The 144,179-nt window shown below is 45.4% G+C and overlaps 2 protein-coding genes across 2 annotated transcripts; both read left to right on the top strand.

The window, feature by feature from the left end:
* Nucleotides 1-35,038: 35,038 nt before the first annotated feature.
* Nucleotides 35,039-37,647, top strand: LOC135362481 (uncharacterized). Its single transcript, XM_064577712.1, has 3 exons — nt 35,039-35,205; nt 35,297-36,333; nt 36,881-37,647. Exons 1-3 carry the CDS (start codon nt 35,039-35,041, stop codon nt 37,645-37,647), a joined length of 1,971 nt encoding a protein of 656 aa, XP_064433782.1.
* A 37,444-nt stretch (nt 37,648-75,091) lies between these two features.
* LOC135362480 (proline-rich protein 36-like) lies at nt 75,092-124,123 on the top strand. Its single transcript, XM_064577711.1, has 8 exons — nt 75,092-75,641; nt 75,695-76,032; nt 76,075-76,353; nt 76,546-76,643; nt 76,874-78,024; nt 122,132-123,074; nt 123,483-123,651; nt 123,764-124,123. Exons 1-8 carry the CDS (start codon nt 75,092-75,094, stop codon nt 124,121-124,123), a joined length of 3,888 nt encoding a protein of 1,295 aa, XP_064433781.1.
* The last annotated feature ends 20,056 nt before the right edge of the window (nt 124,124-144,179 follow it).

Below are 144,179 nucleotides of genomic sequence, written 5' to 3'. Positions count from 1 at the left end.
GGAACATGAATGGTGGTAGCCAGGCCCTGAATCTCCGAATTGAACCCACACCAGGATGCACACAGACATGCCCAGCTCACATTCTCCCTCCCGTCAATTTCTGTTGGTTAATTAGTCTGGGGAGGGCTGCAGCAGCCAGAGTGCAGGCCAGGGGGCCAGGGGCTCTGGGTCCCGGGTCTCCTCTGGAATACTCAGCAAATAAGGACAAGAACCGCTCAAGCTGTGACCAGACAGATGGACAAAGGGCACGCCCATGACCCCTGGCTGCAGCAGGGCGGTGAAGCTTGTCCAGAGATGGATGCACGCTGAATTCTCAGTGATGCCTACACAGCCGCTGTCTATAGGATGCCACCAGCATCTTAGGAAATGCTGTCCTGGTCTCAGAGTAGAGGCCACAGCTTTGTTGTACGAAAACTGCTCTGTTGTGGGTTGAACTGTGTCCTCCAAAAAGATACGTTGGTGTTCTAACCCCTGGTACCTGTGGATGCCAGCTTATATGGACACAGGGTTTTGCAGACCTTGCAGTTAAGAGCAAGTCACAGTGCAGTAGGAAGCACCCTAATCCAGGGACTGGTTTCTTTTTTGGAGGGCAATTTGGTTTTATTTATCAAGGTTTTCAATGCACTTGCCTTTTAACCCAACAATTACACTTCTAGAAATCTACCTGACATAAATGCATGTATAGAGTCCTGGGTTCTACAAATACAAGCTAAACCTACCGATGCCCCCAAAACCCCAAAACAACGCATCAAGGGGTCTTTTCAATGACACCTAAAGTCAAGAGGACTACCTTCAAGCTTGAAGGTCACTAACAGCAAAGCTGCTTGTAAATGTAACTGCAAACTCTGGACAGATGAACATGAGCAAGGTATTATAATAGCTAATTCACATGGGGAGCCCAAGTGTTCCACATGATCCGTTGCTGAACATGAAGAAAGGCATATTTTGAGAAGCAATTTAGGATCCAGCAATCATTTGACAAATAGTGAGGCAATAAGGCGATCCAAACATCCTTAGAAGATGAGAGAAATTTGAACACACCGCTGGGAGGGCGTCCTGTGAGCACAGAAGCAGAGACTGGAGCCATGTTTGCAATGTTGTGACTTGTAAGAAGAATATCTATTTAGCCATTCAGATGAGAAAACTTGTTTCTCATATACACGTCTTTGTCCAGAGTGACAAAGGTGTCTCTTGTCATGTTAATGAGGATGTGGGCTGGTCACCAGGACAACCAACGTTGTGATCAGAGGGTTGGAACTTTTGGTCCCACCCATGACTTCTGAGGACGGGAGAGGGGCTGGAGGTTCAATCAATGGCCAATGACCAATGCTTTCATCTGTCTAGCCTATGGAATGAAGCCTCCACAAAAACCCTAGAGGACAGGTTCGGCCTGATGTGTGGAAGTAGAGAGAGCAATGGGCTGCAATGCCTGGAAGGTGGCCAGAAGGTGGCAAGAGCTCGGTGCACGCCGGCCTCTTTTGCCTTCTATCTTTGGTAGGTTTCAGATCAGCCCTTTGGATTGTTTTTCAAGCACTCTGGGTTCAACCCCTGCCTCACTTAAACCATCTGCTCTAGATCTTGTCCTAGAGTGATCACACGCGGGGACACTGGCTCAAACTCTGAGCAAGGCCATGGCACCACGTGGACGGTGCTGGCCCTTGGGTGCTTCCCGAGAGGCCACCAGGTGGGCACCAGGGCACAGAGAGGGGAAGGGCCTTGCCTAAGGTCACACAGCTCCAGAGCCTGGCGCTAGGCACTCCCAGATGGGAGGTAGGACAGGCCATCTCTCCGAGCGCACCCGTTGGCTCTGCGTGCAAGTGCCTTCCTGTCCTCCTCTTCCCTCAGACCTCTGGGTCTGGCCCTGACCTCCACAACTGGAATTGGGGTGGCCTTGGTTAGGGAGCCTGCTGAGGCAGATTCCACAGCGAGGCTGAAGTGCATGTCAGGGGCTTGCCGAGATGGGAACTCACAGAAGATTGGTGTGGGAAAAGGGGGTTGGGGGGGGGGTCTATGAAGGGTGTTCACATCACTGCCCCACAGCAGGAAATGACTGAATCTGTCTGGGCCCCCACTTCTTCTGTAGAACTGGGGCTCACAGAGCTTTGTTCCCCAGGCTTTGGTGAGGATAAACCAAGGCAATGTACAATAAGCATCTCGCCAGTGTTTGCAACAGAAGCGGCGTCCATGAAGACAGATCTCCCTACGATTGCTCCACAGGAAACTTTAATGAGCACCTGCTCAGCTGGGCATATGGTTTTGAACATCAGAGACCAAGTGCCTGGCTTCAGGGAGCTGCCCTCAACACAGTGACTCAGAGCCACCCTGGGCCAGTTACACAACCTTTCTGAGCCGAGTCTCTAGCATTAAACCGGGGACATTCCTGCCTGGCTGATAAATGTCAGGCTGTGTAGACACGCGACGGTACAGGGCCTGACCTGGACGTCGTGGACCATGCAAGTTCCCGGCTCCGTTTCCTGCCCAGCTCTCCTCCCTGTAGCACCACGACAGTGGACTTGGGCCTCGGGTCTTACCTCTCTTCTCAGTGGTGATGATGGGGGCCTACAGCAGCTTGCCCAGCCCTGCCTCATCTTGGCCGGCAGCCTGAAGATGTATGCCAACTCCAGGGCCAGCATGTGCCCATGAACTGCCTCACCATGGCACCCACCTCCACAGTGGTGAACGTGCTGGGGCTACTGCCGGCCAGGCGGTGGCGATCTGGTACCCCGCGGGGTGGACAGGAGGGCCATGCCTCAGTGACATCACCCTCAAATGGCACAGGAAACCTTCCTCTAGCCCCTCAAACGGCACGGAGTGCCTTGCCCTCTCTGTTCTGCTCACCACATACTTGTTGACAGGCCACACGCCTTGATGGGAACCTGGGCCCCTGGGCGCCGGGACTGCATCTATCTTGGCCTCCCCCCAAAGCCCTTGCCTTGCCCAGGGCAGGCACTCAGGGAAGATGACATGAATGGAGTGGCAGAGTTTCAGGGCCCCACCAACATTGGTGAAGGATTCTCTTCTCTTAGGAGGGCCTGATTTTCAGATTTCACAATAATGACTTGGCCATTTTTGAACACGGACAGGGATCAAATGATCATTCTGTAATCCCCCCAGCAATGCAAAGCAGCTTGCAGGGGTGTGTCCCTACACTGGCTTCAGGCCCCTGCTGGTGAGATGATCTTGTTCCAGGTCTCACAATTTCACCCCAGGGCACACGATCTACCCACAGCTCACAGCCAGATGCTATGGGTGGGGCTGGGCTACCGTGCAAAGAGAGATGTTCTGTCTCGTTCTATGACCTCCCCTAGCACAAAGTAAATCCCAACCAGAAAATCACCATGTGAAGCACCGAGACCTGCGTACCCCTTCATTTTTTAACACCAAGAGTAAGTACCAACTTAGGAAATTACCAGAGGTTCCTGAACACAGGATTCTCACTAGAATTTTGCAAATGTAACAGGTTTCAGGCCATGCCATTTGTTCCATTTGGTGTTTTTTTGACGGGCACCACCTGGGCCACGATGTGGGGCATTGACGGGTCCCCTGTGACAGGCGCCAGGAACACAAGTGAGAAGTGGGAGGGAACGATGGCTATTGCAGAGCAGGGACATCCGTGGGGCACAGCCTGGGGTTCCCCTTGGTCAGCAATCACACGGCCCTCCTGCTCCCCTTCCCCAAGCCACTCACCTCGCTCTCGCTGAGAACAGTCACACCAAGGCTATTCAAAACCACGATTTCCCGTTGGCTAACATATCACAATGGACACCACCAAAATAAAGACTCAAAGGAACTATTGTGAAGAGTACACAGCAACAATTTGGACAACCTCAAAGAATCAGAGCTTTATTTATTCATATTTATGTTATAAGTTTTTATTTCAATTCTAGTTCCTTGCGGCACCTGATGCTCAGTCGGCTGAGCATCCAACTCTTGGTTCCAGCTCATGCTATGATCTCAGGGGCATGTGACTGAGCCGCAGGCCAGGCTCCAAACTCGGCATGGAGTCTTCTTGAGACTCTCTCTCTCCTCCTCTCCCTCTACCCCTCCTGCTGTCCATGGTCCCTCTCTCTCTCATAAAAATAAAATCTTAGGGGCGCCTAGGTGGCTCAGTCATTAAGCGTCTGCCTTTGGCTCAGGTCATCATCCAGGGTCCTCGGATCGAACCCCACATGAGGCTCCCTGCTCGGCGGAAAACCTGCTTCTCACTCCCCTAATTCCCCTGCTGGTGTTCCCTCTCTTGTTGTGTCTCTCTCTGTCAAATAAATAAAGTCTTAAAAAAATAAATAAATAAATAAAAGAAAATCTTAGAAATAATAAGTAAATAAATTCGAACTAGTGACATACAGAGTACAGTATTAATTTCAGGAATAGAATTCAGTGATTCAACACTTACATAAAGCACCCAATGCTCGTCATATCAGCAATTTACAACCTCCCAAAAACCAAGTTCCAGGACCAGATGCCTTTACTGGTGAATTCTTCCATTCAGGGAAGAATTCATACCAATCCTTCTCAAACATTTCCAAAAAACAGAAGAGAAAGCTTCCAAAATCATTTCCTGAGTCCAACATTATCCTGATACCAAATCCAGACAAGGACACCCCAAGAAAATAAAATTACAGGCCAATATCCATGATGAACACAGAGGCAAAAATGTTCAACAAAATACTAGCAAACCGAGTTCACCAATATGCTGAAAGGATCATATGCTATGATCCTGGGATTTGTTCCAGGAATGCAAGGAGGGTTCACACGTGCACATCAACCCAAGTGATCCATCACGTTAACAAACTGAAGAATAAAAATCATGCTACCATCTTGAGAGATGCACAAAAAGCATTTGAAAAAACTCAATATCCATTGACGGTCAATATTCTCAACAGAGTGAGTGGAGCGGGAACATACCTCAACATGATAAAGGCCATACAGGACAAGCCCACAGATAACATCACATCCAATAGAGAAAAGTTTCAGCTGTTACTATTTCCTCTAAGATCCTCTACATTAGGAACTTGCCTGGTCTTTCCTCGCCACTTTTATTCAACATAGTATCGGAAAACCTAGGCAGAGCAATTATGCAACAAAAATAAACAAGGCATCTAAATTGGAAAGGAAAAAGTAAACCTTTCACTATTTGCAGATGGCAGACAGAGTATATAAGGAAAACCTTAAAGACTCCACAGAAAAATTGTTCGAAATAACGACTGAATTCAATAAAGGTACAGGATCCAATATCAATATACAAAAATCTGTTGCATGTCTATACACTAATAACGAACTATCAGAAAAAGAAATTGGGAAGATCATCCCACGTGAAGTTGCATCAAAAAGAATAAAATACCCAGAAAGAAACTTCACCAAGACGTGAAAGCTTATACTGAAAACTACAAGATGTTAAGGAAAGAAAACGAAGACAACACATGGAAATGGAAAGATACTCCATGCTCTTGGATTAGAAGAAATCATGGTGTTAAATTCTCCACACTTCCCCAAACCATCTACAGATTCAATGCAATTCTTAACAAAATCGTAATTCTATTTTTCACAGAAATACAACAAAGGATCCAAAAACTTGTATGAAGCCACAGAAGACTCTGAATAGCCAGAGCAATCTAGAGAAAGAAGAACAACGCTAAAGGCATCACACTCACTGATTTCAGATTATTGCAAAGCTAGAGTATTCAAGACAATCTAGTGTTGGCAAAAAACCAGACACACACAGAGCACCAGAACAAAAGAGAGAGCCCAGAAGGAAACCCACCCATCTAAGGTACAGTACCTCATGACCAAGGAGCCAAGAATATACAAGGGGGAAAGAACAGTCTCTTTAAACAACAAGGCTGGGAAAAGTGGACAGTCACATGCAGAACAACGAAACCACACCACTATCTTACACTACACAAAAAATTAACTCCAAATGCATTCAAGAATTGAATATAAGACCTGAAACCCTAAAACTCTTAACAGAAAACACAGGGAAAAGCCACTTGATAGAGGTCTTGGTAGTGATTTTTAACCTGATACCAAAAGTAAAAACAATTAAAAAAAGTGTGGGATGACATCAGCAAGGAAACCATCAACAAAATAAAAAGACAACCTACTGTATGGGAAAACATTTGCAAATCATATATCTGATAAGGGGTTAATATCACTCATGCAACTCAACAGCAAAACAAAACAATCGGGAAAAAAAAAAAAAAACAAGAAAAAAAAACAGAAACAAAACAAAACCAAAAAACCCACAAGCAATCTAATTTAAAAATAGGGAGATCTTGAGATACCACCTTACACCAGTTAGAATGGCCAAAATGGACAGGGAAAGAAACAACAAATGTTGGAGAGGTTGTGGAGAAAGGGGAACCCTCTTACACTGTTGGTGGGAATGCAAGTTGGTACAGCCACTTTGGAATACAGTGTGGAGGTTCCTCAAAATTTAAAAATAGAGCTCCCCTATGACCCAGCAATGGCACTACTGGGTATTTACCCCAAAGACACAGATGTAGTGAGAAGAAGGGCCATATGCACCCCAATGTTCATAGCAGCAATGTCCGCAATAGCCAAACTGTGGAAAGAGCCGAGATGCCCTTCAACAGATGAATGGATAAAGAAGATGTGGTCCATATATACAATGGAATATTACTCAGCCATCAAAAAGGATGAATACCCAACTTTTACATCAACATGGATGGGACTGGAGGAGATTATGCTAAGTGAAACAAGTCAAGCAGAGAAAGTCAATTATCATATGGTTTCACTTATTTGTGGAACATAAGGAATAGCATGGAGGACATTAGGAGAAGGAAGGGAAAAATGGCCGGGGGGAATTGGAGGGAGAGATGAACCATGAGAGACTATGGACCTGAGAAACAAACAGGGTTTTAGAGGGGAGGGGGGAGGGGGGATTGGTTAGCCTGATGATGGGTATTAAGGAGGGCACGTACTGCATGGAGCACAGGGTGTTATACGAAAACAATGGATCGTGGATCACTACATCAAAAACTAATGATGTATTGTATGGTGACTAACATAACATAATAAAATTAAAAAAAATAGGAAGATCCAAATAGACATATTTCTAAAGAAGAGATACAGATGGTCAACACGAACATGAAAAGATGCTCAACGTCATTAACCACCAGGGAAATGCAAATCAAAACCACAATGAGACACCACTTCACACCTGTTAGAATGGCCATTTTCAAACAGACAAGAAATGACAAGTTTTGGTGAAGATGTAAAGAAGACAAAAACTCTTGTGCACTGTTAGTGGGAATATAAGTTGGTGCAGCCACGATGGGACACAGTACAGACGATCCTCAAAAAAATTAAAAAGAGAACTCCTGTAAGATCCAGGAATTCCCCTTCTGAGTATTTATCCGAAGAAAACGAAAACATTAACTCAAAAAGGTATATGCACCCCTGTGTTCACTGCAGGGTTATGTACAAGGAAACTAGAAACAACCTAAGTGCCCATGAGTGGATGAATGAATAAAGAAATTGTGGTAGATACACACACTGGATACTACTCAGCCAGAATAAAGAATGGAATCTTTCCACTTGCACCATGGCTGGACCTTGAAGGCATTCTGCTAAGTCAAACAGGCCACACAGAGAAAGACAAATACTATCCATCACTTACTTGGAGAACCTTAAATGAAACAAAACAAAAACGAAAAAACTGAGCTCCTAGACAGAACAGATGGGTGTTTGCCAGAGGTAGGGGGTTGGAGGTGGGAGAAATGGGTGAAAGGGTCAAAAGGAAAAAGAAAACAAGCCCAATTACAACATCTTTTTATTTTAATTAAGTAAGCCGTACACACAAATTGCTCAAACTCATAACCCTGAGATCGAGTCACATATTCCACCGACCGAGCCTGCCAGTTGCCCTCAATTATAATGTCTGAGCCGAAGGCAGAAGCTTAACCGACTGAGCCACCTAGGGGCCCCTACTTAACCTCTCTTCTGCCTGCGTTTCCCAAACTCTGAGGAACATAGGAATATGTACTTTTAGAATAGGTTCTATTTTTCATTTTTTTAAGAATTGATTTTAGAATTAAATGTGATAGAGGCCACTTAGAATAGGACTTACAACAGTAAGCCCTCAAAAAAAATTGCTTTTTAAATCTTATTCCGGGGTGCCTGGATGACACAGTCACTTAAGCAGCTGACTCTTGCTTTTGGGTCAGGTCATGGTCCCAAGCTCCTGGGATAGAGCCCTGCATCGAGCTCCGCACTCAGCAGGGATTCGCTCTCTCCCTCTGCCCTTGCCCCACCCCTCTCTAACACATGCCTGTGCATTCTCTCTCTCTCTCTCTCTTCTCAAGTAAATAAATATGTCTAAAAAAAAATCTTATCCTGAACATTTGGCTGTTGCATAGTCATGAGCATTACAACTTTTTATATTTGGGCAGTACCCATACTTCAGAAAAGACTTTTACAGTACATTCTCTTATTTGAGTCATGAGATAGTCCTAGGAGAAAAATTTATTATTTCTACTTTACAGAGAAAAAAAAAAAAAACAACAGACTGTGTTTTGTTCAAGGTTGCAGCTAAAAAATGATCTTCTGATTCTCAGTCTAATGCAGGAGAAAAAAAATCCAAACACTGTTATCAAGAGCCAAAGAAGGGCATTACATAATGATAAAGGAATCAATCCAAAAAGAGGATGCAACATTTGTAAATATTTACCCACCCAACAGAGGCGCAACTAAATATGTAGAGCATATATATACACATCTCAAAGGAGAAACCAGCAGCAATACCGTGGGGGACTTTCATACCTCACTTATATAAATGGAATCATTAGCCTCAGACAACAAGGTAATTAGGGACTTAACAGATACATACAGAAGCGGCCGTCCAAAAGTAGCACATGGGATCCACTCCCTCTCAAGTGCACATAGAACACTCTCCAAGCTAGACAATACGTTAGGCCACAAGACAAGACAATAAATTCAAGAAGCCTAGAAATTTCCAAAATGATGACTGAAATCAAATCAAGCATCTTTTCCAACCACAGTGGTATGGAATGAGAAATCAATTACAAGAAGAAAACTGGAAATTCACAAACATGCAGATTAAACAACATGCTACTAAATGGGTCCTTGAGCAAACCACAAGAGAAACCAAGAAATACTTTGAGACAAATGAAAATGGAATACAACATAGCAAAATTTATGGAATGCAGCAAAAGGGGTTATGAGAATGGGACACCTGGCTGGCTTAGACGGTAGACCGTTGTGACTCTTGAACTTGTGGTTGAGTTTGAGCCACACACTGGGCATAGAACTCACTTTATTTTTTAAAAATATTTCATTTATTTATTTGACAGAGACAGAGAGAGATTGAGCACAAGCAGGGGGAGCTGCAGGCAGTGGGAAAGGGAGAAGCAGGTTCCACCCGCTGAGCAGGGAGCCCAATGCAGGTGTCGATCCCAGAAACCTAACATCATGAATTGAGCCCAAGGCAGACACTTAACTGATTGAGCCACCCAGGCACCCCTCAGAGCTTACTTTAAAAAAAAAAAAATGGTTCTAAGAGGGACGTTTATACTGATACAGGCCGAACTCAATAAACAAGAAACATCTCGAGGGCGCCTGGGTGGCTCAGTCGTTAAGCGTCTGCCTTCGGCTCAGGTCATGATCTCAGGTTCCTGGGATCGAGTCCCCCATCAGGCTCCCTGCTCAGCGGGAAGCCTGCCTCTCCCTCTCCCACTCCCCCTGCTTGTGTTCCCTCTCTCGCTGTGTCTCTCTATGTCAAATAAATAAATAAAATCTTAAAAAAAAAAGAAACATCTCGAATAAGCAAACTGACTTTCCACCTCAAGAAAACAGAAAAAAAAAATGGAAGTCCAAAGTTACTAGAAGAAAGGAAGTAACCTATCAGAACAGAAATAAATCAAATACAGACTATGAAGACAATAGAAAGAAAAAAAAGGCAACAGGAAGATTCACAAAAGAGCTGGTTCTTTGAAAAAAAAACAAAGCTGACAAATTTTCAGCTAGACTTAAGGTAAAAAAAGAATGAGGACTCACAATCAGAAATGAAAGAGATGTTCCCACTGATATCATAGATATACAAAGGCTCATAAAAGGCCACTCGAACAATTACACCCCAACAAGTTAGACAATCTAGAGGAAAAGGATAAATTCCGAGAAACATACAACCTTACAAGACTGAATCCCGAAGAGACAGAAAATCTGAACAGACCAATTACCCATAGGGCGATTAAATAAGTAATCAAAACCCTCTCAATACACAGAAGTCCAGGACCATGTGGCTTTCCTGGTGAATTCCACCAAATTTTCAAAGAAAAATGAATACCAATCCTCAAACTTTTCCACAAAAACAAGAGGAAGGGATGCTTCCCAACTCCTTTTAGGAGGCCAGCACTGCCCTTATCAAAACCTACCAAGATGCCACAAGAAAAGAAAATTACAGATCAGTATCTGTGATGAACATAGATATAAAAATCCTCAACAAAATAACAGTAAACCAAATTCAACAATACAGGAAGAGGTATGAAAAATATTTCAGGGATGCAAGGGGGGGTTCAACATCCACAAATCAAAGTAATAGGCCGCATTAACAAAATGAAGGATAAAAATCATATGATCATCTCAACCAATGCAGAAAAAGCATCTGACAAAATGCAACAGCCATTTTGATAAAAGCTCTCAACAAAGCAGGTATACAGAGAACGAAACTGAACATAATAAAGGCCATACCCGAGAAGCCACATCCTATGCAATGGTGAAAGCCAAAAGCTTCTCCTCTAAGATCATGAACAACACAGGGATGCCCACTCTTGCCACTTTTATTCAACATACAGTTGGCCCTTGAACAATGCAGGGATTAGGACTGCCAAAACCCTGTGCAGTTGAAAATCTGAGTATACTTTTGACTCACCCAAAAGTGACCTGCTAATAGCCTTCTTTTGACCAGAAACTGTACCTCTAACCCAATGAGTCGATTAACACATACTGTATATGTTATCTGTATCATAGACTGTATTCTTACAACAAAGTAAGCTACAGAAAAACAATGTGATTAAGAAAATCCTTATAGAGCTAGAGTGTATGATGCTCAGCAAAATAAATCAGAGAAAGGCAAATACCATATGATTTCACTCCTGTGGAAATTAAGAAACAAAACAGATCAACAAATGGGAGGGGGAATACAAAGAACAGAGAAAGAAAAAGTATAAGAGAGTCTTTTTTTAAGTTTTTTATTGTTATGTTAATCACCATACATCCTTAGTTTTTCATGTAGTGTTCCATGATTCGTTATTTGCATATAATACCCAGTACTCCATGCAGAATGTGCCCTCTTTAATACCCATCAACAGGGTAACCCATCCTCCCACCCCCTCCCCTCTAAAACCCTCAGTTTGTTTTACAGAGTCCATCGTTTCTCATGGTTCATCTCCTCCTCCGATCCCCGCCTTCATTCTTCCCCATCCTGCTATCTTCTTTTTTTTCTTTAACATATAATGTATTACTTGTTTCAGAGGTACAGATCTGTCATTCAACAGTCTTGCACAATTCACAGCGCTCACCATAGCACATACCCTCCCCAATGTCTATCAGCCAGCCTCCCCATCCCTCCCACCCCCACCACTCCAGCAACCCTGTTTGTTTCCTTAGATTAAGAATTCCTCATATCAATGAGGTCATATGATTTATGTCTTTCTCTGATTGACTTATTTCGCTCAGCATAACACTCTCCAGTCCTATCCATGTCGTTGTAAATGGCAAGATCTCATTCCTTTTTATGGCTGCATAATGTTCCATTGTATATATATATCACTTGTTCTTTATCCATTCATCTGTCGATGGACATCTTGTCTCTTCCCTCAGTTTGGCTATCGTGGACATTGCTGCTATAAACATCTGGGTACATGTACCCCTTGGGCTCCCTACATTTGTATCTTTGGGGTAAATACCCAGTAGTGCAATTGCTCGTTCATATGGTAGCTCTATTTTCAACTTTTTGAGGAACCTCCATCCTGTTTTCCAGAGTGTTTGCACCAGCTTGCATTCCCACCAACAGTGGAGGAGGGTTCCCCTTTCTCCGCATCCCCGCCAACATCTGTCGTTTCCTGACTTGTTCATTTTAGCCATTCTGAGTGGTGTGAGGTGATATCTCACTGAGGTTCTGATTTGGATTTCCCCGATGATGAGCGATGTTGAGCACTTTTTCATACATCTATTGGCCACTTCGTTGTCTTCTTTGGAAAAATGTCTCTTCATGTCTTCTGCCCATTTCTTGATTGGATCATTTGTTCTTTGGGTGTTGGGTTTCATAAGTTCTTCATGGATTTTGGATACTAGTCCTTTATCTGATATGTCATTTGCAAATATCTTCTCCCATTATGTCAGTTGTCTTTTGGTTTTGTTGACGTTACTTTTGCTGTTCAAAAGGTTTTTATCTTGATGAAGTCCCTATAATTCATTTTTGCCCTTGCTTCCCTTGCCTTTGGCGATGTTTCTAGAAGCTGCTGTGGCTGGGTCAAAGAGATTGCTGCCTGTGTTCTCCTTTAGGATTTGGATGGACTCCTGTCTCACATTGAGGTCTTTCAACCATTTGGAGTCTATTTTTGTGTGTGGTGTAAGGAAATGGTCCAATTTCATTCTTCTGCATGTGGCTGTCCAATTTTCCCAACACCATTTGTTGAAGAGACTGTCTTTTTGCCACTGGACATTCATTCCAGCTTTGTCGAAGATGAGTTGACCATAGAGTTGAGGCTCCATTTCTGGGCTCTCTATTCTGTTCCATTGACGTATGTCTCTGTTTTTGTGCCAGTACCATACTGTCTTGATGATGACAGCTTTGTAATAGAGCTGGAAGTCTGGAATTGTGATGCCGCCGGCTTTGCTTTTCTTTTTCAACATTCCTCTGGCTATGCGGGGTCTTTTCTGGTTCCATACAAATTTTAGGATGATTTGTTCCATTTCTTTGAGAAAAGTGGATGGTATTTTGGTGGGGATTGCATTGAATGTGTAGATTGCTCTAGGTAGCATTGACATCTTTACAATATTTGTTCTTCCAATCCATGAACATGGAACGTTTTTCCATTTCTTTGTGTCTTCCTCAATTCCTTTCATGAGTATTTTATAGTTTTCTGAGTACAGATCATTGCCTCTTTGGTTAGATTTCTTCCTAGGTATCTTATGGTTTTGGGTGCAATTGAAAATGGGATTGACTCCTTCATTTCTCTTTCTTCTCTCTTGGTGGTGGTGTATAGGAATGCCACTGATCTATGTGCATTAATTTTATACCCTGCCACTTTGCTGAATTCCTGTATGAGTCCAGGCAGTTTTGGGGTGGAGTCTTTTGGGTTTTCCACATAAGGTATCATATCATCTGCAAACAGTGAGAGTGTGACTTCTTTTCTGATTTGGATGCCTTTGATTTTTTTTCGTTGTCTGATTGCTGTGGCTAGGACTTCTAATACTATGTTGAATAGCAGTGTTCATAGTGGACATCCCTGCCGTGTTCCAGACTATAGGGGTAAAGCTCTCAGTTTTTCCCCATTGAGAATGATATTTGCTGTGGGTTTTTCATAGATGGCTTTTATGATATTGAGGTATGTACCCTCTATCCCTATACTCTGAAGAGTTTTGATCAAGAAAGGATGCTGTACTTTGTCCAATGCTTTTTCTGCATCTATTGAGAGGATCATATGTTTTTTGTTCTTCCTTTTATTAATGTATTGTATCACACTGATTGATTTGCAGATGTTGAACCACCTTGCAGCCCAGGGATAAATCCCACTTGGTCAGGGTGAATAATCCTTTGAATGTACTGTTGGATCCTATTGGCTAGTAGTTTGGTGAGAATTTTTGCATCCTTGTTCATCAGGGATATTGGTCTGTAATTCTCCTTTTTGATGGGGGCTTTGTCTGGTTTGGGGATCAAGGTAATGCTGGCCTCAAAAACGAGTTTGGAAGTTTCCTTCCATTTCTATTTTTTGGAACAATTTCAGAAGAGGTATTAATTCTTCTGGAAATGTTTGGTAGAATTCCCGTGGGAAGCCATCTGGCCCTGGGCTTTTGTTTTTGGGAGATTTTTGATGACTGCTTCAATTTCCTTAGTGGTTATAGTTCTGTTCAGGTTTTCTATTTCTTCCTGGTTCATTTTTGGTAGTTGATACATCTCTAGGAATGCATCCATTTCTTCCAGGTTATCAAATTTGCTGGTATAGAGTTGCTCATAATATGTTCTTATAATTGTTTGTATTTCTTTGGTGTTGGTTGTGGTCTCTCCTCTTTCATTCATGATTTTATTGATTTGGGTCATTTCTCTTTTCTTTTTGACAAGTCTGTCCAGGGATTTATCAATCTTTTTAATTGTTTCAAAGAACCAGCCCCTAGTTTCGTTGATCTGCTCTACTGTTCTTTTGGTTTCTATTTTATTGATTTCTGCTCTGATCTTTATTATTTCTCTTCTTCTGCTGGGTTTAGGCTTTATTTGCTCTTTTTTTCTCCAGCTCCTTTAGGTGTAGGGTTAGGTTGTGTACTTGAGACCTTTTCGTTTCTTGAGAAAGGCTTGTATTGCTATATACTTTCCTTTAGGACTGCCTTTGCTGCATCCTAAAGATTTTGAATAGTTGGGTTTTCATTTTCATTGGTTTCCATGAACTTTTTAAATTCTTCCTTAATTTCCTGGATGACCCATTCATTCTTTAGTAGCATGCTCTTTAGCCTCCATGTATTTGAGTTCATTCCAACTTTCCTCTTGTGATTGAGTTCTAGTTTCAAAGCACTGTGGTCTGAAAATACGCAGGGAATAATCCCAATCTTTTGGTACTGGTTGAGACCTGATTTATGACCTAGGATGGGTTCTATTCTGGAGAATGTTCCATGGGCACTAGAGAAGAATGTGTATTCCGTTGCTTTGACATGGAATGTTCTGAATGTGTCTGTGAAGTCCCTTTTGTCCAGTGTGTCATGTAAAGTCTTTATTTCCTTGTTGTCTTTTGCTTAGATGATCTGTCCATTTCAGTGAGAGGGGTGTTAAAGTCCCCCACTATTATTGTATTGTTGTTGATGTGTTTATTTGCTTTTGCTATTAATTGCCTTATATAATTGGCTGCTCCCATGTTAGGGGCATAGATATTTACAATTGTTAGATCTTCTTGTTGGATAGACCCTTTAAATAGTATATAGTGTCCTTCCTCATCTCTTATTACTATCTTTGGTTTAAAATCTAATTTGTCTGATATAGGGATTACCACCCCAGCTTTCTTTTGGTGTCCATTAGCATGGCAAATGGTTTTCCACCCCCTCGCTTTCAGTCTGGGGGTGTCTTTGGGTCTAAAATGAGTCTCTTGCAGACACTATATCGATGGGTCTTGTTTTTTAATCCAATCTGATAGACTGTGTCTTTTGATTGGGCCATTTAGCCCATTTACATTCAGGGTAACTATTGGACGGTATGAATTTAGTGCCATTGTTATTGCCTGTAAGGTGACTGTTACTGTATATTGTCTGTGTTCCTTTCTGGTCTATGTTGCTTTTAGGCTCTCTCTTTGCTTAGAGGACCCCTTTCAAGATTTCTTGTAGGGCTGGTTTTGTGTTTGCAAATTCCTTTAGTTTTTTTGTTTCTCCTGGAAGCTTTTTATCTCTCCTTCTATTTACAGTTATTGCTTAGCGGGATATAGAGTTCTTGGCTGCATATTTTTCTCGTTCAGTGCTCTGAATATATCCTGCCAGTCCTTTCTGGCCTGCCTGGTCTTTGTGGATAGGTCTGTTGCCAATCTAATGTTTCTACCGTTGTAGGTTACATATCTCTTCTCCCGAGCTGCTTTCAGGATTTTCTCTTTTTCTCTGAGACTCGTAAATTTTACTATTAGATGTCAGGGTGTTGACCTATTTTTATTGATTTTGAGAGGGGTTCTCTGTGACTCCTGGATTTTGATGTCTGTCTCCTTCCCCAAATTAGGGAAGTTCTCTGCTATAATTTGCTCCAGTATACCTTCAGCCCCTCTCTCTCTTTCTTCTTCTTCTGGGATCTCAATTATTCTAATGTTCTTTCGTCTTATTTTATCGCTTATCTCTCGAATTCTGCCCTCGTGACCCAGTACTTGTTTATCTCTCTTTTTCTCAGCTTCTTTATTTTCCGTCATTTGGTCTTCCATATCACTGATTCTGTCTTTTGCCTCATTTATCATAGCAGTGAGCGCCCCCATTTTTGATTGCACCTCATCAATAGCCTTTTTGATTTTGACTTGGTTAGATTTTAGTTCTTTTACTGCTCCAGAAAGGGTTTCTCTAATAACTTCCATGCTTTTTTCAAGCCCAGCTAGTATCTTTAAAGTCATGTTTCTAATCTCTCGATCCAACATCGTACTAATGTCCGTATTGATTAGGTCCCTGGCAGTCGGTACTACCTCTTGTTCTTTTTGTTGAGGTGATTTTTTCCATCTTGTCATTTCATCAGAGACTAGGTGTCAGGAGAATTGGTGAATGAGAGAACAAAATGCCAACAGGGTAACAACGTCCCCAGAAAGTATACTCTAAACAAATCAGAAAAGCCCTAAGCTGGGGGAAAAGAAAGGGAAAAAAAGAAAGAAGAAAAAGAAAAAGATAAAAAAAAAGAAAAACAGAACAAAACAAAAAAAAAATAAAAACCAGAATATGATCAAATATGATCAGGCTGGTGCATAGATTAATATCACACACTAGATTATGGGTGTATTTTGTTTTGTTAGAAGAAAGTGCTTCCCAAATTTTAAAGAAAGAAAAACTTATATATGCACAAAAATAAGGGTTGATATAATGAAGGGATGGAATATGACTGTAAAGATGAAAATTATAAAAAATTTTATAAAAGGAATTGATAAGAAGTTGTTTGAAAAAAGAAAGAAGAGGATTAAAAAAAGAAAAGAAAAGGGAGAGAATGTGATCAAGCAGGAGACTAGAACAAAGCCATACACTAGAGATTTAGGGTATATTTTGATCTGTTAGAAAAAACGATCTCAAAAATTAAAAGAGAGAACAACTTATATATATATGCCAAAAATAAGGGTAACTACTATGAAGGGATAGAATATGACTCTAAATGAAAAATAAAAATGTTTTTTAAAAGAGGGATTGATAAGATGTTGGTTGAAAAAGGGAAAAAGAAAAATACAAAAAAAAAAAGACAGTTAAAAAATTAACTTTGAAAGACTAAAGAATCATGGTAAAAAAGCCATGGATTCTATGTACATATTCCCCTAGCGCTGGAGTTCTGCCGTTCTCATCGTTCAGTAAACTTGGTCTTGGCTGGCTGTTCTTGCTGATCTTCTGGGGGAGGGGCCTGTTGCCATGGTTCCCAAATGTCTTTGCCGGGGGCAGAATTGCCCCACCCTTGCCCAGTCCGGGCTAAGTAATCTGCTTGGGTTTGCTCTCGGGAGCTTTTGTTCCCTGCAAGCCTTCCGTACAGCTTTGGAGGACGAGAGATAAAATGGTGGCCTCCCAATCTGCGCCACGGAGGAGCCAAGACCTTGGGGCACCTCTCCTCCGTGCGCCCCCAGAGAAAAGCAGTCAATCACTCCCATCTCCCTGGTCTCCTGCCACGCTCCATGCTCACCCAGCCTGTGACCGAGCATTTCTATCCCTGGCACCCGACCCCATGTGGAGTCTCCAGACCCAGCAGATCCCGGTGGTGCGCTCCCACGCCACTCCTCCCAGGGAGGAAGGGGAGTCTCCCTGGATCTGCCGCTTGTTGGGTCCCTGTTGGAGGAGCAGTGTCCCGACTGTGCCACGGATCACGGTTTATGGCAACCCCGAGCTGAGAGCCCTCACCTCGGCTCCGTCTCTGCAGCCGGCTTCCCCGCTCCTACACCTGGGAGCTCTGCCGCACTCAGGCACCCCCGGTCTTTCTGTGACCCTGAGGGTCCTGGGACCACACTGTCCTGCGAGGGTTCCACCCCCTGCTTAGCCACTGGAGCAACATCCCTCAGTGGAGCCGACTTCTAAAAGTTCCGATTTTGTGCTCCGGGGCTCTATCACTTGCCAGAAGCGGCCAACGGAGGCCCCCTCCCCCACTGTCTATCTTCCCGAATATCGCCTCGGATTCACTTCTCCGCACGTCCTACTTTCCAGAAAGTGGTCGCTTCTCTGTTCAGAGAGTTGTTGCTATTCTTTTCTTTGATCTCCTGTTGAGTTTGTAGGTGTCTAGAATGGTTTGATCCCCATCCACCTGAATTCCTGAGACCAGACGAAATCCAGGTCTCCTACTCCTCTGCCATCTTGCTTTGCCCCCCCATAATAATAGTTGAATAGTAGGAGACCTCAACATTCCACTCAGCAATAGACTGTCTAAGCAGAAGATCAACAAAGGAACAAGAAATTTGAATGACACACTTGACCAGATGGACTTCAGGGATACATACAAACATTCCATCCTAAAACAATAGACTACTCCTTTTTCTCCAACACACATGAACTTTCCCAGAATAGACCACATACAGGGTCACAAATCAGGTCTCAAATGATACCAAGAGACTGAGAATTATTCCCTGCATATTGTCAGACCACAATGCTTTGAAAATGACACTCAATCACAAGAAAAAAATGAGATGAAATTCAAACACATGGAAGCTAAAGACCACCCTGCTTAAGAATGTTTGGGTCAACCAGGAAATTAAAGAAGAACTTAAACAATTCATGAAAACCAATGAGAAAGAAAACACATCAGTCCAAAACCTATGGGATACTACTAAGGTAATCCTAAGGGAAAATACTTTGCCACCCAAGCCTCACTCAAAAAAGCAGAAAAATCGTGAATGCACAAGCTAACCTTACACCTAAAGGAACTGGAGAAAGAACAGCAAATAAAATCTAAACCAAGCAGGAGAAGGGAAATCAAGATTAGAGCAGAGATCATTGAAATAGAAACCAGAAAAACAGTAGAGCACATCAGTGAAACTGCTTCCCAGGTTGTCTACATAGTCAAGAAATTGATATCAAAATCCCAGCTGCCTTTTTTTTTTATTCCCAGAAATTCACATAATCATCCTAAAATGCACATGGACATTAATGGGGCCCAGAAGAGCAAAACAGTCTTGAAAAAGAAGAAAAAATGAGTACTAACAATTTCTCATTTGAAAGCTTACAACAAAGCTACAGTAATCAAGATAATGTTGTAGTGGCGTAAGGATTGACAGCTGGATCAACGAATCCATTCGAATTCAGAGTCCAGAAATAAACCTTATATTTATATGGTCGATTGCTTTAGAAAAGGCTGCCAAGACAACTCGGGGGAAACAATAGTCTTTTCAGGAAATGATGCTGAAACAAGTAAACAACCACATGGAAAGGAACAAAGTGGACCCCTTCCTCACATGATCTACAGGTATTAATTCAAAGGGATTTAAACCTAAGAGAATTACAACCACAACTAGAAGAAAACACAGAAGCAGATCTTCATGACCTTGGATTAGCCTAGGGGTCCGCCAAAAGCAAAAGCAAGAAAAAAAGAGATAAATCTGACTTCATCAAAATTAAAAACTATGGAGCTTTAAATGAAAACATCAAAGGGACAAGACAACCCAAAGACTGGGACAAAATGTTGGCAGATTTGTATCTGAGAAGGAACATAAAACCTTTTTACAACTCAATAATAATTGATTTTTAAGAAATAACCCAATTTGAAAAATGAGGGTAAAGGATCTGAGCAGATACTTCTCTGAAAAAGATATGCAAATGGCCAAAAAGCAGACAAAAAGATGCCTAACATCATAACCGTTAGGGAAATGGGAATCAGAAACTTCACAGGAAACCACACCCAACCCTCCAAGATGGCTGTGGGCACCAAGACAGAGGACACCCAGTGTTGGCAAAGACTAGGAGAAATCAGAACCTTCGTGCAGTGTTGGTAGAAGCGTGGGATGGATCAGCCACTTTGGAAAGCATTCTGGCAGTTCCTCAAAACGCTAGACACAGAGTTATCATCTAGCCTGGAAGTTCTGCTCCTGGGTTTCTACCCAACAGAAATGAAAACACAGAATTACCAGAAAAAGAAACTAGGAAGATGATCCCACCTGAAGTTGCATCAAAAAGAACAAAATAACCCAGGAAGAAACTTCACCAAGAGGTGAAACCCTATATACTGAAAACTACAAGACATTAAGGAAAGAAACTGAAGACAAGACACGTAAATGGAAAGACATTCCATGCTCAAAGATTAGAATAGTGTGAAAATGCCACACTTCCCCAAAACATCTACAGATTTGATGTAATTCCTATCAAAATTCCAATTTCATTTTTCACAAAAATAGAACAAAGGATCCAAAAATTTGTATGAAGCCACAAAAGACTCTGAATAGCCAGAGCACTCTAGGGAAAGAAGAACAATGATAAAGGCATCACACTCGCTGATTTCAGACTATTACAAAGCTAGAGTACTCAAAACAATCTAGTATTGGCATAAAAGCAGACACACAGAGCACCAGAACAGAAGAGAGAGCCCAGAAGATAACCCACACATCAGTGGCCCAGTAACTTCTGACTAAGGAGCCAAGAATATACAAGGGAGAAAGAACAGTTTCTTTAATAAACGGTGGTGGGAAAACTGGACAGCCACTTGCAAAAGAATGAAACTGCACCACTATCTTACACCATACAAAAGAATTAACTCAAAAGAATATAAGACTTGAAACCATAAAACTCTTAGCAGAAAACACAGGGAAAGGCTACCTGACATAGGTCTTTGTAATGATTTATTTAACCTGATACCAAAAATAAAAACCAAAAAAAAAAAAAAAAAGTGGGACTACATCGAACTAAAAAGCTTCCAAACAGCAAAGGAAACTATCAACAAAATAAGGCAACCTACTGTATGGGAAAACATTTGCAAATCATATACGGGATAAGGGGTTATTTATCCAAAATATAAAGAACTCGTGCAACTCAAAAGCAAAACAACAAAACAAAACCACAAAACAAAACAAAACAACAAAAAAACCCACAAACAATCTAATTTAAAAATAGGCACATCCAAATAGACATTTTTCTAAAGAAGACATACAGATAGGTCAACATGAACATGAAAAGTTGCTCAACATCATTAATCAACAGGGAAATGCAAATCAAAACCACAGTGAGATACCACTTCACACCTGTTAGAATGGCCATTATTAAACAGACAAGAATGAACAAGTTTTGGTGAAGATGTGAAGAAGACGAAAACTCTTGGGCATTGTTACTGGGAGTATAAATTGGTGCGGCCACTATGGAAAACAGTACAGAAGACACTCAAAAAAATTAAAAATAGAACTACCATATGGTCCAGCAATTCCCCTTCTGAGTATTTATCCGAGGAAACTGAACACACTAACTGAAACAGGTATGTGCACCCATGTTCACTGCAGGATTATCTACAACAATGAAAATATAGAAACAACCTAAGTGCCCATCAGTGGATGAATGGATAAAGAAATTGTCGTAGGTAAACACAATGGAATACTACTCAGCCAGAATAAAGAATGAAATCTTTCCAGCTGCCAAATGGATGAACCTTTAAGGCATTCTGTGAAGTGAAACAGGCCAGACAGAGAAAGACAAATACTATCCATCACTTACTTGTGGAACTTCAAACAAAACCAAAACAAAAAACTGACCTCCTAGATAGAACAAATGGGTGATTGCCAGACGTAGGGTGTTGGAGGTGGGAGAAATGGGTGAAGAGGTTAGAAGGAAAAAGAAAACAAGCCCAATTACATCTTTTTATTGTAAGTAAGCTGAACCCACAATGTGGCTCAAAGTCATAACTGTGAGATCAAGAGTCTCATACTACACTGACCGAGCCAGCCAGGTAACCCAAATTATAGCATCATCCAAAGCGCAATGATTTGAGAAAGGCTAAAGTAATTTAATCTACAATATTTTGAGGGTTATGTATGTATTTGGTAAACTTAAAAAAGAAAGAACACAGACTTCAGAGTCCCACACTCAGGTCTCTATCTGGTTCTAATATTTACTATGACATTGAGCAAGTCACTTAACTTCTTCTTTTTATTATTTTATTTATTTATCTGTGAGAGAGACACATACAGAGAGTGAGCAAAAGCAGGGGTAGAGAGAGAGGGAGAAGCAGACTCCCCACTGAGCAGGGTACCCAACACAGGGCTCAATCTCAGGACCCTGGGATTATGACCTGAGCCAAAACCAGAAGCTTAACCAAATGAGCCACCCAGGTGCCCCTACTTAACCTCTCTTGTGCCTGTGTTTCCCCAGCTCTGAGGATAATATGAAAATTTACTTTTAGGATAGCTTTTGTTTTTAATTTTCTTTAAGAAAAAATTGTTTTTAGAATTAAATGAGGTAGAGGTCACATAGAATACTCCTACAACAGTAAGCCCTCAATAAATATTATTATTTTTTAAAATCTTATTCTGGGGGTGCCTGGGTGGCACAGTCAGTTAAGCAGCTGACTCTTGATTTTGGCTCAGGTCATGATCCCAAGGTCCTGGGACAAAGCCCCACATCGGACTCTGCACTCAGCAGGGAGTCGGCCTGAGGATTCACTCTCTCCCTCTGCCCCTGCCCCTCCCCTCTCGCATACATGCCTGTGCATGCTCTCTCTCCCTAAAGTAAATACATGTGTCAAAAAAAAAAAATCTTATCCTGATCATTTGGCTGTGGTATAATCAAAAGCAGTATAACTTTTCATATTTGGGTGTTATCTATAGTTTACAAAGCACTTTTATACACATTCTCTTATCTGAGTCATGAGATGGTCCTCGGAGAAGAATTTGTTGTTTTTATTTTATAGAGGAAAAAAAAAAAACAGACTAAGAGAAGGGGTATGTTTTGTTCAAGGCTGCAGAGGTAACGCATGATCTTCTGATTCTCAGTCTAACCAAGGAGAAAAAAAATCCAAACATTGTAACAAGAGCCAAAGAAGGGAATTACATAATGATAAAGGAATCAATCCAAACAGAGGATGCAACATTTGTAAATATTTACCCACCCAACAGAGGAGCAACTAAATATGTAGAGCATATATGAACACACCTCAAAGGAGAAATCAGCAGCAATATCATGGGGGACTGTCACACCTCACTTGTATCAATGGATAGACCATCCAGACAGAAGATCAATAAGGAAACATCAGCCTCAGACAACTAGGTAATTAGATGGAGTTAAGAGATACATACAGAAGCCTCCGTCCAAATACAGCACATGGGATACACTCCTCTCAAGTGCACATAGAACATTCTCCAAGCTAGACCATATGTTAGGCCACACAAGTCAATAAATTCAAGAAGCCTACAATTTTCCAAAATGATGACTGAAATCAAATCAAGCATCTTTTCCAAACACAGTGGTATGGAATGAGAAATCAATTACAAGAAGAAAACTGGAATTTCACAAACATGCAGATTAAACAACATGCTACTGAATAACCAGTGGGTTTGTGAGCAAACCACAAGAGAAACCAAGAAATACTTTGAGACAAATGAAGATGGAATACAACATAGCAAAATTTATGGAATGCAGCAAAATGGGTTCTAAGAATGCTGCACTTGGCTGGCCTAGACGGCGGAGCATTGGGACTCTTGATCTTGTGGTTGCAAGTTTGAGTGCCCCATTGGGCATGGAGTTCAATATATTTGTTTTTAAATGTTTCATTTACTACTGGATCACGAGGGCAGAATTCGAGATAAGCGATACCGTAAGACGAAACAACATTAGAATTATTGGGATCCCAGAAGAAGAAGAAAGAGAGAGAGGGGCAGAAGGTATACAGGAGCAAATTACACCAGAGAACTTCCCTAATTTGAGGAAGGAAACAGGCATCAAAATCCAGGAGGCACAGAGAACCCCTCTCAAAATCAATAAAAATAGGTCTACACGCCAACATCTAATAGTAAAATTTACGAGTCTCAGAGACAAAGAGAAAATCCTGAAAGCGGCTCGGGGGAAGAGATATGTAACCTACAATGGCAGAAACGTTAGATTGGCAACAGACCTATCGACAGAGACCTGGCAGGCCATAAAGGACTGGCAGGATATATTCAGAGCACTAAATGAGAAAAATATGCAGCCAAGAATACTCTATCCAGCTGGGGTGTCATTGAAAATTGAAGGAGAGAGAAAAAGCTTCCAGGACAAACAAAAACGAAAGGAATTTGCAAACACAAAACCAGCCCTACAGGAAATCTTGAAAGGGGTCCTCTAAGCAAAGAGAGAGCCTAAAAGCAACATAGACCAGAAAGGAACACAGACAATATACAGTAACAGTCACCTTACAGGCAATAACAATGGCACTAAATTCCTATCTTTCAATAGTTACCCTGAATGTAAATGGGCTCAATGCCCCAATCAAAACACACAGTCTATCAGATTGGATTAAAAAACAAGACCCATCGATATGGTGTCTGCAAGAGACTCAATTTAGACCCAAAGACACCCCCAGATTGAAAGTGAGGGGGTGGAAAACCATTTGCCATGCTAATGGACACCAAAAGAAAGCTGGGGTGGCAATCCTTATATCAGACAAAATAGATTTTAAACCAAAGACTGTAATAAGAGATAGGGAAGGACACTATATCCTACTTAAAGGGTCTATCCAACAAGAAGATCTAACAATTGTAAATATCTATGCCCCTAACATGGGAGCAGCCAATTATATAGGGCAATTAATAACAAAAGCAAAGAAACACATCGACAACAATACAATAATAGTGGGGGACTTTAACACCCCCCTCACTAAAATGGACAGAATATCTAAGCAAAAGACAACAAGGAAATAAAGACTTTAAATGACACACTGGACAAAAGGGACTTCACAGACATATTCAGAATATTCCATGCCAAAGCAACGGAATACACATTCTCCTCTAGTGCCTATGGAACATTCTCCAGAATAGATCACATCCTTGGTCATAAATCAGGTCTCAACCGGTACCAAAAGATTGGGATCATTCTCTGCCTATTTTCAGACCACAATGCTTTGAAACTAGAACTCAATCACAAGAGGAAAGTCGGAAACAACTCAAATACATGGAGGCTAAAGAGCATCCTACTAAAGAATGAGTGGGTCAACCAGGAAATTAAAGATGATTTTAAAAAATTCGTGGAAACCAATGAAAATGAAAACACAACTATTCAAAATCATTGGGATGCAGCAAAGGCAGCCCTAAGAGGAAAGTACATGGCAATACAAGCCTTTTTCAAGAAACAAGAAAGTGGCTCAGTTGGTTAAGCGACTGCCTTCAGCTCAGGTCATGATCCTGGAGTCCCAGGATCGAGTCCCGCATCAGGCTCCCTGCTCAGCAGGGAGCCTGCTTCTCCCTCTGACCCTCGTGCCCTCTCATGTGCTCTCTGTCTCTCTCATTCTCTCTGTCTCAAATAAATAAATAAAATCTTAAAAAAAAAAAAAAAAGAAACAAGAAAGGTCTCAAATACACAACCTAACCCTACACCTAAAGGGGCTGGAGAAAGAACAGCAAATAAAGCCTAAGCCCAGCAGGAGAAGAGAAATAATAAAGATCAGAGCAGAAATCAATGAAATAGAAACTAAAAGAACAGTAGAAAAGATCAACGAAACTAGGAGCTGGTTCTTTGAAAGAATTAACAAAATTGATAAACCCCTGGCCAGACTTATCAAAAAGAAAAGAGAAATGACCCAAATAAATAAAATCATGAATGAAAGGGGAGAGATCACAACCAACACCAAAGAAATACAAATAATTATAAGAACATATTATGAGCAACTCTATGCCAGCAAATTCGATAACCTGGAAGAAATGGATGCATTCCTAGAGATGTATCAGCTACCAAAACTGAACCAGGATGAAATAGAAAACCTGAACAGACCTATAACCACTAAGGAAATTGAAGCAGTCATCAAAAATCTCCCTACAAACAAAAGCCCAGGGCCATATGGCTTCCCACGGGAATTCTACCAAACATTTCCAGAAGAATTAATACCTATTCTTCTGAAACTGTTCCAAAAAATAAAATGGAAGGAAAACTTCCAAACTCATTGTATGAGGCCACCATTACCTTGATCCCAAAACCAGACAAAGACCTCATCAAAAAGGAGAATTACAGACCAATATCCCTGATGAACAAGGATGCAAAAATTCTCACCAAACTACTAGCCAATAGGATCCAACAGTACATTCAAAGGATTATTCACCACAACCAGGTGGGATTTAACCCTGGGCTGCAAGGTTGGTTCACCATCCGCAAATCAATCAACGTAATACAATACATTAACAAAAGAAAGAACAAGAATCATATGATCTTCTCAATAGATGCACAAAAATCATTAGACAAATTACAGCATCCTTTCTTGATCAAAACTCTTCAGAGTATAGGGATAGATGGTACATACTTCAGTATCATAAAAGCCATCTATGAAAAACCTATAGTGAATATCATTCTCAATGGGGAAAAACTGAGAGCTTTCTCCCTAAGGTCAGGAACGCGGCAGGGATGTCCTCTACAACGACTGCTATTCAACATAGTATTCGAAGTCCTAGCCACAGCAATCAGACAACGAAAAGAAATCAAAGGCATCCAAATCGGCAAAGAAGAAGTCAAACTCTCACTCTTTGCAGATGATATGATACCTTATGTGGAAAACCCAAAAGACTCCACCCCAAAACTGCTAGAACTCATACAGGAATTCAGTTAAGTCGCAGGATATAAAATCAATGCACAGAAGTCAGTGGCATTCCGATACACCAACAAGACAGAAGAAAGAGAAATGAAGGAGTCAATCCCATTTTCAATTGCACCCAAAACCATAAGATACCTAGGAAGAAATCTAACCAAAGAGACAAATGACCTGTACTCAGAAAACTATAAAATACTCATGAAAGGAACTGAGGAAGACACAAAGAAATGGGAAAACGTTCCATGCTCATGGATTGGAAGAACAAATATTGTAAAGATGTCAATGCTACCTAGAGCAATCTACACATTCAATGCAATCCCCACCAAAATACCATCCACTTTTCTCAAAGAAATGGAACAAATCATCCTAAAATTTGTATGGAACCAGAAAAGACCCCAAATAGCCAGAGGAATGTTGAAAAAGAAAAGCAAAGCTGGCGGCATCACAATTCCGGACTTCCAGCTCTATTACAAAGCTGTCATTATCAAGACACTATGGTACTGGCACAAAAACAGACACATCGATCAATGGAACAGAATAGAGAGCCCAGAAGTAGACCCTCAACTCTATGGTCAACTCATCTTCGACAAAGCAGGAAAGAATGTCCAATGGCAAAAAGACAGTCTCTTCAACAAACGGTGTTGGGAAAGTTCGACAGCCACATGCAGAAGAATGAAATTGGACCATTTCCTTACACCACACACAAAAATAGACTCCAAATGGTTGAAAGACCTCAATGTGAGACAGGAGTCCATCCAAATCCTAAAGGAGAACACAGGCAGCAACCTCTTCGACTCAGCCTCAGCAACTTCTTCCTAGAAACATTGCCAAAGGCAAGGGAAGCAAGGGCAAAAATGAACTATTGGGTCTTCATCAAGATAGAAAGCTTTTGAACAGCGAAAGAAACAGTCAACAAAACCAAAAGACAACCGACACAGCGGGAGAAGATATTTGCAAATGACATATCAGATAAAGGGCTAGTATCCAAAATTATCAAACTCAACACCCAAAGAACAAAGAATCCAATCAAGAAATGGGCAGAAGACATGAACAGACATTTTTCCAAAGAAGACATCCAAATGGCCAACAGACACATGAAAAAGTGCTCAACATCGCTCGGCATCAGGGAAATCCAAATCAAAACCTCAATGAGATACCACCTCACACCAGTCAGAATGGCTAAAATTAACAAGTCAGGAAAGGACAGATGTTGGCAGGGATCCAGAGAAAGGGGAACCCTCCTCCACTGTTGGTGGAAATGCAAGCTGGTGCAGCCACTCTGGAAAACAGTATGGAGGTTCCTCCAGAAGTTGAAAATAGATCTATCATATGATCCAGCAACTGCACTGCTGGGTATTTATCGCAAAGATACAAATGTAGGGACCCGAAGGGGTACATGCACCCCGATGTTTATAGCAGCAATGTCCACAATAGCCAAACTGTGGATAGAGCCAAGATGTCCATCGACAGATAAATGGATAAGGAAGAAATGGTATATATATATACAATGGAATATTATGTAGCCATCAAAAGGAATGAGATCTTGCCATTTGCAACGAGGTGGATGGAATTGGAGGGCATTATGCTGAGCGAAATAAGTCAAACAGAGAAAGACATGTATCAAATGACCTCACTGATATGAGGAATTCTTAATCTCAGGAAACAAACTGAGGGTTGCTGGAGTGGGGGGTGGGATGGGATGACTGGGGGATAGACATTGGGGAGGGTATGTGCTCTGGTAAACCTTGGGAATTGTGCAAGACGGTTGAATCTCAGATCTGTACCTCTGAAACGAATAATTCAATATATGTTAAGAAACAAAAAAAAAAAAAGAAGAAGAAAAAGATATCAGAAGGGGAAGAATGAAGGGGGGTAAATTGGAGGGGGAGATGAACCATGAGAGATGATGGACTCTGAAAAACAAACTGAGGGTTCTAGAGGGGAGGGGGTGGGAAGATGGTTTAGCCTGGTGAAGGGTATTAAATAGGGCACATTCTGAATGGAGCACGGGGTGTTATGCACAAACAATGAATCATGGAACACTACATCTAAAAATAATGATGTATGGTGATTAACATAACAATAAAATTTTTTTTAAAAAATTAAAAAACAGTGGTTCTAAGACGGTAGTTTATAGTGATGCAGGCGTAAATCAAGAAACAAGAATCGTCTCAAATAAGCGGCCTAACTTTCCACCTCAAGGAACCAGAAAAAGAACACGGAAGCCCAAATTTAATAGAAGAAAGGAAGTAACATCTCAAACAAATAAATCAAATACAGACTATGAAGGCAATAGAAAGATCAACAAAAGAGCTGGTTCTTTGAAAAGAAAAAAGCTGAGGGCGCCTGGGTGGCTCAGTTGGTTAAGTGACTGTCTTCGGGTCAGGTCATGATCCTGGAGTCCCGGGATTGAGTCCCGCATCGGGCTCCCTGCTCAGCAGGGAGCCTGCTTCTCCCTCTGACCCTCCCGCCCTCTCATGTGCTCTCTGTCTCTCTCATTCTCTCTGTCTCAAATAAATAAATAAAATCTTTAAAAAAAAGAAAGAAAGAAAAGAAAATAGCTGACAAATTTTCAGCTAGCCTCAAGGTAAAAAAAAAAAGAATGAGTACACATAATCAGAAATGAAAAAGATGTTTCCATTGATACCATAGACAAAGGCTCATAAGAGACTACTGTGAACAATTACACCCCGACAAGTTTGACCGTCCAAAAGGAAAGGATAAATTCCAAGAAACACACAACCTTCCAAGAATGAATCATGAAGAGACAAATTCTGAACAGACCAATTACCAGTAGGAAAACAAAATGAGTAATTAAAAACCTCTCAACAGTCAGGAGTCCAGATGGCTTTCCTGGTGAATTCTACCAAATTTTCAAAGAAAAATGAATACCAATCCTTCTCAAACTTTTCCACAAATACAAGAGGAAGGAATGCTTCTCAACTCCTTTTAGGAGGCCAGCATTGCCCTTATCAAACCCTACCAAAATACCACAAGAAAAGAAAATTACAGACCCATATCTGTGATGAACATAGATATAAAAATCCTCAACAAAGTAACAGCAAACGAAATTCAACAATACAGGAAGAAGTATGAACAAGTCAGATTTATTTCAGGGATGCAAGGGGGGTTCAACATCCACAAATCAATCAAAGAAATAGGCCACATTAACAAAACAAAGGGTAAAAATCATATGATCTTCACCAATGCAGAAAAAGCATCTGACAAAACCCAACACCCATTTTGATAAAAGCTCTCAACAAAGCAGGTATACAGAGAATGTAACTCAACCTAATAAAGGCCATACCTGAGAAGCCACGTCCTATGCAAGAGTGAAAGCCGAAAGCTTCTCCTCTAAGATCAGGAACAAGACAAGGATGCACACTCTCGCCACTTCTACTCAACATACAGTTGGCCCTTGAACAATGCAGGGATTAGGGTTGCCAACCCCTGTGCAGTTGAAAATCTGAGAATACTTTTGAGTCACCCAAAACTGAACTACTAATATCCTACTGTTGACCACAAAAGTTATCAGGAACACAAAGATTTGATTCAGAGATATTTTGAATGTTATATGTATTATAGACTGTATTCTTACAACAAAGTAAGCTAGAGAAAAAGAGTGTGATTAAGAATATCCTGATGGAGCTTGGGGCTCAGTTATTAAGCGTCTGCCTTTGGCTCAGGTCATGATCCCAGGATCCTGGGATCGAGCCCCGCATTTGATCCAAAGACTGTGGGGAGCCTCCTTCTTCCTTTCCAACTCCCCCTGCTTGTGTTCCCTCCCTTGCTGTGTCTCTCTCTGTCAAAAAATAATAGTGTGGAGGTTCCTCAAAAATTTAAAAATAGAGGTACCCTATGACCCAGCAATTGCACTACTGGGTATTTGCCCCAAAGACACAGATGTAGTGAAAAGAAGGGCCATATGCACCCCAATGTTCATAGCAGCAATGTCCACAATAGCCAAACTGTGGAAAGGGCCGAGATGCCCTTCCACAGATGAATGGATAAAGAAGATGGGGTCCATATATACAATGGAATATTACTCAGCCATCAGAAAGGATGAATACCCACCTTTTACATCAACATGGATGGGACTGGAGAAGATTATGCTAAGTGAAGTAAGTCAAGCAGAGAAAGTCAATCATCACATGGTTTCACTAATTTGTGGAACATAAGGAAAAACATGGAGGACATTAGGAGAAGGAAGGGAAAAATGGGGGGGGGGATTGGAGGGAGAGATGAACCATGTAAGACTATGGACCTGAGAAACACACAGGGTTTTAGAGGGGGGTGGGGGGGATTGGTTAGCCCAGTGATGGGTATTAAGGAGGGCACGTACTGCATGAAGCACTGGGTGTTATACGAAAACAATGGACCGTGGATCACTACATCAAAAAGTAATGATGTATTGTATGGTGACTAACATAACATAATAAAATTAAAAAAAAAAAAAGAAAAACAAATAAATAAATTCTTTAAAAAAAAAAATCCTGATGAAGCTAGAGTGTATTATGCTAAGCAAAATAAGTGAGTCAGAGAAAGACGAATACCATGTGATTTCACTCCTAAGGATTTAAGAAACAAAACAGATCAACAAATGGGAGGGGGAATACAAAGAACAGAGAGGGAAACAAACTGTAAGAAACTCTTGATGCTGGAAAACAGAGATTTGACAGAGGGGAGGTGTTTGGGGGATGGTCTAGCTGGGTGATGGGATTAAGGAGGGCACTGTTATGATGAGTAGTAGGGGTTGTAAGCAAGTCATGAATCACGGAATTCTCCTGAAACCAATATTGCACTGTATGTTAAGTAAGTAGAATATAAATAATCATTTTAAAAGAAAAAAAAATTCAAAAGGACAATACCTTTACAAGCAATGCCTGTATTTACTGAATAAAAAATGTATTAAGTGGACCACACAATTCAAACCGACGATGGACAACGGTCAATTATACTACTGGAAATCCCAGCCAGAGCAATTACACAAGAAAAATAAAGAAATAAAATACATCCAAATTGGAAAGGAAGAAGTAAAGGTCATTATATTCAGGGGCACCTTGGTGGCTCAGTTGGTTAAGGGACTGCCTTCGGCTCAGGTCATGATCCTGGAGTCCCGGGATCGAGTCCCGCATCGGGCTCCCTGCTGGGCAGGGAGTCTGCTTCTCCCTCTGACCCTCCTCCCTCTCATGCTCTCTGTCTCTCATTCTCTCTGTCTCAAATAAATAAATAAAATCTTTAAAGAAAAAAAAAAAAAGGTCACTATATTCAAATGACATTTTATATGTAAAAAAACCCTAAAAACAACATGAAAAAAACTATTAAACAGATTCAATAAAGTTGCAGGATAAAAAGTACATAAAAATATGTTCCATTTTTATATACTAATAATGAACAGGAAAATAAATTTAAAAAATAATATTTAAAACTGCATCAAAAAAAAAAAACACAAAAAACACTTAAAGATAAATTTAACCAAGGAGGTGAAAGCCTATATACTGAAAACTGTAAGACACTAAGGAAAGAAACGGAAGACAACACAAGTAAATCGACATTCCATGCTCATGGATTAGAAGAATTAAGTGTTAAAATGTCTATACTACCCAAAACCGTCTAGAGATTGAATGCAATTCTTACCAAAATTCGAAACACGTTTTACAGACATAAGGCAAAGAATCTTTAAAATTTGTATGGAGGGGCGCCTGGGTGGCTCAGTTGGTTAAGCGACTGCCTTCGGCTTAGGTCATGATCCCAGAGTTCCGGGATCGAGTCCCACGTCAGGCTCCCTGCTCAGCAGGGAGTCTGCTTCTCCCTCTGACCCTCCCCCCTCTCATGCTCTCTATCTCATTCTCTCTCTCAAATAAATAAATAAATAAATCCTTTAAAAAAAAAAAAAAAGATAAGTATCCAGTACATATAAAGCACTCTTAGACTCAATAACTACAGCAAAAAAACAAAGTGGTTAAAAAGTGGGAGGATTATCCAAATGGACATTATCCAGAGAAGACATCCAGAGAGCCAACAGGGACGTGAAAAGATGCTCAACATCATGAATCATCAGGGAAATGCAAATCAAAACAACAATGGGATAGCACCTCACACTGGTTAGAAAACTTAGTATCAAAAAGATGAGAAATAACACATGTTAGCAAGGATGTGGCCGAAAGGGAACCCCAGTGAGCTGTTGGTGGGAACGTAGGTAGGTGCATCCACTGTGGAAAAGAGTATGCAGGCTCCTCAAAACATTAAAACTAGAACGAGCCTACAATCCAGCAATTTTTCTCCTGGCCATTTAGCCAAAGAAAACAAAAACACCCATTTGAAAAGATATCTGAACCCCCATGTTCACTGCAGCATTATTCATAACAGCTAAGATAGGAGGACAACCTACATGTCCACGGAGGGATGAATCGATAAGGAAGATGTGGTGTATGTAGACGCTGCAATACTCTTTAGCCATAACAAAAAACGAAATCGTTCTTTTTACAGCAACATGGATGGACCCTGAGGGCACGATGCTAACTGAAAGAAGTCAGAGACAAATACTCTATGACAACACATTTATATGGAATCTAAAAACACCAAAAAACTGAGCTTAAAGATACAGCAGTCAGATTGGTGGTTGACAGGCAGGGGGATGGGTGTGAAATGGGTGACAGGGGTCAAAGGTTCAAACTTACAGGTATAAAGTCAGTCAGTCACAGGATGTAACGTACAACATGGCGGCTATATTTAATAACACTGTATTACAAGCTTCGAATTTGTAAAGAGAGTGATCTTACAAGTTATCCTAAGGAAAAGGTCTTGTAAAACACTCCAAGACAAAACTGGATTTAAACAGGTAAGCCGTACACCATTGTTCAGGGGACTCAGAAAGTGCAGGGACCTGCCCAAATCTGTGCGGGAAACTGCCCTCCTGTTCCTAACAGAGGCTAAAGGAGAGCTTTGTACACTGGTGAGTGCGTGCACAGAACAGCATGTAAAGTGCCGGGCTCCTCTCTACCCAGAGCAGTGGGCACTGCATCCCGTTTATGGGTACAGGAAGAAGCAGGGAGTTCCTGGGAGATACTGAAGAAGTTGAGGAAGAACAAGGCAGGGTGTATGGAAAGTGCCTTACCGGTTTTCCAAATCCCTGGGCATGTTCCATCGTGTAGGTGTCTTTTGAGATGCTACCAAAGGTCGCCGCTGCTGTCTACTCAGGCTCTTGCGGCTGGGCAGCCAACTTCTTTAACTCACTGGCAACCTCTGAGTCATCACTGTCTCTTGACCGTCATTCTAGGGGGAGAGGAGCACATAAAATGGGTCTCATTTCTCTCAGTTGGGATGGTCTGTCAGCTCTTGATCTGAATCACTAACCAACACCGTTACATCTGTGCCCATAAAGCACTGCGAGGGAATAAAGACTACGACGGTAACAGAAATAGAGAATACTTATCCCTCTGTATTCCCCTGTGTTAGGCCCTATTCTAAGCTGTAAGGTGCAGAGTCAAGCAGAGAGGCATGAGGGTTTCGGATACGCCCCAATCATGGAGAGGTTGGAAGCACAGGTTTTGGAGCTGCAAAGACAAGGGATTGAAATCTGGTTCCAAGCATTATCTGCGTCTCTAAGACTCAGAGGCCTATCAGGATCCTAGCCCATGGAGATGTGCAAACTGATAAAGGGTGTAGAATGCTTAGCCAGCGCCAGGCACAGAGCAGCTCCTCAATTAACTCACGATGATAATCATGAGGATGGCAATCACGGTGTTCCTTCCCCGGTGCTAGCAATAACAATAACTAATACTTCTGTGATATTAATCCCAAAGACTCGTACTGCACTTATCTCGAGCCAGGAACCATGATTTACATTGATTTTGGAAATGGGTTCTGTGTACTACTTCACTAAATCCCCAAAACAAGCCTATATAGGTCTCTTTGCAGGCCCATCTCTCAGATGAGAATTCTGAGGCCTGGCGATTACCTATCTTGCTCAAGGTCACACAGCTGGAAGTGGAATAAGAGGAATGACAACCTGTACTCTGAACCAGTCTAGAGGAAACCCATTACCTACATTAAATCTGCACCATAACCCTAAGGTTTTGCTGTTCTGCCCACTTTACAGATGGAGAGACTGAAGCTCAGGCCCAGGGCAGAGGCCGAACTCAACTGGCCTCCCCAATGGGAGGAAGCAGGACTTGGCACGCCGCCTCAGGCTCAGCCTCTGGGTCCTGGGTGGCCCCCTGTGTGCCCTGCAGATACCAGGCTGAGGGGCACCTCTTCCTCGGAACCGCAGCATGCTAGGGTTCCAAGGACGCCGCTGCCCCCGGCTCTCTCTGCTCCCAGCCATACCGCCACAGCCCCCAGCTACCGCCACTGCCCCCAGCTTCCGCCACTGACACCCGCTGCCCATCGCAGACGCTGCTGCTGACCGCCGACATGGCTGGCCCACGCTGCCGCCCTCTGCCGCCTGCTGCTTGCTGGCGCTGGCTGCCCAGCGCTGACCCTGCCCATACCACCACCGGGCCGCTGCCCCCGCCAGCTGCTGCCAGTTACCGCTGCCTACCGCCCCAGCCACCTGCCCGCCACCGCTTCCTTCCGCTGCCGCCTGCCACCCTTGCCTGTATCCCCTTGCCTCCGCCTGCCTGCCCGCACCCCCTGCTGCCATTTACCGCTGTCTACCGCCGCCACCTGCAGCCCGCCACCTGCCACCTCCTCTGCTGCCACCAGCCTCCGCTGCCTAAACTCGACGGTGCCTGCCAACGCTGCCAACCTACCACCGCCAACTGCTGCCGCTGCTCCCTGCAGCCCGCTTGCCTCCGCTGCCTGCGGCCACTACCGCCTGCTTCCCACACTGCCTGCCTCCACTGTGGCCCGCCTCCCCCTGCCACCTGCCCCCACCTGCCGCCGCTTTCTGCCACCGCTTATGGCTGGTTGCGATTATCAGCCGCCGCTTCCTGCCTGGGCCCTGGGGCCTGCAGCCCGCCACGGCCTGCTGCTGCTTACCTACCACCGCCGCCTGCTGCCACTTACCATTACCCGCCACGCCAGCCCAAGGCCACCACACGCCTATTGCTGCCGCCTACCTAACGCTGCTGCCTGGCCCTGCTGCCTGCCGCCGTTTCCTCCCGCCGCTTACCACTGCCTGCCCCCGTCTGCAACCTCTTGCCGCCGCCGCCCCCTGCCTGCCCCTAGCCGGGGTCTGCCGGCCGCCACTACCTGCCCCCACCACCTGCCCGCCGCCGCTTCCTGTGGCCACTGCCTGTTGCCACCTGCGGCTACTGCGTACCCCCAGTGCTGCAGCCTGCCTGCAACTGTCTGCCACCTGCCTGCTGCAGCCTGCCTGCCCCCGCCCCCTGCCGCCACCGCCGCCTGCTACCTCTTGTCCCCGCGGACCCCTGCCTGCCTCTGGCCGTGGCCTGCAAGCCGCCGCCACCTGCCCCCACCACCTGCCCGCCGCCGCTTCCTGCCGCCACCACCTGTTGCCACCTGCAGCTACTGCGTACCCCCAGTGCTGCAGCCTGCCTGCAACTGCCTGCCACCTGCCTGCCGCAGCCTGCCTGCCCCCGCCCCCTGCCGACGCCGCCGCCTGCTACCTCTTGTCCCCGCGGACCCCTGCCTGCCTCTGGCCGTGGCCTGCAAGCCGCCGCCACCTGCCCCCGCCCCCTGCCGCCGCCTGCTACCTCCTTCCACCGCCCGCCGCCCTTGCCTGCCTGCCGCGGCCGCCTGCCTGCGTGCCGTTGCTTACCACAGCCTGCCAACGCTTCCTGCCGCCGCCTGCAATCGCCTACCGCCGCCGCCCACTACACTTGCCTGCCGCTACCTGCCTCCCTGCCCCCACCGCTTACTGCCGCCCCCTGCCTCCACTGCCTCCACCGCCTCCAGCTGCCACATACTGACCCCCACTAACCCGGCACCTACCGCTGCCGCCACCCGCTGCTGATACTCCTTCTGCTGCCTCTGCTGCCCGGAGCTTCCGCTGCTGCCCAATGCTGAAGGCAACTGACGCCAGCACTACTGCTGACGCCGCCGACGCTGCCGACCCCGCCGCGTAACCCGACTATGCCCGCCGGCACCTCCGGCGCCCCTCCCCACGCTGACACACGCTGCCGCCGCTGACCCGCCTGCTGCTGACCCCGCCCCTATCGCGGCGCCTGCTTCCCCCGCCGGTGACTCCGGCTGAAGCCAATGGCACCTGCTGCTGAGGCTGCCACACACTGCCGCTCGATGACCCGGGGCTGCCCAAAGCTGGCACCCCTGCAGCCCTTGCCGCCCCTGCAGCGGCTGCAGCCGAAGACGCCACACACTGGTGCTGTCACCGCTGCCACCTCTGCTGCTACCCGCTGCCGCCTGCCACCGACTGCCACCGACTGCCTGCCGCTGCCTGCCGCCACTGCCCACCAGTGCTGCCACCGCCGCCTGCCACCGCCTGCCTGCTGCCGCCACCAGTCAGTACTACCACTGCCGTCTGCCACTGCCGCCCCCTGCTGCCGCTTACCTCTGCCTGCCGCCGCCACCTGCCTTCTGCCAACCACCGCTCTTGCGTGCGCCCGCTGCCTGCTGCCCGCCGGCATCCGTGGCCGCCTGACTGCCTCCGCATCCTGCCGCCGCCTGCCACCGCCGTCTGCTGCCGCAGCCTGGCTCACCGGGCCCAGCTACCTAACCCCGAGGATGCATGCCAACGCTGCCTGCCTAACCCCACCACTGCCGGCACCGTCTGCCTACCGCTGCCACCTGCCAATTGCCACAGCTGCCGTCTGCCTAATGCTGCTGTCTGCCGCCTGCCTGCCCCCGCCGACTGCCTGCTGCCGCCGCCTGCTATGTCCTGGCACCACCCGCGGCCCTTGCCTGCCGTGGCCTGCCTGCCAGCCGCTGCTTACTGCAGCCTGCACCTGCTACCTCCTACCTGCCGCCTCCGCCTGCCTACCGCTGGCACCTGGAACCGGCTGCCCGCACTGCCGGCCGCCACTGCAGCCTCCCTCCTCCTGCCACCTTCCCCCGCCGCCTGCCTCCGCTGTCTTCCGCCGCTTCCTGCCACCGCCACCTGAAACCGCTGTGGCCGCTTCCTGTTGCCGCCTGCCTGCCGTTTGCCGGCTCTTGCCTGCCTGCGGCGCCAGCTGCCTGTGCCTCACCGCTTCCTGCCGCCCCTGCCTCCACCGCCTCCCGCTGCCACATACCGACGCCCACTATCCCGGCACCTACCGCTGCCGCCACCCGCTGCTCATACGGCTGCTGCCTCTGCTGCCGGGAGCTTCCGCTGCTGCCGAACGCTGACTCCGACTGACGGCCAGCACTACTGCTGCCGCCGCTGACACCACTGATGCCACCGTGTTCCCCGCAGTTGCCCGCCGGCGCTTCCGACACCCCTCCCCACGCTGACCCACGCCGGAGCCTCCTAGCCTCGCACAGGCACCATGCTCCTCAACATGGGCACGCTGCTCAGCCCCTGAGAGCGCCACGCCAGGCCTCCCAGAAGGCGGGGGCACCCGGAGCTTACCGGCCTCGCCGACGAACACCTCCACGGGCGCGCTACTGGGCTCTCGCCGATGATGTTGTAGGCCGTCAGGATGACGTCGTAGCACCGGTGTTTCTCGGAGCTACAGGTGGAAAGAGACAGGGGTCAGCTGGCCTGGGAACACCTCGCTCTTCCCACTCCTGGAACATTTAGCTTTGCTGGGCCCTTGTAAATCTTACCTTCCCTTGTGTCCTCGGTGAAATCCCTTTTCCCTGACAACCTATCTCAAATGGCTCCTCCTCCGTGAAGCCCCCCCTGATCGCCACAGTGGGTGCAAGTCCCCAAAGCCCAGGAGCTCTCCATGGGCCACCCCTCTCCGTGCACACCTGGGCTGCCACAGAGACCTGTCCACCCCAGTGGCTGTGCCCCCTGGAGGTGAGCCCCATCTCCTCTGGCCCTCCAGGGCATCTCCCACCCAGGTTTGTGGCAGCCTCACTGGGGGCGGGGCGTGCAGTGAGTGCTCTGCATGCCAGATCACCCCTATTCTGCCCTGACTCAGACCTAAGCTGGAAGCCCCGTGGTCCCTCCAATGTCAGGTGGCAATGAAGGGCGGGCCTAGGGTAGGGCAGGTGCTCATTTGACATTTTGACACACTGTGGAACATGAATGGTGGTAGCCAGGCCCTGAATCTCAGAATTGAACCCACACCAGGATGCACACAGAGATGCCCAGCTCACATTCTCCCTCCCGTCAATTTCTGTTGGTTAATTAGTCTGGGGAGGGCTGCAGCAGCCAGAGTGCAGGCCAGGGGGCCAGGGGCTCTGGGTCCCGGGTCTCCTCTGGAATACTCAGCAAATAAGGACAAGAACCGCTCAAGCTGTGACCAGACAGATGGACAAAGGGCACGCCCATGACCCCTGGCTGCAACAGGGCGGTGATGCTTGTTCAGAGATGGATGCACGCTGAATTATCAGTGATGCCTACACAGCCGCTGTCTATAGGATGCCACCAGCATCTTAGGAAATGCTGTCCTGGTCTCAGAGTAGAGGCCACAGCTTTGTTGTATGAAAACTGCTCTGTTGTGGGTTGAACTGTGTCCTCCAAAAAGATACGTTGGTGTTCTAACCCCTGGTACCTGTGGATGCCAGCTTATATGGACACAGGGTTTTGCAGACCTTGCAGTTAAGAGCAAGTCACAGTGCAGTAGGAAGCACCCTAATCCAGGGACTGGTTTCTTTTTTGGAGGGCAATTTGGTTTTATTTATCAAGGTTTTCAATGCACTTGCCTTTTAACCCAACAATTACACTTCTAGAAATCTACCTGACATAAATGCATGTATAGAGTCCTGGGTCCTACAAATACAAGCTAAACCTACCAATGCCCCCAAAACCCCAAAACAAAGCATCGAGGGGTCTTTTCAATGACACCTAAGTCAAGAGGACTACCTTCAACCTTGAGGTCACTAACAGCAAAGCTGCTTATAAATGTAACTGCAAACTCTGGACAGATGAACATGAGCAAGGTATTATAATAGCTAATTCACATGGGGAGCCCAAGTGTTCCACATGATCCATTGCTGAACATGAAGAAAGGCATATTTTGAGAAGCAATTTAGGATCCAGCAATCCTTTGACAAATAGTGAGGCAATAAGGCGATCCAAACATCCTGAGAAGAGGAGAGAAATTTGGACACACCACTGGGAGGGCGTCCTGTGAGCACAGAAGCAGAGACTGGAGCCATGTTTGCAATGTTGTGACTTGTAAGAAGAATATCTATTTAGCCATTCAGATGAGAAAACTTGTTTCTCATATACACGTCTTTGTCCAGAGTGACAAAGGTGTCTCTTGTCATGTTAATGAGGATGTGGGCTGGTCACCAGGACAACCAACGTTGTGATCAGAGGGTTGGAACTTTTGGTCCCACCCATGACTTCTGAGGACGGGAGAGGGGCTGGCGGTTCAATCAATGGCCAATGACCAATGCTTTCATCTGTCTAGCCTATGGAATGAAGCCTCCACAAAAACCCCAGAGGACAGGTTCGGCCTGATGTGTGGAAGTAGAGAGAGCAATGGGCTGCAATGCCTGGAAGGTGGCCAGAAGGTGGCAAGAGCTCAGTGCACGCCGGCCTCTTTTGCCTTCTATCTTTGGTAGGTTTCAGATCAGCCCTTTGGATTGTTTTTCAAGCACTCTGGGTTCAACCCCTGCCTCACTTAAACCATCTGCTCTAGATCTTGTCCTAGAGTGATCACACGCGGGGACACCGGCTCACACTCTGAGCAAGGCCATGGCACCACGTGGACGGTGCTGGCCCTTGGGTGCTTCCCAAGAGGCCACCAGGTGGGCGCCAGGGCACAGAGAGGGGAAGGGCCTTGCCTAAGGTCACACAGCTCCAGAGCCTGGCGCTAGGCACTCCCACATGGGAGGTAGGACAGGCCATCTCTCCGAGCGCACCCGTTGGCTCTGCGTGCAAGTGCCTTCCTGTCCTCCTCTTCCCTCAGACCTCTGGGTCTGGCCCTGACCTCCACACCTGGAATTGGGGTGGCCTTGGTTAGGGAGCCTGCTGAGGCAGATTCCACAGCGAGGCTGAAGGGCATGTCAGGGGCTTGCCGAGATGGGAACTCACAGAAGATTGGTGTGGGAAAAGGGGGTCGGGGGGGGGGTCTATGAAGGGTGTTCACATCACTGCCCCCACAGCAGGAAATGACTGAATCTGTCTGGGCCCCCACTTCTTCTGTAGAACTGGGGCTCACAGAGCTTTGTTCCCCAGGCTTTGGTGAGGATAAACCAAGACAATGTACAATAAGCATCTCGCCAGTGTTTGCAACAGAAGCGGCGTCCATGAAGACAGATCTCCCTACGACTGCTCCACAGGAAACTTTAATGAGCACCTGCTCAGCTGGGCACATGGTTTTGAACATCAGAGACCAAGTGCCTGGCTTCAGGGAGCTGCCCTCCAACACAGTGACTCAGAGCCACCCTGGGCCAGTTACACAACCTTTCTGAGCCGAGTCTCTAGCATTAAACCGGGGACATTCCTGCCTGGCTGATAAATGTCAGGCTGTGTAGACACGCGACGGTACAGGGCCTGACCTGGACGTCGTGGACCATGCAAGTTCCCGGCTCCGTTTCCTGCCCAGCTCTCCTCCCTGTAGCACCACGACAGTGGACTTGGGCCTCGGGTCTTACCTCTCTTCTCAGTGGTGACGACGGGGGCCTACAGCAGCTTGCCCAGCCCTGCCTCATCTTGGCCGGCAGCCTGAAGATGTATGCCGACTCCAGGGCCAGCTTGGTGCCCATGAACTGCCTCACCATGGCACCCACCTCCACAGTGGTGAACGTGCTGGGGCTACTGCCGGCCAGGCGGTCGCGATCTGGTACCCCGCGGGGTGGACAGGAGGGCCATGCGTCAGTGACATCACCCTCAAATGGCACAGGAAACCTTCCTCTAGCCCCTCAAACGGCACGGAGTGCCTTCCCCTCTCTGTTCTGCTCACCACATACTTGTTGACAGGCCACACGCCTTGATGGGAACCTGGGCCCCTGGACGCCGGGACTGCATCTATCTTGGCCTCCCCGCAAAGCCCTTGCCTTGCCCAGGGCAGGCACTCAGGGAAGATGACATGAATGGAGTGGCAGGGTTTCAGGGCCCCACCAACATTGGTGAAGGATTCTCTTCTCTCAGGAGGGCCTGATTTTCAGATTTCACAATAATGACTTGGCCATTTTCGAACACGGACAGGGATCAAATGATCATTCTGTAATCCCCCCAGCAATGCAAAGCAGCTTGCAGGGGTGTATCCCTACACTGGCTTCAGGCCCCTGCTGGTGAGATGATCTTGTTCCAGGTCTCACAATTTCACCCCAGGGCACACGATCTACCCACAGCTCACAGCCAGATGCTATGGGTGGGGCTGGGCTACCGTGCAAAGAGAGATGTTCTGTCTCGTTCTATGACCTCCCCTAGCACAAAGTAAATCCCAACCAGAAAATCACCATGTGAAGCACCGAGACCTGCGTACCCCTTCATTTTTTAACACCAAGAGTAAGTACCAACTTAGGAAATTACCAGAGGTTCCTGAACACAGGATTCTCACTAGAATTTTGCAAATGTAACAGGTTTCAGGCCATGCCATTTGTTCCATTTGGTGTTTTTTTGACGGGCACCACCTGGGCCACGATGTGGGGCATTGACGGGTCCCCTGTGACAGGCGCCACGAACACAAGTGAGAAGTGGGAGGGAACGATGGCTATTGCAGAGCAGGGGCATCCGTGGGGCACAGCCTGGGGTCCCCCTTGGTCAGCAATCACACGGCCCTCCTGCTCCCCTTCCCCAAGCCACTCACCTCGCTCTCGCTGAGAACAGTCACACCAAGGCTATTCAAAACCACGATTTCTAGTTGGCTAACATATCACAATGGACACACCAAAACAAAGGCTCAAAGGAACTATTGTGAAGAGTACACAGCAACAATTTGGACAACCTCAAAGAATCAGAGCTTTATTTATTCATATTTATGTTATACGTTTTTATTTCAATTCTAGTTCCTTGCGGCACCTGATGGCTCAGTCGGTTGAGCATCCAACTCTTGGTTCCGGCTCATGCTATGGTCTCAGGGGCATGTGACTGAGCCGCAGGCCAGGCTCCAAACTCAGCATGGAGTCTTCTTGAGACTCTCTCTCTCCTCCTCTCCCTCTACCCCTCCTGCTGTCCATGGTCTCTCTCTCTCTCATAAAAATAAAATCTTAGGGGCGCCTAGGTGGCTCAGTCATTAAGCGTCTGCCTTTGGCTCAGGTCATCATCCAGGGTCCTCGGATCGAACCCCACATGAGGCTCCCTGCTCGGCGGTAAACCTGCTTCTCACTCCCCTAATCCCCCTGCTGGTGTTCCCTCTCTTGTTGTGTCTCTCTCTGTCAAATAAATAAAGTCTTAAAAAAAAAAAACAAAAAAAAAATAGAAAAGAAAATCTTAAAAATAATAAATAAATAAATTCGAACTAGTGACATACAGAGTACAGTATTAATTTCAGGAATAGAATTCAGTGATTCAACACTTACATAAAGCACCCAATGCTCGTCATATCAGCAATTTACAACCTCCCAAAAACCAAGTTCCAGGACCAGATGCCTTTACTGGTGAATTCTTCCATTCAGGGAAGAATTCATACCAATCCTTCTCAAACATTTCCAAAAAACAGAAGAGAAAGCTTCCAAAATCATTTCCTGAGTCCAACATTATCCTGATACCAAATCCAGACAAGGACACCCCAAGAAAATAAAATTACAGGCCAATATCCATGATGAACACAGAGGCAAAATGTTCAACAAAATACTAGCAAACCAAGTTCACCAATATGCTGAAAGGATCATATGCTATGATCCTGGGATTTGTTCCAGGAATGCAAGGAGGGTTCACACGTGCACATCAACCCAAGTGATCCATCACATTAACAAACTGAAGAATAAAAATCATGCTACCATCTTGAGAGATGCACAAAAAGCATTTGAAAAAACTCAATATCCATTGACGGTCAATATTCTCAACAGAGTGAGTGGAGCGGGAACATACCTCAACATGATAAAGGCCATACAGGACAAGCCCACAGATAACATCACATCCAATAGAGAAAAGTTTCAGCTGTTACTATTTCCTCTAAGATCCTCTACATTAGGAACTTGCCTGGTCTTTCCTCGCCACTTTTATTCAACATAGTATCGGAAAACCTAGGCAGAGCAATTATGCAACAAAAATAAACAAGGCATCTAAATTGGAAAGGAAAAAGTAAACCTTTCACTATTTGCAGATGGCAGGCAGAGTATATAAGGAAAACCTTAAAGACTCCACAGAAAAATTGTTCGAAATAACGACTGAATTCAATAAAGGTACAGGATCCAATATCAATATACAAAAATCTGTTGCATGTCTATACACTAATAACGAACTATCAGAAAAAGAAATTGGGAAGATCATCCCACGTGAAGTTGCATCAAAAAGAATAAAATACCCAGAAAGAAACTTCACCAAGACGTGAAAGCTTATACTGAAAACTACAAGATGTTAAGGAAAGAAAACGAAGACAACACATGGAAATGGAAAGATACTCCATGCTCTTGGATTAGAAGAAATCATGGTGTTAAATTCTCCACACTTCCCCAAACCATCTACAGATTCAATGCAATTCTTATCAAAATTGTAATTCTATTTTTCACAGAAATATAACAAAGGATCCAAAAACTTGTATGAAGCCACAGAAGACTCTGAATAGCCAGAGCAATCTAGAGAAAGAAGAACAACGCTAAAGGCATCACACTCACTGATTTCAGATTATTGCAAAGCTAGAGTATTCAAGACAATCTAGTGTTGGCAAAAAAACAGACACACACAGAGCACCAGAACAAAAGAGAGAGCCCAGAAGGAAACCCACCCATCCAAGGTACAGTACCTTATGACCAAGGAGCCAAGAATATACAAGGGGGAAAGAACAGTCTCTTTAAACAACAAGGCTGGGAAAAGTGGACAGTCACATGCAGAACAACGAAACCACACCACTATCTTACACTACACAAAAAATTAACTCCAAATGCATTCAAGAATTGAATATAAGACCTGAAACCCTAAAACTCTTAACAGAAAACACAGGGAAAAGCCACTTGATAGAGGTCTTGGTAGTGATTTTTTAACCTGATACCAAAAGTAAAAACAATTAAAAAAAGTGTGGGATGACATCAGCAAGGAAACCATCAACAAAATAAAAAGGCAACCTACTGTATGGGAAAACATTTGCAAATCATATATCTGATAAGGGGTTAATATCACTCATGCAACTCAACAGCAAAACAAAACAAAACAATCGGGAAAAGAAAAAAAACAAGAAAAAAAACAGAAACAAAACAAAACCAAAAAACCCACAAGCAAACTAATTTAAAAATAGGGAGATCTTGAGATACCACCTTCCACCAGTTAGAATGGCCAAAATGGACAGGGAAAGAAACAACAAATGTTGGAGAGGTTGTGGAGAAAGGGGAACCCTCTTACACTGTTGGTGGGAATGCAAGTTGGTACAGCCACTTTGGAATACAGTGTGGAGGTTCCTCAAAATTTAAAAATAGAGCTCCCCTATGACCCAGCAATGGCACTACTGGGTATTTACCCCAAAGACACAGATGTAGTGAGAAGAAGGGCCATATGCACCCCAATGTTCATAGCAGCAATGTCCGCAATAGCCAAACTGTGGAAAGAGCCGAGATGCCCTTCAACAGATGAATGGATAAAGAAGATGTGGTCCATATATACAATGGAATATTACTCAGCCATCAAAAAAGATGAATACCCAACTTTTACATCAACATGAATGGGACTGGAGGAGATTATGCTAAGTGAAACAAGTCAAGCAGAGAAAGTCAATTATCATATGGTTTCACTTATTTGTGGAACATAAGGAATAGCATGGAGGACATTAGGAGAAGGAAGGGAAAAATGGCCGGGGGGAATTGGAGGGAGAGATGAACCATGAGAGACTATGGACCTGAGAAACAAACAGGGTTTTAGAGGGGAGGGGGGAGGGGGGATTGGTTAGCCTGGTGATGGGTATTAAGGAGGGCACGTACTGCATGGAGCACAGGGTGTTATACGAAAACAATGGATCGTGGATCACTACATCAAAAACTAATGATGTATTGTATGGTGACTAACATAACATAATAAAATTAAAAAGAAATAGGAAGATCCAAATAGACATATTTCTAAAGAAGAGATACAGATGGTCAACACGAACATGAAAAGATGCTCAACATCATTAACCACCAGGGAAATGCAAATCAAAACCACAATGAGACACCACTTCACACCTGTTAGAATGGCCATTTTCAAACAGACAAGAAATGACAAGTTTTGGTGAAGATGTAAAGAAGACAAAAACTCTTGTGCACTGTTAGTGGGAATATAAGTTGGTGCAGCCACGATGGGACACAGTACAGACGATCCTCAAAAAAATTAAAAAGAGAACTCCTGTAAGATCCAGGAATTCCCCTTCTGAGTATTTATCCGAAGAAAACGAAAACATTAACTCAAAAAGGTATATGCACCCCTGTGTTCACTGCAGGGTTATGTACAAGGAAACTAGAAACAACCTAAGTGCCCATGAGTGGATGAATGAATAAAGAAATTGTGGTAGATACACACACTGGATACTACTCAGCCAGAATAAAGAATGGAATCTTTCCACTTGCACCATGGCTGGACCTTGAAGGCATTCTGCTAAGTCAAGCAGGCCACACAGAGAAAGTCAAATACTATCCATCACTTACTTGGAGAACCTTAAATGAAACAAAACAAAAACGAAAAAACTGAGCTCCTAGACAGAACAGATGGGTGTTTGCCAGAGGTAGGGGGTTGGAGGTGGGAGAAATGGGTGAAAGGGTCAAAAGGAAAAAGAAAACAAGCCCAATTACAACATCTTTTTATTTTAATTAAGTAAGCCGTACGCACAAATTGCTCAAACTCATAACCCTGAGATCGAGTCACATATTCCACTGACCGAGCCTGCCAGTTGCCCTCAATTATAATGTCTGAGCCGAAGGCAGAAGCTTAACCGACTGAGCCACCTAGGGGCCCCTACTTAACCTCTCTTCTGCCTGCGTTTCCCAAACTCTGAGGATCATAGTAATATGTACTTTTAGAATAGGTTCTATTTTTCATTTTTTTAAGAATTGATTTTAGAATTAAATGTGATAGAGGCCACTTAGAATAGGACTTACAACAGTAAGCCCTCAAAAAAAATTGCTTTTTAAATCTTATTCCGCGGTGCCTGGATGACACAGTCAGTTAAGCAGCTGACTCTTGCTTTTGGGTCAGGTCATGGTCCCAAGCTCCTGGGATAGAGCCCTGCATCGAGCTCCGCACTCAGCAGGGATTCGCTCTCTCCCTCTGCCCTTGCCCCACCCCTCTCTAACACATGCCTGTGCATTCTCTCTCTCTCTCTCTCTCTCTCTCTTCTCAAGTAAATAAATATGTCTAAAAAAAAATCTTATCCTGAACATTTGGCTGTTGCATAGTCATGAGCATTACAACTTTTTATATTTGGGCAGTACCCATACTTCAGAAAAGACTTTTACAGTACATTCTCTTATTTGAGTCATGAGATAGTCCTAGGAGAAAAATTTATTATTTCTACTTTACAGAGAAAAAAAAAAAACAACAGACTGTGTTTTGTTCAAGGTTGCAGCTAAAAAATGATCTTCTGATTCTCAGTCTAATGCAGGAGAAAAAAAATCCAAACACTGTTATCAAGAGCCAAAGAAGGGCATTACATAATGATAAAGGAATCAATCCAAAAAGAGGATGCAACATTTGTAAATATTTACCCACCCAACAGAGGCGCAACTAAATATGTAGAGCATATATATACACATCTCAAAGGAGAAACCAGCAGCAATACCGTGGGGGACTTTCATACCTCACTTATATAAATGGAATCATTAGCCTCAGACAACAAGGTAATTAGGGACTTAACAGATACATACAGAAGCGGCCGTCCAAAAGTAGCACATGGGATCCACTCCCTCTCAAGTGCACATAGAACACTCTCCAAGCTAGACAATACGTTAGGCCACAAGACAAGACAATAAATTCAAGAAGCCTAGAAATTTCCAAAATGATGACTGAAATCAAATCAAGCATCTTTTCCAACCACAGTGGTATGGAATGAGAAATCAATTACAAGAAGAAAACTGGAAATTCACAAACATGCAGATTAAACAACATGCTACTAAATGGGTCCCTGAGCAAACCACAAGAGAAACCAAGAAATACTTTGAGACAAATGAAAATGGAATACAACATAGCAAAATTTATGGAATGCAGCAAAAGGGGTTATGAGAATGGGACACCTGGCTGGCTTAGACGGTAGACCGTTGTGACTCTTGAACTTGTGGTTGAGTTTGAGCCACACACTGGGCATAGAACTCACTTTATTTTTAAAAAATATTTCATTTATTTATTTGACAGAGAGAGAGAGAGATTGAGCACAAGCAGGGGGAGCTGCAGGCAGTGGGAAAGGGAGAAGCAGGTTCCACCCGCTGAGCAGGGAGCCCAATGCAGGTGTTGATCCCAGGAACCTAACATCATGACTTGAGCCCAAGGCAGACACTTAACTGATTGAGCCACCCAGGCACCCCTCAGAGCTTACTTTAAAAAAAAAATGGTTCTAAGAGGGACGTTTATAGTGATACAGGCCGAACTCAATAAACAAGAAACATCTCGAGGGCGCCTGGGTGGCTCAGTCGTTAAGCGTCTGCCTTTGGCTCAGGTCATGATCTCAGGTTCCTGGGATCGAGTCCCACATCAGGCTCCCTGCTCAGCGGGAAGCCTGCCTCTCCCTCTCCCACTCCCCCTGCTTGTGTTCCCTCTCTCGCTGTGTCTCTCTCTGTCAAATAAATAAATAAAATCTTAAAAAAAAAGAAACATCTCGAATAAGCAAACTGACTTTCCACCTCAAGAAAACAGAAAAAAAAAATGGAAGTCCAAAGTTACTAGAAGAAAGGAAGTAACCTATCAGAACAGAAATAAATCAAATACAGACTATGAAGACAATGGAAAGATAAAAAAAGACAACAGGAAGATTAACAAAAGAGCTGGTTCTTTGAAAAAAAACAAAGCTGACAAATTTTCAGCTAGACTTAAGGTAAAAAAAGAATGAGGACTCACAATCAGAAATGAAAGAGATCTTCCCACTGATATCACAGATATACAAAGGCTCATAAAAGGCCACTCGAACAATTACACCCCAACAAGTTAGACAATCTAGAGGAAAAGGATAAATTCCGAGAAACATACAACCTTACAAGACTGAATACTGAAGAGACAGAAAATCTGAACAGACCAATTACCCATAGGGAGATTAAATAAGTAATCAAAAACCTCTCAATACACAGAAGTCCAGGACCATGTGGCTTTCCTGGTGAATTCCACCGAATTTTCAAAGAAAAATGAATACCAATCCTCAAACTTTCCACAAAAAACAAGAGGAAGGAATGCTTCCCAACTCCTTTTAGGAGGCCAGCACTGCCCTTATCAAAACCTACCAAGATGCCACAAGGAAAGAAAATTACAGATCAGTATCTGTGATGAACATAGATATAAAAATCCTCAACAAAATAACAGTAAACCAAATTCAACAATACAGGAAGAGGTATGAAAAATATTTCAGGGATGCAAGGGGGGGTTCAACATCCACAAATCAAAGTAATAGGCCGCATTAACAAAATGAAGGATAAAAATCATATGATCATCTCAACCAATGCAGAAAAAGCATCTGACAAAATGCAACAGCCATTTTGATAAAAGCTCTCAACAAAGCAGGTATACAGAGAATGAAACTGAACATAACAAAGGCCATACCTGAGAAGCCACATCCTATGCAATGGTGAAAGCCAAAAGCTTCTCCTCTAAGATCATGAACAACACAGGGATGCCCACTCTTGCCACTTTTATTCAACATACAGTTGGCCCTTGAACAATGCAGGGATTAGGACTGCCAAAACCCTGTGCAGTTGAAAATCTGAGTATACTTTTGACTCACCCAAAAGTGACCTGCTAATAGCCTTCTTTTGACCAGAAACTGTACCTCTAACCCAATGAGTCGATTAACACATACTGTATATGTTATCTGTATCATAGACTGTATTCTTACAACAAAGTAAGCTACAGAAAAACAATGTGATTAAGAAAATCCTTATAGAGCTAGAGTGTATGATGCTCAGCAAAATAAATCAGAGAAAGGCGAATACCATATGATTTCACTCCTGTGGAAATTAAGAAACAAAACAGATCAACAAATGGGAGGGGGAATACAAAGAACAGAGAAGGAAAAAGTATAAAAGAATCTTTTTTTTAAACTTTTTTATTGTTATGTTAATCACCATACATCCTTAGTTTTTCATGTAGTGTTCCATGATTCGTTATTTGCATATAACACCCAGTACTCCATGCAGAATGTGCCCTCTTTAATACCCATCAACAGGGTAACCCATCCTCCCACCCCCTCCCCTCTAAAACCCTCAGTTTGTTTTCCAGAGTCCATCGTTTCTCATGGTTCATCTCCTCCTCCGATCCCCCCCTTCATTCTTCCCCATCCTGCTATCTTCTTTTTTTTCTTTAACATATAATGTATTACTTGTTTCAGAGGTACAGATCTGTCATTCAACAGTCTTGCACAATTCACAGCGCTCACCATAGCACATACCCTCCCCAATGTCTATCAGCCAGCCTCCCCATCCCTCCCACCCCCACCACTCCAGCAACCCTCAGTTTGTTTCCTTAGATTAAGAATTCCTCATATCAATGAGGTCATATGATTTATGTCTTTCTCTGATTGACTTATTTCGCTCAGCATAACACTCTCCAGTCCTATACATGTCGATGTAAATGGCAAGATCTCATTCCTTTTTATGGCTGCATAATGTTCCATTGTATATATATATCACTTGTTCTTTATCCATTCATCTGTCGATGGACATCTTGTCTCTTCCCTCAGTTTGGCTATCGTGGACATTGCTGCTATAAATATCTGGGTACATGTACCCCTTGGGCTCCCTACATTTGTATCTTTGGGGTAAATACCCAGTAGTGCAATTGCTCGTTCATATGGTAGCTCTATTTTCAACTTTTTGAGGAACCTCCATACTGTTTTCCAGAGTGGTTGCACCAGCTTGCATTCCCACCAACAGTGGAGGAGGGTTCCCCTTTCTCCGCATCCCCGCCAACATCTGTCATTTCCTGACTTGTTCATTTTAGCCATTCTGAGTGGTGTGAGGTGATATCTCACTGAGGTTCTGATTTGGATTTCCCCGATGCTGAGCGATGTTGAGCACTTTTTCATACATCTATTGGCCACTTTGTTGTCTTCTTTGGAAAAATGTCTCTTCATGTCTTCTGCCCATTTCTTGATTGGATCATTTGTTCTTTGGGTGTTGGGTTTGATAAGTTCTTCATGGATTTTGGATACTAGTCCTTTATCTGATATGTCATTTGCAAATATCTTCTCCCATTATGTCAGTTGTCTTTTGGTTTTGTTGACGTATCTTTTGCTGTTCAAAAGGTTTTTATCTTGATGAAGTCCCAATAATTCATTTTTGCCCTTGCTTCCCTTGCCTTTGGCGATGTTTCTAGAAGCTGCTGTGGCTGGGTCAAAGAGGTTGCTGCCTGTGTTCTCCTTTAGGATTTGGATGGACTCCTGTCTCACATTGAGGTCTTTCAACCATTTGGAGTCTATTTTTGTGTGTGGTGTAAGGAAATGGTCCAATTTCATTCTTCTGCATGTGGCTGTCCAATTTTCCCAACACCATTTGTTGAAGAGACTGTCTTTTTGCCACTGGACATTCATTCCAGCTTTGTCGAAGATGAGTTGACCATAGAGTTGAGGCTCCATTTCTGGGCTCTCTATTCTATTCCATTGACGTATGTCTCTGTTTTTGTGCCAGTACCATACTGTCTTGATGATGACAGCTTTGTAATAGAGCTGGAAGTCTGGAATTGTGATGCCGCCGGCTTTGCTTTTCTTTTTTCAACATTCCTCTGGCTATGCGGGGTCTTTTCTGGTTCCATACAAATTTTAGGATGATTTGTTCCATTTCTTTGAGAAAAGTGGATGGTATTTTGGTGGGGATTGCATTGAATGTGTAGATTGCTCTAGGTAGCATTGACATCTTTACAATATTTGTTCTTCCAATCCATGAGCATGGAACGTTTTTCCATTTCTTTGTGTCTTCCTCAATTCCTTTCATGAGTATTTTATAGTTTTCTGAGTATAGATCATTGCCTCTTTGGTTAGATTTCTTCCTAGGTATCTTATGGTCTTGGGTGCAATTGAAAATGGGATTGACTCCTTCATTTCTCTTTCTTCTCTCTTGGTGGTGGTGTATAGGAATGCCACTGATCTATGTGCATTAATTTTATACCCTGCCACTTTGCTGAATTCCTGTATGAGTCCAGGCAGTTTTGGGGTGGAGTCTTTTGGGTTTTCCACATAAGGTATCATATCATCTGCAAACAGTGAGAGTGTGACTTCTTTTCTGATTTGGATGCCTTTGATTTCTTTTCGTTGTCTGATTGCTGTGGCTAGGACTTCTAATACTATGTTGAATAGCAGTGTTCATAGTGGACATCCCTGCCGTGTTCCAGACTATAGGGGTAAAGCTCTCAGTTTTTCCCCATTGAGAATGATATTTGCTGTGGGTTTTTCATAGATGGCTTTTATGATATTGAGGTATGTACCCTCTATCCCTATACTCTGAAGAGTTTTGATCAAGAAAGGATGCTGTACTTTGTCCAATGCTTTTTCTGCATCTATTGAGAGGATCATATGTTTTTTGTTCTTCCTTTTATTAATGTATTGTATCACACTGATTGATTTGCAGATGTTGAACCACCTTGCAGCCCAGGGATAAATCCCACTTGGTCAGGGTGAATAATCCTTTGAATGTACTGTTGGATCCTATTGGCTAGTAGTTTGGTGAGAATTTTTGCATCCTTGTTCATCAGGGATATTGGTCTGTAATTCTCCTTTTTGATGGGGGCTTTGTCTGGTTTGGGGATCAAGGTAATGCTGGCCTCAAAAACGAGTTTGGAAGTTTCCTTCCATTTCTATTTTTTGGAACAATTTCAGAAGAGGTATTAATTCTTCTGGAAATGTTTGGTAGAATTCCCGTGGGAAGCCATCTGGCCCTGGGCTTTTGTTTTTGGGAGATTTTTGATGACTGCTTCAATTTCCTTAGTGGTTATAGTTCTGTTCAGGTTTTCTATTTCTTCCTGGTTCATTTTTGGTAGTTGATACATCTCTAGGAATGCATCCATTTCTTCCAGGTTATCAAATTTGCTGGTATAGAGTTGCTCATAATATGTTCTTATAATTGTTTGTATTTCTTTGGTGTTGGTTGTGGTCTCTCCTCTTTCATTCATGATTTTATTGATTTGGGTCATTTCTCTTTTCTTTTTGACAAGTCTGTCCAGGGATTTATCAATCTTTTTAATTGTTTCAAAGAACCAGCCCCTAGTTTCGTTGATCTGCTCTACTGTTCTTTTGGTTTCTATTTCATTGATTTCTGCTCTGATCTTTATTATTTCTCTTCTTCTGCTGGGTTTAGGCTTTATTTGCTCTTTTTTTCTCCAGCTCATTTAGGTGTAGGGTTAGGTTGTGTACTTGAGACCTTTTCGTTTCTTGAGAAAGGCTTGTATTGCTATGTACTTTCCTTTAGGACTGCCTTTGCTGCATCCTAAAGATTTTGAATAGTTGTGTTTTCATTTTCATTGGTTCCCATGAACTTTTTAAATTCTTCCTTAATTTCCTGGATGACCCATTCATTCTTTAGTAGCATGCTCTTTAGCCTCCATGTATTTCAGTTCATTCCAACTTTCCTCTTGTGATTGAGTTCTAGTTTCAAAGCACTGTGGTCTGAAAATACGCAGGGAATGATCCCAATCTTTTGGTACTGGTTGAGACCTGATTTATGACCTAGGATGGGTTTTATTCTGGAAAATGTTCCATGGGCACTAGAGAAGAATGTGTATTCCGTTGCTTTGACATGGAATATTCTGAATGTGTCTGTGAAGTCCCTTTTGTCCAGTGTGTCATTTAAAGTCTTTATTTCCTTGTTGTCTTTTGCTTAGATGATCTGTCCATTTCAGTGAGAGGGGTGTTAAAGTCCCCCACTATTATTGTATTGTTGTTGATGTGTTTATTTGCTTTTGCTATTAATTGCCTTATATAATTGGCTGCTCCCATGTTAGGGGCATAGATATTTACAATTGTTAGATCTTCTTGTTGGATAGACCCTTTAAATAGGATATAGTGTCCTTTCTCATCTCTTATTACTATCTTTGGTTTAAAATCTAATTTGTCTGATATAGGGATTACCACCCCAGCTTTCTTTTGGTGTCCATTAGCATGGCAAATGGTTTTCCACCCCCTCGCTTTCAATCTGGGGGTGTCTTTGGGTCTAAAATGAGTCTCTTTCAGACACCATATGGATGGGTCTTGTTTTTTAATCCAATCTGATAGACTGTGTCTTTTGATTGGGCCATTTAGCCCATTTACATTCAGGGTAACTATTGGACGGTATGAATTTAGTGCCATTGTTATTGCCTGTAAGGTGACTGTTACTGTATATTGTCTGTGTTCCTTTCTGGTCTATGTTGCTTTTAGGCTCTCTCTTTGCTTAGAGGACCCCTTTCAAGATTTCTTGTAGGGCTGGTTTTGTGTTTGCAAATTCCTTTAGTTTTTTTGTTTCTCCTGGAAGCTTTTTATCTCTCCTTCTATTTACAGTTATTGCTTAGCGGGATATAGTGTTCTTGGCTGCATATTTTTCTCGTTTAGTGCTCTGAATATATCCTGCCAGTCCTTTCTGGCCTGCCAGGTCTTTGTGGATAGGCCTGTTGCCAATCTAATGTTTCTACCGTTGTAGGTTACATATCTCTTCTCCCGAGCTGCTTTCAGGATTTTCTCTTTTTCTCTGAGACTCGTAAATTTTACTATTAGATGTCAGGGTGTTGACCTATTTTTATTGATTTTGAGAAGGGTTCTCTGTGACTCCTGGATTTTGATGTCTGTCTCCTTCCCCAAATTAGGGAAGTTCTCTGCTATAATTTGCTCCAGTATACCTTCAGCCCCTCTCTCTCTTTCTTCTTCTTCTGGGATCTCAATTATTCTAATGTTCTTTCGTCTTATTGTATCGCTTATCTCTCGAATTCTGCCCTCGTGACCCAGTACTTGTTTATCTCTCTTTTTCTCAGCTTCTTTATTTTCCATCATTTGGTCTTCCATATCACTGATTCTGTCTTCTGCCTCATTTATCCTAGCAGTGAGTGCCCCCATTTTTGATTGCACCTCATCAATAGCCTTTTTGATTTTGACTTGGTTAGATTTTAGTTCTTTTACTGCTCCAAAAAGGGTTTCTCTAATAACATCCATGCTTTTTTCAAGCCCAGCTAGTATCTTTAAAGTCATGTTTCTAATCTCTCGATCCAACATCATACTAATGTCCGTATTGATTAGGTCCCTGGCAGTCAGTACTACCTCTTGTTCTTTTTGTTGAGGTGATTTTTTCCATCTTGTCATTTCATCAGACTCTAGGTGTCAGGAGAATTGGTGAATGAGAGAACAAAATGCCAACAGGGTAACAACGTCCCCAGAAAGTATACTCTAAACAAATCAGAAAAGCCCTAAGCTGGGGGAAAAGAAAGGGAAAAAAAGAAAGAAGAAAAAGAAAAAGATAAAAACAAACAAAAACAGAACAAAATAAAAAAAAATAAAAACCAGAATATGATCAAATATGATCAGGCTGGTGCATAGATTAATATCACACACTAGATTATGGGTGTATTTTGTTTTGTTAGAAGAAAGTGCTTCCCAAATTTTAAAGAAAGAAAAACTTATATATGCACAAAAATAAGGGTTGATATAATGAAGGGATGGAATATGACTGTAAAGATGAAAATTATAAAAAATTTTATAAAAGGAATTGATAAGAAGTTGTTTGAAAAAAGAAAGAAGAGGATTAAAAAAAGAAAAGAAAAGGGAGAGAATGTGATCAAGCAGGAGACTAGAACAAAGCCATACACTAGAGATTTAGGGTATATTTTGATCTGTTAGAAAAAACGATCTCAAAAATTAAAAGAGAGAACAACTTATATATATATGCCAAAAATAAGGGTAACTACTATGAAGGGATAGAATATGACTCTAAATGAAAAATAAAAATGTTTTTTAAAAGAGGGATTGATAAGATGTTGGTTGAAAAAGGGAAAAAGAAAAATACAAAAAAAAAAAAGACAGTTAAAAAATTAACTTTGAAAGCCTAAAGAATCATGGTAAAAAAGCCATGGATTCTATGTACATATTCCCCTAGCGCTGGAGTTCTGCCGTTCTCATGTTCCGAAAACTTGGTCTTGGCTGGCTGTTCTTGCTGATCTTCTGGGGGAGGGGCCTGTTGCCGTGGTTCCCAAATGTCTTTGCCGGGGGCAGAATTGCCCCGCCCTTGCCCGGTCCGGGCTAAGTAATCTGCTTGGGTTTGCTCTCGGGAGCTTTTGTTCCCTGCAAGCTTTCCGTACAGCTTTGGAGGATGAGAGATAAAATGGTGGCCTCCCAATCTGCGCCACAGAGGAGCCAAGACCTTGCGGCACCTCTCCTCTGTGCACCCCCAGAGAAAAGCAGTCAATCACTCCCATCTCCCTGGTCTCCTGCCACGCTCCATGCTCACCCAGCCTGTGACCGAGCATTTCTATCCCTGGCACCCGACCCCGTGTGGAGTCTCCAGACCCAGCAGATCCCTGTGGTGCGCTCCCACGCCACTCCTCCCAGGGAGGAAGGGGAGTCTCCCTGGATCTGCCGCTTGTTGGGTCCCTGTTGGAGGAGCAGTGTCCCGACTGTGCCACGGATCACGGTTTATGGCAACCCCGAGCTGAGAGCCCTCACCTCGGCTCCGTCTCTGCAGCCGGCTTCCCCGCTCCTATACCTGGGAGCTCTGCCGCACTCAGGCACCCCCGGTCTTTCTGTGACCCTGAGGGTCCTGGGACCACACTGTCCTGCGAGGGTTCCACCCCCTGCTTAGCCACTGGAGCAACATCCCTCAGTGGAGCCGACTTCTAAAAGTTCCGATTTTGTGCTCCGGGGCTCTATCACTTGCCAGAACCGGCCAACGGAGGCCCCCTCCCCCACTGTCTATCCTCCCGAATATCGCCTCGGATTCACTTCTCCGCACGTCCTACTTTCCAGAAAGTGGTCGCTTCTCTGTTCAGAGAGTTGTTGCTATTCTTTTCTTTGATCTCCTGTTGAGTTTGTAGGTGTCTAGAATGGTTTGATCCCCATCCACCTGAATTCCTGAGACCAGACGATATCCAGGTCTCCTACTCCTCTGCCATCTTGCTTTGCCCCCCCATAATAATAGTTGAATAGTAGGAGACCTCAACATTCCACTCAGCAATAGACTGTCTAAGCAGAAGATCAACAAAGGAACAAGAAATTTGAATGACACACTTGACCAGATGGACTTCAGGGATACATACAAACATTCCATCCTAAAACAATAGACTACTCCTTTTTCTCCAACACACATGAACTTTCCCAGAATAGACCACATACAGGGTCACAAATCAGGTCTCAAATGATACCAAGAGACTGAGAATTATTCCCTGCATATTGTCAGACCACAATGCTTTGATAATGAAACTCAATCACAAGAAAAAAATGAGATGAAATTCAAACACATGGAAGCTAAAGACCACCCTGCTTAAGAATGTTTGGGTCAACCAGGAAATTAAAGAAGAACTTAAACAATTCATGAAAACCAATGAGAAAGAAAACACATCAGTCCAAAACCTATGGGATACTACTAAGGTAATCCTAAGGGAAAATACTTTGCCACCCAAGCCTCACTCAAAAAAGCAGAAAAATCGTGAATGCACAAGCTAACCTTACACCTAAAGGAACTGGAGAAAGAACAGCAAATAAAATCTAAACCAAGCAGGAGAAGGGAAATCAAGATTAGAGCAGAGATCATTGAAATAGAAACCAGAAAAACAGTAGAGCACATCAGTGAAACTGCTTCCCAGGTTGTCTACATAGTCAAGAAATTGATATCAAAATCCCAGCTGCCTTTTTTTTTTATTCCCAGAAATTCACATAATCATCCTAAAATGCACATGGACATTAATGGGGCCCAGAAGAGCAAAACAGTCTTGAAAAAGAAGAAAAAATGAGTACTAAGAATTTCTCATTTGAAAGCTTACAACAAAGCTACAGTAATCAAGATAATGTTGTAGTGGCGTAAGGATTGACAGCTGGATCAACGAATCCATTCGAATTCAGAGTCCAGAAATAAGCCTTATATTTATATGGTCGATTGCTTTAGAAAAGGCTGCCAAGACAACTCGGGGGAAACAATAGTCTTTTCAGGAAATGATGCTGAAACAAGTAAACAACCACATGGAAAGGAACAAAGTGGACCCCTTCCTCACATGATCTACAGGTATTAATTCAAAGGGATTTAAACCTAAGAGAATTACAACCACAACTAGAAGAAAACACAGAAGCAGATCTTCCTGACCTTGGATTAGCCAAGGGGTCCGCCAAAAGCAAAAGCAAGAAAAAAAGAGATAAATCTGACTTCATCAAAATTAAAAACTATGGAGCTTTAAATGAAAACATCAAAGGGACAAGACAACCCAAAGACTGGGACAAAATGTTGGCAGATTTGTATCTGAGAAGGAACATAAAACCTTTTACAACTCAATAATAATTGATTTTTAAGAAATAACCCAATTTGAAAAATGAGGGTAAAGGATCTGAGCAGATACTTCTCTGAAAAAGATATGCAAATGGCCAAAAAGCAGACAAAAAGATGCCTAACATCATAACCGTTAGGGAAATGGGAATCAGAAACTTCACAGGAAACCACACCCAACCCTCCAAGATGGCTGTGGGCACCAAGACAGAGGACACCCAGTGTTGGCAAAGACTGGGAGAAATCAGAACCTTCGTGCAGTGTTGGTAGAAGCGTGGGATGGATCAGCCACTTTGGAAAGCATTCTGGCAGTTCCTCAAAACGCTAGACACAGAGTTATCATCTAGCCTGGAAGTTCTGCTCCTGGGTTTCTACCCAACAGAAATGAAAACACAGAATTACCAGAAAAAGAAACTAGGAAGATGATCCCACCTGAAGTTGCATCAAAAAGAACAAAATAACCCAGGAAGAAACTTCACCAAGAGGTGAAACCCTATATACTGAAAACTACAAGACATTAAGGAAAGAAACTGAAGACAAGACACGTAAATGGAAAGACATTCCACGCTCAAAGATTAGAATAGTGTGAAAATGCCACACTTCCCCAAAACATCTACAGATTTGATGTAATTCCTATCAAAATTCCAATTCCATTTTTCACAAAAATAGAACAAAGGATCCAAAAATTTGTATGAAGCCACAAAAGACTCTGAATAGCCAGAGCACTCTAGGGAAAGAAGAACAATGATAAAGGCATCACACTCGCTGATTTCAGACTATTACAAAGCTACAGTACTCAAAACAATCTAGTATTGGCATAAAAGCAGACACACAGAGCACCAGAACAGAAGAGAGAGCCCAGAAGATAACCCACACATCAGTGGCCCAGTAACTTCTGACTAAGGAGCCAAGAATATACAAGGGAGAAAGAACAGTTTCTTTAATAAACGGTGCTGGGAAAACTGGACAGCCACATGCAAAAGAATGAAACTGCACCACTATCTTACACCATACAAAAGAATTAACTCAAAAGAATATAAGACTTGAAACCATAAAACTCTTAGCAGAAAACACAGGGAAAGGCTACCTGACATAGGTCTTTGTAATGATTTATTTAACCTGATACCAAAAGTAAAAACCAAAAAAAAAAAAAAAAAGTGGGACTACATCGAACTAAAAAGCTTCCAAACAGCAAAGGAAACTTCAACAATATAAGGCAACCTACTGTATGGGAAAACATTTGCAAATCATATACGGGATAAGGGGTTATTTATCCAAAATATAAAGAACTCGTGCAACTCAAAAGCAAAACAACAAAACAAAACCACAAAACAAAACAACAAAAAACCCCACAAACAATCTAATTTAAAAATGGGCACATCCAAATAGACATTTTTCTAAAGAAGACATACAGATAGGTAAACATGAACATGAAAAGTTGCTCAACATGATTAATCATCAGGGAAATGCAAATCAAAACCACAGTGAGATACCACTTCACACCTGTTAGAATGGCCATTATTAAACAGACAAGAATGAACAAGTTTTGGTGAAGATGTGAAGAAGACGAAAACTCTTGGGCATTGTTACTGGGAGTATAAATTGGTGCGGCCACTATGGAAAACAGTACAGAAGACACTCAAAAAAATTAAAAATAGAACTACCATATGGTCCAGCAATTCCCCTTCTGAGTATTTATCTGAGGAAACTGAACACACTAACTGAAACAGGTATGTGCACCCGTGTTCACTGCAGGATTATCTACAACAATGAAAATATAGAAACAACCTAAGTGCCCATGAGTGGATGAATGGATAAAGAAATTCTCGTAGGTAAACACAATGGAATACTACTCAGCCAGAATAAAGAATGAAATCTTTCCAGCTGCCAAATGGATGAACCTTTAAGGCATTCTGTGAAGTGAAACAGGCCAGACAGAGAAAGACAAATACTATCCATCACTTACTTGTGGAACTTCAAACAAAACCAAAACAAAAAACTGACCTCCTAGATAGAACAAATGGGTGATTGCCAGACGTAGGGTGTTGGAGGTGGGAGAAATGGGTGAAGAGGTTAGAAGGAAAAAGAAAACAAGCCCAATTACATCTTTTTATTGTAAGTAAGCTGAACCCACAATGTGGCTCAAAGTCATAACTGTGAGATCAAGAGTCTCATACTACACTGACCGAGCCAGCCAGGTAACCCAAATTATAGCATCATCCAAAGCGCAATGATTTGAGAAAGGCTAAAGTAATTTAATCTACAATATTTTCAGGATTATGTATGTATTTGGTAAACTTAAAAAAGAAAGAACACAGACTTCAGAGTCCCACACTCAGGTCTGTATCTGGTTCTCATATTTACTATGACATTGAGCAACTCACTTAACTTCTTCTTTTTATTATTTTATTTATTTATCTGTGAGAGAGACACATACAGAGAGTGAGCAAAAGCAGGGGGAGAGAGAGAGGGAGAAGCAGACTCCCCACTGAGCAGGGTACCTGACACAGGGCTCAATCTCAGGACCCTGGGATTATGACCTGAGCCAAAAGCAGAAGCTTAACCAAATGAGCCACCCAGGTGCCCCTACTTAACCTCTCTTGTGCCTGTGTTTCCCCAGCTCTGAGGATAATATGAAAATTTACTTTTAGGATAGCTTTTGTTTTTAATTTTCTTTAAGAAAAAATTGTTTTTAGAATTAAATGAGGTAGAGGTCACACAGAATACTCCTACAACAGTAAGCCCTCAATAAATATTATTATTTTTTAAAATCTTATTCTGGGGGTGCCTGGGTGGCACAGTCAGTTAAGCAGCTGACTCTTGATTTTGGCTCGGGTCATGATCCCAAGGTCCTGGGACAAAGCCCCACATCGGACTCTGCACTCAGCAGGGAGTCGGCCTGAGGATTCACTCTCTCCCTCTGCCCCTGCCCCTCCCCTCTCGAATACATGCCTGTGCATGCTCTCTCTCCCTAAAGTAAATACATGTGTCAAAAAAAAAAAAATCTTATCCTGAACATTTGGCTGTGGTATAATCAAAAGCAGTATAACTTTTCATATTTGGGCGTTATCTATAGTTTACAAAGCACTTTTATACACATTCTCTTATTTGAGTCATGAGATGGTCCTCGGAGAAGAATTTGTTGTTTTTATTTTATAGAGGAAAAAAAAAAACAGACTAAGAGAAGGGGTATGTTTTGTTCAAGGCTGCAGAGGTAACGCATGATCTTCTGATTCTCAGTCTAACCAAGGAGAAAAAAAATCCAAACATTGTAACAAGAGCCAAAGAAGGGAATTACATAATGATAAAGGAATCAATCCAAACAGAGGATGCAACATTTGTAAATATTTACCCACCCAACAGAGGAGCAACTAAATATGTAGAGCATATATGAACACACCTCAAAGGAGAAATCAGCAGCAATACCGTGGGGGACTGTCACACCTCACTTGTATCAATGGATAGACCATCCAGACAGAAGATCAATAAGGAAACATCAGCCTCAGACAACTAGGTAATTAGATGGAGTTAAGAGATACATACAGAAGCCTCCGTCCAAATGCAGCACATGGGATACACTCCTCTCAAGTGCACATAGAACATTCTCCAAGCTAGACCATATGTTAGGCCACACAAGTCAATAAATTCAAGAAGCCTAGAATTTTCCAAAATGATGACTGAAATCAAATCAAGCATCTTTTCCAAACACAGTGGTATGGAATGAGAAATCAATTACAAGAAGAAAACTGGAATTTCACAAACATGCAGATTAAACAACATGCTACTGAATAACCAGTGGGTTTGTGAGCAAACCACAAGAGAAACCAAGAAATACTTGGAGACAAATGAAAATGGAATACAACATAGCAAAATTTATGGAATGCAGCAAAATGGGTTCCAAGAATGCTGCACTTGGCTGGCCTAGACGGTGGAGCATTGGGACTCTTGATCTTGTGGTTGCAAGTTTGAGTGCCCCATTGCGCATGGAGTTCAATATATTTGTTTTTAAATGTTTCATTTACTACTGCATCACGAGGGCAGAATTCGAGATAAGCGATACCGTAAGACGAAACAACATTAGAATTATTGGGATCCCAGAAGAAGAAGAAAGAGAGAGAGGGGCAGAAGGTATACTGGAGCAAATTACACCAGAGAACTTCCCTAATTTGAGGAAGGAAACAGGCATCAAAATCCAGGAGGCATAGAGAATCCCTCTCAAAATCAATAAAAATAGGTCTACACCCCAACATCTAATAGTAAAATTTACGAGTCTCAGAGACAAAGAGAAAATCCTGAAAGCAGCTCGGGGGAAGAGATATGTAACCTACAATGGCAGAAACGTTAGATTGGCAACAGACCTATCGACAGAGACCTGGCAGGCGAGAAAGGACTGGCAGGATATATTCAGGGCAATAAATGAGAAAAATATGCAGCCAAGAATACTCTATCCAGCTGGGCTGTCATTGAAAATTGAAGGAGAGAGAAAAAGCTTCCAGGACAAACAAAAACTAAAGGAATTTGCAAACACAAAACCAGCCCTACAGGAAATCTTGAAAGGGGTCCTCTAAGCAAAGAGAGAGCCTAAAAGCAACATAGACCAGAAAGGAACACAGACAATATACAGTAACAGTCACCTTACAGGCAATAACAATGGCACTAAATTCCTATCTTTCAATAGTTACCCTGAATGTAAATGGGCTCAATGCCCCAATCAAAAGACACAGTCTATTAGATTGGATTAAAAAACAAGACCCATCCATATGGTGTCTGCAAGAGACTCATTTTAGACCCAAAGACACCCCCAGATTGAAAGTGAGGGGATGGAAAACCATTCACCATACTAATGGACACCAAAAGAAAGCTGGGGTGGCAATCCTTATATCAGACAAAATAGATTTTAAACCAAAGACTGTAATAAGAGATAGGGAAGGACACTATATCCTACTTAAAGGGTCTATCCAACAAGAAGATCTAACAATTGTACATATCTATGCCCCTAACATGGGAGCAGCCAATTATATAGGGCAATTAATAACAAAAACAAAGAAACACATCGACAACAATACAATAATAGTGGGGGAATTAACACCCCCCTCACTAAAATGGACAGAATATCTAAGCAAAAGACAACAAGGAAATAAAGACTTTAAATAACACACTGGACAAAAGGGACTTCACAGACATATTCAGAATATTCCATGCGAAAGCAACGGAATACACATTCTCCTCTAGTGCCTATGGAACATTCTCCAGAATAGATCACATCCTTGGTCATAAATCAGGTCTCAACCGGTACCAAAATATTGTGATCATTCCCTGCCTATTTTCAGACCACAATGCTTTGAAACTAGAACTCAATCACAAGAGGAAAGTCGGAAAGAACTCAAATACATGGAGGCTAAAGAGCATCCTACTAAAGAATGAGTGGGTCAACCAGGAAATTAAAGATGATTTTAAAAAATTCGTGGAAACCAATGAAAATGAAAACACAACTATTCAAAATCATTGGGATGCAGCAAAGGCAGCCCTAAGAGGAAAGTACATGGCAATACAAGCCTTTTTCAAGAAACAAGAAAGTGGCTCAGTTGGTTAAGCGACTGCTTTCAGCTCAGGTCATGATTCTGGAGTCCCAGGATCGAGTCCCGCATCGGGCTCCCTCCTCAGCAGGGAGCCTGCTTCTCCCTCTGACCCTCGTGCCCTCTCATGTGCTCTCTGTCTCTCTCATTCTCTCTGTCTCAAATAAATAAATAAAATCTTAAAAAAAAAAAAAGAAACAAGAAAGGTCTCAAATACACAACCTAACTCTACACCTAAAGGAGCTGGAGAAAGAACAGCAAATAAAGCCTAAGCCCAGCAGGAGAAGAGAAATAATAAAGATCAGAGCAGAAATCAATGAAATAGAAACTAAAAGAACAGTAGAAAAGATCAACGAAACTAGGAGCTGGTTCTTTGAAAGAATTAACAAAATTGATAAACCCCTGGCCAGACTTATCAAAAAGAAAAGAGAAATGACCCAAATAAATAAAATCATGAATGAAAGGGGAGAGATCACAACCAACACCAAAGAAATACAAACAATTATAAGAACATATTATGAGCAACTCTATGCCAGCAAATTCGATAACCTGGAAGAAATGGATGCATTCCTAGAGATGTATCAGCTACCAAAACTGAACCAGGATGAAATAGAAAACCTGAACAGACCTATAACCACTAAGGAAATTGAAGCAGTCATCAAAAATCTCCCCACAAACAAAAGCCCAGGGCCAGATGGCTTCCCACGGGAATTCTACCAAACATTTCCAGAAGAATTAATACCTATTCTTCTGAATCAGTTCCAAAAAATAGAAATGGAAGGAAAACTTCCAAACTCATTGTATGAGGCCACCATTACCTTGATCCCCAAACCAGACAAAGACCTCATCAAAAAGGAGAATTACAGACCAATATCCCTGATGAACAAGGATGCAAAAATTCTCACCAAACTACTAGCCAATAGGATCCAACAGTACATTCAAAGGATTATTCACCACAACCAGGTGGGATTTATCCCTGGGCTGCAAGGTTGGTTCACCATCCGCAAATCAAACAACGTGATACAATACATTAACAAAAGAAAGAACAAGAATCATATGATCTTCTCAATAGATGCACAAAAAGCATTGGACAAAGTACAGCATCCTTTCTTGATCAAAACTCTTCAGAGTATAGGGATAGAGGGTACATACTTCAGTATCATAAAAGCCATCTATGAAAAACCTATAGCGAATATCATTCTCAATGGGGAAAAACTGAGAGCTTTCTCCCTAAGGTCAGGAACGCGGCAGGGATGTCCTCTACAACGACTGCTATTCAACATAGTATTCGAAGTCCTAGCCACAGCAATCAGACAATGAAAAGAAATCAAAGGCATCCAAATCGGCAAAGAAGAAGTCAAACTCTCACTCTTTGCAGATGATATGATACCTTATGTGGAAAACCCAAAAGACTCCACCCCAAAACTGCTAGAACTCATACAGGAATTCAGTTAAGTTGCAGGATATAAAATCAATGCACAGAAGTCAGTGGCATTCCTATGAAAGAGAAGAAAGAGAAATGAAGGAGTCAATCCCATTTTCAATTGCACCCAAAACAATAAGATACCTAGGAAGAAATCTAACCAAACAGACAAAGGACCTGTACTCAGAAAACTATAAAATACTCATGAAAGGAATTGAGGAAGACACAAAGAAATGGAAAAACGTTCCATGCTCATGGATTGGAAGAACAAATATTGTAAAGATGTCAATGCTACCTAGAGTAATCTACACATTCAATGCAATCCCCACCAAAATACCATCCACTTTTCTCAAAGAAATGGAACAAATCATCCTAAAATTTGTATGGAACCAGAAAAGACCCCGAATAGCCAGAGGAATGTTGAAAAAGAAAAGCAAAGCTGGCGGCATCACAATTCCGGACTTCCAGCTCTATTACAAAGCTGTCATTATCAAGACACTATGGTACTGGCACAAAAACAGACACATCGATCAATGGAACAGAATAGAGAGCCCAGAAGTAGACCCTCAACTCTATGGTCAACTCATCTTCAACAAAGCAGGAAAGAATGTCCAATGGCAAAAAGACAGTCTCTTCAACAAATTGTGTTGGGAAAGTTCGACAGCCACATGCAGAAGAATGAAATTGGACCATTTCCTTACACCACACACAAAAATAGACTCCAGATGGTTGAAAGACCTCAATGTGAGACAGGAGTCCATCCAAATCCTAAAGGAGAACACAGGCAGAAACCTCTTCGACTCAGCCTCAGCAACTTCTTCCTAGAAACATTGCCAAAGGCAAGGGAAGCAAGAGCAAAAATGAACTATTGGGTCTTCATCAAGATAAAAAGCTTTTGAACAGCAAAAGAAACAGTCAACCAAACCAAAAGACAACCGACAGAGTGGGAGAAGATATTTGCAAATGACATATCAGATAAAGGGCTAGTATCCAAAATTATCAAACCCAACACCCAAAGAACAAAGAATCCAATGAAGAAATGGGCAGAAGACATGAACAGACATTTTTCCAAAGAAGACATCCAAATGGCCACAGACACATGAAAAAGTGCTCAACATCGCTCGGCATCAGGGAAATCCAAATCAAAACCTCAATGAGATACCACCTCTCACCAGTCAGAATGGCTAAAATTAACAAGTCAGGAAAGGACAGATGTTGGCAGGGATCCAGAGAAAGGGGAACCCTCCTACACTGTTGGTGGAAATGCAAGCTGGTGCAGCCACTCTGGAAAACAGTATGGAGATTCCTCCACAAGTTGAAACTAGATCTACCATATGATCCAGCAACTGCACTGCTGGGTATTTATCCCAAAGATACAAATGTAGGGACCCGAAGAGGTACATGCACCCCGATGTTTATAGCAGCAATGTCCACAATAGCCAAACTGTGGATAGAGCCAAGATGTCCATCGACAGATAAATGGATAAGGAAGAAATGGTATATATATACAATGGAATATTAGTTAGCCATCAAAAGGAATGAGATCTTGCCATTTGCAACGAGGTGGATGGAATTGGAGGGCATTATGCTGAGCGAAATAAGTCAAACAGAGAAAGACATGTATCAAATGACCTCACTGATATGAGGAATTCTTAATGTCAGGAAACAAACTGAGGGTTGCTGGAGTGGGGGGTGGGATGGGAAGACTGGGTGATAGACATTGGGGAGGGTATGTGCTCTGGTAAACCTTGGGAATTGTGCAAGACGGTTGAATCTCAGATCTGTACCTCTGAAGCGAATAATGCAATATATGTTAAGAAACAAAAAAAAAAAAAAAGAAGAAGAAGATATCAGGAGGGGAAGAATAAAGGGGGGGAAAGTGGAGGGGGAGATGAACCATGAGAGATGATGGACTCTGAAAAACAAACTGAGGGTTCTAGAGGGGAGGGGGGTGGGAGGATGGTTTAGCCTGGTGATGGGTATTAAATAGGGCACATTCTGAATGGAGCACGGGGTGTTATGCACAAACAATGAATCATGGAACACTACATCTAAAACTAATGATGTATGGTGATTAACATAATAAAAATTTTAAAAAAAAATTAAAAAATTTTAAAAACAGTGTTTCTAAGACGGTAGTTTGTAGTGATACAGGCGTAAATCAAGAAACAAGAATCGTCTCAAATAAGCGGCCTAACTTTCCACCTCAAGGAACCAGAAAAAGAACACGGAAGCCCAAATTTAATAGAAGAAAGGAAGTAACATCTCGAACAAATAAATCAAATACAGACTATGAAGGCAATAGAAAGATCAACAAAAGAGCTGGTTCTTTGAAAAGAAAAAAGCTGAGGGCGCCTGGGTGGCTCAGCTGGTTAAGTGACTGCCTTCGGGTCAGGTCATGATCCTGGAGTCCCGGGATTGAGTCCCGCATCGGGCTCCCTGCTCAGCAGGGAGCCTGCTTCTCCCTCTGACCCTCCCGCCCTCTCATGTGCTCTCTGTCTCTCTCATTCTCTCTGTCTCAAATAAATAAATAAAATCTTTAAAAAAAAGAAAGAAAGAAAAGAAAAAAGCTGACAAATTTTCAGCTAGCCTCAAGGTAAAAAAAAAAAGAATGAGTACACATAATCAGAAATGAAAAAGATGTTTCCATTGATACCATAGACAAAGGCTCATAAGAGACTACTGTGAACAATTACACCCCGACAAGTTTGACCGTCCAAAAGGAAAGGATAAATTCCAAGAAACACACAACCTTCCAAGAATGAATCATGAAGAGACAAATTCTGAACAGACCAATTACCAGTAGGGAAACAAAATGAGTAATTAAAAACCTCTCAACAGTCAGGAGTCCAGATGGCTTTCCTGGTGAATTCTACCAAATTTTCAAAGAAAAATGAATACCAATCCTTCTCAAACTTTTCCACAAATACAAGAGGAAGGAATGCTTCTCAACTCCTTTTAGGAGGCCAGCATTGCCCTTATCAAACCCTACCAAAATACCACAAGAAAAGAAAATTACAGACCCGTATCTGTGATGAACATAGATATAAAAATCCTCAACAAAAGAAGAGCAAACGAAATTCAACAATACAGGAAGAAGTATGAACAAGTCAGATTTATTTCAGGGATGCAAGGGGGGTTCAACATCCACAAATCAATCAAAGAAATAGGCCCCATTAACAAAACAAAGGGTAAAAATCGTATGATCTTCTCCACCAATGCAGAAAAAGCATCTGACAAAACGCAACACCCATTTTGATAAAAGCTCTCAACAAAGCAGGTATACAGAGAATGTAACTCAACCTAATAAAGGCCATACCTGAGAAGCCACGTCCTATGCAAGAGTGAAAGCCGAAAGCTTCTCCTCTAAGATCAGGAACAAGACAAGGATGCACACTCTCGCCACTTCTATTCAACATACAGTTGGCCCTTGAACAATGCAGGGATTAGGGTTGCCAACCCCTGTGCAGTTGAAAATCTGAGAATACTTTTGAGTCACCCAAAACTGAAATACTAATATCCTACTGTTGACCACAAAAGTTATCAGGAACACAAAGATTTGATTCAGACATATTTTGAATGTTACATGTATTATAGACTGTATTCTTACAACAAAGTAAGCTAGAGAAAAAGAGTGTGATTAAGAAAATCTTGATGGAGCTTGGGGCTCAGTTATTAAGCGTCTGCCTTCGGCTCAGGTCATGATCCCAGCGTCCTGGGATCGAGCCCCGCATTGGATCCAAAGACTGTGGGGAGCCTCCTTCTTCCTTTCCAACTCCCCCTGCTTGTGTTCCCTCCCTTGCTGTGTCTCTCTCTGTCAAAAAATAATAGTGTGGAGGTTCCTCAAAAATTTAAAAATAGAGGTACCCTATGACCCAGCAATTGCACTACTGGGTATTTGTCACAAAGACCCAGATGTAGTGAAAAGAAGGGCCATATGCACCCCAATGTTCATAGCAGCAATGTCCGCAACAGCCAAACTGTGGAAAGAGCCGAGATGCCCTTCAACAGATGAATGGATAAAGAAGATGTGGTCCATATATACAATGGAATATTACTCAGCCATCAGAAAGGATGAATACCCACCTTTTACATCAACATGGATGGGACTGGAGAAGATTATGCTAAGTGAAGTAAGTCAAGCAGAGAATGTCAATTATCACATGGTTTCACTTATTTGTGGAACATAAGGAAAAACATGGAGGACATGAGGAGAAGGAAGGGAAAAATGGGGGGGGGGATTGGAGGGAGAGATGAACCATGAAAGACTATGGACATGAGAAACACACAGGGTTTTAGAGGGGGGTGGGGGGGATTGGTTAGCCCAGTGATGGGTATTAAGGAGGGCACGTACTGCATGAAGCACTGGGTGTTATACGAAAACAATGGACCGTGGATCACTACATCAAAAAGTAATGATGTATTGTATGGTGACTAACATAACATAATAAAATTAAAAAAAAAGAAAAAGAAATAAATAAATTCTTTAAAAAAAAAAATCCTGATGAAGCTAGAGTGTATTATGCTAAGCAAAATAAGTGAGTCAGAGAAAGACGAATACCATGTGATTTCACTCCTAAGGATTTAAGAAACAAAACAGATCAACAAATGGGAGGGGGAATACAAAGAACAGAGAGGGAAACAAACTGTAAGAAACTCTTGATGCTGGAAAACAGAGATTTGACAGAGGGGAGGTGTTTGGGGGATGGTCTAGCTGGGTGATGGGATTAAGGAGGGCACTGTTATGATGAGTAGTAGGGGTTGTAAGCAAGTCATGAATCACGGAATTCTCCTGAAAGCAATATTGCACTGTATGTTAAGTAAGTAGAATATAAATAATCATTTTAAAAGAAAAAAAAATTCAAAAGGACAATACCTTTACAAGCAATGCCTGTATTTACTGAATAAAAAAGGTATTCATTGGACCACACAATTCAAACCGACGATGGACAACGGTCAATTATACTACTGGAAATCCTAGCCAGAGCAATTACACAAGAAAAATAAAGAAATAAAATACATCCAAATTGGAAAGGAAGAAGTAAAGGTCATTATATTCAGGGGCGCCTGGGTGGCTCAGTTGTTTAAGCGACTGCCTTCGGCTCAGGTCATGATCCTGGAGTCCCGGGATCGAGTCCCGCATCGGGCTCCCTGCTGGGTAGGGAGTCTGCTTCTCCCTCTGACCCTCCTCCCTCTCATGCTCTCTGTCTCTCATTCTCTCTGTCTCAAATAAATAAATAAAATCTTTAAAGAAAAAAAAAAAAGGTCACTATATTCAAATGACATTTTATATGTAAAAAAACCCTAAAAACAACATGAAAAAAACTATTAAACAGATTCAATAAAGTTGCAGGATAAAAAGTACATAAAAATATGTTCCATTTTTATATACTAATAATGAACAGGAAAATAAATTTAAAAAATAATATTTAAAACTGCATCAAAAAAAAAAACAACACAAAAAACACTTAAAGATAAATTTAACCAAGGAGGTGAAAGCCTATATACTGAAAACTGTAAGACACTAAGGAAAGAAACGGAAGACAACACAAGTAAATCGACATTCCATGCTCATAGATTAGAAGAATTAAGTGTTAAAATGTCTACACTACCCAAAACCGTCTAGAGATTGAATGCAATTCTTACCAAAATTCGAAACACGTTTTAAAGACATAAGGCAAAGAATCTTTAAAATTTGTATGGAGGGGCGCCTGGGTGGCTCAGTTGGTTAAGCGACTGCCTTCGGCTTAGGTCATGATCCCAGAGTCCCGGGATCGAGTCCCAAGTCAGGCTCCCTGCTCAGCAGGGAGTCTGCTTCTCCCTCTGACCCTCCCCCCTCTCATGCTCTCTATCTCATTCTCTCTCTCAAATAAATAAATAAATAAATCCTTAAAAAAAAAAAAAAAGATTAGTATCCAGTACATATAAAGCACTCCTACACTCAATAACTACAGCAAAAAAACAAAGTGGTTAAAAAGTGGGAGGATTATCCAAATGGACATTATCCAGAGAAGACATCCAGAGATCCAACAGGGACGTGAAAAGATGCTCAACATCATGAATCATCAGGGAAATGCAAATCAAAACAACAATGGGATAGCACCTCACACTGGTTAGAAAACTTAGTATCAAAAAGATGAGAAATAACACATGTTAGCAAGGATGTGGCCGAAAGGGAACCCCAGTGAGCTGTTGGTGGGAACGTAGGTACGTGCATCCACTGTGGAAAAGAGTATGCAGGCTCCTCAAAACATTAAAACTAGAACGAGCCTACAATCCAGCAATTTTTCTCCTGGCCATTTAGCCAAGGAAAACAAAAACACCCATTTGAAAAGATACCTGAACCCCCATGTTCACTGCAGCATTATTCATAACAGCTAAGATAGGAGAACAACCTACATGTCCACGGAGGGATGAATCGATAAGGAAGATGTGGTGTATGTAGACACTGCAATACTCTTTAGCCATAACAAAAAACGAAATCGTTCTTTTTACAACAACATGGATGGACCCTGAGGGCACGATGCTAACTGAAAGAAGTCAGAGACCAATACTCTATGACAACACTTTTATATGGAATCTAAAAACACCAAAAAACTGAGCTTAAAGATACAGCAGTCAGATTGGTGGTTGACAGGCAGGGGGATGGGTGTGAAATGGGTGACAGGGGTCAAAGGTTCAAACTTACAGGTATAAAGTCAGTCAGTCACAGGATGTAACGTACAACATGGCGGCTATATTTAATAACACTGTATTACAAGCTTCGAAGTTGTAAAGAGAGTGATCTTACAAGTTATCCTAAGGAAAAGGTCTTGTAAAACACTCCAAGACAAAACTGGATTTAAACAGGTAAGCCGTACACCATTGTTCAGGGGACTCAGAAAGTGCAGGGACCTGCCCAAATCTGTGCGGGAAACTGCCCTCCTGTTCCTCACAGAGGCTAAAGGAGAGCTTTGTACACTGGTGAGTGCGTGCACAGAACAGCATGTAAAGTGCTAGGCTCCTCTCTACCCAGAGCACTGGGCACTGCATCCCGCTTAGGGGTACAGGAAGAAGCAGGGAGTTCCTGGGAGATACTGAAAAAGTTGAGGAAGAACAATGCAGGGTGGATGGAAAGTGCCTTACCGGTTTTCCAAATCCCTGGGCATGTTCCATCGTGTAGGTGTCTTTTGAGATGCTACCAAAGGTCGCCGCTGCTGTCTACTCAGGCTCTTGCGGCTGGGCAGCCAACTTCTTTAACTCACTGGCAACCTCTGAGTCATCACTGTCTCTTGACCGTCATTCTAGGGGGAGAGGAACACATAAAATGGGTCTCATTTCTCTCAGTTGGGATGGTCTGTCAGCTCTTGATCTGAATCACTAACCACCGCCGTTACATCTGTGCCCATAAAGCACTGCGAGTGAATAAAGACTACGATGGTAACAGAAATAGAGAATACTTATCCCTCTGTATTCCTCTGGGTTAGGCCCTATTCTAAGCTGTAAGGTGCAGAGTCAAGCAGAGAGGCATGAGGGTTTCGGATACGCCCCAAACATGGAGAGGTTGGAAGCACAGGTTTTGGAGCTGCAAAGACAAGGGCTTGAAATCTGGTTCCAAGCATTACCTGCGTCTCTAAGACTCAGAGGCCTATCAGGATCCTAGCCCACGGAGATGTGCAAACTGATAAAGGGTGTAGAATGCTTAGCCAGTGCCAGGCACAGAGCAGCTCCTCAATTAACTCACGATGATAATCATGAGGATGGCAATCAAGGTGTTCCTTCCCCAGTGCTAGCAATAACAATAACTAATACTTCTGTGATATTAATCCCAAAGACTCTTACTGCACTTATCTCGTGCCAGGAACCATGATTTACATTGACTTTGGAAATGGGTTCTGTGTACTACTTCACTAAATCCCCAAAACAAGCCTATATAGGTCCTCTTTGCAGGCCCATCTCTCAGATGAGAATTCTGAGGCCTGGCGATTACCTATCTTGCTCAAGGACACACAGCTGGAAGTGGAATAAGAGGAATGACAACCTGTACTCTGAACCAGTCTAGAGGAAACCCATTACCTACGTTAAATCTGCACCATAACCCTAAGGTTTGGCTGTTCTGCCCACTTTACAGATGGAGAGACTGAAGCTCAGGCCCAGAGCAGAGGCCGAACTCACCTGGCCTCCCCAATGGGAGGAAGCAGGACTTGGCACTCCGTCTCAGGCTTGGCCACTGGGTCTGTGTGGCCCCCTGTGTCCCCTGCAGATACCAGGCTGAGGGGCACCTCTTCCTCGGAACCGCAGCATGCTAGGGTTCCAAGGACGCCGATGCCCCCGGCTCCCTCTGCTCCCAGCCATACCGCCACTGCCCCCAGCTACCGCCACTGCCCCCAGCTACCGCCACTGACACCCGCTGCCCATCACAGACGATGCTTCTGACCGCCGACGCGGCTGGCCCACGCTGCCGCCCTCTGCCGCCTGCTGCTTGCTGGCACTGACTGCCCAGCGCTGACCCTGCCCCTACCGCCACCGGGCCGCTGCCCCCGCCAGTTGCTGCCAATTATCGCTGCCTACCGCCCCAGCCACCTACCTGCCGCTGCCGCCTGCCACCCTTGCCTGCATCCCCTTGCCTCCGCCTGCCTGCCCCTTTCCCCTGCCGCTGCCTGCTACCTCCTTCCACCGCCCGCCGCCCTTGCCTGCCTGCCGCGGCCGCCTGCCTGCGTGCCGTTGCTTACCACAGCCTGCCACCGCTTCCTGCCGCCGCCTGCAATCGCCTACCGCCGCCGCCCACCACACTTGACTGCCGCTACCTGCCTCCCTGCCCCCACCGCTTACTGCCGCCCCCTGCCTCCACTGCCTCCACCGCCCCCCGCTGCCACATACTGACCCCACTAACCCGGCAACTACCGCTGCCGCCGCCCGCTGCTGATACTCCTGCTGCTGCTTCTGCTGCCCGGAGCTTCCTCTGCTGCCCAACGTGGAAGCTGACTGGCGCCAGCAATACTGCTAACGCCGCTGACGCCGCTGACGCCGCTGACGCCGCTGACGCCGCTGACGCCGCTGACGCCGCTGACGCCGCTGACGCCGCTGACGCCGCTGACGCCGCTGACGCCGCCGGGTAACCCGACTCTGCCCGCCGGCGCTTCCGGCGCCCCTCCCCACGCTGACCGTCGCTGCCGCCGCTGACCCGCCTGCTGCTGACCCCGCCCCTATCGCGGCGCCTGCTTCCCGCGCCGGTGACTCCGGCTGAAGCCAATGGCACCTGCTGTTGAGGCTGCCACACACCGCCACCCGATGACCCGGGGCTGCCCAAAGCTGGCGCCCCTGCAGCCCTTGCCGCCCCTGCAGCCGCTGCAGCCGCAGACGCCCCCCGCTAGTGCTGTCACCGCTGCAACCTCTGCTGCTGCCCGCTGCCGCCTGCCACCGACTGCCACCGCCTGCCTGCCGCTGCCTGCAGCCACTGCCCACCAATGCTGCCACCGCCGCCTGCCACTGCCTGCCTGCTGCCGCCACCAGTCAGTACTACCACTGCCGTCTGCCACTGCCGCCCCCTGCTGCCGCTTACCTCTGCCTGCCGCCGCCACCTGCCTTCTGCCACCCACCGCCCTTGCCTGCGCCTGCAGCCTGCTGCCCGCCGGCATCCATGACCGCCTGCCTGCCGCCGCCGCCGTCTGCTGCCACAGCCTGGCTCCACCGGGCCCAGCTACCTAACCCCGAGAATGCATGCCAACGCTGCCTGCCTACCCCCACCGCTGCCGGCACCACCGGCCTACCGCTGCCACCTCCCTAATGCTGCTCTCTGCCACCTGCCTGTCCCCGCCGCCTGCCTGCTGCCGCCGCCTGCTATATCCTTGCACCACCCGCGGCCCTTACCTGCCGTGGCCTGCCTGCCAGCCACTGCTTACTGTAGCCTGCACCTGCTACCTTTTACCTGCCGCCACTGCCTGCCTACCGCTGGCGCCTGCAGCCCGCTGCCCCCACTGCCTGCCTCCGCTGCAGCCTGCCTCCTCCTGCCACCTTCCCGCGCCACCTGCCTCCGCTGTCTGCCACCGCTTCCTGCCACTGCCGCCTGACACCGCTGCCGGTTGCCCGCCACGGCCCGCTGCCGCTTCCTTACCACCGCCGCCTGCTGCCGCTTACCACTGCCCGCCACCGCAGTCCGCCACCAACGCATGCCTACTACTGCCGCCTCCCAACAGTTGCAATTCCCGCCTTCCTAACACTGCTGCCTGCGGCCACCACCTGTCCCCGCCAACCGCCTGCCACTGCTTCCTGCCACCACCGCCTGTTGCCATCTGCGGCTACTGCCACCAGCCTCCGCTGCCTAACCTCGACGATGGTTGCCAACGTTGCCTGCCTACCGCCGCCACCTGCTGCCGCTGCCCCCTGCAGCCCGCTTGGCCCCACCGCCAGCCGCTGCCACCTGCCGCCGCTGCTGTCTGCTGCCCTCACTGCCTGCCCCCGCTGCGGCCCGCATCCCCCTGACACCTGCCCCTGCCGCCGCTTTCTGCCACCGCTTACGGCCGGCTGCGACTGTTAGCCGCCGCTTCCTGCCTGGCCCCTGCTGCCTGCAGCCCGCCACGGCCTGCAGCATCGCCGCCTACCCCCGCCTACTGCCACTTACCACTACCCGCCACGGCAGCCCCCCGCCAGCACATGCCTACCGCTGCCGCCTACCTAACGCTGCTGCCTGGACCTGCGCCTGCCGCCGCTTACCACTGCCTGCCCCCGTCTGCCACCTCTTGCCGCCGCCGCCCCCTGCCTGCCCATAGCCGGGGCCTTCCGGCCGCCACTACCTGACCCCACCACTGCCCGCCGCCACTTCCTGCCGCCACTGCCTGTTGCCACCTGCGGCTACTGCGTACCCCCAGTGCTGCAGCATGCCTGCAACTGTCTGCCAGCTGCCTGCCGCACCCTGCCTGCCCCCGCCCCCTGCCGACGCCGCTGCCTGCTACCTCCTTCCACCGCCCGCCGCCCTTGCCTGCCTGCCGCCGCCGCCTGCCTGCCTGCCGCTTCTTACCCAAGCCCGCCACCGCTTCCTGCCGCCGCCTGCAATCACCTACCGCCGCCGCCCACCACACTTGCCTGCCGCTACCTGCCTCCCTGCCCCCACCGCTTACTGCCGCCCCCTGCCTCCCCTGCCTCCACCGCCTCCCGCTGCCACATACTGACCCCCACTAACCCGGGACCTACCGCTGCCGCCGCTCGCTGCTGATACTCCTGCTGCTGCCTCTGCTGCCCAGAGCGTCCGCTGCTACCCAACGCTGAAGCCGACTGACGCCAGCACTACTCCTGACGCCGCGAACGCCGCGGACGCCGCTAACGCCGGGGACGCCGCCGCGTAACCCGCAGATGCCCGCCGGCGCTTCCGGCGCCCCTCCCCACACTGACCCACGCTGCCAACGCTGACCCGCCTGCTGCTGACCCCGCCCCTATCGCGGCGCCTGCTTCCCCCGCCCGTGACTCCGGCTGAAGCCAATGCCACCTGCTGCTGAGGCTGCCACACACTGCCACCCAATGACCCGGGGCTGCCCAAAGCTGGCGCCCCTGCAGCCCTTGCCGCCCCTGTAGCCACTGCAGGCGAGGACGCCACCCGCTGGTGCTGTCACCACTGCCACCTCTGCTGCTGCCCGCTGCCACCTGTCACCGACTTCCACCACCTGCCTGCCGCTGCCTGCCACCGCCTCCTGCCACCGCATGCCTGCTGCCGCCACCAGTCAGTACTACCACTGCCGCCCCCTGCTGCCACTTACCTCTGCCTGCCGCCGCCACCTGCCTTCTGCAACCCACCGCCCTTGCCTGCGCCCGCCGCCTGCTGCCCGCCGCATCCGTGGCCGCCTGCCTGCCACCGCCGTCTGCTGCCGCAGCCTGGTTCCACCGGGCCCAGCTACCTAACCCCGAGAATGCATGCCAAAGCTGCCTGCCTAACCCCACCGCTGACAGCACCGCCGGCCTAACGCTGCCACCTGCCAATCGCCACAGCTGCCGCCTGCCTAATGCTGATGTCTGCCACCTGCCTGCTGCCACCACTTGCTATATCCTTGCACCACCCGCGGCCCTTACCTGCCGTGGCCTGCCTGCCAGCCGCTGCTTACTGCAGCCTGCACCTGCTACCTCTTATCTGCCGCCACTGCCTGCCTACCGCTGGCGCCTGCAGCCCGCTGCCCCCACTGCCTGCCTCCGCTGCAGCCTGCCTCCTCCTGCCACCTTCCCGCGCCACCTGCCTCTGCTGTCTGTCACCGCTTCCTGCCACTGCCTCCTGACACCGCTGCCGCTGCTTCCTGTTGCCGCCTGCCTGCCGCTTGCCGGGGCTTGCCTGCCTGCCGCCCCAGCTGCCTGCGTCCCACCGCTTCCTGCCGCCGACGCCTGCTACCTCCTCGCACCGCCCGCCTCCCTTGCTTGTGGCTGCCTGACTGCCAGCCACGGCTTACCACAGCCTGCCCGCGCTGCTGCCTGCTGCCACTGTCGCCTGCCCTGCCGCCTGCCTTCACTTCCTGCCGCCGCTTCCTGTCACCACCTGCCGCCGCCGCTGCCCCCTGCCCCGCCGCTTGCCTTCGCTTCCTGCCGCCGCTTCCTGTCACCGCCTTTCGCCGCCAATGCCCCCTGCCCCGCCGCCTGCCTTCGCTTCCTGCCGCCGCTTCCTGTCACCACCTGCCGGCCCGCTGCCACTGCCGCCTGCCTTCGCTTCCTGCCGACGCTTCCTGCCACCTCCTGCTGCCAAGGTGCCTGCCCCGCCGCCTGCCTTCACTGTGTCACTGTACCAGCACCGCGTGGACAAACCACATGGGACACATTGACTGTTTTCATAGCTCCCCCTCTTCCTGATGCAATGGCCACATTTAGATGGAAAATACTACTTCAATACGTGAAAGAAGAACCATCAAGGGCAGCATTCTAGCAAGTGATTTAAGAGAAGGGGGAAAGGACTAGGCCACTCTTCTCTCCCCTTCTCTCTGGGAGGACTGGTGTGATCTTGGGAATTTGCTAGAACAGCTCAGGGAACTCCTGGAAAGAACAGCTGCATCTTCTGTCGATCAGCACTCACATCTGGGACTGCCTAGAGTTGGAGAAGGCCCAGTTCTCCAGGTGAGCACCTGTTTGCACCATTCGCCATGTCACCACCTGAACAGGCTGATGTCAACGTCCTCACATTTAAAAGAAGGATGAGCATCATGACACCAACTTCATAAAGCTGTCATGAGACCTGAATGCCCCCACAAAACTCTTAACACAGACGCTGGCATATTGTGTGTGCTCAAGAGATACTAACTCTTATGATCATTACTAATAACATATTAAAGTTTTCCACGACTAGAACCTTCCACAGATCTTGTTTTTTTCCGGAATCGGTCATGGGTATTATATTTGACCAAAGATATACATTTAGGAGATAGTTTCCAAGGGGTGAAGATGCATTGTGTCCGTAAAACAGTTTTCTGCTGGAGCCCACATAGCCTTGCCTGCTTCAAATGCAGTGGGTAGCTCATGTCTGCTCTAGAGATTAGAAACACTACATGGGGAGCTTAAGGACCCCATGGTTCTGATTGTGTGACCTCCTGGAACAGAAAGTCATTCAACCTACTAAACCTCAGATTCCTCAACATCGCAATACACTTTACCGGATAATCTTAGAGATCCTCTCCAGGCAAAAATTCCAGTTCAACAGTTTTATAACCCAAGCTTTGGAGAATTTGTCTGCCATGTTTGCTCCTCTATTCCCAATCCCTGCCACAGAGAAGACACTAAATAAGCATTTGTAGAGTAAAAACATGGATAAATAAAAAAGATCCACTTGAAAAAATAAATCCAATTGATCCTTTTCCTCTTGAAGAAAAAAAAAAATATTCATTAATTAGATACTTCCAAAATTTAATATTTCTGTCTATTTTGTTGTGCTGCCCATGTATTAACTGTGTAAAGCAATAATAATGCCTTCTTTTTTTTAATTTATTTTTTTATTCTTATGTTAATCCCCATACATTACATCGTTAGTTTTAGATGAAGTGTTCCATGATTCATTGTTTGTGCATAACACTCAGTGCTCCATGCAGAATGTGCCCTCCTCAATACCCACCACCAGGCTAACCCATCCTCCCACCCCCTCCCCTCTAGAACCCTCAGTTTGTTTTTCAGAGTCCATTGTCTCTCATGGTTCGTCTACCCCTCCGATTTCCCCCGCTTTATTCTTCCCCTCCCGCTACCTTCTTCTTTTTTTTTTTTCTTAACATATATTGCATTTGTTTCAGAGGTACAGATCTGAGACTCAACAGTCTTGCACAATTCACAGAGCTTACCAGAGCACATACTCTCCCCAGTGTCTATCACCCAGTCACCCCATCCCTCCCAACCCACCCCCCACTCGAACAACACTCAGTTTGTTTCCTGCGATTAAGAATTCCTCATATCAGTGAGATCATAGGATACATGTCTTTCTCTGTTTGACTTATTTCACTCAACATAGTACCCTCCAGTTGCATCCACGTCGTTGCAAAGGGCAAGATCTCATTCCTTTTGATGGCTGCATAATATTCCATTGTATATATATACCACCTCTTCTTTATCCATTCATCTGTCGATGGACATCTTGGCTCTTTCCACAGTTTGGCTATTGTGGACATTGCTGCTATAAACATCGGGGTGCATGTACCCCTTCGGAACCCTACCTTTGTATCTTTGGGGTAAATACCCAGTAGTGTAATTGCTGGATCATAGGGTAGCTCTATTTTCAACTTTTTGACGAACCTCCATACAGTTTTCCAGAGTGATAATGCCTTCTTTTTTTAAAATTTAAATTCAATTAGCCAACATATAGTACATCATTAGTTTTTCGTGTAGTGTTCAATGACTCATTAGTTGCATATAACACCCAATGCATATCACAACACGTGCCCTCCTTAAAAATCCCATCACCCAATTACCCCATCCCCCCACCCACCTCCCTTTCCACAACCCTCAGTTTTTTTCCTGGAGTCAAGAGTCTCTCACGGTTTGTCTCCTTCTCTGATCTTTCCTCCCTTCCCCTATGATCCTCTGCATTGTTCCTTATATTCCACTGCCTTCTTGGGCTTACAGTGAATACAATAAAATATAGTTCAGCAATGATATGTAGATTGTGGGAGTAGTAAATGAAGTTAAAGTATTCTAGTGTCCTCATATTTTCTGGGAAAAGATCAGAGGCTCTAATTTATATTTGTCTGTAGTAAGTCAAAGGCATACTTTTTACCTTTGATTGCAGTTACTAAAAGAATAGTAAGTGAATGTATTACTTCTGTAGTGCATTGAATGGTGGCCCGCAAAATGATATGTCAACATCTTAACTCCTGGAGCCTGTGAATGTGATCATATTTAGATATAGAGTACACAGATGTAATTAAGTTAAGGATATTGAGAGATCATTGTAGATTGCCCAGGTGCACACTAAATCCAATGATAGGTGTCCTTCTAACAAACAGAAGAAGATGGACGCACAAAAAGGAACACTATGGGACAGCAGAGTCAGAGATTAGAGTGACAATGTCACAAGCCAAAGAATGAGAACAGACACCAGAACTGAAGAGGCAAAGAAGGATTCCCTCCTAGAATGGCTGGAGGGAGCATGGCCCTGCTGACTCCTTGACTTCATGCTCTTGGCCTCCAGAACTGTGTTCAAGCCACCGTGTTTGTAATAATTGATTATAGCAGCCATAGGAAATTGAGAAGTCTTTTATTTTAATTTTTTTCTCTTTCATTATTCAACCAATTTCTTACTTTATCAACTTTTTTTAAAATCTTTTTTTTCATTTTTACACTTACATTTTATCCTTTCATTGTATTTAATTTTATTTTTGTATATATATAAGTTTTTCTTTCTTTACAATTTTGGGATGCAGTTTCTTCTAACAAATAGACCAAAATACACCCAGAATTTAGCATATGGTTCTCTTCTCTTCACCTATCTGATCGTATTCTCTCTTTTTTGTCTTTGTTTTGTTTTGTTTTCTTAAAGTCATTTTTGTACTTTCATCTTTACACTTACATTCTATCCTTTCAATGTATTTAATGTTATTTTTGTATATATATGTTATTCTTTCTTTATAATTTTGAGATGTAGTTTCTTCAAACAAACTGAACAAAATACGCTCAGGATATAATGTATAGCTCTGTTCTGTTCACCTGTTTATATTCCTGTCTTCTTTTTTTCATTTTTTTCTTTTTTAATTTTCATGTCTACAGTTACATTCTATTCTTTCACTGTATTTTATTTTATTATTGTACACACATAAGTTTTTCTTACTTTACAATTTTGGGATCTAGTTTTCTAACAAACAGACCAAAATACACACAGGATCCAGTGTATTGCTCTATTCTGTTCACCTCTGGTTATATTCTCCTTTTGATTCTTTAATTTCAATTTTTTTTTTTTTTAGTTTAAGATCTCTCCTGATTTGTTTAGTGTATATTTCTCTGGGGTCATTGCTGTCATTGTGGTATTTTGTTCTTTCATTCATCTATTCTTCCTGGACAAAATGGTCTAAGACAGAAAAACTCACCTCAACAAAAGAGAACAAGAGGCAGTACTGACTTCCAAGGACCTAATCAGTATGGAGGTAAGTAAGATGTCAGAACTAGAGTTCAGAATAATGATTATAAAGATAATAGATGGGCTTGAAAAAAGCATAGAAGACACTACAGAATCTCTTTCTGGAGAAATGAAAGAACTAAAATCTGCGCGTGTTGAAATCAAAAAGGCTATTAATGTGATGCAATTAAAAATGGAGGGAGATCCCTGGGACATTTGCAGACAGGACCAGGAGTCCCTGAAGCCAAGGGAAACTTCAGATCAGGAGAACGGGCCTCGCCCGGGAAGGAGGCCTGAACACTTTGCCCTGATTGTCTTGTGCGCACGGACGGACGTGACCTGGCCCTGCCTTGAGCCCCTAGGTTTGCTGTAGTGCCAGGTGGGCCTGAGTGGCTGGGCTCCGGGCCGGGATCAGCCCTTCCCACCTCCCCCAGGGCTTGTGTGATTGAGACAACTTTCTACTTCATGGCAAAGTCAGGGGCAACTGTTTTCTGGAACCTGGCTGGCCTCCCCTCCCCCAGCCCAACTGCTCTGCCCTGGTTGCCGGGCACCGTTGACCTCATAGGTGGAACTCTCCACAGGATTCTCAGTGGTCCGTTGTGGCCACAGGACTCTGGCACTTGGAGACAGAGCTGTGGAGCCTGACGCAGCCATGGAGGGCGCCCTCTTGGCCACCAGATCCACTTGCCAGCTGGTGTTGGAGCACCTGTGGGGGGCGCTGCAGCTGATTTCTGAAAGCTGGGGACACACCCCGAGTCTCCCCGTGTTGCCCTGTGCGGTGCTCATATGGACTGTGCTGCTGGTTCTCCTAGTGAAGAGACAACTCACTCGAAGAAGCGCGAAGGCACTGGGCCACAGGGGCTCTGCCCGCCACGAAGTGTGTGGAGCCCGCCGTGAGGAGAGTGGCCCAACCACACAAGCCGAGGCCGCCCTCAGGCCGCCCGCGGTGGTGGCCAGTCCTCCCTTGTTACAAGCCCTGTGCTTGTCGGCAATGAACACAGAACTGAGCAGGCTGGTGGATAGGGACACTGTCAACTTTTTGAGGAAGGTACTGAAGGAACTGGACCAGCCTCCCGACCTGCCCCAGGTCCCTAGGGAAAAACCCATCCTCAGAACATCGGAGAAGGATGGAAAACAGCTTCTGACGAAAAGAACGAAGGATCAGAGTGAAAACACTCCTTTTCCAGAAGGTCCCGAACCGCTCAACCAAGAAGTTTCGAGATGGAGGCAGAAAGGGCAGGAGAAGGAGGAGGAAGAAAGGCTGGAGCCGTCGAAGGCATGCATGGAGCTGGTCCCGAAAGATCAAGCCAGCCAGTCCCCGTCCAGGGCCGGACCCGGGCTGCAGGCCGTCCCCCCGCCTGACCTCCCTGCAGAGCACAACGGTGCTGGGACCCAGGGAGTCCAGCCAAAGAGGGGAGCAGGAAATGGTGATCAGCCCGCCCATCGGGCAGCAGTGGATCTGAAGGGCGTCCCTGAGGATGCTGGCTGCCCTGGGTCCCCTCCAAGTCCCGAAGGGGAACAGCAACACAGAGCCAGACGACTGTGGGCAGAAAGGCAAGAGATCGTGGAGCTGACACGACAAATCCACAGCCTGCAAACCCAGGAAGCCTCTTTGCAGAAGGAAACTTCACAGCTGGACAAGGAGATTCAGCCGCTGAAGCTGAAACTTCAGAACCCCCTGGATGAACAGGAGCAATACATCCTGCAACTTGACCGAAAAGCGTTTCAGGCGCAAGCTCAGTGCTTGGAAATGAAGAAGAAACTGGCCAGCGTGCACAGAGAAATGAACTTCACGTGCCAGATTCGCAACCTCTACAAGAAGATGGCCCAAGACCTGGGCAAAGAGCTGGAGAGAACCACCTCCTACTATCATCGCAAGCTGGTCCTCTTCCATCAGGACAGAGTCGCGAAGAGCTGGGTGGTGGCTGCATCCAGAGAGAGGGAGTTCCAGGAGCTAAGGAAAGAGAATGATCACTTGAGGCGGATGCTAGCCGGTGTGGAGTCCAGCTGCCGGCCTGTCCTGAGGGACCCTCTTGGTCCTGCTGCTCCGCCCACAGCCCACGCAGGCTGGGAAGTGTCAGGGGGTACCCGGGGTCATCAGGCCCCCAGGGGGGATGGGAGGTCCACCGTGAGGGCCCCGGGACCCGGAGTCGCCAGCAAGGGTGACCGGGCTCAGGGCAGCCGGGCTCTGAGCAGCCAAAGCCCGGCTCAGCATCTGCGCAGAGCTCCGTGAAGAACGTCTGATGGCTCTCTCTCTAGTGAAACGGCTACCATTTCGGAACTGATGCCACAGTGACTCTCTGCAGGATAGCGGTGGAACCCCATCACAGACTGTGTAACTAGAGCTTTGTCCACATTGTCATGAATACATAGCTTCCCTGCCGGACGCTTTAGAACTCTCGGCTGTAGGTATGGTGGTCGGATTTAAATTAATGCCACTGGGACTGAAGACATCCTCTATTGTGGACATAGACAGAGACTTTCAAACAAGACCATTTCTGTGCTCTAGGACTAGGGTTACAGTTCCGCAGAAATAACTCAGTATTTATGTGATTGCCTTAAAAAAAGAGAGCAGAAAAACCTTAAACAAAACATCTCACTCAAACTCTATGAAAGAGTTTGTGCTGTCTTAAATTCAAATTTTAGTCCTAAAACTCATATTTTAGTCCTAAATTCAAATTTTAGTCCTAAATTCAAATTTTAGTCTTAAATTCAAATTTTAGTCCTAAATTCACATTTTAGTCCTAAGTTCATATTTTAGTTCTGAATTCATATTTTAGTCCTAAATTCATAGCAATAGTTTAGTCTTAAATTTATAGATAGGAAAACTTAGGAATTTGCAACCATTTCTTCCTTGTTCTGCAATTTTTTTCTTCTTAGCCTCTGTTGTTTTGTTTAAGATACTGTTTGTTGTTTAACATTTGTGAATTTTATGCAGTCAAAATACAAACTTTTCTCCTGATAACAAGCATACACTCCCATGCACGTGGACGCGTGCACATGCACACACCCCAGGATGCAAACCTAGACTATTGTAGTTGTTTTATGAATTCATATTTTAGTCTTTAATTCTTATTTTAGTCCTAAATTCATGGGATTAATTTAATCTTAAACTTATAGATAGGAAAGCTTAAGAATCTGCAACCATTTCTTCCTTGTTCCGTGATTTTTTTCTTAATCTTTGTTGTTTTGTTTATGATACTATTTATTGTTTAACACTTATATATTTTAAGCAGTCAAAATACAACGTTTTCTCCCGAAGACAAGCATACACTCCCATGCACGTGGACACATGCACACGCGCACACCCCAGAATGCAGAATCTAGACTATTGTAGTTGTTTTTTGAGTACCTGGAAAATGTAAAAATAGAATTGACAATTTCATTAATTGCTTGTAGATAAATAAATTACTAAAAGGAAAAAAACGTGTGTGTGCAATGTGTAAAGAGAGGAAAGTCTCCTTGATCTTCTGCACAGAGAGCAGAGTCTCCAAATGGACCAGGGAAGATCCCAGGCAGAAGCGCTTCTCCCACAGGGTCTGGAGGAAGAGGCCAGGGGACAGTCCCCAGCTGAAGCAGGGAGTAGGGCAGGACCAAGGAGGGGGCTCCCAGCCTCCAGCCACAGGGGGAGGTGGTCCCACCCCTGGGCCTGGAGGGAGGACAGGGAGGTGGCATCTGCTGAGCCCAGTGGGGGGCTGTCCCAGGAATGGTGCAGGGCCGCCCCCAGAGGGCCTGGAGAGCAGACAGGAGTCAGCCTTGGGCACAGGGCAGACAGAAGAGGGTTCAGGAGCAATTTGGAGAACGACCCGCAATCATGACTCTCTTTGACCCAAAGTGTGCCTGTGTGTGTTACTGCCTGCATTTGCGCCCACATATGTAGTGAGAATCTCTGCAGCTTCTACGATGTCTTTGGCACTGGGCCGCCGTGGCTCTCTAACTGTCCCTGCTACAGGCTGGGGTGGGGTGGCAGGGCAGGGGGGCTCTCTGGAGGAGGTGGCCTCTGAGCTGAACACTGATGGATAAGCAGCGGTTATCAGTGGTGCTTTCACACTTGAAAGAGCATGTGAAAATCTTGGAGACCTTGTTACAGAAAGATTTTGATTTCAAGTTGTGGAGCTGAGAGCTTGCACGGCCCCCACGTGAGCTCTATGCTGGGACCAGACATGGAGTAGGAAGGATCCTTAGATGATGATGGGCTAGGAGCGAGTGGGGGCAGGTGGATGGCGCAAAGGCATTTCCGGCAGAAGGCACACACAGGCAAAACCACGGGACACAAAACAGCCTAGTCTGGTGAGCAAGGCAAGGTTGTGCAGTTAGCTTTCTGGAGCCCAGAAACTCAACGCTGGGAGGGTGCGAACAGGAGTCGGAATAGATGCACACCCTGTGCACATGTACTGTTCCCAATTACGCTGTCCAGGGCTCCTGTCCTAACGGGCAATCTTGTCCCGCTAGAGAACCTCTCTCCTGACTCACAAGCACCTAGAATACTCTAATCTTGGGGTGCCAACGGCCATCATGTTGCTTTTGGAAATCCTCCGAGAACATAAGCTATCACAGAGAAAACAGTAGAGCCAAAAGACAGCAAGAAACAAAATCCTGATACCTGGACCCTTGATCCAGCTGTTCCTGAAGCTTCTTTCCGAGTCTCAGAAAGGACCTAACCTGAGTCCCCTTTGAGGCTTAAGCAGGTTGAGATAAGTTTCTACCACCTGCATATGAAAGAATCCTGCTGGTTATATTTTATAATAGTTCTGCTGATAGCAAACCCTGTCTTCAGGAGAAGGCACTGTCCAAAGTCACAGAGTCCATCAGAACAGACAAGGTGAGACAGCTCACAGGTTCAGTTGGCCACACTCAGGCTCCTACCTTACAAGTATAAGGACAGTGACAAGCTTCCCTGTTTCTGGCACTGCAGGGCATTCTCCCTCTGGGGTCCCTCACTGCCCATGACAGTTGTCCTCTCCCTGGGTGGGCATGGGGACATTGTTGTGCTCAGCTCCCAGGCAGGGTTCTCAAAGCCAAACCCCACCCCATCCTGAGGTTCATGACATCATAGTGAGGACACTAAATCCCCAGGCTCTGCCATCCCTTGACATAAAACCCCACCCGAACTCTTGTCTAACCACCAAAGGTTGACCCTCTGGGAAACAGTGTGAGTGACTGTGCCCTGGGTTAGGCTTAGAAGGGTCCTCCATCCATTGCTAGATTGACAAATCGAGGGTGCTCCCTCACCCAGGACTCACGGGCTGCGCACCCTCCTGGAAGGGCAGGCTGTTCCTACCCCTCCCAGAGCGACAAGCCTACTACCGGGCTTCTGATGGACCCCAAACTATCGGGTGAGGAGGAAAGGCTGCTGGCCACCCACAGGCCCTGTGTGTAAGATGCTTTGACGTGAATAACCCAGACCCATGGAGGGAAGGACAGGACCCCGTGGGAGCTGGGGAACCATGATGGACACGAAACACAATCACCATGGCAACGTGCTCTCTAGCCCTGGCCTCCTCACCTAGTCCTGGCCCCTGTCCTTTCCAACGTGTGGCCTGAGGTTCTCTCTAGGGTGTGGTCACCGGAGTTCTTTCTGCCTCATGCAGAACGAGGTGACAGATGCACCCATTTGGTGCTTGGTGCCCGTACGGGCTTGAATAACATCCCCTCAGATTCATGTCTGCCTGGAGCCTCAGAAAGTGAGCTTATTTGGAAATAGGGTCTCTGGAGACATAATTAGTTGAGATGAGGTCATACTGGGCTATGGCACAGGCCTGATCCAACACGACTGGTGTCCTTACAGGCGGAGCGGGCGGACTCAGACTGGCAGGAGGGAAGCCGGGTCAGCCGGGGACAGGGACTTCGGTGAAGCAGCTTCGAGCCCAGAAATGCCCTGCTTGGCCGCAGCGCCCAGAAGCTGGGACAAAAGCATGGAAAGGATGTCCCTTTGGGCCTCCAGAAGGGACGGAACCTGACGGACCCTGATTTCAGAACTGTGGCCTCCAGAACAGTGAGAGAATACAGTTCTGGGGTCTCAAGCTGCCTGGTTTGGGGTGTTTTGCAAGAGCAGTCACTGCAAACGAATGCGGTGCCACAGAGCCCTCAAAATGCAGGCCTTGCAAATGCTCAGAGCTGGAATCCAAGGAGCCCGAAGTTGCGGGGAAAGGAAAGACGTGTGTCTGTCTGACGTGCACCCCTCCTGCTTCTAGGGACAGATGTCGCCAGACAAATGGCCCCGAACCATTGAGCCCCTCCTCTTGGATACTGATGTGAGAAGTCACCCCCTAGGGAGCCCATCATGACCTGGACCCATGACCCTGGGTGCAGAGTTAGCCTCCGGGAGTGACCCCGCACCTGCGGGCTGGAGACCACCCCAGTGGTTGCTCTGCGGACTGAGCAAGAGTGACGGGCAGGAAGGCACGCGGGAATGCTCGCCTGCCGCCCTCCAACCTCTGTCTTATTCTTCCAGAGGTTGCTTTGTTTGGGGTGTGTTCCCAGGAGGGGGTTGGAGACTCTGTCCCATGGCTTCCACTTCTGGGCAGCCCCCACTGTCAGTGCGGAGTGCACTAAGTCAGCCCCTCGTGGGAAAAGCGTTTGTGGACCTGCCATTCCAACACGACACCATCCAGCACTTGGGGCACCAGCGCCCCCCAAGCAGTGGTGGGGGAGGGACAGGGACACTTTTGATGGGACTCCAGCCCTCCACGACCACATGAACCACGATCTCAGCACGTGTGAAGCCGTCAGACCGTAACGGAGTGTTGCGGGAACAGAGTGTGGCCGACGACCCGAATCACCCGCTAGCAATCTTTCGCCCTGCTTCAAGACCAGAGGGGGCTGCATTCACTGTCCTTCCTTCACGTCTGTGGTCCTGCATCCACCAGCACCCTGTACATCACAGGGTGGGGGTCCTTTCCTGTCTGGGGCATGCCAGGGTTCCTGGTGTTTGCTCTGCAGAGTCAGGCTTGGGTTCACCTAGAAAGGTCTTGGCCCTGTGGCTTTGTCTACCTGGATGCTACTGGGACAAGTGACACTGTGGAGACCCTTCCCCCACTACATGCAACTTTGAGTGAAGGAGAAGGCTCTTGATTGTCACCAGTGCATGGAGCAGCATCAGCCTGGGCCAGGGGTTCCTTCATTGGGCTTAAGACATGTCTTAAGACATGTCCCCATCAGAGATCAGGCTGGAGAGTCAGGTGAACCACCAGTTAGTCCCCTCAGCTTTGAAGAAAGGGGACAGGAAGGCAATGGAGATGCGAGGATATGAGGAGGGTATAAGAAGGGGAGAGAATGGGTTACTATGGAGAATTTTACCACAGATGCACAATTACATTCTAAAAATTTGCTTTTTCTGATGGCAAAGCCTAAAAGGTATCCTAGTTAAAACTTTACTCTGCAAAAGAGAAATTAAGAACCGGTCCCATTTACAATTGCACCAAAAAGAATAAAATACCTCAGAATAAACTTAACTAAGGAGATGAAAGACTTTACTCTGAAAACAACAAAACACTGATGAAAGAAATTGAAGAGGACACAGACAAATAAAGATATTCCATGCTCATGGGTTGGGAGAAAAAATATTATTAAAATGTCCATACTACCCAAAGCAATCTACAAATTCAATGCAATCCCTATCAAAATGTCAACAGCATTTTTCACAAAACTAGAACAAATAGTCCTAAAAATGTGTTTGGAACTGAAAAAAAAAAAAAAAAAAAAAAAAAAAAAAAAACATCACCACAACAAAAAAAGCCCTGAATAGCCAAAGTAGTCTTAAAGAAGAACAAAGCTGGAAGTATGACAATCCCAGATTTCAAGATATACTATAAAGCAATAGTAATCAAAATGCCATGGTACTGGTACAAAAATAGACACATAGATCAATGGAACAGAATGGAGAGCCCAGAAATAAACCCACATTTATATGGTCAGTTAATCTTCGACAAAGCAGGAAAGAATATCCAGTGGGGAATAAAGTCTCTTCAACAAATAGTGTTGGAAAAACTGGACAGCAATGTGCAAAAGAGTGAAACTGGACCTCTTTTTTACACCATACACAAAAATAAATTCAAAATGAGTTAAAGACCTAAATGTGAGACCTAAAACCATAAGAATCCTAGAGGAGGGCACAGGCAGTAATGTCTCTGACATCAGGGGTAGCAACATTTGCTAGATGTGTCCCCTGAGGCAAGAGAAACAAAAGCAAAAATACACTAGTGGGACTACATCAAAATAAAAGCTTCTGCACAGCAAAGGAAACGACCAACAAAACTAAAAGACAATCTACTGAATGGGAGAATGTATTTGTGAGTGACAAATCCAACAAAGGGTTAGGATCCAAAATATATAAAAAACAGATACAACTCAAAAAACACCCAAAAAACAAATAATCCAATTAAAAATGGACAGAAGACATAAACAGACATTTTTCCAAAGAGGGCATACAGTTGGCCAACAGACACATGAAAAGCTGCTCAATATCACTCACCATCAGGGAAATGCAAATCAAAACCACAAGGAAATATCACCTCACACTGTGAGGATGGCTAAAATCAAAAAGGCAAGAAACAACAAATGTTGGTGAGGATGTGGAGAAAAAGGAACCCCCGTGCACTATCGGTGGGAATGCAAACTGGTGCAGCCTCTGTGGAAAACAATATGGAGGGTCCTCAAAAAATTAAAAATAGAATTACCATATGATCCAATAATGCCAATACGGGGTAATTACCCAATGAATACGAAAAAACTAATTTGAAAAGATACACGTACCTCTAGGCTTACTTCAGCATTATTTATAAGAACCAAATATGGATGGATGGATAAAGAAGATGTGTTATGTATGTATGTACACACACACACACACACACACACAAATGTAAATGGAATATTATTCAGCCATAAAAAGGAAATGAATCTTGCCATTTACAACAACACAGTTGGATCTAGACAGTATAATCCTATGTGAAATAAGTGGGTCAGAAAAAGACATATGATTTCACTCATATGGAAAATTTAAGAAACAAAACAGACCAAGAGAAAAGGAGAAAAACAACAACAACAAAAAACCAAACTCTTGAATATAGAGAACAAACAGAGGGTTAGCAGAGGGGAGGAAGTTGGGGGAAGGGGGAAATAGAGGATGGGGACTAGGGAGTACACTTGTCCTGATGAGCACTACATTGTACACCTGAAATTAATATAGCACTCGATGTTCACTAACTGGAATTAAAAAATATATATATTGGCATAAGGTTCAAAGCCAAATGGATTCCCAGTATCTTTTCTTTAATAGTTTTACTTTTTATTGAGATATACACCATTTCTACTGTAGGTGCTCAAATCTTAGGGGCACTTAACTGTTCAGTGTCCTTTTACATACGTCTACAGCCATGTAAGCAACTCCCAGAGCAAGATGCAGAACATTTTCGGGCCCAGAAAGACTAATCGCTCAATAACTAATCGCCCAACCCTAGAGGTAACTGCTGCTCTGACCTTTGGCACATGTCACTACACTTAAAATTTAGAGATGGAATCATACACTCTGCATTCTAGGACCTGCTTTCTTGAGCTCAATATTGAGTCTATGACATGTCCTTGTGTATAGCAATAGTTTGGGGTTTTGTATTGTTGCATACTGTCCCATTACGTGACTATAGCACAATTAGTTTAATTTCTTCTGCAGCTGGTGACCACTTGGGTTGTTTTGTGTTTGGGGCTATTAGAAACAAAGGTGCTATGACCATCCTGGTGGCCAGAGCCCTCACTTGTCCTGAGTACACACCCAGGGATGCCGGCCACGGACATCTGCATGCTCAGCTGTACTAGACACGGCCATGCTATTTCCCAACGCTGTGCCACTCCCCCCAGCAGCCTTCCCGGACGGGAGCTGCAACCATCCCCCGTCGTTGTCACACTTGGTGCCAATCTTTTCCATTTTAGCCATTCTGATGGGTGCGCAAGGGTATCTTACTATAGGCTTAATTTGCACTTTCCTGTTGGCTAATAATGTTGGGCACCCTTCCCTATGCTTATTGGCCTCTTGGTTTCCTCTGTTACAGGGGTCTGCATGTTTTTCTGTAAGGGTCTGACGGTAAACATCTTTGGTTTACAGGTCAGATGGTCTCCACTCCAGCCACGCAGCCCTGACGGTGTAGGGGAAAGCAGCATTGACGATGTATGAACGAACGGGCATGGCTGTGTTCCAATGAAACTTTATTTATAAAACAGCCTGAAGGGTTGGATTTGGTCTCCCGGGCCTTCATTTCCCGACCCCTACTCTAGAGTAAAGCCTCTGCTGAGGACGTTTGTCCATTGCAAAATGAGTTTGTTATTTTTTTTTATTCTTATGTTAATCCCCATACATTACGTCATTAGTTTTAGATGAAGTGTTCCATGATTCACTGTTTGTGCACAACACCCAGTGCTCCATGCAGAATGTGCCCTCCTCAATACCCACCACCAGGCTAACCCATCCTCCCACCCCCCTCCCCTCTAGAACCCTCAGTTTGTTTTTCAGAGTCTATCATCTCTCATGGTTCCTCTACCCCTCGGATTCCCCCCGCTTCATTCTTCCCCTCCCGCTACCTCCTCCTTCTTTCTTCTTCTTCCTCCTCCTCCTCCTCCTCCCCCTCCCCCTCCCCCTCCCCCTCCTCCTTCTTCTTCTTCTTCTTCTTTTTTTTTTTTCTTAACAGATATTGCATTATTTGTTTCAGAGGTACAGATCTGAGATTCAACAGTCTTGCACAATTCACAGCGCTTACCAGAGCACAAACCCTCCCCAGTGTTTATCACCCAGTCACCCCATCCCTCTCAACCCACTCCAGCAACATTCAGTTTGTTTCCTGCGATTAAGAATTCCTCATAAAAATGAGTTTGTTATTAATCTGTACAAGTTATCTATAAGTTCTGGATCCCAGTCTTGTACTACTAATCACTTATTATGTTCTAGAAATTAGAAGAAATCATGGTACTATATCAGACCATTTCGATAGCTTTGTCCTCGATGTTTCCACATGAGGGCCCTCAGGGAGGAGATGACAGTTGTCGCAGGGAGCCTTCCTCTTGACACGGGGACCCAGGAGACCTGTCCACTGCTGTATCATCCGAGTGGCAGACGGTGCCACACAGCAACCCAGAGCCCTGTGTCTCTCTGCCCCCTACCGCAGATCGCCATGTGTGATGGGCTACAGGATAAACGGCCCTGACTTGTTAAAAGGCACACATTTCCCAAAAGGAACAGAAACAGTATGGATAATGAATGTATATGCCACAGGGCTTTTTTCTTCTGAAGGAAATTTTCCAGTCCTTCCGATCGAAGATGGTCAAAGTGGGGGAGCTCGTAGGGACCCCCTTGCCATTTTTAGCCAAAAGCTTGATGGGCTGGGCATCGGCTGACAGAGGGCTGGAGGGGAAATGGGCCCCCATTCGAAGACCGGCCTGGAAGGGCTGCTACTGGAAATCTGGTCAGGTTCTGCGCACCAGGATGAGACCTTGAGGTCCTTGGGGGCGGGGGTTGGTCAGAGGACTTGTCACTCAGGCCCCAACAAGCCAGCTGCACAGCTGGGATGAGAACCCAGATTTCCCAAGTCCAAAGTCTTCCTCACATCTTCCCTTTATCTAAGTAACTCTGACTTTGCCAGGTGAATCATAATGTGAGCTGCATAGAAACTGACAGGTATTTTGTCTTTTCCTCCGCCATACCCACGTCAGTAAGAGCATCCAAAGACTGAGGAGCCCCATTTATAGAACAAACGGATCATAAGGAAATGAGTAGGAGGTGGTCTGATTATGTCCTGCATAGACGGTTTGGTGCTCATCCCACCCATCCCTCCCTCTCAAGTGTCCCCTCAAGATGGACAGGGTGGCTCGATGCCCAGCATCAGTCAAGACCCTGGGCCAAGAGGAGACTCGCGCTATCAGACTTCTTTCCTTTGTACGTTACTAACGTCGTGGAGGTACCACAGTTTGTGTCCTTCACAGGTGCTCTAATCACAAAGAGATACATCAAAATACGGGAACTTGTCTCATCCAACCTGGCCTTAGATGACCAACTACTCTTACTTTCAGTTTTACCTGATTCCAAATATACAGCTCCTTAGGAACGTAGGAAAGCTGTTCCCAGTCCCTAACTGTGGGATTTATCAGTCATGCATTGTTTATTCTTGCTCAATTTGGGACATCATTTCTGGGAAAGGACTTTCAGGACTGAATAAATCTGTGTCATTTTCCTAGCAGTAATTCTTCTTTGGGCATGCCCTCCTTTCACACCAAAGTGGGGTTATGGGAAGTTTGGGTCAACAAAACTCTTGTGAGTAATTAGTATCCAATTAGCCCAAGGTTTCATGTCTGTGGGAGTCAAGGCCTCTTTCTCCAACCTCTGGGAAGAATGAAGTAGGTCAGGCCTCTGTTTAAAATCAAGGCCCATGCTGACTGCCCACCCATTTTACTAGTTGCTATTAGGGCCTGGACATCTACAGAAAGCGACTCAGTACTTTTGTTGGCCCTCACTGCCAGTGGAAGGTCAAGACTGGCCCCCAGTGACCTAAGTCCTTCCTCTCTATGTCCGTCTTGTAGGAGGTTCCAGCATCACCGAGAATCTTCATCCTGGCCCAGAGGGAAGGACACGACACTGCTCTCTGGGTGAAAGATCATGACGTCCTTCCCATCATCAGCCTGTTTCAAATGATGAATCTGGAGTGAGAGCCTCTCTACTGACAAGAGTTTGTGCCTCATTTACCTTTCCAATCTTTGTATTATGAAAATGTTCAAATATGCAAAAAAGCTAAAAGAAGAACACAACGAACATTTGTATACCTACCCTTAGATTCACCAATTGTCCAAATTGTGCTGCACCATTGGAAAGTAAGTTACACCTTAAATACTTCTGCATGATTTCCTAGGAATAAGTACATCCTTTAATACAACCAAAGTAACATTAGGATGAAGAATTTATCTATTTCTTTTAAGTTATTGAATTAATTGGAGTGAAATTGCTCATAATGTTTCTTTCTTATCCTTATAAAGTCTATAGGATCTGTAGTGATGCTTCTATTTCATTCCTGAGGTGGTAAATTGTGTCTTCTCTCTCTTTTTCTGAATAAATCTGGTTAGATCAATCAATTTCATAGATTTTTTTCTCAGAGGAACTGCTTATGGGATTCTTTTTCTCTTTTTAAAATTTTGCATTTCATTGATATCTCCTTTTATGTTTATTATTCCATCTTTTTGGGGAGGGTTAGTTGTTTTGTTTTGGTTTTTGGTTTTTTTTTTTTTTTTTGTCATTTCTAACAGCTTAAGGTAGAAGTTCAGATTATTAAAAACTGTATCCTAATCTTATCTTTTGCTTCTAAATATTCTTCGTCCCCTTGTGATTTCTTCTCTGACACATGGATTCTCTAGAGGTATGTTGTTTAACTCTCAAATATTCAGGAGTTTGGAACTATATATCCTTGTTCAACACTTGTCATTGTCTATCTTTTCTCCTTTTATGTTTGCCATTCTAGTGCAGGTGAAGTACTATCTCAGTGGTTTTGATTTGCATCTCCTGAAAGACTAATGAGGCTTAGCGTGTTTTCATGTGTTTCTTCCCCATTTGTGTATCTTTTTATAGAAATGTCTATTTACTGGAGTGCCTGGGTGGCTCAGTTGGTTAAGTGTCTGCTTTTGGCTCAGGTCATGATCTCAGGGTCCTGGGATCAAGCCCCGAGTTGGTCTCTCTGCTCAGCAGAGAGTCTGCTTCTCCCTCTTACTCTCCTTCTGTGTGCTCTCTCTCTCTCAAGTAAGTAAATGTCTATTCACATCTTTTTTTAGTTGAAGTATATGTTGCTCTACTGTTTATTTGCAAGTGTTCTTTGTATATTCTGGACACAAGTCTTTTATCAGACACATGATATGTGAATATTTCTTTCCATTCTGTGGGTTGTCTTTCCACTTTCTTGATTTTGTCCTTTGAAGCACAAATTTTTTAGTTTTGATGAAGTCCACTTTATCTGTTTATTCTTTTGTCCCTTGTGTATTTTGGTATTGTATCTAAAAAACTATTGCCGAATTCAAAGTTACAAAACTGTCTTACGTTTCTTTCTAAGAGTTTTATAATTTTAACTTATTTTTAGTTCTAATTTTGAGCTGTTTTTGGTGTGTAGTATAAGGAAAAGGTCCACATTTATTCTTTTGCATGTCGACATCCAGTTGTGCCCTTGATCATTCATTATGCCAAGAAAAAAATTTCCTCTGATATATAAATGAAAAGCTTTCTAATTTTTTAAAGTCATAGGACGTTACCTCTAGAATTCTGTTTACAGGTACTTAGTCCAAATGCTCTCAAACAGGTCAACTGATGTATCCAAGGCCATCCAGGCACCAATCCTGGTCTCAGCTTATGCTCTAGGATCTGCACCAACCCTGATCCTCATTGTGCTGGTATTTGGAGATGGGGCCTTTGAGAGGCAATTAAGTGGAGAGAGTGGAACCCTTGTGATGGAATTAGTGCTCTTATAACAAGAAGCAGGAGAGCTCTTGCTTCCTCTCTCTCTCCACCATGTGAGGACACAGCAAGGAGGCCACCATCTATAAATCAAGAAAAGAGCTCTCCCAAGAACCCTACTGCCCTGGCACCCTAATCTCAGACTTTCAACCTCCAGAATAATGACAAATACATTTTTGTTGTTTACACCATCCACTCTATTGTCATTTGTTATGGCAGCCTAAACTAAGAGCCAGCTACATAAAAATGTCTTTGCTTCTCTTGTCTTTAAAATGGGGTAACCACATTTACCCATCATTTTGGGGAAGATTAATTGAAATGAAATATATCAAGCCCTGAGTCCACTGATGTGCTTGGTCAATGGAGCATAACCCTGGCATGACCCAAGGGTGGGAGATGTTGCTCATGAGCTGGATGACAGATCATCACTGATTACTTAGCTCAGGGGGGCTCCTTCTTGAAGCATCCCCCATCCCCCAGGGGCTCTCTAAAATTGGCAAGATCCCAGTCTTGGCTGATAAAGCCTAAAGATTCCTAAGTCACACTCCCTGCCTCCTGGGGACATAGGCAAATAACCCTGAGACATGTCATTTTAACCCTTCTTCTGCTCCTCCTGCTGGAGGGGCAGCACGGTCAGTCCCACTAGGGACGATCATTCACTCTGTATATGCTCTCTCCTGCTGCTCCACTCAGGCCACCATCCAGCTCTGCAAGTACTCTCTCCTATCTGTCCAGACTCCCTTACTTGAGTGGCGGAGAACAGGCCCAAATCATTATCCACTTGGCCTATTGCAATCACCTCTTAGCGGGTGGCCACACCCTCAAGTCCTCCCCAGTTTCTAACCCCTTATTACACTGCCACTTGAGCAACCTTCCAAAGTCTGTGTAAAGTGTGATCCTGATAGCTTCTGCTCTCAGAAGACACCATTCTCCATTTCTACCATTGGAAATCATCATGGGGCCATTATTCTGAGAGAGAAACTTGACAAGTCTACCAGAGGATCCCTTTTCCTTTCATTCCAAAATCTATGCTTTGTGGTATGTCTCTCAGGCCCTTGGTGCCCTTCCCTGCTGATGCTGCAGTTCACCTTGCCACCCCTCATGGAATTTCAGGCTTTTCCCAAACTAAACTAGATGGACCCTCCTTATAAAACCAGCTATGCCCTGCCTCTTGGCCTTCCCTTGTCACTTTCCCTGCACCTAGTTTATCCTTGCCTCTCATCTTCACCCACATAACACATATGCCTAACACATACGCTATTGTCTCGACTCAGGGTCTCCTTCTTTCAGAAGGCCCTTCTTGGGGCCCCAACAGACTTAAGGGCCCCTCTCATGGTCCCACAGTCTGAGCCCTTGACAAGTCCTTACTAGCTGGCCAACTGCCTTATCAGAGGACAAACTTCTTGTGCATTACTACTCACTGCAGCCCTAGACTTAGCACCACACTGTCAGTGAGTGCAACTCTTCTTAAATACATGTCAGTAGGTGGGGGGACCTTGGTTTGGGAACTAGCTGGGTAGAATGCAGACATGCTCGCCATGTCAGAAGAACTGTTGAATGGGCAGGAAGGCAGCCAGGGGGACAGATCAAAGAGTCTCCTGGGAGAAAACTCAAACTGTGGGAGAGTTTCCAGCTACAAGCTGTTTTATGCTATTATTTGTTGAAGTGATCACCTTCACTTTCCAGAAGTCTCAGATAAGAGGCTGGGGTGGCTGGGATTCCTGGGTGGCTTAGTCGTTAACTGTCTGCCTTCGGCTCAGGTCATGATCCCAGGGTCCTGGGATCGAGTCCCCACATTGGCTCCCCGCTCGGCGGGAAGCCTGCTTCTCCCTCTCCCACTCCCCCTGCTTGTGTTCCTGCTCTCGCTGTCTCTCTCTCTGTCAAATAAATAAATTAAAAAATCTTAAAAAAAAATCCATGTCAGGTATAATCTGGAATCAGAATAGAGATTCCTATCATGTTGGACATGACCTACCAATTAATTTGAGTCTTGATCGCCCCACTCTCACATTGACTTCCAAGATCATGCATCATTCTCAACAACACACAAACATACTTTCAAATCGCCTTTCTTTAAAAACCCCTTCCCTAGACTCTACATCCTCTCCAACTGCTGCTCTATTCCTCTGACATCACAACTACTCTGAAGAGTTGTGTAAATTCACTCTTTGCTTTCTCACTACATATGCTCCCTCCAAACTGCTCCATTCAGGATTTTAGAAACTAACTCTGATTAAGGTCACCTACAACTTCCATCTCACCAAGTCTAATGTTGAATTCTCATACTGCACCTCATTAAAACTCTTCTCGGTATTGGACACAATAATCACTCCCTCCTCTTTCACCTGACTATAAGAGGACCACACTCTCCAGACTGTTTTCCCACAATCTCAGTTCATTGTCTGGTAGTTGTTCTTCTTCCAGACCTCTGAGCACTCGCATAGTCTTGACTGTTTTCCTTGGGCTGTTCCTTTGAACTTACATCAGGTCCTGACTTTAATCCTCTTAATCCTAGAAGCAATTCTCAATTACCCTAATATCCCAGTTTTCCTAAGAGCATAGAGGGCTTTATTCCTGGACCTCGCCTCCAACAACACTTATACTCCAGGTAATATTTTCCAGTTGCATTCCCTCAGTTACCATCTATATGTTGATGGCTCCCCAATTTGCATCCCCGTCCTCAACCTTTCCCCTGAATTCTAGACTTGTAGAGCCAAACACCTACTTGACACCGCCAACTTGGATGTGTTTGCATACACAGGCCAAACTCATGACAAAACAATCCAAAAACGTTTCCTTATCTCCTCTTTAGCTTGCAAAGTTCTATTTCTCTCCCTCTTTCATGTACTTCTTCTTGGCAAGCCAAAAAGCTGAGTCTGGGAACTTTATCTACCAGGCTCATCTAACTTTCAGTTTCGGGTTGCATCCGTGTTCTGCTACTAAAGAGCCCTAGTGTGAAATTTTGAAGGTCGAGGAGAAATAGAATATATTCTGCTTCCCCATGTGTCAACATTCGATATGAAAGCTTTGGCAGATGTGAGTCTTTGCAGTAGCCTCTGGGTGCTCCACTGTGATAACTGCTCTCAGTACTATGGGCCAGCTGTGACCATCACCACCAATATCCTGTACTTTATTAATCTCTGGGTGGAAGCAACAACTTCTATATTCACTGGACCAGCAGTGATGGCAGAACTGAATGTCACTGGCACTTCCCCTAACTTGTGTTTCCTCAGCTCTTTCAACATTTTTGTAAGCACTCAAATCCCTATATTAAATCTCTTCCTGCTTAAAAGACCTAGAGCAGTTTCTTTTTCCCTGTTTGAATGCTCACAGATATGGTTCCCCATCTTCTCAATTAACAACACCAACATTTACCCACTTGCAAAGAGCAAAAATTTAGGAGGCATCCTTGACTCTTTGTTTTTCTCTTTATATCTTGCAATCAATCCAGGAAAAAGTCAGCCTGGATAGTCCTCCAAAATATATGCTGAATCCCACTCCCTCACACCTCAAGTATAAGATCCAAACCCCTTACTTCAGCCTACAAGGTCTTGAAACACTAACCTTCACCCACTTTAATGAACTCAGCCCCTCAGCTCTCTCCTTGCTCCAGCTGTAATGATCTCCTTAATTTTTCATGAATACGCCAAGTTAATCCGCACCCAGTGTGTATTTAATATTTTCTGTGCCTAGATTCCTTTATCTCTATACCTTCCTGTGGCTTCTTCTTCCAGTTCATTTAGGTCTCTGTTCAAAAACTTCCTCCTCAGATAAGACTTTCCGAATTCCCCATCCAAAAGAGCCCCTCAAACACCCTTTCTATGCTCCTTTAACCTGTTTATCACTATCTGAAATTGCATTGTCTATTTACAAAATATCTTTGGGGCTAACTATGCCCTCCACTAGAATGTTTGCTCTAAGAGGGCTTGGTCAGCTAGTTCACCACTGTACCCATTCCTTATATTTGTACCTAGCACTTGGTGGACATTCTATAAAAAGTGGTTGAATGCATAATTGGATGGCCTTGCTCCTCTGTTCAGAGAACTTGAGCTTTCCAAGAGGCACAGTTAGCTGATTTCCTCAGGATATTCTCTCCATTAGCTAGTCACAATCATAAGACCCTGGTGAATTCAAAGAGAAACTTGCACAACTACAAAGTTATTGAAGACACAGACCACTTTCCTGACATATACCTAAACTCTTAATAGGGATTCAGCTGAAAATGAAGAAAATCCATTTAAATGTTCCTCATAAGCATTTTCTCTATGCATGGGTTTTAAAAGTTATTTATAATAGCATATAGGACATCAATACATAACATCTTTAAATTGAAAGACATGGCCCACGTTTCCTTGGCAGGAGTCCACCTAATGGATCAACCTTTGATAAGCAAATGCATATCATGTGTCAAGATCAATGCTACATGCTATATGTGTGAAGTGATGGGCAATGGAAAGTCAGCAAAGAACAGAGAGCAAAGGAAAAATACAAGTTAAGAAATAAAATGATCTAAAGGCCAATGAAACTTATTTGACTGCCAATTTTCTGCCTTGGCAGAATTATTTCAGAGAAGCCAAAAATAGCAGGGGAGATTTGAAAGGCATTAAGCAAGAAGTTCAGAATGAAATGCAAGAGGCATGACTTCCAAGAGCTAGTGAATAATGATATATTTGCATTTTTAACTATTCCCCACCACCACCAAGGGTGTAATTGCTTCCATATAGAAGCTCCTTGATACCAGCCCAAGATGCTAAACTGTGTCTATTTACATGGATACTGATGATCTCACTGCTCAAGGCTGTAACTATTGGAGGAGCTGTACCATGTGATCTCCGCTAAGCAAGGCAGGGAAGATGTTTCCTACAGAAAGAATTGTTGAAAAAAGTCCTTTGCCATAAACAAAGAAGCAAAGTGAAGTGGGCCACATAATACATAGTATTAATTAAATATGTATATATATAATTATACATAAATACATAATATGAATAACTGTGGAAGTTATTAATTGTGTTCTCCAAGTATGATTTCTCCCCCTCTAGGCACATCATCATTTTTTTTTTCCTGCTTCCTTAAGGCTCTACTTGACTACTTAAGAATTTCCAGCCAATAATGTCTAAGCATAAACAATATAGTCATCACTGCAGGATAACTAGATCTACCCTATCTGAGTGCCAGATATCTTGTTAAGCATTTTACATTTATTAACTCATTAATTCTCACAATAACCCTATGAGGTAGATAGTTTATTATCTCCCCTTTACAGATGAGGAAACTGAGGCCTAGAGTAGTTAAGTAGTTTTCCCATGGTCAAAATCCACCAAGTGGCAGAGCTTAGATTTGAACCCATGGAGTCAGGCCTCAGCACCTATGCTCTCAATCACACAAATGATGAGAAGGCCTTTAGTTTGTGCAAGGAAGCAAAGTGAAGTCATCTGTTTGGGGAGAAACATATTTATATATGACAGTCAACCCAGGGGTCCATGGGGTCCTCTTATCATAGAGTTATCAGGGACTGTACTAAAGTCTTATTTTATGAATGGAACTGTACTAGTCAGTGTTTCTCTCTCTCTCTGAGAAAGAAAAGAAAAGAAAAGAAAGAAAGAAAGAAAGAAAGAAAGAAAGAAAGAAAGAAAGAAAGAAAGAAGGAAGAATGAAACAAAGAAAGAAAGAAAGAAAGAAAGAAGAAAGAAAGAAAGAAAGAAGAAAGAAGGAAAGAAAGAAAGAAAAAGAAAGAAAGAAGAAAAAAGAAAGAGAAAGAGAGAAAGAAAAAGAAAGAATGAAAGAAAAGAAATTGAGGAAGAAAAAAAAAGAGAGAGAGAAAGGTCTATTAGAAGGAATTGCCTCACCCAGTTATGGAGGCTGACAAGTCTAAAACTGCAGTGTGCAGACACAGGAGAGACAATCATGCAGATGAAGTCCAAAAGCAGCCTTCTGTGGAATTTTCTCTTACTCAGAAAAGCTGCTCTTTTTGTTCTAGTCAGGCCCTCAACGGTTTGGATAAGGCCCACCCACATTATGGACGTCAGTCTGCTTCAGCCTAAGTTCATCAATTTAAATGTTAGTCTCATACAAAAGAGCCTTCTAAGCTGACACATAAAATGGACCATCACAGGAATATAGGACCTAGAGGGGTTGAGTCAATAGTCCAAGTTTACATGACAAAGCCAACATCAGAGCTCAGACCTTCTGGTTCCCCAGTCAGTATGATCCTAACACACACTGTCTCCCTGTGAAACCGTGAGACCCATGTGCCACACTTGAGGAAAGAGGTAAGGAGGGAGTGAAGGTGCCCTGTTTAGCTCTGCTGTCTAATGGCAAGAACACAAAGGAGCTTTAATTCCTTCTTATCAATTCTTTTGTAGTTGATGCATCAAATGGAAGTTTTGATAAATAGCTATGGTCTGTTATTTACTGCTTCGAGAAATGGAAACAGAGGAACCACAAAATGTGGCTTAAAATTAGGTAAGGCATATGATTTTTTCCAAGCTGTAGCATTTTTGTTTAGGAGAACTGATGTTTGACCCCCTCAACTAAGAAAGACCGGATCCAGCCCACAATAAGGAGTAGGAGACAGACTGCATTTGAGCTCATCTGAAAATTGCATTTTAATCGCTTCTTTTATCTTAGACTCTCCTGACTTCTTAATTCTTATCTAAATGATATTTCTTGTCCCCCTGCCACATGCCACACTTTATGACATTACCAAAGCAGGTGTCAAACATTGTGCTTGGTGTAACATTGACCAACAACTCAGATGCTCAGAAACATATCATCTCGCTCAAGGTTAAAGGCATTGTTCCCTCTCCTATACATGCAAGATATGTGTATGGACGTGAGCTGGATAAACCTCAAAGCATAGACTGTTTGTATAGACATGATGCAACCAGGAAGTCTGAGAACTGAAAGTTTCAAGAGGTTTATCCAAAGTCAACCAATTTTTCCTTAAGATCCCCATTGCCAGATTATTTGCATGCCAATAACTACTAAATGGTGCGCTTTCTGGGTACAAAACACTGCTGAGCACTTTCCAAGTATTGATTCCTTTCTCTCATACATCCCCCAGGTCGTTATGATTATCCCCAGTTTATACATGTGGCAACTGAGATGCAAAGAGATTAAGTGACTAGCTCAGTGTCACCCCAACTAGCAAATGTTGGAGCCAGAAACCTATCTTCTCATCATCTAGACTGGGGGTTAGCAAACATTCCCTGTGAAGGGCCAGATAGTAAATATTTCAGGCTTTGTGGACCACACATTCTCTATTGCAACTTCTCAGCTCTGCTATTATAGCAAGAAAGCCACAGAAAACACGTGAATGAATGAGCATGGATGTGTTCCAGTAAGTGTTTTATGGACACTTGTCAGTCACACAAAACCAGCAGCTGCCTGGATCTGGCCCATGGGCGATGGTTTGCCAAACCTTCACCGAGACCATCACAGGTTCTGACTTGACAAAGAACTGCAGAATGAATCTAGGAATTCGGAGTGAAACGTGTCATTTCTCAAACCATGAGAGACTATGGACTCTGAAAAACAAACTGAGGGTTCTAGAGGGGAGGGGGGTGGGGGGATGGGTTAGCCTGGTGATGGGTATTAAAGAGGGCACGTTCTGCATGGAGCACTGGGTGTTATACACAAGCAATGAATCATGGAACACTACTTCAAAAACTACTGATGTTATGTATGGTGATTAGCATAACATAATAATAAAAAAAAAGAAACATGTCATTTCTACCAGCCAATCATAAAGCTGTAATTATCAAGTAAAATATTGGAAAGAAAGACCTTATCTCCACTTAAAAATGGATTTAAGTACCAGAGAACAGGCAGCTGAGATGTTCGGGTGTGTGTGTGGAGCAAGGTGAGTTTGACTTTGGGCCTAAAGTTCTACTCACAGATGTCTGTGCTGGGAAGAGAAAGCAGAGGGGTTGGGTGGGAAATGGCAGCACCATTCAGAAGGCAAGTGCAAGATAATGCCCTCTGGTTTTTCTCTTTCTTCCTCAGTTCTAGCAAGACTAATACAAGAATGTCCCCTTGCCTTCCCCACAGTGACTAAAGTAAATGAGACATTGAAGAAGTTCAAGAGGGGGATGGAGGTGCCTATGTGTAGGCAGAGGCCAGCTCTACTTTCTGGGCAAAGGAGTCCATTCAGTCTTTGGGTTTTAAAGCCCTGGGCTCCCAGGGAGCAGTTGGGGTGCCACCATAGGAGAGAGGGGTAACAGGAAACTTATTATCCCAGTGGGTTAAGTACTAAAGGCTGAAACCCTCTGGGTCAAATCATGGTGTCCCATTAGCAGAGCTTAGCTCTGAGGCACATCATTCACCCTGGAAGATACACAATGGTCTGGTCAGTGGTTGCCCCGCAGAGACTTTCAGGTGGATGGAACCAGCGGTGAACCCAAGCCATGTGACTGCTAGCACCAATCCAAGCCCAGCTTCGTGGGTGGGGTTTGATTAAGTTTGGCCCATTTGGATCAGGTCAACCCCACCAAGTTCCTGAGCAATTTGCAGAGGAGAGAGCCTCAAGAGGGAGATGTTGGACTTTCAGACAAGATGGCCCTTTGAAGGGCGAATCCATTTTTAGTTAGGAAAGAAAATGAATAGATGGGAAGTGTTTGCACCCAAGCTCTGGGAAGCCTTCACTGGGTTATCTGAGGACTAAGTGAGATCCTGTATTTGGAGACTTCCTCCTGTGGCCTGATGTGCCCCGGGGTATAAAAACTGTTCACCTCCATGCTCCCCACTTGGACATTCTCTACCCGTTAAGGAAGAGAGAACCCCATACAGGCTCTGCAGATTGACTCCTTGAGTCTCTGGGTTTTGAGACTGGCCCTCCCTTACTGGGCCCCCTACAGGGGCAGACCTACGCTGCCAGTTGGCAAGTCTATCTTCTCTTTGCCTTCTGCCTTCAGTGCTAGCCCTTAGCACACCTTCTTGGAACACCGAACTCCTCCCCTCTGCACACAGACATCTCCGTGCCCTTACATCCTCGAGCCCCAGGACTCCCAGATTCCCAGCTGGGATAAGAGGGCAGCTGAAAGTCCAGCTGAGGGACTAGTTACCCAAAAGCAGGTGGACAGGGTAGGGCACCGGTGGAGTGAGACCCTGGACGTGGGGCCCAAGGGACTGCACCTGGTGCCGTGTGAAGCGGGGGAAAGGTAGCACCCTGTTCTGCGGACACTGCCCTCTCTGTTCTTGTTGACTATCTGGAGGGCTGGGGAGAAGGGGCTGGTCTAAGGTCTATCTCATCATTCTGGTTATCAACAGTAGGAAACTTAGCAACATGAGTAGAGGAAATCAAAAGTAATATGCACTTGAAACTTTTTGAAATTGCTTATCATCTCTGCCTCATTACCAAGAAGCATAATCATGATTACTGACAGCCACTAAGTGTCACAATTGCTTCTTTTCCCAGTGTCCTGTATTCCCAAATCACCATCTCAAGACTTGCGGTTGCAGCTCTGATGAACGGGGCCGTCTCTACAAGCTGTACACGCACTTTTGCATTATCTCTAGATGACCGCTCTTGAAGGACCTACTGTCTTCTCTTAATGAGAAGAGCTCCTGGATCTCTTGTCAGCCTGGATCTTCCAGGTCACCGTCTTAGCATTTCTTTGTATTCTGACGCTCTGACTCCTGGGGCCTTGCCAACCTGGAGACACTGTCCCTCACAGGGCTGGCCAATTCCTAGAGATGATAGATGATTCACCTGCAAGCACACTTTCCATATGTAAGCCAACCAATACAGAGCCCATTCCCAACCACCTCTTTGACTGGGCTCTCACACTCTGGGCCACTATCCCCTTACACAGATGCCCCTGGGGTCAAGAACCAGACAACTAGAGACAACCCCTACACCCCAGAGCCCACCTAAATTATTCAAGCCAGCCAATCCTATGCCTGCTTATTCTGCTTCACCTGTTCCTTCCCATGGAAACCACAATAAGGCTCTTGCCCACATCCTTGTCTGACGTTCTGCCTCCTGAGGGACCCCATTGCTTCCCATATGGCCCTGCATGGCGTGGCATGGCCTCTCTTCTTGGAACTGTGAGTGACACTCATCTTTTCAATGGCAGTCATCTGATCTGCTGGCTTCACCGTATTTGAATAATAATAAAATCTACATTTTAAAATAGTCAAGTCCCCAACAAATGCCACAGATCTTCCTGCTCCTGTAAAAACTGAAAATGACCCAAACCTTCACGCATTAAAGATGTTCTAGCACACATATGCAAAGAAATGGCCCGGAGGGGGAGACATGGGCTTTTTTTTTTTTTATGTTATGTTAGTCACCATACAGTACATCATTAGTTTTTGATGTAGTGACCCATGATTCATTGTTTTCGTATAACACCCAGTGCTCCATGCAATACGTGCCCTCCTTAATACACATCACCGGGCTAACCCACTTTAGAGTCAGATTCTCGGGGAGCCTGAGGTTGTCTCCTGCCCTTCTGCTTTGGAGCTGGGTGGTTACTGCACCTCTCTGTGCTTCAGGCCCCTCGTTTGCAAATAGGAGGCTCAACTGGATTTCAACTGAAAAAAACCTGATACTTCAAAAGTTTGTATCATGCAATAAACACTCAAGATGATTATTTTTGCTGGCAACATTACTCTTCTTCAATAAGTAGTTACCCATATTTTTTTTTAACCAATAGGCCCAATCTTATCTGAATGAAGATTGTCATTTTCCCCTTTTCTTCAACTATTCTCTTAAACATTTGATTTGCATATGGTCATTAGAAAGGGTATAGACCTCATTAATCATTAAGGCTTCAAAACCTTTGGGTTAGAATTTGACTGGAGCCTCAAGCAGTGTTTTCCTAACTTGAAAGTTAAGGCAGCCAAGAACACCTCAGCGGACAGACCCCAGCTTGAGAAGCACAGCATTAAAAATTAAATACTGTCCACAGGGGTGATTTCTTCATGCTGACAGAATCTTAAAGCCAACAAATGGGGGCCAAACACAAATGAGGGCCCTGAAATATCACAGGAATGCATGAGGCTATTACCCAAATAATTCATGTTATGAACATAAATATGTAGAGCTAGATGGAATCTAAAGGAAGAAAAAAAAAAAAAACCTTCTCAAAGAGAGAGTCCCCAGGGATAGTTATAAAGTAGTTTTAAAGTAATTCAAATCATCTTGAAGATGAAAAAAAAAAAAAAGAAAAAAACGAGGTGAAGCCTCTGCAAATAGACCTTTTCCTTCTGGACGCACAACTTTTCTTTTTTTTTTAATTTAATTTAATTTTATTATGTTATGTTAGTCACCATACAATACATCATTAGTTTTTTTTTTTTTTTTTTTTTTTAAGATTTTATTTATTTATTTGACAGAGAGAGACACAGCGAGAGAGGGAACACAAGCAGGGGGGGTGGGAGAGGGAGAAGGAGGCTCCCTGCAGAGTAGGGAGCCCGATGCGGGACTCGATCCTAGGACCGTGGGATCATGACCTGAGCTGAAGGCAGTTGCTTAACCAACTGAGCCACCCAGGCACCCTAGTTTTTTTTTTTTTTTTTTTTTTTTTTTTTTTTAATTGCACTTTGTTTTATTGTACTTCACAGATAATGTGCTTTTTACAAATTGAAGGTTTGTGGCAAAACTGTATGGAGAAAATCTATTGGTGCCATTTTCCCAATAGCAATTGCTTACTTCCTGTCTCTGTGTCACATTTTGGTTATTCTCATAATACTTCAAACTTTTTTTAAATTTTATTATGTTATGTTAATCACCGTACATTACGTCTTTAGTTTTTGATGTAGTGATCCATGACTCATTGTTTTTGTATAACACCCAGTGCTCCATGCAGTACGTGCCCTCCTTAATACCCATCACCGGGCTAACCCATCCCCTCACCCACTCCCCTCTAAAACCCTCCGTTTGTTTCTCAGAGTCCATAGTCTCTCATGGTTCATCTCTCCCTCCGATTTCCCCCCTTCCATTTTCCCTTCCTTCTCCTAATGTCCTCCATGCTATTCCTTATGTTCCACAAATAAGTGAAACCATATGATAATTGACTTTCTCCTCTTGACTTATTTGACTTAGCATAATCTCCTCCAGTCCCATCCATGTTGATGCAAAAGTTGGGTATTCATCCTTTCTGATGGCTGAGTAATATTCCATTGTATATAAGGACCACATCTTCTTTATCCATTCGTCTGTTGAAGGGCATCTCGGCTCTTTCCACAGTTTGGCTATTGCGGACATTGCTGCTATGAACATTGCATATGGGGTGCATATGGCCCTTCGATTCACTACATCTGTGTCTTTGGGGTAAATATTCAGAAGTGGATGCACAACTTTTCTTAAATCAGCGTTCTGGACTAAAGAATTTATCCAGCTTCCATATTATAAACGTTAAGTCTTGGGCATGACAAGTGACTAAATCAACAGCGAGAAAAGATTTGCTCCTCCCCCACTGACACCTATAGTCTCAGCGTCATGGGCATGTCACCTGTGTGCTCACCCAGGGCATGTGCTCAAAGGCCTCCACACTTGATTTATCCCTGCTATCTTGAAAGTCTTACACTTTTTGAACAATGTGCCTGCATTTTCATTTTGCATTGGGCCCCTCAAACTATGCAACCAATCCTGTTCATCCCCACTTACTGCCCAAGGGGTGAAGGGTACAACCCAGGCGGAGAGCCGCCCTGGGAGGCTGCCTTGGGAAATGTGGAGGGCCATCAAGGCACCCTGACAGGAGGCTGGCTCTTCAGAGAACCACCTTCTGGTAGAAATATAATGAGCAAATTTAAAATCATTAAAAATTTAGCAGATACCAGCTTAGAAAAGATGAGGCACCCTACCAGCTGCCTGTTCTCTCTTGTTTATCTTGGCATTTGATTCTTTATTTGGTAGCAAATTAATCTGGGTAGTGATCCCTATCGTAAGTCTTCTGAGTGGTTGAAAGGGCTGATTTTATTACAAGAGATGAATTCTTGGATGCCTGCGGCCTGTTGGAAGATACAGAGCAGGCAGAGCAAATACATTCTGTTCTTTACAAGGTCAGTGTTCCAGAGAACTATTGTCTTGTATCTAAACAAACAACATAGGCGATTCCAGCTCCAAGCCCCTTCTCTTTATCTTTGGCATTGGAAACAGCAACTGGGATCACGCTGGTAATCACTGATCAGACAGGGAACAGACACAGAGACAAAGTTTGCTCTTAGCACCTCCCCAACTCTTTCCAGGGTCCCTGTTTCCTTTTTGTAAGATGCCTCTAATCCTCAGGTCCCCCTTTGCTCAGATACTGCTGTTGGCTCTCTGATGCTCCCTTCCTCCGTCGGTTGCCTGAGTGCCCTTCCACCTCCCACTTGCCAAGCCCTGCAACCTGTAACCTCAGGACTCCACCCTCAGCCCCTCGTCCCTAGAAAACACTAAGCAAACAGGACAGCTGAGGACTGATGACGTGGCAATGGCAATCAAGGAATGCTTGCATTTCACAAGAGGAGACTCCCGGATACAGAATCTGTAAGCACTGTTCCAGACGTGGGGGGTTCTAGGGGTACTTCCTTCCACACGTGACAAGGACATGATCCGGAGTAAGATGAGCTGGGAGAAAGGCTGTCGAGATCTACTTAAAATAATATTATATTTTGTTAAATGTTTGAAAACTTACATTATCAGAGGGAAAAAATGATGGTTTCTTCCACTGAGACTGTCTCAATACATCTCATTGCACGAGTTTTGCTAGCAACTGAGAGAAACTGGTGGGTCTCCAGGGGTGTGGCCTAGCTTCCCAAAGACATATCTCAGTGGCATTGGTGTATTTGCTCCACTGGTTTCTTACTTAAAATAAAAACAAGAAAATTAACTGTTGGTGGGAATGCAAGCTGGTGCAGCCACTCTGGAAAATAGTATGGGAGTGCCTCAAAAAGTTGAAAATAGAGCTACCATATGGTCCAGCAATTACCCTTCAGAGTATTTATCCGAGGAAACTGAACACACTAACTGAAACAGGTATGTGCACCCGTGTTCACTGCAGGATTATCTACAACAATGAAAATATAGAAACAACCTAAGTGCCCATGAGTGGATGAATGGATAAAGAAATTGTCGTAGGTAAACACAATGGAATACTACTCAGCCAGAATAAAGAATGAAATCTTTCCAGCTGCCAAATGGATGGACCTTTAAGGCATTCTGTGAAGTAAAACAGGACAGACAGAAACAGACAAACACTATCCATCACTTACTTGTGGAACTTCAAACAAAACCAAAACAAAAAACTGACCTCCTAGATAGAACAAATGGGTGATTGGCAGAGGTAGGGTGTTGGAGGTGGGAGAAATGGGTGAAGAGGTTAAAAGAAAAAAGAAAACAAGCCCAATTACAACATCTTTCTATTGTAAGTAAGCTGAACCCACAATGTGGCTCAAACTCATAACTGTGAGATCAAGAGTCTCATACTACACTGACCGCGCCAGCCAGGTAACCCAAATTATAGCATCATCCAAAGCGCAATGATTTGAGAAAGGCTAAAGTCATTTAATCTACAATATTTTGAGGGTTATGTATATATTTGGTAAACTTAAAAAAGAAAGAACACAGACTTCAGAGTCCCACACTCAGGTCTGTATCTGGTTCTAATATTTACTATGACATTGAGCAAGTCACTTAACTTCTTCTTTTTATTATTTTATTTATTTATCTGTGAGAGAGACACATACAGAGAGCGAGCAAAAGCAGGGGGAGAGAGAGAGGGAGAAGCAGACTCCCCACTGAGCAGGGAACCCGACACCGGGCTCAATCTCAGGACCCTGGGATTATGACCTGAGCCAAAAGCAGAAGCTTAACCAAATGAGCCACCCAGGTGCCCCTACTTAACCTCTCTTGTGCCTGTGTTTCCCCAGCTCTGAGGATAATATGAAAATTTACTTTTAGGATAGCTTTTGTTTTTAATTTTCTTTAAGAAAAAATTGTTTTTAGAATTAAATGAGATAGAGGTCACATAGAATACTCCTACAACAGTAAGCCCTCAATAAATATTATTATTTTTTTAAAATCTTATTCTGGGGGTGCCTGGGTGGCACAGTCAGTTAAGCAGCTGACTCTTGATTTTGGCTCAGGTCATGATCTCAAGGTCCTGGGACAAAGCCCCACATCGGACTCTGCACTCAGCAGGGAGTCGGCCTGAGGATTCACTCTCTCCCTCTGCCCCTGCCCCTCCCCTCTCGAATACATGCCTGTGCATGCTCTCTCTCCCTAAAGTAAATACATGTGTCAAAAAAAAAAAAAATCTTATCCTGAACATTTGGCTGTGGTATAATCAAAAGCAGTATAACTTTTCATATTTGGGCGTTATCTATAGTTTACAAAGCACTTTTATACACATTCTCTTATTTGAGTCATGAGATGGTCCTCAGGGAAGACTTTGCTTTTATTTTATAGAGGAAAAAAAAAAAACAGACTAAGAGAAGGGGTATGTTTTGTTCAAGGCTGCAGAGGTAACGCATGATCTTCTGATTCTCAGTCTAACCAAGGAGAAAAAAAATCCAAACATTGTAACAAGAGCCAAAGAAGGGAATTACATAATGATAAAGGAATCAATCCAAACAGAGGATGCAACATTTGTAAATATTTACCCACCCAACAGAGGAGCAACTAAATATGTAGAGCATATATGAACACACCTCAAAGGAGAAATCAGCAGCAATACCGTGGGGGACTGTCACACCTCACTTGTATCAATGGATAGACCATCCAGACAGAAGATCAATAAGGAAACATCAGCCTCAGACAACTAGGTAATTAGATGGAGTTAAGAGATACATACAGAAGCCTCCGTCCAAATGCAGCACATGGGATACACTCCTCTCAAGTGCACATAGAACATTCTCCAAGCTAGACCATATGTTATGCCACACAAGTCCATAAATTCAAGAAGCCTAGAATTTTCCAAAATGATGACTGAAATCAAATCAAGCATCTTTTCCAACCACAGTGGTATGGAATGAGAAATCAATTACAAGAAGAAAACTGGAATTTCACAAACATGCAGATTAAACAACATGCTACTGAATAACTAGTGGGTCTGTGAGCAAACCACAAGAGAAACCAAGAAATACTTGGAGACAAATGAAAATGGAATACAACATAGCAAAATTTATGGAATGCAGCAAAATGGGTTCCAAGAATGCTGCACTTGGCTGGCCTAGACGGCGGAGCATTGGGACTCTTGATCCTGTGATTGCAACTTTGAGTGCCCCATTGGGCATGGAGGTCAATATATTTGTTTTTAAATGTTTCATTTACTACTGGATCACGAGGGCAGAATTCGAGAGAAGCGATACCGTAAGACGAAACAACATTAGCATTATTGGGATCCCAGAAGAAGAAGAAAGAGAGAGAGGGGCAGAAGGTATACTGGAGCAAATTACACCAGAGAACTTCCCTAATTTGAGGAAGGAAACAGGCATCAAAATCCAGGAGGCACAGAGAACCCCTCTCAAAATCAATAAAAATAGGTCTACAACCCAACATCTAATAGTAAAATTTACGAGTCTCAGAGACAAAGAGAAAATCCTGAAAGCAGCTCGGGGGAAGAGATATGTAACCTACAATGGCAGAAACGTTAGATTGGCAACAGACCTATCGACAGAGACCTGGCAGGCCAGAAAGGATTGGCAGGATATATTCAGAGCAATAAATGAGAAAAATATGCAGCCAAGAATACTCTATCCAGCTGGGCTGTCATTGAAAATTGAAGGAGAGAGAAAAAGCTTCCAGGATAAACAAAAACTAAAGGAATTTGCAAACACAAAACCAGCCCTACAGGAAATCTTGAAAGGGGTCCTCTAAGCAAAGAGAGAGCCTAAAAGCACCATAGACCAGAAAGGAACACAGACAATATACACTAACAGTCACCTTACAGGCAATAACAATGGCACTAAATTCCTATCTTTCAATAGTTACCCTGAAAGGAAATGGGCTCAATGCCCCAATCAAAAGACACAGGCTATCAGATTGGATTAAAAAACAAGACCCATCGATATGGTGTCTGCAAGAGACTCATTTTAGACCCAAAGACACCCCCAGATTGAAAGTGAGGGGGTGGAAAACCATTTACCATACTAATGGACACCAAAAGAAAGCTGGGGTGGCAATCCTTATATCAGACAAATTAGATTTTAAACCAAAGACTGTAATAAGAAATAGGGAAGGACACTATATCCTACTTAAAGGGTCTATCCAACAAGAAGATCTAACAATTGTAAATATCTATGCCCCTAACATGGGAGCAGCCAATTATATAAGGCAATTAATAACAAAAGCAAAGAAACACATCGAAAACAATACAATAATAGTGGGGGACTTTAACACCCCCCTCACTAAAATGGACAGAATATCTAAGCAAAAGCCAACAAGGAAATAAAGCCTTTAAATGACACACTGGACAAAAGGGACTTCACAGACATATTCAGAATATTCCATGCCAAAGCAACGGAATACACATTCTTCTCTAGTGCCCATGGAACATTCTCCAGAATAGATCACATCCTAGGTCATAAAGCAGGTCTCAACCGGTACCAAAAGATTGGGATCATTCCCTGCCTATTTTCAGACCACAATGCTTTGAAACTAGAACTCAATCACAAGAGGAAAGTCGCAAAGAACTCAAATACATGGAAGCTAAAGAGCATCCTACTAAAGAATGAGTGGGTCAACCAGGAAATTAAAGAAGATTTTAAAAAATTCGTGGAAACCAATGAAAATGAAAACACAACTATTCAAAATCATTGGGATGCAGCAAAGGCAGCCCTAAGAGGAAATTACATAGCAATACAAGCCTTTTTCAAGAAACAAGAAAGTGGCTCAGTTGGTTAAGCGACTGCCTTCAGCTCAGGTCATGATCCTGGAGTCCCAGGATCGAGTCCCGCATCGGGCTCCCTGCTCAGCAGGGAGCCTGCTTCTCCCTCTGACCCTCGCGCCCTCTCATGTGCTCACTGTCTCTCTCATTCTCTCTGTCTCAAATAAATAAATAAAATCTTAATAAAAAAAAAAAGAAACAAGAAAGGTCTCAAATACACAACCTAACCCTACACCTAAAGGAGCTGGAGAAAGAACAGCAAATAAAACCTAAGCCCAGCAAGAGAAGAGACATAATAAAGATCAGAGCAGAAATCAATGAAATAGAAACTAAAAGAACAGTAGAAAAGATCAACGAAACTAGGAGCTGGTTCTTTGAAAGAATTAACAAAATTGATAAACCCCTGGCCAGACTTATCAAAAAGAAAAGAGAAATGACCCAAATAAATAAAATCATGAATGAAAGGGGAGAGATCACAACCAACACCAAAGAAATACAAACAAGTATAAGAACATATCATGAGCAACTCTATGGCAGCAAATTAGATAACCTGGAAGAGATGGATGCATTCCTAGAGATGTATCAACTACCAAAACTGAACCAGGATGAAATAGAAAACCTGAACAGACCTATAACCACTAAGGAAATTGAAGCAGTCATCAAAATCTCCCCACAAACAAAAGCCCAGGGCCAGATGGCTTCCCACGGGAACTCTACCAAACATTTCCAGAAGAATTAATACCTATTCTTCTGAAACTGTTCCAAAAAATAGAAATGGAAGGAAAACTTCCAAACTCATTATATGAGGCCACCATTACCTTGATCCCAAAACCAGACAAAGACCCCATCAAAAAGGAGAATTACAGACCAATATCCCTGATGAACAAGGATGCAAAAATTCTCACCAAACTACTAGCCAATAGGATCCAACAGTACATTCAAAGGATTATTCACCACAACCAAGTGGGATTTATCCCTGGGCTGCAAGGTTGGTTCACCATCCACAAATCAATCAACGTCATACAATACATTAACAAAAGAAAGAACAAGAATCATTTGATCTTCTCAATAGATGCAGAAAAAGCATTTGACAAAGTACAGCATCCTTTCTTGATCAAAACTCTTCAGAGTATAGGGATAGAGGGTACATACTTCAGTATCATAAAAGCCATCTATGAAAAACCTAAAGCGAATATCATTCTCAATGGGGAAAAACTGAGAGCTTTCTCCCTAAGGTCAGGAACGCGGCAGCGATATCCACTACTACGACTGCTATTCAACATAGTATTCGAAGTCCTAGCCACAGCAATCAGACAACGAAAAGAAATCAAAGGCATCCAAATCGGCAAAGAAGAAGTCAAACTCTCACTCTTTGCAGATGATATGATACCTTATGTGGAAAACCCAAAAGACTCCACCCCAAAACTGCTAGAACTCATACAGGAATTCAGTTAAGTCGCAGGATATAAAATCAATGCACAGAAGTCAGTGGCATTCCTATACACCAACAAGACAGAAGAAAGAGAAATGAAGGAGTCAAGCCCATTTACAATTGCACCCAAAACCATAAGATACCTAGGAAGAAATCTAACCAAAGAGACAAAGGATCTGTACTCAGAAAACTATAAAATACTCATGAAAGGAATTGAGGAAGACACAAAGAAATGGAAAAACGTTCCATGCTCATGGATTGGAAGAACAAATATTGTAAAGATGTCAATGCTACCTAGAGCAATCTACACATTCAATGCAATCCCCACCAAAATACCATCCACTTTTCTCAAAGAAATGGAACAAATCATCCTAAAATTTGTATGGAACCAGAAAAGACCCCGAATAGCCAGAGGAATGTTGAAAAAGAAAAGCAAAGCTGGCGGCATCACAATTCCGGACTTCCAGCTCTATTACAAAGCTGTCATCATCAAGACAGTATGGTACTGGCACAAAAACAGACACATCAATCAATGGAACAGAATAGAGAGCCCAGAAGTAGACCCTCAACTCTATGGTCAACTCATCTTCGACAAAGCAGGAAAGAATGTCCAATGGCAAAAAGACAGTCTCTTCAACAAATGGTGTTGGGAAAATTGGACAGCCACATGCAGAAGAATGAAATTGGACCATTTCCTTACACCACACACAAAAATAGACTCCAAATGGTTGAAAGACCTCAATGAGAGACAGGAGTCCATCCAAATCCTAAAGGAGAACACAGGCAGCAACCTCTTCGACCTCAGCCTCAGCAACTTCTTCCTAGAAACATTGCCAAAGGCAAGGGAAGCGAGGGCAAAAATCAACTATTGGGTCTTCATCAAGATAGAAAGCTTTTGAACAGCGAAAGAAACAGTCAACAAAACCAAAAGACAACCGACAGAGCGGGAGAAGATATTTGCAAATGACATATCAGATAAAGGGCTAGTATCCAAAATTATCAAACTCAACACCCAAAGAACAAAGAATCCAATCAAGAAATGGGCAGAAGACATGAACAGACATTTTTCCAAAGAAGACATCCAAATGGCCAACAGACACATGAAAAAGTGCTCAACATCGCTCGGCATCAGGGAAATCCAAATCAAAACCTCAATGAGATACCACCTCACACCAGTCAGAATGGCTAAAATTAACAAGTCAGGAAAGGACAGATATTGGCAGGGATCCAGAGAAAGGGGAACCCTCCTACACTGTTGGTGGAAATGCAAGCTGGTGCAGCCACTCTGGAAAACAGTATGGAGGTTCCTCCAGAAGTTGAAAATAGATCTATCATATGATCCAGCAACTGCACTGCTGGGTATTTATCCCAAAGATACAAATGTAGGGACCCGAAGGGGTACATGCACCCCGATGTTTATAGCAGCAATGTCCACAATAGCCAAACTGTGGATAGAGCCAAGATGTCCATCGACAGATAAATGGATAAGGAAGAAATGGTATATATATACAATGGAATATTATGTAGCGATCAAAAGGAATGAGATCTTGCCATTTGCAACGAGGTGGATGGAATTGGAGGGCATTATGCTGAGCGAAATAAGTCAAACAGAGAAAGACATGTATCAAATGACCTCACTGATAATGAGGAATTCTTAATCTCAGGAAACAAACTGAGGGTTGCTGGAGTGGGGGGTGGGATGGGATGACTGGGGGATAGACATTGGGGAGGGTATGTGCTCTGGTAAACCTTGGGAATTGTGCAAGACGGTTGAATCTCAGATCTGTACCTCTGAAACGAATAATTCAATATATGTTAAGAAACAAAAAAAAAAAAAAAGAAGAAAAAGATATCAGGAGGGGAAGAATGAAGGGGGGTAAATTGGAGGGGGAGATGAACCATGAGAGATGATGGACTCTGAAAAACAAACTGAGGGTTCTAGAGGGGAGGGGGGTGGGAGGATGGTTTAGCCTGGTGATGGGTATTAAATAGGGCACATTCTGAATGGAGCACGGGGTGTTATGCACAAACAATGAATCATGGAACACTACATCTAAAACTAATGATGTATGGTGATTAACATAACAATAAAAATTTTTTTAAAAAATTAAAAAACAGTGGTTCTAAGATGGTAGTTTATAGTGATACAGGCATAAATCAAGAAACAAGAATCGTCTCAAATAAGCGGCCTAACTTTCCACCTCAAGGAACCAGAAAAAGAACACGGAAGCCCAAATTTAATAGAAGAAAGGAAGTAACATCTCAAACAAATAAATCAAATACAGACTATGAAGGCAATAGAAAGATCAACAAAAGAGCTGGTTCTTTGAAAAGAAAAAAGCTGAGGGCGCCTGGGTGGCTCAGTTGGTTAAGTGACTGCCTTCGGGTCAGGTCATGATCCTGGAGTCCCGGGATCGAGTCCCGCATCGGGCTCCCTGCTCAGCAGGGAGCCTGCTTCTCCCTCTGACCCTCCCGCCCTCTCATGTGCTCTCTGTCTCTCTCATTCTTTCTGTCTCAAATAAATAAATAAAATCTTTAAAAAAAAGAAAGAAAGAAAAGAAAAAAGCTGACAAATTTTCAGCTAGCCTCAAGGTAAAAAACAAAAGAATGAGTACACATAATCAGAAATGAAAAAGATGTTTCCATTGATACCATAGACAAAGGCTCATAAGAGACTACTGTGAACAATTACACCCCGACAAGTTTGACCGTCCAAAAGGAAAGGATAAATTCCAAGAAACACACAACCTTCCACGAATGAATCATGAAGACACAAATTCTGAACAGACCAATTACCAGTAGGGAAACAAAATGAGTAATTAAAAACCTCTCAACAGTCAGGAGTCCAGATGGTTTCCTGGTGAATTCTACCAAATTTTCAAAGAAAAATGAATACCAATCCTTCTCAAACTTTTCCACAAATACAAGAGGAAGGAATGCTTCTCAACTCCTTTTAGGAGGCCAGCATTGCCCTTATCAAACCCTACCAAAATACCACAAGAAAAGAAAATTACAGACCCGTATCTGTGATGAACATAGATATAAAAATCCTCAACAAAATAACAGCAAACGAAATTCAACAATACAGGAAGAAGTATGAACAAGTCAGATTTATTTCAGGGATGCAAGGGGGGTTCAACATCCACAAATCAATCAAAGAAATAGGCCACATTAACAAAACAAAGGGTAAAAATCGTATGATCTTCTCCACCAATGCAGAAAAAGCATCTGACAAAACGCAACACCCATTTTGATAAAAGCTCTCAACAAAGCAGGTATACAGAGAATGTAACTCAACCTAATAAAGGCCATACCTGAGAAGCCACGTCCTATGCAAGAGTGAAAGCCGAAAGCTTCTCCTCTAAGATCAGGAACAAGACAAGGATGCACACTCTCGCCACTTCTATTCAACATACAGTTGGCCCTTGAACAATGCAGGGATTAGGGTTGCCAACCCCTGTGCAGTTGAAAATCTGAGAATACTTTTGAGTCACCCAAAACTGAACTACTAATATCCTACTGTTGACCACAAAAGTTATCAGGAACACAAAGATTTGATTCAACATATTTTGAATGTTATATGTATTTTAGACTGTATTCTTACAACAAAGTAAGCTAGAGAAAAAGAGTGTGATTAAGAAAATCCTGATGGAGCTTGGGGCTCAGTTATTAAGCGTCTGCCTTCGGCTCAGGTCATGATCCCAGGGTCCTGGAATCGAGCCCCACATTGGATCCAAAGACTGTGGGGAGCCTCCTTCTTCCTTTCCAACTCCCCCTGCTTGTGTTCCCTCCCTTGCTGTGTCTCTCTCTGTCAAAAAATAATAGTGTGGAGGTTCCTCAAAAATTTAAAAATAGAGGTACCCTATGACCCAGCAATTGCACTACTGGGTATTTGTCCCAAAGACCCAGATGTAGTGAAAAGAAGGGCCATTTGCACCCCAATGTTCATAGCAACAATGTCCGCAATAGCCAAACGGTCGAAAGAGACGAGATGCCCTTCAACAGATGAATGGATAAAGAAGATGTGGTCCATATATACACTGGAATATTACTCAGCCATCATAAAGGATGAATACCCACCTTTTACATCAACATGGATGGGACTGGAGAAGATTATGCTAAGTGAAGTAAGTCAAGCAGAGAAAGTCAATTATCACATGGTTTCACTAATTTGTGGAACGTAAGGAAAAACATGGAGGACATTAGGAGAAGGAAGGGAAAAATGGGGGGGGGATTGGATGAGAGATGAACCATGAAAGACTATGGACCTGAGAAACACACAGGGTTTTAGAGGGGTGTTGGGAGGATTGGTGAGCCCAGTGATGGGTATTAAGGAGGGCACGTACTGCATGGAGCACTGGGTGTTATACGAAAACAATGGACCGTGGCTCACTACATCAAAAAGTAATGATGTATTGTATGGTGACTAACATAACATAATAAAATTAAAAAAAAAGAAAAAGAAATAAATAAATTCTTTAAAAAAAAAAATCCTGATGAAGCTAGAGTGTATTATGCTAAGCAAAATAAGTGAGTCAGAGAAAGACGAATACCATGTGATTTCACTCCTAAGGATTTAAGAAACAAAACAGATCAACAAATGGGAGGGGGAATACAAAGAACAGAGAGGGAAACAAACTGTAAGAAACTCTTGATGCTGGAAAACAGAGATTTGACAGAGGGGAGGTGTTTGGGGGATGGTCTAGCTGGGTGATGGGATTAAGGAGGGCACTGTTATGATGAGTAGTAGGGGTTGTAAGCAAGTCATGAATCACGGAATTCTCCTGAAACCAATATTGCACTGTATGTTAAGTAAGGAGAATATAAATAATCATTTTAAAAGAAAAAAAAATTCAAAAGGACAATACCTTTACAAGCAATGCCTGTATTTACTGAATAAAAAATGTATTAAGTGGACCACACAATTCAAAACGACGATGGACAACGGTCAATTATACTACTGGAAATCCCAGCCAGAGCAATTACACAAGAAAAATAAAGAAATAAAATACATCCAAATTGGAAAGGAAGAAGTAAAGGTCATTATATTCAGGGGCGCCTGGGTGGCTCAGTTGGTTAAGGGACTGCCTTCGGCTCAGGTCATGATCCTGGAGTCCCGGGATCGAGTCCCGCATCGGACTCCCTGCTGGGCATGGAGTCTGCTTCTCCCTCTGACCCTCCTCCCTCTCATGCTCTCTGTCTCTCATTCTCTCTGTCTCAAATAAATAAATAAAATCTTTAAAGAAAAAAAAAAAGGTCACTATATTCAAATGACAGGAAGAAGCAGGGAGTTCCTGGGAGATACTGAAGAAGTTGAGGAAGAACAAGGCAGGGTGTATGGAAAGTGCCTTACCGGTTTTCCAAATCCCTGGGCATGTTCCATCGTGTAGGTGTCTTTTGAGATGCTACCAAAGGTCGCCGCTGCTGTCTACTCAGGCTCTTGCGGCTGGGCAGCCAACTTCTTTAACTCACTGGCAACCTCTGAGTCATCACTGTCTCTTGACCGTCATTCTAGGGGGAGAGGAGCACATAAAATGGGTCTCATTTCTCTCAGTTGGGATGGTCTGTCAGCTCTTGATCTGAATCACTAACCAACGCCGTTACATCTGTGCCCATAAAGCACTGCGAGGGAATAAAGACTACGACGGTAACAGAAATAGAGAATACTTATCCCTCTGTATTCCCCTGTGTTAGGCCCTATTCTAAGCTGTAAGGTGCAGAGTCAAGCAGAGAGGCATGAGGGTTTCGGATACGCCCCAATCATGGAGAGGTTGGAAGCACAGGTTTTGGAGCTGCAAAGACAAGGGATTGAAATCTGGTTCCAAGCATTATCTGCGTCTCTAAGACTCAGAGGCCTATCAGGATCCTAGCCCATGGAGAAGTGCAAACTGATAAAGGGTGTAGAATGCTTAGCCAGCGCCAGGCACAGAGCAGCTCCTCAATTAACTCACGATGATAATCATGAGGATGGCAATCACGGTGTTCCTTCCCCGGTGCTAGCAATAACAATAACTAATACTTCTGTGATATTCATCCCAAAGACTCGTACTGCACTTATCTCGAGCCAGGAACCATGATTTACATTGATTTTGGAAATGGGTTCTGTGTACTACTTCACTAAATCCCCAAAACAAGCCTATATAGGTCCTCTTTGCAGACCCATCTCTCAGATGAGAATTCTGAGGCCTGGTGATTACCTATCTTGCTCAAAGTCACACAGCTGGAAGTGGAATAAGAGGAATGACAACCTGTACTCTGAACCAGTCTAGAGGAAACCCATTACCTACGTTAAATCTGCACCATAACCCTAAGGTTTTGCTGTTCTGCCCAATTTACAGATGGAGAGACTGAAGCTCAGGCCCAGGGCAGAGGCCGAACTCAACTGGCCTCCCCAATGGGAGGAAGCAGGACTTGGCACGCCGCCTCAGGCTCAGCCTCTGGGTCCTGGGTGGCCCCCTGTGTGCCCTGCAGATACCAGGCTGAGGGGCACCTCTTCCTCGGAACCGCAGCATGCTAGGGTTCCAAGGACACCGCTGCCCCTGGCTCTCTCTGCTCCCAGCCATACCGCCACAGCCCCCAGCTACCGCCACTGACACCCGCTGCCCATCGCAGATGCTGCTGCTGACCGCCGACGCGGCTGGCCCACGCTGCCGCTCTCTGCCGCCTGCTGCTTGCTGGCGCTGGCTGCCCAGCGCTGACCCTGCCCGTACCACCACCGGGCCGCTGCCCCCGCCAGCTGCTGCCAGTTACCGCTGCCTACCGCCCCAGCCACCTGCCCGCCACCGCTTCCTTCCACTGCCGCCTGCCACCCTTGCCTGCATCCCCTTGCCTCCGCCTGCCTGCCCGCACCCCCTGCTGCCATTTACCGCTCTCTACCGCCGCCACCTGCAGCCCGCCACCTGCCACCTCCTCTGCTGTCACCAGCCTCTGCTGCCTAAACTCGACGGTGCCTGCCAACGCTGCCAACCTACCGCCGCCAACTGCTGCCGCTGCTCCCTGCAGCCCGCTTGCCTCCGCTGCCTGCGGCCACTGCCGCCTGCTTCCCACACTGCCTGCCCCCACTGTGGCCCGCCTCCCCCTGCCACCTGCCCCCACCTGCCGCCGCTTTCTGCCACCGCTTATGACTGGCTGCGATTATCAGCCGCCGCTTCCTGCCTGGGCCCTGGGGCCTGCAGCCCGCCACGGCCTGCTGCTGCTTACCTACCACCGCCGCCTACCACCGCCTGCTGCCACTTACCATTACCCGCCACGCCAGCCCACGGCCACCACACGCCTATCGCTGCCGTCTACCGAACGCTGCTGCCTGGCCCTGCCACCTGCCGCCGCTTCCTCCTGCCGCTTACCACTGCCTGCCCCCGTCTGCCACCTCTTGCCGCTGCCGCCCCCTGCCTGCCCCTAGCCGGGGCCTGCCGGCCGCCACTACCTGCCCCCACCACCTGCCCGCCGCCGCTTCCTGCCGCCCCCACCTGTCGCCACTGCCTGTTGCCACCTGCGGCTACTGCGTACCCCCAGTGCTGCAGCCTGCCTGCAACTGTCTGCCAGCTGCCTGCCGCAGCCTGCCTGCCCCCGCCCCCTGCCGCCGCCGCCCCCTGCCACCTCCTTCCACCACCCGCCGCCCTTGCCTGCCTGCCGCGGCCGCCTGCCTGCCTGCCGTTGCTTACCACAGCCTGCCACCGCTTCCTGCCGCCGCCTGCAATCGCCTACCGCCGCCGCCCACCACACTTGCCTGCCGCTACCTGCCTCCCTGCCCCCACCGCTTACTGCCGCCTCCTGCCTCCACTGCCTCCACCGCCTCCCGCTGCCACATACTGACCCCACTAACCCGGCACCTACCGCTGCCGCCACCCGCTGCTGATACTCCTTCTGCTGCCTCTGCTGCCCGGAGCTTCCGCTGCTGCCCAACGCTGAAGCCGACTGACACAAGCACTACTGCTGCCGCCGCTGCCGCCACTGACGCCGCCGCGTAACCCGACTATGCCCGCCGGCGCTTCCGGCGCCCCTCCCCACGCTGACTCACTCTGCCGCCGCTACCCGCCTGTGCTGACCCCGCCCCTATCGCGGCGCCTGCCTCCCCCGTCGGTGACTCCGGCTGAAGCCAATGGCACCTGCTCTTGAGGCTTTCACACACCGCCGCCCAATGACCCGGGGCTGCCCAAAGCTAGCGCCCCTGCAGCCCTTGCTGCCCCTGCAGCCGATGCAGCCGCAGACCTCACCCGCTGGTGCTGCCACCGCTGCCCCCTCTGATGCTGCCCGCTGCCGCCTGCCACCGCCTGCCACCGCCTGCCTGCCGCTGCCTGCCGCCACTGCCCACCAGTGCTGCAACCGCCGCCTGCCACCGCCTGCCTGCTGCCGCCACCAGTCAGTACTACCACTGCCGTATGCCACTGCCGGCCCCTGCTGCCGCTTACCTCTGCCTGCCGCCGCCACCTGCCTTCTGCCACCCACCGCCCTTGCCTGCGCCTGCAGCCTGCTGCCCGCCGGCATCCGTGACCGCCTGCCTGCCGCCGCCGTCTGCTGCCGCAGCCTGGCTCCACCGGGCCCAGCTACCTAACCCCGAGAATGCATGCCAACGCTGCCTGCCTACGCCAACCGCTGCCGGCACCGCCGGCCTACTGCTGCCGCCTGCCTAATGCTGCTGTCTGCCACCTGCCTGCCCCCGCCGCCTGCCTGCCGCCGCCGCCTGCTATATCCTTACACCACCCGCGGCCCTTACCTGCCATGGCCTGCCTGCCAGCCGCTGCTTACTGCAGCCTGCACCTGCTACCTCTTACCTACCGCCACTGCCTACCGCTGGCGCCTGCAGCCCACTGCCCCCACTGCCTGCCTACGCTGCAGCCTGCCTCCTCCTGCCACCTTCGCCCGCCACCTGCCTCCTCTGTCTGCCGCCGCTTCCTGCCACTGCCGCCTGACACCGCTACCGCCGCTTCCTGTTGCCGCCTGCCTGCCGCTTGCCGGGGCTTGCCTGCCTGCCGCCCCAGCTGCCTGCGTCCCACCGCTTCCTGCCGCCGCCGCCTGCTACCTCCTTGCACCGCCCGCCTCCCTTGCTTGTGGCTGCCTGACTGCCAGCCACGGCTTACCACAGCCTGCCCGCGCTGCCGCCTGCTGCCACTGCCGCCTGCCTTCGCTTCCTGCCGGGGCTGCCTGCTACTACCTACCACCACCGCCTGTCTGCCAACCCTGCCTGCCGCCGCCCGCCGTCCTTGCCTGTGTCCCCCTGCCTCCGCCTGCCTGCCCGCACCCCCTGCCGCCGCTTACCGCTGCCTACCGCCGCCACCTGCCGCCACCACCACCACCACCTGCCTACCGCGGCCGCTTGCAGCCCGCTGCCGACGTTGCCTGCCACCGCCTGTCTGCCCCGACTGCCCGCTGCCCGCTACAGCCCACTGCCACTTCCCTACCACCGCCGCCTGCTGCCGCTTACCACTGCCCGCCACCGCAGCCTGCCACCACCGCATGCCTACTACTGCCGCCTCCCAACAGCTGCAATTCCCGCCTTCCTAACACTGCTGCCTGCGGCCACCACTTGTCCCCGCCACCCGCCTGCCACTGCTTCCTGCCACCACCGCCTGTTGCCATCTGCGGCTACTGCCACCAGCCTCCGCTGCCGAACCTCGACGATGCCTGCCAACATTGCCTGCCTACCGCCGCCACCTGCTGCCGCTGCCCCCTGCAGCCCGCTTGCCCCCACCGCCTGCCGCTGCCGTCTGCTGCCCTCACTGCCTGCCGCCGCTGCAGCCCGCTTCGCCCTGCCACCTGCCCCTGCCACCTGCCGCCGCTTTCTGCCACCGCTTACAGCCGGCTGCGACTGTCAGCCGCCGCTTCCTGCCTGGCCCCTGCACCCTGCAGCCCGCCACGGCCTGCTGCTGCTTACCTACCACCGCCGCCTGCTGCCACTTACCATTACCCGCCACGCCAGCCCAAGGCCACCACACGCCTATTGCTGCCGCCTACCTAACGCTGCTGCCTGGCCCTGCTGCCTGCCGCCGTTTCCTCCCGCCGCTTACCACTGCCTGCCCCCGTCTGCAACCTCTTGCCGCCGCCGCCCCCTGCCTGCCTCTGGCCGTGGCCTGCAAGCCGCCGCCACCTGCCCCCACCACCTGCCCGCCGCCGCTTCCTGCCGCCACTGCCTGTTGCCACCTGCGGCTACTGCGTACCCCCAGTGCTGCAGCCTGCCAGCAACTGTCTGCCACCTGCCTGCCGCAGCCTGCCTGCCCCCGCCCCCTGCCGACGCCGCTGCCTGCTACCTCCTTCCACCGCCCGCCGCCCTTGCCTGCCTGCCGCGGCCGCCTGCCTGCCTGCTGTTGCTTACCACAGCCTGCCACCGCATCCTGCCGCCGCCTGCAATCGCCTACCGCCGGCGCCTGTCTGCCAACCCTGCCTGCCGCTGCCCACCACACTTCCCTGCCGCTACCTGCCTCCCTGCCCCCACCGCTTACTTCCGCCCCCTGCCTCCACAGCCTCCACCGCCTCCCGCTGCCACATACTGACCCCACTAACCCGGCACCTACCGCTGCCGCCGACCGCTGCTGATACGCCTGCTGCTGCCTCTGCTGCCTGGAGCTTCCGCTGCTGCACAAAGCTGAAGCCGACTGACGCCAGCGCTACTGCTGCCGCCGCTGACGCCGCTGACGCCACTGACGCCACTGACGCCACCGCGTAACCCGCAGATGCCCGCGGCGCTTCCGGCGCCCCTCCCCACGCTGACTCACGCTGCCGCCGCTGACCCGCCTACTGCTGACCCCGCCCCTATCGCGGCGCCTGCTTCCCCCGCCGGTGACTCCGGCTGAAGCCAATGGCACCTGCTGCTGAGGCTACCACACACCGCCGCCCAATGACCCGGGGCTGCCCAAAGCTAGCGCCCCTGCAGCCCTTGCCGCCCCTGCAGCCGATGCAGCCGCAGACTCCACCCGCTGGTGCTGCCACCGCTGCCACCTCTGCTGCTGCCCGCTGCCGCCTGCCACCGCCTGCCACCGCCTGCCTGCCGCTGCCTGCATCCACTGTCCACCACTGCTGCCACCGCCGCCTGCCACCGCCTGCCTGCTGCCGCCACCAGTCAGTACTACCACTGCTGTCTGCCACTGCCGGCCCCTGCTGCCGCTTACCTCTGCCTGCCGCCGCCACCTGCCTTCTGCCACCCACCGCCCTTGCGTGCCTGCCGCGGCCGCCTGCCTGCTTGCCGTTGCTTACCACAGCCTGCCAACTCTTCCTCCCGCCGCCTGCAATCGCCTACCGCCGCCGCCCACTACACTTGCCTGCCGCTACCTGCCTCCCTGCCCCCACCGCTTACTGCCGCGCCCTGACTCCACTGCCTCCACCGCCTCCCGCTGCCACATACTGGCCCCACTAACCCGGCAACTACCGCTGCCGCCGCCCGCTGCTGATACTCCTGCTGCTGCCTCTGCTGCCCGGAGCTTCCGCTGCTGCCCAACGCTGAAGGCGACTGACGCCAGCACTACTGCTGACGCCGCCCACGCTGCCGACGCAGCCGCGTAACCCGACTATGCCCGCCGGCACCTCCGGCGCCCCTCCCCACGCTGACCCACGCTGCCGCCGCTGACCCGCCTGCTGCTGACCCCGCCCCTATCGCGGCGCCTGCTTCCCCCGCCGGTGACTCAAGCTGAAGCCAATGGCACCTGCTGCTGAGGCTGCCACACTGCCGCTCAATGACCCGGGGCTGCCCAAAGCTGGCACCCCTGTAGCCCTTGCCGCCCCTGCAGCCGCTGCAGACGCAGACGCCACCCGCTGGTGCTGTCACCGCTGCCACCTCTCCTGCTGCCCGCTGCCGCCTGCCACCAACTGCCACCGCCTGCCTGCCGCTGCCTGCCGCCACTGCCCACCAGTGCTGCCACCGCCGCCTGCCACCGCCTGCCTGCTGCCGCCACCAGTCAGTACTACCACTGCCGTCTGCCACTGCCGCCCCCTGCTGCCGCTTACCTCTGCCTGCCGCCGCCACCTGCCTTCTCCAACCACCGCTCTTGCGTGCACCCGCCTCCTGCTGCCCGCCGGCATCCGTGGCCGCCTGACTGCCTCCGCATCCTGCCGCCGCCTGCCACCGCCGTCTGCTGCCGCAGCCTGGCTCACCGGGCCCAGCTACCTAACCCCGAGGATGCATGCCAACGCTGCCTGCCTAACCCCACCACTGCCGGCACCGTCTGCCTACCGCTGCCACCTGCCAATTGCCACAGCTGCCGTCTGCCTAATGCTGCTGTCTGCCGCCTGCCTGCCCCCGCCGACTGCCTGCTGTCGCCGCCTGCTATGTCCTGGCACCACCCGCGGCCCTTGCCTGCCGTGGCCTGCCTGCCAGCCGCTGCTTACTGCAGCCTGCACCTGCTACCTCCTACCTGCCGCCTCCGCCTGCCTACCGCTGGCACCTGGAACCGGCTGCCCGCACTGCCGGCCGCCACTGCAGCCTCCCTCCTCCTGCCACCTTCCCCCGCCGCCTGCCTCCGCTGTCTTCCGCCGCTTCCTGCCACCGCCACCTGAAACCGCTGTGGCCGCTTCCTGTTGCCGCCTGCCTGCCGTTTGCCGGCTCTTGCCTGCCTTCGGCGCCAGCTGCCTGTGCCTCACCGCTTCCTGCCGCCCCTGCCTCCACCGCCTCCCGCTGCCACATACCGACGCCCACTATCCCGGCACCTACCGCTGCCGCCACCCGCTGCTCATACGGCTGCTGCCTCTGCTGCCGGGAGCTTCCGCTGCTGCCGAACGCTGACTCCGACTGACGGCCAGCACTACTGTTGCCGCCGCTGACACCACTGATGCCACCGTGTTCCCCGCAGGTGCCCGCCGGCGCTTCCGACACCCCTCCCCACGCTGACCCACGCCGGAGCCTCCTAGCCTCGCACAGGCACCATGCTCATCAACATGGGCACGCTGCTCAGCCCCTGAGAGCGCCAGGCCAGGCCTCCCAGAAGGCAGGGGCACCCGGAGCTTACCGGCCTCGCCGACGAACACCTCCACGGGCGCGCTACTGGGCTCTCGCCGATGATGTTGTAGGCCGTCAGGATGACGTCGTAGCACCGGTGTTTCTCGGAGCTACAGGTGGAAAGAGACAGGGGTCAGCTGGCCTGGGAACACCTCGCTCTTCCCACTCCTTGAACATTTAGCTTTGCTGGGCCCTTGTAAATCTTACCTTCCCTTGTGTCCTCGGTGAAATCCCTTTTCCCTGACAACCTATCTCAAATGGCTCCTCCTCCGTGAAGCCCCCCCTGATCGCCACACTGGGTGCAAGTCCCCAAAGCCCAGGAGCTCTCCATGGGCCACCCCTCTCCGTGCACACCTGGGCTGCCACAGAGACCTGTCCACCCCAGTGGCTGTGCCCCCTGGAGGTGAGCCCCATCTCCTCTGGCCCTCCAGGGCATCTCCCACCCAGGTTTGTGGCAGCCTCACTGGGGGCGGGGCGTGCAGTGAGTGCTCTGCATGCCAGATCACCCCTATTCTGCCCTGACTCAGACCTAAGCTGGAAGCCCCGTGGTCCCTCCAATGTCAGGTGACAATGAAGGGCGGGCCTAGGGTAGGGCAGGTGCTCATTTGACATTTTGACACCCTGTGGAACATGAATGGTGGTAGCCAGGCCCTGAATCTCAGAATTGAACCCACACCAGGATGCACACAGAGATGCCCAGCTCACATTCTCCCTCCCGTCAATTTCTGTTGGTTAATTAGTCTGGGGAGGGCTGCAGCAGCCAGAGTGCAGGCCAGGGGGCCAGGGGCTCTGGGTCCCGGGTCTCCTCTGGAATACTCAGCAAATAAGGACAAGAACCGCTCAAGCTGTGACCAGACAGATGGACAAAGGGCACGCCCATGACCCCTGGCTGCAGCAGGGCGGTGAAGCTTGTCCAGAGATGGATGCACGCTGAATTCTCAGTGATGCCTACACAGCCGCTGTCTATAGGATGCCACCAGCATCTTAGGAAATGCTGTCCTGGTCTCAGAGTAGAGGCCACAGCTTTGTTGTACGAAAACTGCTCTGTTGTGGGTTGAACTGTGTCCTCCAAAAAGATACATTGGTGTTCTAACCCCTGGTACCTGTGGATGCCAGCTTATATGGACACAGGGTTTTGCAGACCTTGCAGTTAAGAGCAAGTCACAGTGCAGTAGGAAGCACCCTAATCCAGGGACTGGTTTCTTTTTTGGAGGGCAATTTGGTTTTATTTATCAAGGTTTTCAATGCACTTGCCTTTTAACCCAACAATTACACTTCTAGAAATCTACCTGACATAAATGCATGTATAGAGTCCTGGGTCCTACAAATACAAGCTAAACCTACCGATGCCCCCAAAACCCCAAAACAAAGCATCGAGGGGTCTTTTCAATGACACCTAAGTCAAGAGGACTACCTTCAAGCTTGAGGTCACTAACAGCAAAGCTGCTTGTAAATGTAACTGCAAACTCTGGACAGATGAACATGAGCAAGGTATTATAATCGCTAATTCACATGGGGAGCCCAAGTGTTCCACATGATCCGTTGCTGAACATGAAGAAAGGCATATTTTGAGAAGCAATTTAGGATCCAGCAATCATTTGACAAATAGTGAGGCAATAAGGCGATCCAAACATCCTTAGAAGAGGAGAGAAATTTGGACACACCGCTGGGAGGGCGTCCTGTGAGCACAGAAGCAGAGACTGGAGCCATGTTTGCAATGTTGTGACTTGTAAGAAGAATATCTATTTAGCCATTCAGATGAGAAAACTTGTTTCTCATATACACGTCTTTGTCCAGAGTGACAAAGGTGTCTCTTGTCATGTTAATGAGAATGTGGGCTGGTCACCAGGACAACCAACGTTGTGATCAGAGGGTTGGAACTTTTGGTCCCGCCCATGACTTCTGAGGACGGGAGAGGGGCTGGAGGTTCAATCAATGGCCAATGGCCAATGCTTTCATCAGTCTAGCCTATGGAATGAAGCCTCCACAAAAACCCCAGAGGACAGGTTCGGCCTGATGTGTGGAAGTAGAGAGAGCAATGGGCTGCAATGCCTGGAAGGTGGCCAGAAGGTGGCAAGAGCTCAGTGCACGCCGGCCTCTTTTGCCTTCTATCTTTGGTAGGTTTCAGATCAGCCCTTTGGATTGTTTTTCAAGCACTCTGGGTTCAACCCCTGCCTCACTTAAACCATCTGCTCTAGATCTTGTCCTAGAGTGATCACACGAGGGGACACCGGCTCACACTCTGAGCAAGGCCATGGCACCACGTGGACGGTGCTGGCCCTTGGGTGCTTCCCGAGAGGCCACCAGGTGGGCGCCAGGGCACAGAGAGGGGAAGGGCCTTGCCTAAGGTCACACAGCTCCAGAGCCTGGCGCTAGGCACTCCCAGATGGGAGGTAGGACAGGCCATCTCTCCGAGCGCACCCGTTGGCTCTGCGTGCAAGTGCCTTCCTGTCCTCCTCTTCCCTCAGACCTCTGGGTCTGGCACTGACCTCCACACCTGGAATTGGGGTGGCCTTGGTTAGGGAGCCTGCTGAGGCAGATTCCACAGCGAGGCTGAAGGGCATGTCAGGGGCTTGCCGAGATGGGAACTCACAGAAGATTGGTGTGGGAAAAGGGGGTCGGGGGGGGGTCTATGAAGGGTGTTCACATCACTGCCCCCACAGCAGGAAATGACCGAATCTGTCTGGACCCCCACTTCTTCTGTAGAACTGGGGCTCACAGAGCTTTGCTCCCCAGGCTTTGGTGAGGATAAACCAAGACAATGTACAATAAGCATCTCGCCAGTGTTTGCAACAGAAGCGGCGTCCATGAAGACAGATCTCCCTACGATTGCTCCACAGGAAACTTTAATGAGCACCTGCTCAGCTGGGCACATGGTTTTGAACATCAGAGACCAAGTGCCTGGCTTCAGGGAGCTGCCCTCCAACACAGTGACTCAGAGCCACCCTGGGCCAGTTACACAACCTTTCTGAGCCGAGTCTCTAGCATTAAACCGGGGACATTCCTGCCTGGCTGATAAATGTCAGGCTGTGTAGACACGCGGCGGTACAGGGCCTGACCTGGACGTCGTGGACCATGCAAGTTCCCGGCTCCGTTTCCTGCCCAGCTCTCCTCCCTGTAGCACCACGACAGTGGACTTGGGCCTCGGGTCTTACCTCTCTTCTCAGTGGTGACGACGGGGGCCTACAGCAGGTTGCCCAGCCCTGCCTCAACTTGGCCGGCAGCCTGAAGATGTATGCCGACTCCAGGGCCAGCTTGGTGCCCATGAACTGCCTCACCATGGCACCCACCTCCACAGTGGTGAACGTGCTGGGGCTACTGCCGGCCAGGCGGTGGCGATCTGGTACCCCGCGGGGTGGACAGGAGGGCCATGCGTCAGTGACATCACCCTCAAATGGCAAAGGAAACCTTCCTCTAGCCTCTCAAACGGCACGGAGTGCCTTCCCCTCTCTGTTCTGCTCACCACATACTTGTTGACAGGCCACACGCCTTGATGGGAACCTGGGCCCCTGGACGCCGGGACTGCATCTATCTTGGCCTCCCCCCAAAGCCCTTGCCTTGCCCAGGGCAGGCACTCAGGGAAGATGACATGAATGGAGTGGCAGGGTTTCAGGGCCCCACCAACATTGGTGAAGGATTCTCTTCTCTCAGGAGGGCCTGATTTTCAGATTTCACAATAATGACTTGGCCATTTTCGAACACGGACAGGGATCAAATGATCATTCTGTAATCCCCCCAGCAATGCAAAGCAGCTTGCAGGGGTGTATCCCTACACTGGCTTCAGGCACCTGCTGGTGAGATGATCTTTTCCAGGTCTCACAATTTCACCCCAGGGCACACGATCTACCCACAGCTCACAGCCAGATGCTATGGGTGGGACTGGGCTACCGTGCAAAGAGAGATGTTCTGTCTCGTTCTATGACCTCCCCTAGCACAAAGTAAATCCCAACCAGAAAATCACCATGTGAAGCACCGAGACCTGCGTACCCCTTCATTTTTTAACACCAAGAGTAAGTACCAACTTAGGAAATTACCAGAGGTTCCTGAACACAGGATTCTCACTAGAATTTTGCAAATGTAACAGGTTTCAGGCCATGCCATTTGTTCCATTTGGTGTTTTTTTGACGGGCACCACCTGGGCCACGATGTGGGGCATTGACGGGTCCCCTGTAACAGGCGCCACGAACACAAGTGAGAAGTGGGAGGGAACGATGGCTATTGCAGAGCAGTGGCATCCGTGGGGCACAGCCTGGGGTCCCCCTCGGTCAGCAATCACACGGCCCTCCTGCTCCCCTTCCCCAAGCCACTCACCTCGCTCTCGCTGAGAACAGTCACACCATGGCTATTCAAAACCACGATTTCTAGTTGGCTAACATATCACAATGGACACACCAAAACAAAGGCTCAAAGGAACTATTGTGAAGAGTACACAGCAACAATTTGGACAACCTCAAAGAATCAGATGTTTATTTATTCATATTTATGTTATACGTTTTTATTTCAATTCTAGTTCCTTGCGGCACCTGATGGCTCAGTCGGTTGAGCATCCAACTCTTGGTTCCGGCTCATGCTATGGTCTCAGGGGCATGTGACTGAGCCACAGGCCAGGCTCCAAACTCAGCATGGAGTCTTCTTGAGACTCTCTCTCTCCTCCTCTCCCTCTACCCCTCCTGCTGTCCATGGTCTCTCTCTCTCTCATAAAAATAAAATCTTAGGGGCGCCTAGGTGGCTCAGTCATTAAGCGTCTGCCTTCGGCTCAGGTCATCATCCAGGGTCCTCGGATCGAACCCCACATGAGGCTCCCTGCTCGGCGGTAAACCTGCTTCTCACTCCCCTAATCCCCCTGCTGGTGTTCCCTCTCTTGTTGTGTCTCTCTCTGTCAAATAAATAAAGTCTTTAAAAAAAAACAAAAAAAAAAAAAGAAAAGAAAATCTTAAAAATAATAAATAAATAAATTCGAACTAGTGACATACAGAGTACAGTATTAATTTCAGGAATAGAATTCAGTGATTCAACACTTCCATAAAGCACCCAATGCTCGTCATATCAGCAATTTACAACCTCCCAAAAACCAAGTTCCAGGACCAGATGCCTTTACTGGTGAATTCTTCCATTCAGGGAAGAATTCATACCAATCCTTCTCAAACATTTCCAAAAAACAGAAGAGAAAGCTACCAAAATCATTTCCTGAGTCCAACATTATCCTGATACCAAATCCAGACAAGGACACCCCAAGAAAATAAAATTACAGGCCAATATCCATGATGAACACAGAGGCAAAAATGTTCAACAAAATACTAGCAAACCGAGTTCACCAATATGCTGAAAGGATCATATGCTATGATCCTGGGATTTGTTCCAGGAATGCAAGGAGGGTTCACACGTGCACATCAACCCAAGTGATCCATCACGTTAACAAACTGAAGAATAAAAATCATGCTACCATCTTGAGAGATGCACAAAAAGCATTTGAAAAAACTCAATATCCATTGACGGTCAATATTCTCAACAGTGAGTGGAGCGGGAACATACCTCAACATGATAAAGGCCATACAGGACAAGCCCACAGATAACATCACATCCAATAGAGAAAAGTTTCAGCTGTTACTATTTCCTCTAAGATCCTCTACATTAGGAACTTGCCTGGTCTTTCCTCGCCACTTTCATTCAACATAGTATCGGAAAACCTAGGCAGAGCAATTATGCAACAAAAATAAACAAGGCATCTAAATTGGAAAGGAAAAAGTAAAACTTTCACTATTTGCAGATGGCAGGCAGAGTATATAAGGAAAACTTTAAAGACTCCACAGAAAAATTGTTCGAACTAACGACTGAATTCAATAAAGGTACAGGATCCAATATCAATATACAAAAATCTGTTGCATGTCTATACACTAATAACGAACTATCAGAAAAAGAAATTGGGAAGATCATCCCACGTGAAGTTGCATCAAAAAGAATAAAATACCCAGAAAGAAACTTCACCAAGACGTGAAAGCTTATACTGAAAACTACAAGATGTTAAGGAAAGAAAACGAAGACAACACATGGAAATGGAAAGATACTCCATGCACTTGGATTAGAAGAAATCATGGTGTTAAATTCTCCACACTTCCCCAAACCATCTACAGATACAATGCAATTCTTATCAAAATTGTAATTCTATTTTTCACAGAAATACAACAAAGGATCCAAAAACTTGTATGAAGCCACAGAAGACTCTGAATAGCCAGAGCAATCTAGAGAAAGAAGAACAACGCTAAAGGCATCACACTCACTGATTTCAGATTATTGCAAAGCTAGAGTATTCAAGACAATCTAGTGTTGGCAAAAAACCAGACACACACAGAGCACCAGAACAAAAGAGAGAGCCCAGAAGGAAACCCACCCATCCAAGGTACAGTACCTTATGACCAAGGAGCCAAGAATATACAAGGGGGAAAGAACAGTCTCTTTAAACAACAAGGCTGGGAAAAGTGGACAGTCACATGCAGAACAACGAAACCACACCACTATCTTACACTACACAAAAAACTAACTCCAAATGCATTCAAGAATTGAATATAAGTCCTGAAACCCTAAAACTCTTAACAGAAAACACAGGGAAAAGCCACTTGATAGAGGTCTTGGTAGTGATTTTTTAACCTGATACCAAAAGTAAAAACAATTAAAAAAAGTGTGGGATGACATCAGCAAGGAAACCATCAACAAAATAAAAAGGCAACCTACTGTATGGGAAAACATTTGCAAATCATATATCTGATAAGGGGTTAATATCACTCATGCAACTCAACAGCAAAACAAAACAAAACAATCGGGAAAGGAAAAAAACAAGAAAAAAAAAAGAGAAACAAAACAAAACCAAAAAACCCACAAGCAATCTAATTTAAAAATAGGGAGATCTTGAGATACCACCTTACACCCGTTAGAATGGCCAAAATGGACAGGGAAAGAAACAACAAATGTTGGAGAGGTTGTGGAGAAAGGGGAACCCTCTTACACTGTTGGTGGGAATGCAAGTTGGTACAGCCACTTTGGAATACAGTGTGGAGGTTCCTCAAAAATTTAAAAATAGAGCTCCCCTATGACCCAGCAATGGCACTACTGGGTATTTACCCCAAAGACACAGATGTAGTGAGAAGAAGGGCCATATGCACCCCAATGTTCATAGCAGCAATGTCCGCAATAGCCAAACTGTCGAAAGAGCCGAGATGCCCTTCAACAGATGAATGGATAAAGAAGATGTGGTCCACATATACAATGGAATATTACTCAGCCATCAAAAAAGATGAATACCCAACTTTTACATCAACATGGATAGGACTGGAGGAGATTATGCTAAGTGAAACAAGTCAAGCAGAGAAAGTCAATTATCATATGGTTTCACTTATTTGTGGAACATAAGGAATAGCATGGAGGACATTAGGAGAAGGAAGGGAAAAATGGCCGGGGGGAATTGGAGGGAGAGATGAACCATGAGAGACTATGGACCTGAGAAACAAACAGGGTTTTAGAGGGGAGGGGGGAGGGGGGATTAGTTAGCCTGGTGATGGGTATTAAGGAGGGCACGTACTGCATGGAGCACAGGGTGTTATACGAAAACAATGGATCGTGGATCACTACATCAAAAACTAATGATGTATTGTATGGTGACTAACATAACATAATAAAATTAAAAAAAAAAATAGGAAGATCCAAATAGACATATTTCTAAAGAAGAGATACAGATGGTCAACACGAACATGAAAAGATGCTCAACATCATTAACCACCAGGGAAATGCAAATCAAAACCACAATGAGACACCACTTCACACCTGTTAGAATGGCCATTTTCAAACAGACAAGAAATGACAAGTTTTGGTGAAGATGTAAAGAAGACAAAAACTCTTGTGCACTGTTAGTGGGAATATAAGTTGGTGCAGCCACGATGGGACACAGTACAGACGATCCTCAAAAAATTTAAATAGAGAACTCCTGTAAGATCCAGGATTCCCCTTCTCAGTATTTATCCGAAGAAAACGAAAACATTAACTCAAAAAGGTGTATGCACCCCTGTGTTCACTGCAGGGTTATGTACAAGGAAACTAGAAACAACCTAAGTGCCCATGAGTGGATGAATGAATAAAGAAATTGTGGTAGATACACACACTGGATACTACTCAGCCAGAATAAAGAATGGAATCTTTCCACTTGCACCATGGCTGGACCTTGAAGGCATTCTGCTAAGTCAAACAGGCCACACAGAGAAAGACAAATACTATCCATCACTTACTTGGAGAACCTTAAATGAAACAAAACAAAAACGAAAAAACTGAGCTCCTAGACAGAACAGATGGGTGTTTGCCAGAGGTAGGGGGTTGGAGGTGGGAGAAATGGGTGAAAGGGTCAAAAGGAAAAAGAAAACAAGCCCAATTACAACATCTTTTTATTTTAATTAAGTAAGCCGTACACACAAATTGCTCAAACTCATAACCCTGAGATCAAGTCACATATTCCACTGACCGAGCCTGCCAGTTGCCCTCAATTATAATGTCTGAGCCGAAGGCAGAAGCTTAACCGACTGAGCCACCTAGGGGCCCCTACTTAACCTCTCTTCTGCCTGTGTTTCCCAAACTCTGAGGATCATAGGAATATGTACTTTTAGAATAGGTTCTATTTTTCATTTTTTTAAGAATTGATTTTAGAATTAAATGTGATAGAGGCCACTTAGAATAGGACTTACAACAGTAAGCCCTCAAAAAAAATTGCTTTTTAAATCTTATTCCGGGGTGCCTGGATGACACAGTCAGTTAAGCAGCTGACTCTTGCTTTTGGGTCAGGTCATGGTCCCAAGCTCCTGGGATAGAGCCCTGCATCGAGCTCCGCACTCAGCAGGGATTCGCTCTCTCCCTCTGCCCTTGCCCCACCCCTCTCTAACACATGCCTGTGCATTCTCTCTCTCTCTCTCTCTCTCTCTCTTCTCAAGTAAATAAATATGTCTAAAAAAAAATCTTATCCTGAACATTTGGCTGTTGCATAGTCATGAGCATTACAACTTTTTTTATTTGGGCAGTACCCATACTTCAGAAAAGACTTTTACAGTACATTCTCTTATTTGAGTCATGAGATAGTCCTAGGAGAAAAATTTATTATTTCTACTTTACAGAGAAAAAAAAAAAAACAACAGACTGTGTTTTGTTCAAGGTTGCAGCTAAAAAATGATCTTCTGATTCTCAGTCTAATGCAGGAGAAAAAAAATCCAAACACTGTTATCAAGAGCCAAAGAAGGGCATTACATAATGATAAAGGAATCAATCCAAAAAGAGGATGCAACATTTGTAAATATTTACCCACCCAACAGAGGCGCAACTAAATATGTAGAGCATATATATACACATCTCAAAGGAGAAACCAGCAGCAATACCGTGGGGGACTTTCATACCTCACTTATATAAATGGAATCATTAGCCTCAGACAACAAGGTAATTAGGGACTTAACAGATACATACAGAAGCGGCCGTCCAAAAGTAGCACATGGGATCCACTCCCTCTCAAGTGCACATAGAACACTCTCCAAGCTAGACAATACGTTAGGCCACAAGACAAGACAATAAATTCAAGAAGCCTAGAAATTTCCAAAATGATGACTGAAATCAAATCAAGCATCTTTTCCAACCACAGTGGTATGGAATGAGAAATCAATTACAAGAAGAAAACTGGAAATTCACAAACATGCAGATTAAACAACATGCTACTAAATGGGTCCCTGAGCAAACCACAAGAGAAACCAAGAAATACTTTGAGACAAATGAAAATGGAATACAACATAGCAAAATTTATGGAATGCAGCAAAAGGGGTTATGAGAATGGGACACCTGGCTGGCTTAGACGGTAGACCGTTGTGACTCTTGAACTTGTAGTTGAGTTTGAGCCACACACTGGGCATAGAACTCACTTTATTTTTAAAAAATATTTCATTTATTTATTTGACAGAGAGAGAGAGAGATTGAGCACAAGCAGGGGGAGCTGCAGGCAGTGGGAAAGGGAGAAGCAGGTTCCACCCGCTGAGCAGGGAGCCCAATGCAGGTGTTGATCCCAGGAACCTAACATCATGACTTGAGCCCAAGGCAGACACTTAACTGATTGAGCCACCCAGGCACCCCTCAGAGCTTACTTTAAAAAAAAAATGGTTCTAAGAGGGACGTTTATAGTGATACAGGCCGAACTCAATAAACAAGAAACATCTCGAGGGCGCCTGGGTGGCTCAGTCGTTAAGCGTCTGCCTTTGGCTCAGGTCATGATCTCAGGTTCCTGGGATCGAGTCCCACATCAGGCTCCCTGCTCAGCGGGAAGCCTGCCTCTCCCTCTCCCACTCCCCCTGCTTGTGTTCCCTCTCTCGCTGTGTCTCTCTCTGTCAAATAAATAAATAAAATCTTAAAAAAAAAGAAACATCTCGAATAAGCAAACTGACTTTCCACCTCAAGAAAACAGAAAAAAAAAATGGAAGTCCAAAGTTACTAGAAGAAAGGAAGTAACCTATCAGAACAGAAATAAATCAAATACAGACTATGAAGACAATAGAAAGATAAAAAAAGACAACAGGAAGATTAACAAAAGAGCTGGTTCTTTGAAAAAAAACAAAGCTGACAAATTTTCAGCTAGACTTAAGGTAAAAAAAGAATGAGGACTCACAATCAGAAATGAAAGAGATCTTCCCACTGATATCACAGATATACAAAGGCTCATAAAAGGCCAATCGAACAATTACACCCCAACAAGTTAGACAATCTAGAGGAAAAGGATAAATTCCGAGAAACATACAACCTTACAAGACTGAATCCTGAAGAGACAGAAAATCTGAACAGACCAATTACCCATAGGGAGATTAAATAAGTAATCAAAAACCTCTCAATACACAGAAGTCCAGGACCATGTGGCTTTCCTGGTGAATTCCACCAAATTTTCAAAGAAAAATGAATACCAATCCTCAAACTTTCCACAAAAAACAAGAGGAAGGAATGCTTCCCAACTCCTTTTAGGAGGCCAGCACTGCCCTTATCAAAACCTACCAAGATGCCACAAGGAAAGAAAATTACAGATCAGTATCTGTGATGAACATAGATATAAAAATCCTCAACAAAATAACAGTAAACCAAATTCAACAATACAGGAAGAGGTATGAAAAATATTTCAGGGATGCAAGGGGGGGTTCAACATCCACAAATCAAAGTAATAGGCCGCATTAACAAAATGAAGGATAAAAATCATATGATCATCTCAACCAATGCAGAAAAAGCATCTGACAAAATGCAACAGCCATTTTGATAAAAGCTCTCAACAAAGCAGGTATACAGAGAATGAAACTGAACATAACAAAGGCCATACCTGAGAAGCCACATCCTATGCAATGGTGAAAGCCAAAAGCTTCTCCTCTAAGATCATGAACAACACAGGGATGCCCACTCTTGCCACTTTTATTCAACATACAGTTGGCCCTTGAACAATGCAGGGATTAGGACTGCCAAAACCCTGTGCAGTTGAAAATCTGAGTATACTTTTGACTCACCCAAAAGTGACCTGCTAATAGCCTTCTTTTGACCAGAAACTGTACCTCTAACCCAATGAGTCGATTAACACATACTGTATATGTTATCTGTATCATAGACTGTATTCTTACAACAAAGTAAGCTACAGAAAAACAATGTGATTAAGAAAATCCTTATAGAGCTAGAGTGTATGATGCTCAGCAAAATAAATCAGAGAAAGGCGAATACCATATGATTTCACTCCTGTGGAAATTAAGAAACAAAACAGATCAACAAATGGGAGGGGGAATACAAAGAACAGAGAAGGAAAAAGTATAAAAGAATCTTTTTTTTAAACTTTTTTATTGTTATGTTAATCACCATACATCCTTAGTTTTTCATGTAGTGTTCCATGATTCGTTATTTGCATATAACACCCAGTACTCCATGCAGAATGTGCCCTCTTTAATACCCATCAACAGGGTAACCCATCCTCCCACCCCCTCCCCTCTAAAACCCTCAGTTTGTTTTCCAGAGTCCATCGTTTCTCATGGTTCATCTCCTCCTCCGATCCCCCCCTTCATTCTTCCCCATCCTGCTATCTTCTTCTTTTTTTTCTTTAACATATAATGTATTACTTGTTTCAGAGGTACAGATCTGTCATTCAACAGTCTTGCACAATTCACAGCGCTCACCATAGCACATACCCTCCCCAATGTCTATCAGCCAGCCTCCCCATCCCTCCCACCCCCCACCACTCCAGCAACCCTCAGTTTGTTTCCTGAGATTAAGAATTCCTCATATCAATGAGGTCATATGATATATGTCTTTCTCTGATTGACTTATTTCGCTCAGCATAACACTCTCCAGTCCTATCCACGTCGTTGTAAATGGCAAGATCTCATTCCTTTTTATGGCTGCATAATGTTCCATTGTATATATATATCACTTGTTCTTTATCCATTCATCTGTCGATGGACATCTTGTCTCTTCCCTCAGTTTGGCTATCGTGGACATTGCTGCTATAAACATCTGGGTGCATGTACCCCTTGGGCTCCCTACATTTGTATCTTTGGGGTAAATACCCAGTAGTGCAATTGCTCGTTCATATGGTAGCTCTATTTTCAACTTTTTGAGGAACCTCCATACTGTTTTCCAGAGTGGTTGCACCAGCTTGCATTCCCACCAACAGTGTAGGAGGGTTCCCCTTTCTCCGCATCCCCGCCAACATCTGTCGTTTCCTGACTTGTTCATTTTAGCCATTCTGAGTGGTGTGAGGTGATATCTCACTGAGGTTCTGATTTGGATTTCCCCGATGCTGAGTGATGTTGAGCACTTTTTCATACATCTATTGGCCACTTCGTTGTCTTCTTTGGAAAAATGTCTCTTCATGTCTTCTGCCCATTTCTTGATTGGATCATTTGTTCTTTGGGTGTTGGGTTTCATAAGTTCTTCATGGATTTGGGATACTAGTCCTTTATCTGATATGTCATTTGCAAATATCTTCTCCCATTATGTCAGTTGTCTTTTGGTTTTGTTGACGTTTCTTTTGCTGTTCAAAAGGTTTTTATCTTGATGAAGTCCCAATAATTCATTTTTGCCCTTGCTTCCCTTGCCTTTGGCGATGTTTCTAGAAGCTGCTGTGGCTGGGTCAAAGAGGTTGCTGCCTGCGTTCTCCTTTAGGATTTGGATGGACTCCTGTCTCACATTGAGGTCTTTCAACCATTTGGAGTCTATTTTTGTGTGTGGTGTAAGGAAATGGTCCAGTTTCATTTTTCTGCATGTGGCTGTCCAATTTTCCCAACACCATTTGTTGAAGAGACTGTCTTTTTGCCACTGGACATTCATTCCAGCTTTGTCGAAGATGAGTTGACCATAGAGTTGAGGCTCCATTTCTGGGCTCTCTATTCTGTTCCATTGACGTATGTCTCTGTTTTTGTGCCAGTACCATACTGTCTTGATGATGACACCTTTGTAATAGAGCTGGAAGTCCGGAATTGTGATGCCGCGAGCTTTGCTTTTCGTTTTCAACATTCCTCTGGCTATTCGGGGTCTTTTCTGGTTCCATACGAATTTTAGGATTATTTGTTCCATTTCTTTGAGAAAAGTGGATGGTATTTTGGTGGGGATTGCATTGAATGTGTAGATTGCTCTAGGTAGCATTGACATCTTTACAATATTTGTTCTTCCAATCCATGAGCATGGAACGTTTTTCCATTTCTTTGTGTCTTCCTCAATTCCTTTCATGAGTATTTTATACTTTTCTGCGTACAGATCCTTTGTCTCTTTGGTTAGATTTATTCCTAGGTATCTTATGGTTTGGGGTGCAATTGTAAATGGGATTGACTCCTTCATTTCTCTTTCTTCTCTCTTGTTGGTGGTGTATAGGAATGCCACTGATCTCTGTGCATTGATTTTATACCCTGCCACTTTGCTGAATTCCTGTATGAGTTCAGGCAGTTTTGGGGTGGAGTCTTTTGCGTTTTCCACATAAGGTATCATATCATCTGCAAACAGTGAGAGTGTGACTTCTTTTCTGATTTGGATGCCTTTGATTTCTTTTCGTTGTCTGATTGCTGTGGCTAGGACTTCTAATACTATGTTGAATAGCAGTGTTCATAGTGGACATCCCTGCCGTGTTCCAGACTATAGGGGTAAAGCTCTCAGTTTTTCCCCATTGAGAATGATATTTGCTGTGGGTTTTTCATAGATGGCTTTTATGATATTGAGGTATGTACCCTCTATCCCTATACTCTGAAGAGTTTTGATCAAGAAAGGATGCTGTACTTTGTCAAATGCTTTTTCTGCATCTATTGAGAGGATCATATGTTTTTTGTTCTTCCTTTTATTAATGTATTGTATCACACTGATTGATTTGCAGATGTTGAACCACCTTGCAGCCCAGGGATAAATCCCACTTGGTCAGGGTGAGTAATCCTTTGAATGTACTGTTGGATGCTATTGGCTAGTATTTTGGTGAGAATTTTTGCATCCTTGTTCATCAGGGATATTGGTCTGTAATTCTCCTTTTTGATGGGGGCTTTGTCTGGTTTGGGGATCAAGGTAATGCTGGCCTCAAAAACGAGTTTGGAAGTTTCCTTCCATTTCTATTTTTTGGAACAATTTCAGAAGAGGTATTAATTCTTCTGGAAATGTTTGGTAGAATTCCCGTGGGAAGCCATCTGGCCCTGGGCTTTTGTTTTTTGGGAGATTTTTGATGACTGCTTCAATTTCCTTAGTGGTTATAGGTCTGTTCAGGTTTTCTATTTCTTCCTGGTTCAGTTTTGGTAGTTGATACATCTCTAGGAATGCATCCATTTCTTCCAGGTTATCAAATTTGCTGGTATAGAGTTGCTCATAATATGTTCTTATAATTGTTTGTATTTCTTTGGTGTTGGTTGTGGTCTCTCCTCTTTCATTCATGATTTTGTTGATTTGGGTCATTTCTCTTTTCTTTTTGACAAGTCTGTCTAGGGATTTATCAATCTTTTTAATTGTTTCAAAGAACCAGCTCCTAGTTTCGTTGATCTGCTCTACTGTTCTTTTGGTTTCTATTTCATTGATTTCTGCTCTGATCTTTATTATTTCTCTTCTTCTGCTGGGTTTAGGCTTTATTTGCTCTTTTTTTCTCCAGCTCCTTTAGGTGTAAGGTTAGGTTGTGTACTTGAGACCTTTTCGTTTCTTGAGAAAGGCTTGTATTGCTATGTACTTTCCTTTAGGACTGCCTTTGCTGCATCCTAAAGATTTTGAATAGTTGTGTTTTCATTTTCATTGGTTTCCATGAACTTTTTAAATTCTTCTTTAATTTCCTGGATAACCCATTCATTCCTTAGTAGCATGCTCTTTAGCCTCCATGTATTTGAGTTCATTCCAACTTTCCTCTTGTGATTGAGTTCTAGTTTCAAAGCACTGTGGTCTGAAAATAGGCAGGGAATGATCCCAATCTTTTGGTACTGGTTGAGACCTGATTTATGACCTAGGATGGGTTCTATTCTGGAGAATGTTCCATGGGCACTAGAGAAGAATGTGTATTCCGTTGCTTTGACATGGAATGTTCTGAATGTGTCTGTGAAGTCCCTTTTGTCCAGTGTGTCATTTAAAGTCTTTATTTCCTTGTTGTCTTTTGCTTAGGTGATCTGTCCATTTCAGTGAGAGGGGTGTTAAAGTCCCCCACTATTAT

This window comes from Mirounga angustirostris, unplaced genomic scaffold, assembly GCF_029215605.1.
Source record: "Mirounga angustirostris isolate CCGP_5_RB_7025 unplaced genomic scaffold, mMirAng1.0.hap1 SCAF_14, whole genome shotgun sequence".
NCBI lineage: Eukaryota > Metazoa > Chordata > Mammalia > Carnivora > Phocidae > Mirounga > Mirounga angustirostris.
The sequence above is the reverse complement of the archived record's forward strand: the minus strand, read 5'-3'. Positions and strand labels throughout refer to the sequence as shown.

Coding starts and splice junctions, on each gene's coding strand:
- LOC135362481 (XM_064577712.1), top strand. CDS start 35,039: ATGGCTGGCCCACGCTGCCGCCCTCTGCCGCCTGCTGCTTGCTGGCGC. Junction 35,206..35,296: donor CACCGCTTCCTTCCGCTGCC/GCCTGCCACCCT, acceptor CGCCACCTGCAG/CCCGCCACCTGCCACCTCCT. Junction 36,334..36,880: donor TGCCGCGGCCGCCTGCCTGC/GTGCCGTTGCTT, acceptor CCGCCCCTGCAG/CGGCTGCAGCCGAAGACGCC.
- LOC135362480 (XM_064577711.1), top strand. CDS start 75,092: ATGCTGCTCTCTGCCACCTGCCTGTCCCCGCCGCCTGCCTGCTGCCGC. Junction 123,075..123,482: donor TTGCCACCTGCGGCTACTGC/GTACCCCCAGTG, acceptor CCAACGCTGAAG/CCGACTGACACAAGCACTAC. Junction 123,652..123,763: donor GGCGCCTGCCTCCCCCGTCG/GTGACTCCGGCT, acceptor CTGCCCCTGCAG/CCGATGCAGCCGCAGACCTC.